Source organism: Mauremys mutica, chromosome 5 (genome assembly GCF_020497125.1).
Source record: "Mauremys mutica isolate MM-2020 ecotype Southern chromosome 5, ASM2049712v1, whole genome shotgun sequence".
In the NCBI taxonomy this organism is placed as follows: domain Eukaryota; kingdom Metazoa; phylum Chordata; order Testudines; family Geoemydidae; genus Mauremys; species Mauremys mutica.
In genome coordinates this window covers 46,653,061-46,797,239 of record NC_059076.1, presented here as the reverse complement: position 1 = coordinate 46,797,239, position 144,179 = coordinate 46,653,061, and the positions used below count along the sequence as shown (strand labels likewise).

The window sequence follows — 144,179 nt, the reverse complement described above, 5'->3', positions numbered from 1 at the left end:
GTTAGTGTGGCCGCAATCGACGGTATTGGCCTCCGGGAGCTATCCCACAGTGCACCACTGACCGCTCTGGACAGCATTCTCAACTCGGATGCACTGGCCAGGTAGACAGGAAAAGCCCCGCGAACTTTTGAAATTCATTTCCTGCTTCCCCAGCGTGGAGATCTCATCTCATCAGCACAGGTGACCACGCACAGCTCATCAGCACAGTTAACAATGCAGTCTCCTGAGAATCGAAAAAGAGCCCCAGCATGGACCGCTCGGGAGGTAATGGATCTGATCGCTATATGGGGAGAGGATTCAGTGCTAACAGAACTGCGTTCCAAAAGACGAAATGAAAAAGTATTTGAAAGAATTTCTAAGGCTATGACGGATAAAGGCCACAGCAGGGACTCCGTGCAGTGCAGAGTGAAAGTTAAGGAGCTCAGACAAGCCTACCAGAAAACCAAAGAAGCAAACGGAAGGTCCGGGGCAGGTCGAAAAACATGCCGCTTCTATGATGAGCTGCATGCAATTTTAGGGGGCTGCGCCACAAGTACCCCACCCCTGACCGTGGATTCCGAGGTGGGGGTTGTAATCTCTGCCATGTCTGAGGATTATGCAGACGGGGAAGATGAAGAGGAAGAAGAAGAGGAAGACCTCGCAGAGAGCACACAGCACTCCGTGAACCCCAGCAGCCAGGAGCTTTTTATCACCCTGACGGAATTACCCTGCTCCCAGCCCTCACAAGCAACTATTCCAGAGAATGACGCCCTGGAAGGGAGCTCTGGTGAGTGTACCTTTGCAAATAGCAAACAGTGTTTTTTAAGCAAGCCTTTTTTAATGATTGATTTGCCCAGAGGACTTGGGATGCATTCGCAGACAGTATAGTTACTTAGAAAAGTTTGTTAACATGTCCGGGGATTGAGAGGAAATCCTCCAGGGACATCTCGATGAAGCGCTCCTGTAGGTACTCCAGAAGCCTTTGCAGAAGGTTTCTGGGCAAGGCATCCTTGTTCCGCCCACCATGGTAGGACACTTTACCATGCCATGCATGTAGCAAGTAATCAGGTATCATTGCGTGGCAAAGCATCGCAGCGTATGGTCCCGGTGACTGCTGGCATTCAAGAAGCATCCGCTCTTTATCTTGTTCTGTTATCCTCAGCAAAGTGATATCGTTCAGGATAACCTGGTTAAAAATCAGGAATTTAAGTAAGGGGGGTGGCCATTTTTCTACTGGGTTCGTGGAATGCAGCAGCTTAAAAAAAACACTTTCCTGCACGTAGCGAAGCGGGGGGAGGGGAGGAGTGAAATGCCGATGATCTTTTCTGTTTGGTCACCGGCGAGGCGATCTTCCCCAAGCTACCGGACAAGCAGTGGGTGGGGGGGAGGGGGAAGGTTGTTGATTAGCAGGGAGCTAGCGTGGTATTAGCCATGCGTTGGGGGGGAGGGGTAAATCACTGAGACAGTGGCTTACCATGGCCGCATGCAAGCTGAATCCTGATGCCTGGACCTGTGTCTGAGATCTGTAACCCCAGAGATGCAAGCAGTCACTATTAAGATGAAAAATGCGACCTTGTAGGGAAATCACATGTGCTATGTAAGGTGAATAGTGCTTTTCACTGTGAAAGAGTATAACCATTGTTCTGTAAAATGTATCTTTCTAAATATTTATCTCCCTCATGCAGCTGCAAATTTTTCAAGCGTCCCTCCTCCATCCCAAAGGCTAGCACAGATAAGGCGGAGGAAAAAGAAGACGCGAGATGAGATGTTCTCGGATATTATGGAAGTTACACGCAATGAAAGAGCTCATCTGAATGAGTGGAAGGACGTGGTTTCAAATTACAGGAAAGAGGCCAGTGAACGTGAGGACAGGAGGGATGAACGTGAGGACAGGAGGGACAACCGAGATGAGAGGTGGCGGCAGGAAGACCGGCAGGAAAATCAGCGGTGGCGGCAGGAAGATCAGCGGTGGCGGGATGCAACTCTGGGGCTGCTGCGTGATCAAACTGACATGCTCCGGCGTCTTGTGGAGCTTCAGGAACGGCAGCAGGATCACAGAGTGCCGCTGCAGCCCCTGTATAACCACCCTCCCCCCTCACCATGTTCCTTAGCCTCCTCACCCAGATGTGTAAGAACGCGTGGGGGGAGGCTCCGTGCACCCGCCCACTCCACCCCCATGGACAGCCCAACCAGAAGGATGCCGTTACTCTGAATTATTTTTTAATGGCCTTCTCCATCCCTCCTTTCCTCCTCCCAAAGCACACCCTTACTTCTCTCCCTCTTTTTATAATGAATCAATAAAGAATTCATGCTTTTTAAATGAGAGTGACTTTATTTGCATAAGTAAGCTGTACTCGAAGGGGGAGGGGGAGTTGCTTACAGGGACTGAGTCAATCAAGGGGGTTGGGTGTTCATCAACAAACACAGCAGTCACACTGTACCCTGGCCATTGATGAAGCTCGTTTTCAAAGCTTCTCTGATGTGCACCGCTTCCTGGTGTGCTCTTCTAATCTCCCTGGTGTCTGGCTGCGCGTAATCAGCGGCCAGGTGATTTGCCTCAGCCTCCCACCCCGCCATAAAGGTCTCCCCCTTACTCTCACAGAGATTGTGGAGAATACAGCAAGCAGCAATAACATAGGGGACATTGGTTTGGCTGAGGTCTGAGCGAGTCAGTAATGTGCGCCAGCGCGCCTTTAAACGGCCAAATGCACATTCCACCACCATTCTGCACTTGCTCAGCCTGTAATTGAACAGATCCTGACCACTGTCCAGGCTGCCTGTGTATGGCTTCATGAGCCATGGCATCAAGGGGTAGGCTGGGTCCCCCAGGATAACGACAGGCATTTCAACATCCCCAACTGTTATTTTCTGGTCTGGGAAGTAAGTCCCTTGCTGCAGCCGTTTAAACAGAGTAGTGCTTCTGAAGACGCGAGCGTCATGAACCCTCCCTGGCCATCCCGCGTGGATGTTTGTGAAACGTCCCTTGTGATCCACCAGTGCTTGCAGCACCATTGAAAAGTACCCCTTCCGGTTTACGTACTGGGTGCCCTGGTGCTGCGGTGCCAAGATAGGGATATGGGTTCCATCTATCGCCCCCCCACAGTTAGGGAATCCCATTGCAGCAAAGCCATCCACTATGGCTTGCACGTTTCCCAGAGTCACAACCTTTCGTAGCAGCAGCTTAGTGATTGCTTTGGCTACTTGCATCACAGCAGCCCCCACAGTAGATTTTCCAACTCCAAATTGATTCCCGACTGACCGGTAGCTGTCTGGCGTTGCAAGCTTCCACAGGGCTATCGCCACTCGCTTCTCTACTGTGAGGGCTGCTCTCATCTTGGTATTATGGCGTTTCAGGGCAGGGGCAAGCAAGTCACAAAGTTCCATGAAAGTGCCCTTACGCATGCGAAAGTTTCGCAGCCACTGGGAATCGTCCCACACCTGCAACACAATGCGGTCCCACCAGTCAGTGCTTGTTTCCCGGGCCCAAAATCGGCGTTCAATGGATAGAATCTGCCCCATTACCATCAGGATCTCCAAAGCGCCGGGGCCCGCGGTTTGAGATAATTCTGTGTCCACGTCCTCATCACTGTCATCGCCGCGCTGCCGCATCCGCCTCTTACTCGCCTCGGTTCGAAGGTCCTGGTTCAGCATATACTGCACGAGAGTGCGCGAGGTGTTTAAAACATCCACGATTGCGGTATGGAGCTGAGCAGGGTCCATGCTTGCTGTGCTATGGCGTCTGCACGGTTCACCAAGCAAAAAAGGCGCGAAACGGTTGTCTGCCGCTGTCAGGGAGGGAGGGAGGGGTGAGGCTGTACCCAGAACCACCCACGAAAATGATTTTTGCCCCATCAGGCACTGGGATCTCAACCCGGAAATGCCAAGGGGCGGGGGAGGCTGCGGGAACTATGGGATAGCTACGGGATAGCTACCCACAGTGCAACGCTCCAGAAATCGACGCTAGCCTCGGACCATGGACGCACACCACCGATTTAATGTGTTTAGTGTGGCCGCGCGCACTCGATTTTATAAAATCTGTTTTACAAAACCGGTTTATGCAAATTCGGAATAGTCCCGTAGTGTAGACGTACCCTAAGAGGAGGCCCTAAGATATAAACCTCGGTATCAGAGGCCTGGTATGAGGCCTGAGGCCTAAACTAAAGTAATGGTCAAGACTTTGCTAACATAAAGCAAAGTTAAGCTGTGAGCCAGAGGCAGGCCCTGCTCACAGAAGCTGGCAAGGAAAGGGCTGATGCTGCAAGAAGATACGTACCTAAAAGGTACTGAACACTAGATATCAGAACATTTACATACTTGTACATTCCACACAAATAACAAGGAACAGGCTGATCCATCCCAATGACAGGGCCGAAAGGGTAATATGATGGATAGAGTTGTTTTGTTCAAACCAACATGTACAAGGTGAGAGGCGGCACCTTACTATTTAGGAGGGCTCATTTTAGGACTATACTAGATTTTCATGCCCAGTGGTAGACAGTGAAGCAAGCAATGCATATGCAATGAGTTCATTCTCATGGGAAGAAAGTTCAGAGCACATTACAAATGCAACATATTACACCACTGGAGACCTAAAGGAGCTGAGCACCTTCCCATTGAGTAGAGTTGAGGGTGCAGAGCAGCTTGCAGGATTGAGCATGTATGCAGTCTAGGCAGACGCGGGTATTCTTGTGCTCTCACAACCAAAGATAAATCCAGTGGGTGTGTACCAGAATAGAGGTGGAAGGGAGTAGAAACAGAAGAGGGGTTTAGAGGAAGGACTATGCTGAAATTTTGTTTCTAGATATAGATGTATGCTACAAAAATTATAATGCAGATCTATTTAAGATATAGATCAATACACATAAATTGTTAGAGAATAGGTTAATAAAGTGTGTCATACTCAGATCTTAGACATTAATGAGGCATACTATGTGCAGACCTGAAGAAAATGTTATAAGTGTCTTGTTCATTCTGTTTAATAAAAGACAGAAACAATGAAGCTGACAATTTTTATCATTAAGTTGTAATTCTGTCCTTCAAGGTTAGGTAGGCTCCATTGTTATGAGTTAGTTTTAAAGACCTATATTTTTGCTACATTAGCTTCTTTTTTAAACCAAATAGTTATGAGAAGAATATAGTTAAATAGAACTGTGTCAGATATGATAGAAAGCTCCTGAACTGACACAGTTCTAGCAGGACATATTTGACCTTAGTAGAACCCTAGCTGTGATGTTTTCATCACGGGAAAAAAAACATTAAGAAGTGTATACAGTAAAGTTGTCTTACAATGGTAACTTGGAATCCAAAACAAAAAATATGTTAAGACTAATCAAAATCTGAAGAAGAAAAAGAAAAGTTATCAGTTATTACTCATAACATACCCAACTATCATTAAAAACAACCAAACAAAAACAAACCCACAAAAACAATAAGTGTCCAGTGAAAGAAGTCAGAAAGTTCAGACTTAATGCTAAAACACGGTCCCCAATTCACTCCATTGTGTTTAGAGTATGGGATTTATATCGTACATTATCTTCCATTGTTTGGACATCCCCACTAGTAGGTGCAATACAGCAATTGAAAGGCAGAATGAGAGCATCTCTGCTGTTCAATTCAATGAGTTAATGGCAGTTTAAGGTAGGTTCTTAAAAATGTGAAAGAGTTTTTGGTATGAATTTCCTTCTTTTTCTTTCTGAAATTGTTGTCCAAAACTAACAATCTTCCTAGGAAATACCTGGAGTGTGCAGAGAGCTTTTCTAGTAAAATAATATCTTGTACTTTAAAGCGCCATTCACCTGAAGAGACTTCAAAATGCTTTACTGCTAAGGGCCAGATGCCCCACTCTTGCCTATACAGGAAATCAGTGGAGCATAGAAAGGTCGGGAACATTTCAGAAAGGGCAGAGACAGCTTGTGTGCTAGTTCTTTCCTCCTTTGAGATCATGGAGCCCACTCAGGCCTTTAAGGACAGCTCTTTGGATGTGGGATTATGTCTGCCAGGGACTGAGATGGGAAGAAGCTGTTGCGTCACTGTTCTGTATCATGATTCCCCTCAAACCTACAGATTTCTCAGCAAAAGTTCACATGGAAGTTAATTCCCCATCCATGGCTTCTCCCCAATTTGAAGATAGCAAGGTATGTTAGGGCAGTCAATGGAAGTGAAGATTCTGCTTGAGCATGCTTCCATGAGGGGAATGGAAGAAGCAGAAAGAGCAGCAAGAATAACTCTTTGTGTGGCTGCTCCGAGAGTTGTAAGGATGAAACTGGATTTCCTGATTGAGCTCAGAAAATTTGTATAATTAGAAAACCACACAATCTTATCCCATGGATCCTTGCCCTGAGAAGAGAACTTTCTGAGATCCTTGCATGGGTAACTGTGGACTTTTCTCTTTCCAAGATTTTTTTCTCTGGAAGCAAAACCTATATACAGGGCTCTTCCATAACTGAAGTGCAACTACCTCTAGAATGGAATGCAGTAGCTATCTCAGAGGGCACAGGAACACTACACAATGGTTTGGAACAGGAAATGAAGAAAAATATTACAGCTAGTTGATATTGCAGTGGGTATTTTTAAAATGTATGGTATTTACTTTTGGAAAAATACAAGATTTATTGACTAGGCCAGTCATGCCCTCCTAGATCTGCAAACAGAGGGTTGTGTCGACATATGAATCTCTCTGGTTGTTTGGAGGTGATGGATGTTTCATCTATGGGAGCTTTGTGGGTCTAGTGATTTGTTGTAAGTACACATGCATCATTCTGCTTCCCTTCCTCAATCCCTTCAGGGAATCCTTTGGCTGCATTTATTTTTTCCGTGGACTCTTTTCCATTGTGGCTCTTTTGTGAATAAATTCCAGTGGCAGAAATTGACAGAGGAAGTCTTTGGCAGTGGACCTCCCAGTTTAGCAGGGAGGAGCAGGGAGCTCTAATAGATGTTCACAACTCTACTACAGGCTAAGACCTGAGATTTGCAACACTTCTGAAAGATGGCATGCAGGGCCGGTGCAAGGATGTTTTGCGCCCTAGGCAAAACTTCCACCTTGTGCCCTCCCCCGTCCCCAAGCCCCTGCCCTGAGGTGCCCCCCGCCACAGCTCCCCCCCTCCGCCCTGAGGCGCCCCCCCTGTGGCAGCTACCCACCCCCACCCTCCGCCCTAAGGCACCCCCCCGCCCCAGCTCACCCCTGCTCTGCCTGCACCCTGAGCACGCAGTTGCTGCTTCACTTCTCCCACCTCCCAGGCTTGCGGTGCCAATCAGCTTAGGCGCCGCAAGCCTGGGAGGTGGGAGAAGTGAAGCAGCCACGGCGTGCTCGGGGAGGAGGCGGGGCAGGGGTGAGCTGGGGCGGGGAGTTCCCCTGCATGCCGCCCTCCCCCCCTTACTTGCTGCAGGCGGCCCTCCCCACGTCCCCCTGCCCCAGCTCCCGCCGCCTAAATGCCGGCGGCGACCAGGGCGGCTGAAGATCCGGCCGCCGCAGTCGCTGCTGGAGAAAATGGTGCCCCCCAAATCCTAGGGCCCTAGGCGACCGCCTAGGTTGCCTAAATGGTTGCACCAGCCCTGATGGCATGCCATCTAACACCATGCTCAGGTATTTTTTCAGTCGTGCTCAAAGGGAAGAATGCAACTTTCTAATAATACCCCCATGTTCCGCAGCCACCTATATTATTCCTGGAAGGTCTCCAGTTCATGTTTGACTATGTACAACTATGCTTGACTTGTGAAACCTGACAAGATCAAAGCTGTAGGTGAGATGGTTGAAGATACAAACAGAATTAAATTCTATTTACTTGAGGGTACACTAGAACTGTTAAGGTCTAATGTGAAGATCAGTGTTCTTGAACCTTTCCAGCTAGTGTAGTCTATCTTACAAAGGCTTATGAAAAGCTACAGTTTGACCTGATAAATTGTAAGGCTCCTTGAGAGACTTTGTATACTAAGTATACTCAGAGCAAGATATTTATGGATGAGTTATAATTTATAAACCCCTAATATTGGGTTTTACATGACAGATCCTTTAAACACAGTTCTATGAATGGCCATTTGCCTTTTAGTCAAAATGATGTATTCACCAGCATGAAGAAGGGCTTTCTGGAATTCATAAATTGTTCAAATTCCACAGTTCATAAAAAGAGGGCTATCTGAAACTCATCTGAAAGTTGATGCAGAAGATAGAATCAGATGTACAGTAAAATGCTGCTAAATGAAAGATCAAATTATTATTGATACCATCACTTTTCTTTCTCTAAAGTTTCAAAGGAAAAGTTATGTTTTTTATTATCTGATTTTTTTTTAAACGCCAGAGTGACTAATGAGAAAAATAATCCCAGAGACAAGTGGGTGATGTAATATCTTTTATTGGACCAACTTCTGTTGATGAGAGAAACAAGCTTTCAAGCTCACACAGAGTTCTTCATCAGCTCTGGGAAATATACTCAGAGTATATACAGCTAAATACAAGGTGGAACAGATTCTTTAGCGTAAGTAGTTAACACATATTTCAGATACCATGGAAAGGAGAAAGTTAAGAGATATACACCTTAATGCACCTAAAACCACCTTCTCCAAAGAAGGATGCTCCACCAGAGAAGCAGATATTATCATGAAATGGGCCGTCCAAATATCCTGAGAGAACCTGCTTCAATACAGAAATAAAATCCCCTCTGACAATACACCCCTAGTTGTCCCATACAACCTCATACTGGAACCCACATGGGGTATCATCAAGCAATTACAACCCATCCTTAAAGAAATCCTCAGGACCCCCTCTTCTGGCCTTCAAACAACTCCCTAGCCACCACCCTCTCCAAGCTCATCATCAGAAGCAAGCTCCCCACAGACCAGGATACACCAACTCAAAGCTGCACCAGAGCCGCCTGTCAGAATAACAGATGCAAAACTTGTAGACTCCATTGCTATGATGATCAATACCCCCCACCACACAGCTTTCAAGATCCCTTGGTCCTACACGTGCCTATCACAACACGAGGTATACTTCATCCAGTGCACTAAATGCCCCAATAACAACTACATGGGTGTGATGACACAATCACTATACTCTTGAATGAACTCACACAGAAAAATAAAAGGTAAAAACACCACATCACCTACGGATGAACATTTTTCCCAAAGCAATCACTCCAGTCTGACCTCTCAGTCCTCATCCCCAAAGGAAATCTGCACACCACCTTCAAAGGATAAGCCAGGGAGCTTAAATTCATAATCACACTATCAAAAAGTCTTCATTTATCTTTTCTCTAAATCAGTGGTTCTCAGACTAGGGCCGCCGCTTGTTCAGGAAAACCCCTGGTGGGCCAGGCTGGTTTGTTTACCTGCCACGTCCAGAGGTTTGGCCAATCACGGCTCCCACTGGCCATGGTTCACCGCCCCAGGCTAATGGGGGCTGCAGGAAGTGACATGGGCAGAGGCACGTGCTGGCCGCCCTTCCTGCAACCCCCTTTGGCCTGGAGTGGTGAACCATGGCCAGTGGGAGCCGTGATCAGCTGAACCTGCAGACACGACAGGTACACAAACCGGCCCAGCCTGCCAGGGGCTTTCCCAGAACAAGCGGCGGCCCTAGTTTGAGAACCACTGCTCTAAATGAAAGAAAGTATCTTTAGAGTTCCTTCCAAGGTCAGTCTGAATGCTTAATTTAAAAAGATACTAACTCAAGTTGTGCAGGCTTTGAATTAAATCAAGATTCCACTGGAGATCTTCCAATCTTATGTCTGGAAAATATGTAGGAAATAATAGTTTTGAGATTTTTCTTGTTATGTATTTTTGGCTATGCTGACTTCGTGTTCTCTAAACTGGAACAATATTATTGCAATGCCATAAATCCCCTTAAAGAGGGGGGATGCACTGATGTCATGAGTAGAATGGAAAACTTGATTAAATGTAATGCAAAATTCTGCTTAAGTCGAAGTCTGCACTAGATAACATAGAGAAGAACTAAGACTGATAGAGGACAAATGTTATCAGCTTTGCTTAGTGAAAGCTATGCAGATACTATTACATGAATCCTGGGAACTGCAACAGGGTTGTGGGACATGATAAAAGAATCCGAGACACAAAACATTTAGATTTTGAACACAGATGGTTGATTGGTGCACCAAAGATATAACCATATGTTCAAAGAATGCTTCAAGCATAGTTCTCTGGCAATTAAACTTGTGATGTTATTAACATCAGGCAGTAGCAATAAACCTTGATCAGGCACAACTTCTGAAAAAGAGTAATACAAATTTGCAGATTAAGCAAAATATTTTGATTGATTTTATAAATTGGAGAATTAAAACTATAATAGTAAAATTTGATATTCTCTGTTTTTAAACAATGCCTGAATTCACGATGCAACTCCATTGAAATCTATGGGGTTTGACCAGAATTATACACAACAAGAAGAATTTGTAACAAAAATCCTAGGTCCTTTGAAAGGTATATTTTATGTGACACATTTTGCATTTTTTAAATGTTATGATCCCAAAATTGCAGCTTGAAGACCAACCAACCCAGCTTGAAATTTTAAGAGTAATGTGAACATTTTGTCACAATGTTTTGCAATCATCTTAATAGCAACATTTTAAATAAAAACTTTAATAAAATTATTATAAATAAAATGCTTTGCAGTTTAGATTATTGTGCATACTTGAAAAAAGGCAAAATATGACTCTCAGTAAACATTGTTATCTATACTTTACCCAGCTCTACTCTGAACATAATGGGCAAAAATCATTCAAGTGAGCTAGGCACTTAGATGGTTTAAGAGCTTACATAAATCCTTCTAGGCGCTTATCTGCATCTTTTGGCACCTAGTTACCACTGTAAATCTGACCCAATATCTTTTAGCATTGAAGCCTGGTATTTAAGAAAACAACATAAGAAATTGCTTCTTTGTATTTGTGAGCTAGGTCACTATCAAGGCTTCATCATATTTACATCAGTATACGGTACAGCAAGATAATGTAGTCAAATGCTTTAGCCCTCAAGAGATTATTTGAAGGAAGGAGCTTGAAAATGGAATGAGAAAGCAATTTTTCATGCAATTTCCCAGTAGGATGCTTGAATTCAGAGATGTTTTGATTCTTCCACAAATATTTAAGTACTCTTCTGAAGTTTCTATTAAAAAAAAAAACTAAAAAGAAATACATTTTAAAAATCTACCCTGCTTTTACTGTTTACATTGTGAGCCCATACAAATTAACACAAAGTATTTAAAACCGCTCATGCTTCTTAGCTTTTTAATAGTGGCAGAATTCCAGTATGTGATGTGTTTCTTTAAAAAAAAAAAGTGTTAGAAATGTAAGCAGAATTTTGACTGACATGCTAAACAACCAGAGACAAAGGGTATTAGACTAATAGGATGGTTGCTGCTTCCCTCTTCACATGACCCATACCATATAACTACTAGAGTTTGAATCCATTCAAATGGATATATTTCTTCCTGGTAATCCATTAAATAAATCTCTCTTTGAAATAAAGCTTTCATTGGAAAACAAATTAGTCAATTTATTTTGTTGTTATTCCTCCTTTAGGGCCATCCTTACTCATATTGAGAATATCCATATTCTCATTGAAATTAATAGGACTTTGGGTAAGAAAGCATTACCTGTACTGAGTAAGAGGGTTAGAATTTAGGTCTTAGTGTTTATAAAGTCTAAGGACTCACAATGAGTAGTATTTTAGTCTATGAATAGTCCTGTTCACTTCAGTGGGACTATCTGGAGTAAGCCGCTAATCAGTGTGAAAGAATCAGAATATGGCTTTTATGTATCTCAGTAGCATGTAAGATTTACTTCTATTGGTAGCACAGGAAAAGGCACATTTTGGGATCTATTCTGACTTTTGGAATTGTTTACAAACCTCCTTTTCTAGATTAATTTTCCAGCAGCTAATCAGTGCACCTCTGCCATAATAATCTGCATTTCAAATACTGACCTTTCCATAGAAGAAGGTTTAATAATATGGCCCTAAATATGAAGTCTTTGCCTCACTCAAGCACCTATAAATGACTAGCTTGAATGTAGCTACACTGGTAAAATCCAGTCTGATCCCATGTTGGATAATATGTTTAAATGTTTTATCCACTTCATTTCATTATCAGATTTGCCATAACATTGTTATAATCTATACTAATTTGAATTACATTTTGGACAGTACATTAAAAAGAGCTGGCATGTCTAACGATGATAAGTGTTTAGAATTGTCATAATTATAATAGACAGTCCATTTGCAATTACATAGCATGTGAATTAAGTGCTTCATGGAAAAAGTAATTAAAAGATTAAATTTGATCCTCAAATCTACCAAATTTAAAGATCCAAGAATATTTATTTTAGGAAGTCTTGACATGCTGATTTATTACATTAAAAAGTGATTTTAAAGAAAATGTATTATCTTACTACTTAATTTTACTGAAGTGAAAAAAACTGAAAGACTTCAATGTTTTGAAATAGTATGTTCTTTTTAATGATTCTGCTGTCTGATAAAAAATCTGACTATAGCTATATGTTAGAGACCTTTGATGGCTGACCTTTTGAAATTATATGATTACATATTTTTGTAATCAGAGCTTTAGATATATGCAGGCTACTATGCATATTATATTCCTCTTTTTCCTTGCCTTGAAAAGTGCAACTATAACATTTTAAACATGCCTAATATCTTTTTTCGTAAGCAGTAATATATTCTTATGGGAAATGAACCAAAAACAAGGCCCTCAAGCTTGTGAAACAGATAGAGAAACAAAGGGAGAAAAAAAAATTGAAAAAGTATACCATCTTCTAGATACACAAATCAAAATATAATTCAGAGGCTGGATCCTTGTAATTCTTGTACACCCTTATGTTGGGAACTAATGTATATAACAGAAAAAATAACTATTCGTACCCTTTTTATTTTACTTAAATTTACAGCACATTTTTGGTGAATTAGGTGTATATATATGCAGTATTGGGGGTGGCTCCAGCTTTTTTGCCGCCTCAAGCACAGCAGGCAGGCTGCCTTTGGCGGCTCACCTATGGGAGGTCCCCGGTCCCACGGATTCGGCGGCATGCCTGCAAGAGGTCCACCGGTCTCATGGCTTCGGCGTACCCACCGCCGAATTGCCACCGAATCCGCAGGACCGGCGGACCTCCCGCAAGCAAGCTGCCGAAGGCTGCCTGACTGCCACCCTCGCAGGGACTGGCAAGATGCCCCCCGCGACTTACCGCCCCAGACACGCGCTTGGAGCGCTGGTGCCTGGAGCTGCCGCTGTGCAGTATTATACTAAGAATACATGAATAACTCATTTAATTAAGCACATTTCCCAGACACTGCCCTACTAATTTGCCTCAATTCTGACTAAGAGAGTGGCATCTCTGTGTGGGATAGTAGTTCATTTCTACACACGTTAAAGTTCTAATGTAACTTTAGGCTTTGATCATGCAAGGAGAACCACATAGGCAGAATACCTACATCATGCTTCATTCACTTCACTGGGGCTCCATACAGGCTGAGGGTTTCATCCACAGAGCTTTCTCTCCCAGATTGGCCCCTATGTCCTCCCTGAAGACTGCGAAAAAGAACATCAGTTGTCATAATGTTCTTGTGATGTGAACTTCTGCCCACTAGGAAGTTTAATAGTGATATAACAGATTACTAAATCTTGCAATCTTTACACAGGCTTCATGATTTCAATGGAGTTTTGTCTAAACAAGATGGTAGGATTTGACTGAAAATTTATTACAACTATTACTTTCAATATATTAGAAGAATTTAGACAATAGAAGGGAGATTTAAATAAAGTGTACTACAATAGAAGTCTCATTTTAAATTTAATCAGTTCTACAAATGCAATTAAAATCTTTACCATTTAATGTGAAACATAGTTTTTGTTTATATATACTATACACAATGCATATGTGGTGCTAATAATCATGTGATAAACTCAATTTCTTCTTCAAGGAGGTCTATATTTATTCTTCCTTGGAGAGTACCCACACCACTGAGTTGCAGGGACATTCTAGAAAGAGTCCTGTGATGCATACAAACACAAAGGACAGAATATCTTGTGTAGGTTTAAGTGAATAAGCCATTTTATTTAATTTTCTGGCTCAAATGATGCTAAAATCTTGGCATAGATGCATGTAGAATACAGAACTTAGTCTTTCTATTTAAGGCCCTGAACGAGAGCAAATGGAAAGACCCTGCGTGACTGCTATAGGCTATGAATCAGCCCCTAACTGAAGTGGTTGATCTGGTACAATAGGAGTACTATTAATTTAACACCTAACTTGATTTTCTTTAAATGTATTCATTATTTGTAAAGATTTACTCAGAGCCTGAACAAATCATTTTCAGACAACTGCTTACTTTGACAATTTGTTGTTTATGTTGCATGGAGAGTCATTAGGGGTCATCAAAACCTTCTGCAGGAAAAAAATATTCCAATCAGCTCCAATGGGCATCTTATGGTCATTAAGATGGTATTGTTTTTATTCGTTAAAACTAGAAGACTTTAAACACTTTTAAACAGAAGAATACCAAATACCTCACTTCCAGTATGAAATTTCAGAAGAAAAATAATTTGCATTAATGGAAACTTTCAGAATTTGTGAACATTTTTTTTAATAAATATCCAGCATCTGATTGAAACAAATAGGACCTATGAATCCCAGTAAATTGAATTTGGCCCTCTTGTTTGTGAAAATAGTTTAAAATCAGTTTTTTAAAACTATTCAATCAGTTCTACTATTTAATCTTTTGAAATCAAGATTGGTATAATGAAATTATATTTTAGAAGTATGCTGGGAAGGCCCTGAGAAAGTATTTCATGAATTTATTTCGATCCTCTTTCAGTACTCATGTAAAAATGTAGCAAGGATATATTCCCCTGAATTCTAATTAAATAATTACTAAAATGCATAACAAAAAAATCCAGCCTAAAGTCAGAGGTTATACAAGAGGATCCCATCATTCAATGTGATAGATTTTTCTGATTTAGTTATAAGACGACATATTAGAAGAGGCTTCCAGTAATATAATGTGGTTTTTTTTAATTACTTTTAAAAATTGGGTAAAAAAAGCTTAACAGAATTTGTAAGGTCACATCCCTTAAAGAAATCACTAGGAGAAATAAATGAAAAATCAAGCCTAGTTTTTAAGGTTTTGCTACCACATGCTTTTTTGTCATCTATCCATCCCCCAAATGCAAAAATCTATAAATAGATTATTTTTCCCTCCCCTTCTTATTGATGACATGTCACAAAGGAGTCTAGGGCCCCCTTTCTCAATTCTGTGAATTGGTAGGAAACTGGCCCATCAGAGAGCTTCAGCTTCATATGTTTGCAACCAGCATCTTGTTTAAAGAATGCTTTTGTACTTTTGTTAATGCCTGTGATTTTCTGCCACTTTGGAATAATCTAATGCATAGTGGACTACTTCTGTGGTCTGTAAGCAAGATATCAGTTTAAATTCCAGGTCTTCCCCATACAGTGGTTTCCAATGTAAATGATGACATTTGTCAAAAAGGATAAGGGTATGGGTTATGCTGGAGGGATTAGTGACAGATAGAAGCTGTGTGGAGTTTAGAAAATCTAGAGCTGCTAGAAATTAGAAGAGATTACTATAAACAAAGAACTGGAAAAATGTAAATAAAAAAGTTGTGCAACATTATAAAAAAACTAGACAAATTATTTAAGTCATTCAGAGTATTAAGCATGTACATCAGAATTGAAATGAAGTGCAAACAAATTAATAAACAACTGAAAGTTGGGCCTGATACTCATATGGTTCATCATTGCTGGCAAGGAAAATGTATTGCCAGACAAGTTTAAGCACACAATAATAAGCCTGAATAGTGTCTGGAGCAGTTAATGGTAGACCTGCTGTTCACAAGGTGATAATTTCCTTTGATAGGTATCTTTGTCACAACTAGCAATATAAAGTGTTTTCATTTTTGCTCCAGGGCTGGGCCAGAGTGAAACCTAATGACAGATGTGCTCTCTTCTATACACTCTTCCATCAATGTTGTTACTTCCATTGATGCTCAGAACAGACAATGCTAAGGTCCTTTGGTTCCTCCAACATGAGACATGCAACATCAGTACACACATACCCTGGATCAATCATAAAAGTTTCCATATCTTCTACCACTGTAGAAACTGCCAATACAGAAAAACGATCTCACTCTGCATCCCAATCCAGAATCATTTCACTTCATAGTTTGGACCACAGGTCATGGACTGCTTGTGATCTAGCACATTGTGCAAGGGCTAGTGCATCTTGTTGCAGTTCATTAAACCTTTCACGTTAAAACATTACTCCTAGAAATGGAAAAAATATACTTACATGTTGCAGATAGCAAACTCGCTCTATGCTCTGCCCTGATTTCAGCTATTTTGGAGTATTATTAGTATTATCCCTGAAGTTTCTTAGCCTCTCCATGTCATCAAAGAGCATCTTAATCACATAGCCCTTTTCCATCATGTGTTCCATTTGGAGACTACACTGCCAAATCTGGGACTTAAAGGATTACATAGCTAGGGCTATGCGTACATTTATAGGACCAGTACAATGTCAAAAGGGGTCCTAATGCATCCCAGTGAGCACTGATTTCTAACTGTCAGCAGCTTGCTGCAAAGTGCAATAACATGAAAGTGATTAGACTAACAATAAAAAGACTTGAAACTGATTAATTTAGTTTCATTGTCCAATTTGAATAAAATGAATAAACAGCATATTGGAAAGTAGATTTGATTTTTAAAAGTCTTTCAACTTCACTACTATAAGGTGCTATTAGTAATACAATAGTGACTTTTTAAACGATATTATTTTTATTTTTGCACTGAAATCAATGGGATTATGCCCATCAATACACCCAACAAGATTTTGTCCATTGTTAAACTGTTATCATATTTATATAAGAGACAAGGTGGGTGAGGTAATATCTTTTATCATACCAACTTCTGTTGGAGAAAGAGACTAGCTTTTGAGCTCCACAGGGCTCTTTTTCAGGTCGGGGAGAAGTAATCAGAGTGTCACAGCTAAATACAAGCTAAATAACATGTTCATTTTGTATTTAGCTGTGACACTCAGATTACTTTTCCCAGATCTGAAGAAGACGTCTGCAGAGCTCAAAAGCTTGTCTCTTCACCCAATAGAAATTGGTCCAATCAGGGACGGCTCCAGGCACTAGCTTATCAAGCAGGTGCTTGGGGCGGCCACTCCGGAGCGAGGCGGCACTTTCAGGTATTCAGCGGCAATTCGGAGGAGGGTCCCTCACTCTCGCTTGGAGCGAAGGACCTCCTGCTGAATTGCTGCAGATCGCGATCGCGGCTTTTATTTATTTTATTTTTTTGGCTGCTTGGGGCGGTAAAACCCCTGGAGCCGGCCCTGGATATTCTTTCACCTATCTTGTCTCTCTCAGATCCTAGGATCAAAATGGCTACAACAACACTGCAAATAATCATTTTTATATGTACAGAATGTTGATAAATTGAATCATGACATCACAGCACTATATTTAAAGACCAATGCTCTTTATCCTTACATTTTGATTTATATGTCTGCTGTAGAAGAAAAAAAATGGGTCATCATTGGCTATATGTCAGAATGTCTATATTTATTATGACTATTTCTCAAAGATAATGGCTAATATGATATTTTCTGCACAGATTAATTTGAGGGTACCTGGCAACTGTGAAGAATGTTATGGCCTGAGATTCCAGTTTTACAGGGATTTTGTTTCTGCAGCTACTGTAATTAATAATTATGTACTCATTAGTATGAAATGAAAATGTCATGTTGGTGCTCTTTTTAATGAGTTAGATTTTCATAAAGGTGACCATGTGCCCTGCTTTCTGACTAGCATAATGACAGACATTATGTACTGTGTACATGGTGTCTAGTATAGTCCAATTTTTCTTTTGTTCCTAGGAGCAGCAGCATGTGTTGAATGCATTTTGATGTGTGCTTAGCACTCTGATATGAGTAACAGTAGATGATATACAAAAGGTTCCAAGTATTCCATGATTTTGCAGTCATGGAATCTGCTGCAGGATTCAACTTCTGTCACAGACAATAGGGCTTCTAGCCTTTGACAGTTATGGCGGGAAAAACTTCCAAATGAGAACTGAATATAAACTGGTAAAGAGCTGTCCTATTTGATAGAAATGATGGTCTTGTGGCTTACATACTGGACTGAGCTTCAGGGTCTGTGTGGTCAGTTCTTGGCTCTGCCACATGATTCTTGTATGACCTTGGGCAAGTCACTTAATCCCTATGCCTCTGTTGCCATCTCTGAAATGGTTTATGATACTACTTCTTTGTCTGTCTTGGCTACTTATATTGTAATATCTTTGGGGCAGGACTGTGTCATACTATATGTTTGTACAATGAGGCTCTGATCTCAACTAGTGTCTTTAGGTGCTATTGTAATATAAATAATAATCAGCAGTGTGCAAAAAGCCTTTCTAGAACAATAGCACTAAATAATGTAAACTGTCCTATTCATCTCGTAGTGACTGTAAACTGGCCCTAAATGTTTAAAATGTTTGCACCAACTTTACCTGGGTCCATTTTGATTGATCTCTTCCTTGTCATACCAACTCCTGCACATAAAAGCAAGCATTAGCCTGACTGTTCTTAGGAATCTGATTTCTTGGATTAAGTCCTCAGTGAGCTCCATTTTCCAATTAATTTAATAATAATTAATTTAATAATTAATTTAATACATTACTGAAATGGGATTGTATCTGCCAGTCAGTGCACAGAGATGATGTATTTATTATCCCAAAAGTATGCACTTACTTTTCTTTTATGTTTTTCCCAGTATGTTCGTTGACTTACATTTTATTTTATTTTATTTGCATAGTGTTTACAAGGCTATTTCTCATTAAATGTACATATCTAAATCCCTTTGCTCTCATTTGGCAACTGCTTTCAGAATTCCCCATACATATACCACCATCAAAAGTGGCTACTTCAGCTTCACGCCACCTGACTCCTAACAACCTTATTAACCTGTCTAATATATGGTCTTCATAAAGTCCCTATCACCGTGATATGATTAAATATAATTTAATTTAATTTAAAAGGAATTACCTCCAAGAGTGAAGAGTAGATAATGAGAAAACTGTGTTTAAGTTGGGTAGACAGATAGTGAGTTTAGCTAACCCTCTCTGTTTTGGGTTGGGTTGCCAGGCATCCAGTTTTTGACCGGAACACCTGGTCCAAATGGGACCGTGGCGGCTCTAGGCGGCACCGCCGACTGGGCCATTAAAAGTCCAGTCAGCAGCGCAGCAGGGACCCAGGGCTAAGGCAGACTCTCTGCCTGCCCTAGTTTTTCATGGCTCCTGGAAGTAGCCACCAGGTTTCTGCAGCCCCTAGATGCATGGATGGCCAGGGAGGCTCCACACACTACCCCCACCCCAATTGGAGCTGCAGGGCCAGCACCTGCAGGCGTGAGGGCAGTGTGTGGAGCCTCCCTGGGTGGCTCCAGGCCCCAGCACGCCAAGCGCGTGTTTGGGGCAGCATGCCGCGGGGGGCACTCTGCCAGTCGCCGGGAGGGTGGCAGGCAGCTCCGGTGGACCTCCCGCAGGCGTGCCTGTGGAGGGTCCGCTGGTCCCGCGGCTTCGGTGGAGCATCTGCAGGTACGCCTGCGGGAGGTCCACCGGAGCCGCGGGACCAGCGGACCCTCCGCAGGCACGCCTGCGGGAGGTCCACGGAAGCCGCGGGACCGGCGCCCAGCAGAGTGCCCCCCGCGGCGTGCCGCCATGCTTGGGGCGGCGAAATGGCTAGAGCCGTCCCTGGCAAGGACCTGGCAGCTGCTTCCTGGGAGCCATGGTAAGCACCGCTAGGACCCTGCACCCCGAACCCCCTCCCACACCTCAACCACCTGCCCCATCCCAGAATCCACTCTCGCACCCAAACTTCCTCCTGGAGCCCACACCCTCCAACACCCTGCCCCAGCCCCCCCTCCTGCACTCCAAACCTCTCATCCTTGGCCCCACCCCAGAGCCTGCACCCCCTGCTGGAGCCCTCACCCCCTCCTGCACCCTGCCCCAGCCCAGTGAAAGTGAGTGAGGGTGGAGGAGAGCAAGCGATGGAGGGAGGGGCGATGGAGAAGGTGAGGGGGGCTCGGTGAAGGGGTGACGTGGGGCGGGGCCTCAGAGCAGGGAGCAGGGCAGGGATGTTCAGTTTTGTGTGATTAGAAAGTTGGCAACCCTAGCTGTGGGCATATGGCTGAAGGCAGTAACCAATAAGTGCAGATGAACAATAGTAATTACAGTGAAGGGTTTAAAGCTTAGACAGAAAAACTTCAGTGTAGTATTAATTTAAAGATGTTTCATGCTAACTCAGTAATAGCTAGACCCTATACTAATAAAAGGCCTAATCCTGATCCCAATGAAGATAAAGCCAAAACTCCCATGGGTTTAAATGGTAGTAAGACTAGACCCGTATTCCTTGATCTTGCGGTTGAGAAATTATTTTGCTCAGAATATCGTTATTAATTCATAAACCCCAAAACACCTTTAAGTTATTATTTAATTAAACTTACAGTGATAGAGCTTCATTTTCACCTTTCCTTCAGTATTATTTATGGAGTTTGAGGCACTTGTTCAATGATAGAAAAATAAATCCCCACTTTATATAAAGGATGGCAACAATAGCTTTAAGGTAGAGATATAATTCTTCATTTTAAATCAGAAAGACTTTGAGTTCCCTTTGTTTGTCCTTTCCCTGACAGAAAGCTGACAACACTTCCCATAAACATGCCTTAAGCAGCTAAATGTTCATGTGCAGCTTAAAGGCAACAGTTTCTTGACTGGTAGGTCAACTAGGAAGAAAAGTAATGCTTCCTAAAAACTTTAGCATAAAACTGTAGTGTATCCTAATGAAGTTGCAGTCAACAAATAATTTCATAGAGTTTAAAATAATTTGAAAAGACATTTCAAAAACATTTTAAAACCAGGTTTATGGCAATTGATAAATTATTAGGATTTATTTTATACAGGGCTGTAACCAGGGTCGGGTGAGCAAGGCAGCTGCCCAGGGCACAAAGCCAACTGGGCAGAAAAATGGGGCATAAGAACAGAGGTGACACGTGGGGGGCGGGGAGGAAGGCATGTGAAGGTCACATGTCCTGCTAGTTTGAAAACCTCTGTGCTAAATGGAAGGCAGAAATCTGGGGGGCACAAATATGCTTGTTCACCCTAGGTGCTAAAATGCCTAGTTATGGCGCTGATTTTATATATATGTAAAATATAGCCTATAAATAAAATAACTGATTTACAACAAAATTTGCTGCTTCTGCTGCCTAGATGGCCTTTTCGACCCTCTCCAATCTTGCGTCTATCCTTTCCATTGCAATGAAACTACTCTCACCAATGTCACTAATAACCACCTGCTAGCTAAATCAAAGGAGCAGTTCTGTCTTGATCGTTCTGCTGCTCTTCTCTCATTTCCCATACCTTCCTGGCTTACCTTTTACTGTCTCTTTCTAGATGCCACATATTTTGCTTCTCACTGTCCCAAACCTCAGAATCCTTCAGTATCTCTTACCCTGATGCTTGAAACAATATCCTCTTCAGCCTCCACACATCTCATCTATCCCCATTCTAGTTTACCCAAAACACCATAGCTAAAGTTATGTTCCTCCCCTGCTGCTCCAGTCCCATCACCCACTAACCCCATTTGGACCTCTTCACTCCTTTTTTGTCTGTTCCATCATATTAAAGCTACCAAGTCCTCACTGTCAGGGCCCTACATAATATCACCCCAATCTCTATCTAACCTATCCATCCTTCACTCATCACTGTGGTACTACACTATCTTCCAAACATTGAATAAAGCCAGCAAAGTCTAACAACAACTTGTCTAGTTCAGTATCCTGTCTCTGTCAGTGTCCAGTGCCAGTTGCTTCAGAGACACTGCTCTATCAAGTTAATATTTTTTCTTCTCCTACCCTCACCCCTTATTTTTATATACTTTATTTTCATCTACTCTCTTCTTCTTGTCATTCCTTCCTTCGGGAGACTGTTGTGAAGAAGTTAGAAAGAAGGGGTGACTTTTGCCTTACAGCCTGAAGATGGTCATATTATTATCATTCTAATCTCTTGTGGCAGGGTGTTCCACAGCTGTGAACCATCTGCCAGAAAATCTTCATCTCTTCTCTTGAGTTTCAATCTCGTTGACATTTCCATTGCTCCTAATGATAGAATTTGTCAGGGTATTTCCTGATCAGGAGAGGGAGTAATTATGGAGCTATTTTTGGCCCAAGTCCTTTGGGCTTTAAAGATCAGGACCAGGATTTTGAATTTAATCTGGACTTCTATGTGGAACAAATGAAATGTGAGAAGCAATAGAATGATGTATTGTTTAGCAGGTGTGGTGCCACACTTGAAACCCTCTAAAGCTTCTTCAAAGCCAGCACATTTGTTCCCAGATTCGGTGCATTGCACTGATCAAAACTGGGGTCATAAATGGCTGGATCACGTTGGCCAAGTATTTCCCTCAATACAGGACAACAGCTTCCTGGCGCTATGTAGGTAGAAGAAGGCATCTGTGGAAGCTGTTGTTATTTTTTATTATTATTTATTATTATTTATTTTAATTGTGACATAACCCAATATTTGTTAAACACTTTACAAACACAGAGGAAGACATTGTCACCGCCCTGCCTGAATTGCTTTTCAGAGCATGGAACCTATCTTTCTCTGTCTTGTACAGTGCTGTGTTCATTTGCACTTTTATATAGAATCATAGAATTGTAGGACTGGAAGAGACCTCAAGAGATCATCTAGTCCAGTCCCCTGCACTCATGGCAAGACTAAGTATTATCTAGACCATCCCTGACAGGTGTTTGTCTAACCTGCTCACCCCATCCTGGTTACAACCCTGTATAAAATAAATGCTAATGATTTATCAAGTTCATTGCCATAAACCTGGTTTTAAAATGTTTTTTTAATGTATTTTCAGATTTTTAAACCCTATGAAATTATTTGTTCACTGTTACTCCATTAGGATACACAACCATTTTATGCTAACATTTTTAGGAAACATTACTATTCTTCTAGTTATTATTACTATTGCTTATTATTGTTATTATTTATACTTCTGCAGATATATCCCTTTGTAAAACAATCTTTCCCTTAGACTTCCATTAAAATACAGATTTTACATCCTACCCATCTTCGTATAATATATGAAATTCAAAACCTGTTTACTTTACTCTTTTAGCAGAGATCTTGTCAACAGTCAGCACTGGCACTGGTTCAAGTAATCGTTTTAAAATCACATGTTCAGTTAAACCATTGAACTTTCATGGGTAGACAAGCACAGAGAAACTGCTGCTACTATTATTACAGGTGGAATAGTTTTTTAAATTGGCTGTCAGTTGAAAGGAGTTCTTGGAAATGTTAGTTGCTTAGTACAAATTCCATCCTCAGATATGTGAATGGAGATCTGATTGATTTCACTGAGTGCTGCAAGCATGCACTGAAAGGCAGAATTTTGCCCTTTTCCGTTAAACTTTTTAAAAATATATTTCTCTAATTATTCAAAATCAAATAGGATGCAGAATGGGGAATCTGAAAGACAGAGAATGAAGAAAGATGGCTATTGTTTAAAATCAGTTTCTTATTTAGGGATTATGGAACTCTTCTAGTCAAAGGAAAAACTGTGAAACAACTTTAAATAAGAGTAAAACCATTCATAAAGTGTTTGTGTACATAACTTAAGCCTGTGAGTAGTCTTACTGATTTTTACAGGTCTACTAACATACTTAACATTAGGCATAAGTTTATGTACCTTGTTGAAATGGGGCCTAAATCCACTTGCTAGACTTGGGAATTAAACTTGAATTCTCCATATGGGGAGGGAGAAAGCATTTAGTTATTTCAAATAAACCAATTTGTAAATTGGGATGGGACTCTACCACTGGTATGAGTAGGTAATCATATTTTTTGTAGATCATACACTTTAAAATATACCCACTTTTTCTTCAATGCATTGTTAATTTATGTCTTTATTAATTTACTTCTGCTGGCTAGTATAACACTTCTAAGTGGGTCACCGACTTCATAAATCTGTCTCTGCTGTCCATTACCGATCCAGAAGATTAGAAATTAATTTTAAAGCACATTAATTAACTGATGTCCAGATATCTAATCCTCTTCCTATATATTTTCTCTGTGTATGTAGACATGTATTAGAGAGGAGTGATGGAGATGATTAATGTTTTTTATGTTTTTCCATTAATAATTTCATCAAACCATGGTATATCAAAATTCGATCAAGGTTAAGTGAACTGTCAATTATCAATATTTTGATAATAGTAATTCAGTTTTTTAATAGTAGCACAATATTCAGCCTGGATTATATGAAATAACTGACTAATATTGTAATTTCTTGGAATTGTCTCAATTGTGGTGGCGGGGCGTTTTTTGTTTTTGCCTCTATAATAAATATAACTGTGCCAACAATGGGCTTGATTCTCAGGTGCAGCTCAACATATATGATGGATAGGTAGTTGTGTGCTGTCTTTCTGCATACCCAATCCTGAGGGAAGTCAAGGTCCAAGATAAGCTTGTAATGACTCCCTAAAAGACGTTATAGCAGCAAGAATCACAGGAGTATAGAGCACTCTGGCCATACTCCCTTCTGCTTCTGACACGTCCCTGTACACCCAGTGGTTTGGGCTCAGGAATGGTTCATGCAGAGCTGGCTATACTGTCTTTATGCCATGTGGGGATTTCCCTAAATAAGGAGGATCCCTAGTTGCTAATTTAAGTTACCTTTAAGTCCCCTTTACAACACCACAGTCGAGTAAAGATGATTAAGTGTAGTACAGGATTTCACACAATATTATTAATGACCTTGGAAGATTAGATTAAAGATAAATTAAATTTTCATTTTATAGATCTAATATCTTGCACCCAGTAAAAATACTAGTAAATGTCATGTTAACTTTGAAAGGAACATGTTGATCTTAATGTAAGTAAAGTCTGCATATAAAGCACAATCCAAATTGAATATCAAATCTTGCAATCATTTTGCAGGACCAGCAGAACACCCACAGTTCTCAAGAACCTCAGTGCACAGTGGGTGATCAATATCTCTCGGGATTTGGTAGATTTGTCTGAGTAAGGATTGAAGGATTTGGAATGTATGAATTCACAAATACCACAAAATGCACATGAGACAGAATGAATTACATTGATTCAGTGTTGTATGTCAATGGGACTTCTCACATGAATGTACATGAGTAGCTATAGTATTAGAGTTACTCATGTAAGTTCAAACACTGTAATATTTGTAAGTTCAAATACTGTGTCTGGAGACCCTTATGTATTTTTGGCACAACAGAATAAATTAAAAACTGAAGGCCAGATTTACTGGTATACTCTGACTCCTATGCACTCTCTCCCATGACCAAATTTATGGCTGCTTTGTGCGATTGGAGTTGCACAAAGCAGCCAGAGCATACTGATAAATCTCACTCTAGTTTGCAATAAACAAGTAAACAAAGATGGTAGGCAGGAGATGGGAAAAAGAAAGAGAATTATTCCCGTTTTACAGATGGGTAAACTGAAGCATAGAAAGGTTACATGACTTGCCCAAGGTCAAACAACAAGTCAGTGGCAGAATTGGGAATAGACCTCAGGTCTCTGAGTGTTGCTCTATAAACCCCGGAATACACACATTACAGTGAAACTAATGAGACTGTCAGTTGTTCATAGTACACACAAGCCAGTTTAGGCACAAAAAATATCTGGATGCACACAGTGTACTTTATTCATTGATATTAGTGGAAAATAAACAATCTTTTATGTTAGATTTTCCTAAACTTATATAAGATTTTACATTAACATAATTTCTTGTCTTATTGTAGTCATTTTCATCATTCACATAAGTATTATTCCTTATGCTTAAGCATCTGATTATCCTTGTCATATGCAGTCTGTGAATTATATTGAATATATTTCTGGTCCAACTCACATGAAAGGTCACTTTCTTAATTTAGTTTTCTCTTATGGCTTACTGCTGACTGATTTTCTTTTCCACTCCATGTGTATTTTCATACCATCATTTAATAGCATTTAAATTCTTTGTAGTTCCTCGTACATTTTCATTTAACAGAACTAGTTATCAACAGCAACACCTGTTTCCAGAATATTGCACTTTATTGCTAATTTTGACTTGCCTTGTGTATTGCCAACTGTTATTAAATGGAACAAGTAATATTATAATTTATATCACACATATATTAGATATGTTACTCTGGGGCAGGAAGGGGAGATGAAATACACAAACTTCTGGGTACACATCAAAGTTTAAGGACATAGGCTGGATTGGACAGAAAATGGATATCAGGGGAGCTCTGTGTTCATATGAATTGCTGAAACCTTCATAGCTATGCTTTTTTTAATCTTTTGTTTCATTAACATTTTATTTGATTCTTTTTGGTAGTGACAAATTACAAAGTGATATACAGCTTAAAATAACAATTCATACAAAAATCAAATTCTAGCCACACAGCTAAACCCACATGCAAAAAAATAAAAGGGGGGGGGAGCTGGTCAATTATTAAAAATAAAATATATCCCTTCCCAAAGACACTCAACAAGTACATCCTTCCATCTTCACAAAGTCAGAGCAAGGAGATGGATTTTGCAGCAAATCCTCAAAGTCAATGGATTTTTTCGATATTCTATAGCAGGTGTTGGCAACCTTCGGCACACGGCTTGCCAGGGTAAGCACCCTGGTGGGCCAGGCCAGTTTGTTACCTGCCGCGTCCGCAGGTTCGGCCGATCCCACTGGCCGCGGTTTGCCGCTCCAGGCCAATGGGGACGGCAGGAAGCCGTGGCTAGCACATCCCTTGGCCCGCGCCATGATCGGCCAGACCTGCGGACACGGCAGGTAAACAAACCGGCCCGGCCCGCCAGGGGCTTTCCCTATGCAAGCGGTGTCCTAAGTTTGGGGAACACGGTTCTAGTGGAAAACTGGGCTATCTATTTCTGTAAGTTCACATCAGGCCTGCAACTGAGAAGTAGCATTATAAAGAATTATTTTCTTTTGGGGCTTGGCTAGAGTAAATCACATTTTGTCTGGAAGTATGGGCTGTGAAAAATGGAGAAAGCTTCCTCTTGTATTTGGCCCTTAAAAAGACAGCACTCTTTAGAACCCCATGTATTGTGATTACCTGGCAATGAAACTACCTGTGTAAAACACTTATCTTGTCTGATTGTTATTTTTCCCTCCTCATTTTCCCCACCAGTTGATAAAACCTTAGTGCAGAGTTTTACAGAATAATTCTGAAAAATATTACTTTTGTAATACTTATTGTATGAAAGGATTTTTTTTTCCTTACACAACTACCTGCCTAACTGAACATGCAATTGAGTGAAGAGTCTTTAAAATCCTCTTGACTGCAGGTACAAAATAATCTGCGACCTAGAAGAAATAATTCAGTTCAGGCAGTGCTTAATTTGTAATGAAAGAGGTGCTGGGACGCCAACATTTTTTTTGTACTTTCATAACTGACGCAGCAAGCCTAGAGGTACCGGGGTTATGAACTGCTGAACCTAGAAGTGCCAAGGCCCAGCCCTGGCACAAATTAAGCACTGAGTTCAGGCAGCTGCTTCCCCCTTGTTCACTAATGCCCCTGATTCAGTAAGGTATTTAAGCATGTGCTTAAAATTAAACATACGAATAGTCCCATTGAAATTAGGGGAACTGCTCAGCCTCACTGAACTGGGGCCTAGTATAAAGGAATCATAGAAAATAGCTATTGAAAAGCACTACGAAGTCCATTCCTTTGCTGGAACATAGTTTGCCACAGTAAATATTTCAAATGATGTCGTTTCTATCACTCCCTTTAAGAAAACTATCACACAGTTTAAAAGATGTTTTTTGTTAATAGTCTCCTGGTACTCAGATTACGTTTGCTTTCCCCGATTTCATCCTAATATTCTTAGTTATATATCCCTTATTTTTGCACCAGACAATTCATTTTCTTCCTCAAAAATTTGATCAGTCCGAGAAACAAAACCAAGCATGGCAGCATTTTTAACTAAGCTATAATTACCATGCAAAATCAATTATACTTGGAAAAGTACGGTAATGAAAAGTGCTAAATTGAAAATGTAACTATATGCTTAAATAGATGACCATATCCCAGGCCCACCTTAGTATTTCTCATTAAGCATGTAATTTTGTATATTAATCACCATATATTGAAAGTTTTACAATACATAGTAGAAACCTGTGAGGCTCTTTAAAACTACTACCATATACTCCAGTCTTTACAGAAAGAAAGTTTAAATAAGTGACAATGACTAGACTGGATTTTAGAGAGAAAAAGTGGGTGAGGTAATGGACTAACTTCTGTTGATGAGAGAGACAAGCTTTCAAGCTACACAGAGCTCTTCTTCAGGTCTGGAAAAGGAAATCAGCTAAAATACTGTACAAGATCATACATAGCTCTTCTGTGGGTGAAACCAGACCATCACTACATCCTCTTGAATGAACTCACACAGGAAAATGATAAAAGACAAAACCATCACATCACTGGTGGGTGAACACTGTTCATAAAGCAATCACTATATATCTGACCTATCAGTCCTCACCCTCAATAGGAAACATGCATAACACTTTCAAAATACGACCCTGGGAGCTTAAATTCATTACTTTGTTAGACATTAAAAAATCATGGTCTTAATAAAAACACTGGATTAATGGCTTATTACAACAATTTGTAACCCACTAATTCCCCTCCCTTTTTGTCCTATGACTATAGGTGTGTTAATTAGCCACCTCATGTTGAATGATCCCTTAGCATATGCACTAACAACTTATGCTAAACTGTCTGTTCTATCTTGTATTTAGCTGTGATACTCTTAGGGCTAGTCTACATGTGGCTTGTGTAGTTGCAGCAGAGCACTGGGAGAGAGCACTCCCAGTGCTCTAAAAAACCACCTCTACAAGGGGCATGGCTCCCAGCGCTGATGCACTGTTTACACAGGTGCTTTACAGTACTGAAACTTGCTGCTCTCATGGGGGTGTTTTTTCACACCCCTGAGCGAGAAAGTTGCAGCGCTGTAAAGTGCCAGTGTAGACAAGCCCTTAGTACCTTTCCCAGACCTGAAGAAGAGCTGTGCAGCTCAAAAGCTTGTCTCTCTCACCAACAGAAGTTAGTCCAATAAAAAATATTACCTCAACTACCTTGTCTTTCTAGTAGGACCAACATGGCTACAACAGGAATGCATAGACTGCATTTGACAACTTGTGATATTGATCCCATGGCATCTTTGGTAATGTGTTGTACTTACTGCCATTATAGCAATCAATAACATTCTTTTGTCCAGCACACTCTACCTACTTCTCTTAACTGCAGCTGTCATTTGTACAAGTATCACTTACTCATAATTGAGAATTCTCAACTGTTATTGACAAATAGTTATTTGTTTATTCTAAGCGCCTCAGTTATGGAAAGCCAAAACATCTTTTTCGACCAGATACACCAAGGGACTTCTGTACCTAAACCCCAATGCTAGGCACCTAAGTCCCAGATTTAGGCACCACCTACAAAATACCCTGCTCAGCTGCAGCTGAACCCTAAATTCACTCAGCACCTAAATTTCTGCTGTAAAAGTTCCCTGGGTGCTTAAATGTCTGCCTCTGAACGAGACACTGCTCTCTCCAGAGGTCTATCTCATACCTAAGTCCCAGCACAATCCACAAAGTTGGGGGGTAGATAGGCATTGCAACACCTGTCTTTCCCCACGGGGCCTAAGCCACTTGCTGTGCTCCATGCATATCTATCTCCATACAAAATGGCCAGTGGTGGGCTGGAAGGCCTCCCTTACAACCTTTAGCCCAATGGTTAGGGTACTCACCCACAGAGACCCCAGTTCAATTCCTTTCTCTGCTTGATGTAAAGAAAGGATTTGAGTGGGTGTGGCCCATGTCTCAGGTGAATGCTCTAACCACTGGACTACAGGATATTCTAATGTTGGTCTCCCTCTCTCGTTGAAGCCATTTGACTTTAATTTAATTAAATATTAATTGGGCCAGAATGAGTAAAAATCACTATACAGTCCAGTGGTTAGGGTATTCACCTGATAGGTGGGAAACAAACCCCTGTTCGAATCCCTTCTCCATATTAGGAAAAGCGGATATTGAACTAGGGTCTCCCATCCTGGGTGAGTATCCAAACCACTGGGCTAAAGTTTAGAAGGGAGGTCCTCTTCCTCCTCATGGCCATTTTGTGTGGTGTTAAACAGGTGCCTAACTCATTCTTTCAAGAAACAGCTTAGGAGAAGGCTTCCAAAGTGTGGATCACAAACAGAGATAGGAGCCTCCTTGTAGCCTAGACTTAGGCACCAAATTCCCTAAGGGGGTGGGACTTACAATGCTTCTTATCAGTATCTCTCAGTGGCTAGTTTAGGCAGCTCCTCAGTTGTTGTGCTGCCTTTTGTGAATCCCATTCTTAGGTGCCTCTCCCCATGCATTGAATAGGGAGCCTATCTGTCTAACTCAGGCTTTGCGGATACCAATGTTATTCCAATGATTTTCTAGGTGCCTACAGGTTAGATGGTGAGGTGCTGACCATTGCAATGCCTCAGTGGATTTGGATGTCTGCATATACCACCCTATCCTGACATGTGAAAAGTCACAGGTGCATACTAGTACTATGTGGTGATTGTATAGGACGGGGTCCCCAACGTGGTGCCCGCAGGCGTCATGGCACCCACCGGGGCATCTATGTGCGCCTGCGTACTGACCGTTGGACAAGCATCTGCCGAAATGCCACTGAAAAGCGGCATCATCCAGAGGCGTCACCGCCGAAATACCGCCGAAAAGTGGCGTCATCAAGAGGTGTCACCACCGAAATGCCGCTGATTTTCGGTGGCTTTTCGGCGGCGACGCCTCTTGATGTTGCCACTTCTTGGTGGATGCTTGTCCACCAGCCACGGTCCTCGGTGGCTCGTTGTCCGGTGCCCGCCACCCAGAAAAGGTTGGGGACTACTGGTATCAGATTTGATCCACAATCCACTGAAATCAATGGAAAACCTCCTGTAAACAATGCAACCAACTGCAAGATGTCAGAAAATCATGATGGAGCAAACATAACATGTTTGTCTATTTTTGAACTTGGTGGTGAAATGCAGCCCCCTTCTCTCTCTTTCCAAATTGTGTGTGCATCATGTCGAAAATTCAATCTGAAATCATACACAAAAATGGGGGACTGAGTTCCACACTCCCTTCCTTTCTGCTGTGAGAGGCACTTCCTTTCTTTTCTGAACCCCACCTGTCCTCAATGGGGAGGAAAAAGCTCTTTTTCTCCTCCCTTTTGTCACTCTACCACCTTCTTCTGTAGTATCTCTGTCCCTGTAATCACTATCTCCTGTTCTCTCCATGGTTGATTTACTCCTTGTCACCCTATTCCCTCATTACTCCTCTTTTTTGCCACTGTCCTGCTTTGTGGCATCTTCAGCCTGAAGCAGGGAAGAAATGTCCTTGGAAGTGTGTCGCACTGCCTTATCCTCACTCCTCAGAGTGACTCCAGATGGCAAATCATCTTCTGCCCCTATATAGGAGGCTGGCAGTAGTGCTTTTCCCTTGCTCTGACTCCCCTTTCTGTGCCTCGTGAATGGGACAGAGACTGTAGTGAGCAGGTGGTAATCTTCCACTCCCCATAAAGTGTGAGCTCTTTGGTTCTGCTGAACGACAGCATATCATCCCTCCTAGCAGCAGCAGACTTGGAAAAGCTATGATTTTGGCTTAAATGAATCATGAGCAGCAAGGGAAAACTGTCCAAAATCACATTACTGCAAGTAATTTGTGAGAGTTGGCTTGGCAAGGCTGCGCTTTCTGTCAGCAAAATGAAATTTGGTATCTGAAATGGGACAACTCAGTGTAAAATGAGAAAAGGCAGTGGAGTGGCAGGACAGAGTGAGCTTATCAGGTATGGGTTTAATTAAACAAAAAAAGAATTCAAGAGATATAGCAAATCTAAATGCATTATTTCTGCATCTCTGTGGTTAGAACTGCTGTTTTGTGAGCTTTCTGTTTAATCTTAATTTTTTGTATTTAGCTGTGAACTGTGTGTTTTTGGCAACTAACAGTTTTGGGTGGTGGTTTGTAGATCCATGTAAACAGACTGAGAACAGGCACGTGGAGCAGAGCCTCCAACCCTGAGCGGCTGCCACCTGCAGGGCTTCTCCAGCTGGACAAGAGAAGCAGCTCTAAGCAAAGCTAGCTTTAGGAGGCTTTCTAGCCTGCCACACCTCCCATGGGTAGGGATGCTGGAAGAATTTGTATAGCAGGGGTGCTGAGAGCCATTGAACCAAACTGTAAACCCTGTATGTAATGGAAACCACTTCAAAGCAGGGGATGCAGCAACACCTCCAGCACATATACCTGTGGAAGGCAGTGCAGGAGAGTAGGTGAGCTGGGGAGGGAGGTGGTAGCTGGTGGAGCCTTTATTAAACCTGTGCCACTACACAAAATCCTGGGGGTGGTGCTGGCAGGGTCAGCAGGCCCGAATGTGGGATGCTCCTTGTGACTTAACAATGCAGGACCCATTAAAGTGCTGTGGGTGCAGGCTTTCCTCATGCTCAGGTGCATGAGTATTTCTCTTGCAAAATTTCAGCAACAGCAGTGCAGGGGAGCCACATTTGGGTATTTACTGACTCTGTAAAATGACGATGTGACCCTCCCCACAAATAACGGGCCGGTGCGAGGGGGGGGGGGGCTCCTGTAACTCCCCCTCCGCCAGCGGCAGGTGCCGGCCACGCAAGAGCTATGGGGTGGCAGGTACTGCTGAGGCGAAGGGGCTGCCGCCTGTGAACCCCCGCTGCGTGCATGGGGCGAGCCAGCCCCACCTGCCACTGGGGTGCGCGGGGAGTTGCTGCTCCCGCTGCGATCACGCGCTAGGGGGCGGGGCTGAGTTCCCTGGCTGTTGCCGATAGTTGGGGGGAGGCACGAACGCTGCAGGACAAAGCCCCAGGCGCGGGGGGGAGGTGATGAGGTAGTGGAAGGAGACAGCTACGCAACTCATCTCCCTCCGCCGCGAACTATTTCTTTTCCCAGATGTCATGCAGCATCTGTCCCACCACGCCCCCTCCCCAACCGCCGCCGCCGCCGCCGAGAGGAGGGGGAAGAGGCGGGGCCGAGAGGGGAAGGGGCGTGGCCCCGAGCGCAGGGGCTGGGGCGGGGCGGGGAGGAGCCGAGCGGGCCAGACGGGCTGAGACAGTCACGGACCTCGGGGCTCGGCAGCGAGAACAAGGCAGGGGACGGGGCAGAGCCGCGCCGCGCGGGAGCAGCGGCCGGCGGGGAGCGGAGGTGGCCGGGGAAGGTAACCGAGCAGCTGCGGAGGCCGCTTCCCCAGTAGCCGGGCTGGGGGAGCCGGGCGGCGGCTGCTCCTGCTGCTGCAGTCGGCGCCGCTGCTTCCGTCCGAGCCTGCGACAGAGCGAGCGGGGGCTGAGCCTGTGTCTGCGGCTCGAGCCGGGCGGCTGCCCCCCGCCCGCCCGGGTAGGCAGGGGGACGGGGACGGGGACGGGGACTGGGGCGGGGGGTGGGGGGAGGCGTTGAGCGGTGCGAGCCCGGGATAGGGGCCGGCCGGGGAGGTTCGGAGGGCCCAGGGGCTTGGAAAAGCTGCACACACCCGGGAAGGAGGAGGGGCGCGGGGCTGCTGCTGGCTGGCTGGGAGCTTTGTGCCGGGCGCTGTGGGCTCTGCTGCGCGGGGCCGGGGGGAGGGAGGGACAGGGCGTGTGTCTCCAGTGTGGAGTGTATGAGAAGCAGATGGGGAAGCGCTCACAGCTGCTCATTTCGACAGTCCTGGTGTAAAAATGTAGCTCGACCAGCAGGACCTGGGTGAAGTGACTCTGTATCACCTGAAATGTAAAGCTCGGCACTGGGGACCTAAAGCGAAGAACCAAAAAAAAAAAAAAAAGACTGAACCCAGCCGGGGGGATAGTACAGATAACAGAAATGTGCTCCATAAGAATAAACCATAGGGTGTTAGTGGTGGATGTATTAAAATGGGACTCCAAGAGGCTGCTCTGTGCCCTAATGCATACAAATCATGAACAAAGAAGTGTGTAAAGAGAGCTGCGGACAGCACTGGTGTGTAAAAATGCACCTGGCAGTAGAAAAAGCAAGTAAAAGGAAAATCAAATGCACAAATGTTGGTAAGGAAGGACGTTCAGGATAATAGGGTGCATGTGTCTCCTTCTTAGGATCAGTGGGAGGCTTACTTTCCTCCATGTGGTTTTGAGGTAAATTTAAAACCACTCAAAGGATGTGAATGTGACTGACTGAAGCTCACACCCATAGCAGAAATACAAGAATCTTGACTAAAATTATTTCTCAGTAAGTTTGAGACTAACTTTGAGACTTTCAGAAATTGGTACAAATGAGGAATATGAATTCTTGGTTTTAGCAGATGTATAGTAAAATCGTGATGTGATATCTTGCATCTGGAGTTAAAATCATTGTCTTGTTCTTTATTTCATAGGTCTAGAGAAGAACTTTGTTTTGACATCTTGCAATTGAGATCTCTGAGAATGAGTTGAGGAAGAATTCAGAATCTGGAAGAAAGCACTTGTCCTATATTAAGGAGGTGTTAACATTTCCCCATCAGCTCTGCTACATAAGAGATCATAATTTGAAGCACTTCCCCTGGTGCTTGCCCAGATGTGTGAAGCCTGCAGTGTTTAGTATTTATACAGACCACTTCACAACAAGTGGTACAGAGCTACGTGTTTGCAATATAAATTTTACTTTTTGAAGAAAAAATCTTCTTTGTATACCCCTCGGAAGCTATATTTTACTGTGGACAGGTTTTTCTCGATGTGAATCCAGAGAGATTAATGTTTTGAATTGAGAGGCATCTAGTACATACTGAAAAAAAAAAACTTTATTTCTCTAGATGCATTGTCTCCTCTGTACTCTGGGAACATGCACAGCTGTTTAAACTACAGTTGTAGTCATGGAATTGTTACCTTTTGAGCCATATGAGAAATATTATTGAGCCTTTGGTACCAAGCATCGCTTCATCACGTAAGCAGTTGAACACGCTACACTCTAATCATGATAAAGCATCTGAATGGAATGAGTCTGATTGTCTTATAAAGAGGCTATTCTTTTACAAGAAGGGTTAACTCATTTTGTCACCCTGTGGCAGATGGATCCTTATATCCAGACTTTAAGATGTTGAAGGTGTATTGATGCTTATGACCAATCCCAAGGACAAAGGTCTACAAAATGGCTCAAACGAGTTTGCTGCAAGGGAAGCAGTTTTACTGTAGGGAGTGGGTTTTCCACAAGCTTCAGCACTGCCTTCAGGAAAAAGCTAACTGCAGCAACACTGCTGCCAACAAACCATCTCTTGTAGCAAATTCTGGGAATAATGCTGGTGTTGTCTCGGGGAAAGGAACTGCCTGGGGTGTGTTGTTGGTAGGAGGGCCTGGTAGTGGGAAGACAGCCCTCAGTACTGAATTATTGTGGCCAAGCTCACCTGCAAGCCTACAAAGAGGTTTGCATCGCCAAGCTCTAGCTTTCCACTTCTGCAGGGCTCAAGACTCTGACACACTGTGTGTGGGAGGGTTTATTAGAGGTTTAGTTACCCAGATCTGCCGCAGTGGACTCATCCAGGGATATGAAGACAAACTAAGAGATCCTGCAGTTCAAAGTCTCTTTCAACCTGGGGAATGTGAGAGGAATCCTGCTGAAGCATTTAAAAGGTAAAAAAAACAAAACATGTTGTGTTTTTATAGTGCCTTTCATCCAAAGAGCCTAAAGCACTTAGACAGGAAAAATATGCTTTTTCTTGTCGCATCATGGATTGTTGATCCCATGGTTTGCTCCCATAGCTTCCAAAATTGTCATGGGTGGGAAAAAAAATCTAACTTCCTGTTCCCATAGCTCACATAAATCCTCATTTCAAAATATAGTTATGGATATAAAAATATCCAGAGCTATAATTAATATTTTTGAAGGGATAGGGCCTCAGATAATAAATACTAAAGTCCATGAGGGATGGGGGGGGGGGCGGTAGATTATCCCACATCTCCATACTTCAGAGGAATTGCAAGAACTCTGCAGTATCTGATACTCGCCACTGTCAGACATGATAGTGGACTAGGTAGATTTTAAGAATTGCCATCCTGCATCAGACCCTGGCCTGTGTCCCACAAGATCAGGTAGGAAAATGTTAAGTCAAAATGAATCTATCCCACTTACATATGCATGGATTGCACTAAATTCACATAACTACTTACGGAATTATCACTCTTTCACAGTATAAGGGGGTACAGAATCATAACTATTCAGTAGGTATTTAAAAAAACTAGGAATCCATACTCTGTGTAGAAGTAACTTTTTAAGATGTGAGGCTTTAATTTTTTTTAGCAAAATCATAGAAATTGAATAACTGAGGGAAATCACTAGCTCAGCAGTGCAGTATTCATTTCTACCATCGGTGCCCCTTGCAATACAAAAGTGTGTTCAACATGCTGTTGAAAGTATCAGAGGGGTAGCCGTGTTAGTCTGGATCTGTAAAAGCATCAAAGAGTCCTGTGGCACCTTATAGACTAACAGACATTTTGCAGCATGAGCTTTCGTGGGTGAATACCCACTTTGTCGGATGCATCCGATGAAGTGGGTATTCACCCACGAAAGTTCATGCTCCAAGATGTCTGTTAGTTTATAAGGTGCCACAGGACTTTTTGATGCTGTTGAAAGCTTTTTATCCACAGCAGGAACATTGATAATCACAGTGTTTGTAAAGCAACTTACACAAAGATCTTTAGGAGTGTATATTCTTGGAGGGGAGGTCTGGCTGCAAAAGAGGTTAATTTCATCTAAACAATTAAAATGAAGGAAAAAATGGTAAAGACAGTGACTCAATACAGTATTTGTAGTGGAATACTGGCATTTTTACCGCTAGGTCATTGGTATGAAACTTTCCCAAGTCAATAGTAGCTAAGTCATGGCTCTCAGGTAGCCTTTGTGAACTTTGTAGTGGTCTTTGAAGTCTAAGTGGATTAATGTCCACATTATGAATATCACCATAAGAGTTTTTCCTTTCAGTCTCACCAGACGGGTTAGCTAAACAGCCACTGAGACTGAAGAACAGTACCTGATCACATTGGCAAAGTGGAATGAGGGAAGCATACCTGTTCTGTTTTTGCCCTGTGGATACATAAGATTTTAGGTCTGCAGTGCTTTCAAACCAACATTTTTCAGAAGCATTAAGTTGATCATGCCTTCTTCCACACACACACACACCCCTCCCCTCTATCCCCCCGCTAAAGTTTAAAATAGACCATGAAAATATTCAGGCCAGTTTAATTACTTAATTTGCAAAGTTCTAAGCATATGCAGCTCCTAATCTCTCTTGTCTTTTTAACCTTGTTTTTCAGTACCTTTACAGTCTTAAATTCTCACATCCACGCTTCAGCTTAGTACTCCCAGTGCTAGTAGTATAATTTCATTTCTCTGTTTGCAGTCACCAGAAGTGAAAGTGACCAATACCTATCTTTAAATCAGGCACCAGCACTAGCCCCTGATGGGCAGAATCAGTGAGTTCCATGCAGAACCTGTTGCAAGTTCATAGCCTAGAAATGGAAAATATTTTGTTTTATAAATCTAAACAAGCTTATATTGTTAACTCTACTTGCCTATTGACCTAGAAAATTTTTCTTCTCCGATATTTTAGGTTCCCTGTGAAGATTAATTTAGAGACAACTTAGTTTGACACAACTGACAAATAAAACTTCATAGTGAATACTGTTTAATAGGACATGACAATGTGAAATGTTTATGTGCTAAGCATGCATGGTTTCAGCAGTCTTGGGATATGCTTTATACTGTTCACTATGAATAAAAATTAATTGCAACCCAGAAAAATGAGGCTTTTAAAACTTATTCATATTTTAAAATGCCTTTTCTTCATAGAAGGTAAAATCAAGTAAACAAATATATTAAACAATGAAGTAATCTTCTTTCTGCCACCCGTTTATAATCTTTGAATTGTGCATCCTGTTTTAGGAACAAATTCAAAGAGAAATGAGATCAAGAGTGTGGAAAACTTGAGCAGACCTCCTGATAAATGACAGTCACTGGATGTAAAACTAAAAGAAGGAATTGCTGCTAGTAGTACTGCTTTTGGGAACTCCTCTTGATAAGCACATTTTCTGTCACAGAATAGTTTGTGAATGAACACAGTTGCAGCTGAAGTTCTTGCTTTAGATTCTTGTCTGTCTTACCTTCACTCATTGCTGTTTCCTTTAGATGTTCTAGATTCAAAAGACTCTGCAAGGATGAAAGCTTTAGATTTAATTTAATTGCAGAAAATGTCAGATGGAGCTATGCTTTTACTTAAACCAAATCTGTACTTGTTAGAAGTCCTAAAGTTAAAATAAGAGAATACAACAATGGCCAAGTATCAGAGGGGTAGCCGTGTTAGTCTGGATCTGTAAAAGCAGCAAAGAGTCCTGTGGCACCTTATAGACTAACAGACGTACTGGAGCATGAGCTTTCGTGGGTGAATACACGCAGCCGACGAAGTGGGTATTCACCCACGAAAGCTCATGCTCCAATACGTCTGTTAGGACTCTCTGCTGCTTTAACAATGGCCAAGAGGTTTTTTTGGAATGAGTACCTGAAGTTAGGTTCATATGCTATTTTTAGACACACCATTATGACTAAATCATAGAAGCTTGAAAATTGGACCACTTTATGTAACTTAGTTCATGTCTACCTTGGAACACTCTGCTGGTTTAGTTAGTGTGTTATACTGTACTTATAAAGTGCTTCTAATATTGATGCAGCTATACTGGCAGACCTGCACTTTGTACTGGTATAATAAAACTACTCCCAGGGGAGAAACGTGCCGGCACAGCCCTGTCAGTCAGGGATGACACCTCTTCACATCCCTGACTGACCTAAGTATGCCAGCAGAAACTTATATTGTAGACCTGGCCTCAGTATGGATTTGAGCATAACTTTAAGCATCCAGTGTTGAAAAACATGGGCAGTATTAATAAAAAATTACCCTTAGGCTTCAAGGGTACGTTACTGGTACAGTATTCATTTTCTTGAAAATTATATTGGTTATTTAAGTTACTTGTAAAGTCCTAATTTGGTATAGCGGTTTTTCATATTAGGTTGATCCTGAATTTTTAAACTTTGAAACTGTATAAACTTTCAAAACTATATAGACTGTTTATTTGCGTCTTCAAAGTTTAAATGCAAATGATTGAAAATAGTCCCAGTTGGCCAAGGGAGTGAAGACTGAACATGGTCCTAAATCAGTATTCTCTGCTGTTAGACTTTCAATCCTTCCTACTTGTATTGGATTCTCCCAGTCCTCTTTTTTTCTTTTGTCTTTTTACTGTCTCCCTCCCCGGTCTGTGCTTTTTGCCTCCCTCCCTGTCCTCTCAGATCACACTTCTGTACATGGTGCTTCACTAGTGAGCTTGCTGCAACACTAACAGTGAAGCAAATGCAATTGCCCCTTTCTGCTGCTGAGGGCTCAGAGTATAGACCCAGTAATGGAGGGAAGAAAGCAGGAAAGAAGAAGCAAGAGTCTGCCTCTCCTTTTTATCCTATTTCCTTATCCCTAACAGAACACCTCCAATCTCAGCAGAGTAACATGCCTATGCTCTTTCTGCACACACATCTTTTCCACTGGTGCCAGCAGGAGCATTATGACAGTGACAAGATTCTGCTCTGCTGATACCACTAAGTGTTTTATACAAAGGAGCAACTCAGGTACAGATGTAATCTTCTGTGGGATTCCCTTGCTCCTGAAACAAGGTAAAACCCTTATTCTTTGTGGATTTAAAGGTGCAGCGCACAGTTTAAATGAAAAGAAAATAGAGTAAAGGTTGAAGTAAAAGGGACCAGAAACTAATAAAATGAAAGGGAGGAGGGACACTAAAAAATAAGAGGGCTTAATATTATAGGGAATATAAAAAGGCCTGAGGGGTAAAAATTGAAGTCAGTGGGAACTTGAATCTTCTAGTCTATCTTAATGAAATATTTCCCCTCTAGGTCATTTTAAAATTCAAATAAGTTTAGAAGACTTTTACTACTTACTATATGGTGGCTGTGACAGGGCAAGATTCAGTAGTCTCAGTGCTCATATGTCCACACTATGCAGCCTTCTACCTTAACTGGCATAAATTAGTTTATTTACTTGACCATCTCAGCCAGTGTTGGAAGAATAGTTGTTTCCCTAACCATTCAATGTTGTCATTCTAGGTCAGGCAATGAGGTATATTGGCAAGGTGGGGTAGTGGGCAAGCCTGCACTTCTGGTGACCGCTGTGCCTGCATTACGAGTATAGGACTAGACTCCACTGCTGTTAATGATACTTTCCCTGAGCACTAAGGTGCAGGTATTTAAAATGCACCTATCACCATGCTGTGTGGATAGTAAACAATATTTTCACTTCTAATTTCCCTAAATTGAGTAGTTATTTATTGGACATTATAGTGCAGTGCTTAGCTGCAACACAGATTAAAGTTGTGTTTAATGGGAGCTTATCTCTTTTAAAAAAAACAAAACATTGAATGGCAAAAATCAAAACAAAATATAAACTTGGAGTGCTATTTGAATTGTGTGTGGTGGTTCATATATCTCCTTCTCTGGCAATTCTCCTGGCCCCTTACTTTCCTTTGTACCCCTTTTTAAAGAAATTTCAAATACTTTGGGATCTGTCCTTTGGCCATATTATTTGCTCCTCATATGCTGATTTCTAGAATATCCATTATATGGAAGTAGTGTTTGCCTATAGTATATTCTGTAACATTTTTACCATGATGGAAAATAACTGCATTAAAGCAAGCCTGCTGAATTGTCATTTAGGGTGGAATTGAAGGTGAGCAGGGGGAGAGAAATCATCCACTACCCTTATAGCTCAGGAGACATTTCCCTTAGCTGGGAAAGAGGACAACAGGAATTCAAATCTTTTAACTTTTTAAATTCCCAGGCAGTTAACTACCCTTGTTATTGACTAAGGCCATGAACCCCAGAATATGAGAACGTAAAGGAAGAGCTTCTCCGAGTCTGATGTTACATGGAATTCTTCATGGAAGTCCCTGTAGCTGATAGGTTGTCATCTGTGCTAAACATAGAGGGCTTTTCTTTGTACACTTGCTTTTAAATAGAGATAAAATGTTATGGAAGCATGACTTATGTGTGGCATGCCACAGCTCTTTCTCTTCAGGAGGGTTTTCACAGGAGCAATTTCAGCATCACAGATTCTCCAACTAATTCCCATGGAGGTGCAGCTCTTCTTGATTCTGAGGTGTTATCCAATGAGATATAGCAAAGTTGTATTTATTTAATTTTTAAAAAAAGGCAAAACAAGGAAATTAATAAACAGAACTACATTTAGTGACAGTTAAGGTTGCAGCAGGATATACCCCATCCACCCAAAACATTCATAGGCATGAAAATAACGTTAAAGGGAGAGACGTCTACATTCCTCGTCAGCTTCCCATATTCTAGAGTTCCATAAGGCTTTCACTTCCATTTCCAACAGGTATTTAAAGGCTATATATACACCTCTACCTCGATATAACGCGACCTGATATAACACGAATTTGGATATAATGCGGTAAAGCAGTGCTCTGGGGGGGCGGGGCTGTGCACTCCAGTGCATCAAAGCAAGTTCAATATAACGCGGTTTCACCTATAATGTGGTAAGATTTTTTGGCTCCCAAGGAGAGTGTTATATTGCGGTAGAGGTGTATATATTCCTGTTTTGTCAAACTTGCATTCTAGTGCAAAACTTTAATAGTGTCAGCGGTGTTAAAGCACTAGAACTTAAAGTGCATGGAATGTGCAATCACATATGCTGATCTGCTTTATACAAAAGCATAGGAGGAGGTTACTGAAAATTTTTCATTAGCTGAAGTTGGGGTGTATATATTGCTTTTGGGTGTCAGAGTTGGAAGTGAAAGTTTATGTAGTACTGGAGTACATCGTTTTGGGCAGCAGTAAATCATACATTCAGAAGTTGCCATATAAAAACTTATGTGCATATAAATTTACAGGATGGCTAAGTAACTTTACCTACATTAGTAGCAGTGTTGTTCACTTGAATGACTGTTGTGTGTGTTTGAAAAACGATGTGTAAAGGACTGGGGCTGAAATAAATTTGTTAGTCGCTAAGGCTCCACAAGTACTCCTGTTCTTTTTACTCAATCTGTGTATTCTGTCTGCTTCTTTGCAGACAAAAGCTTACTATCTCCCCCTCCCCCCAGCAATATTGACTCTGCAGTGCTATCAGGGAATGAATTGGATTTTTTTTCTGGCTGCTGTATTGTCAAAAAAGTTCCAATTTCAGGATGGCCTTTACTCCCTTTAAGTGTTGAGAACACGCTTTGCTTTCACATTGAGTTTTACAGGTCTTGCAGTTAGGAAAAAAAATCTACTTATTTAGTGAGCAAAAGTGGTGTGGAAGTCCTCTGAGAGACCATAAATATACACCACCACCATAATCCTATTTTTTTTTACCGTTGCTTGTCTGAGCATAGTCACATTTAAGAGGAAAAGGCTTTGCTTTTATTTTTTTTTGTTTTTTTTTGGCTTAAGTGTGTTAATATTTTAGTATGACTAGTCAAATGAGAACTATGAAGAAGCTGTTCTTTTTATAATAGTAATTTGAATGTTCAGGAGTTACACAGACTTTATCGAGTAGTTAATTAGTATGTTTCATTGTTTGGACTGTATTTTCTTATATTTTATTTATTTGAGGCACCTTGCTGGAAATATATGAACTAGATTGTGCTTTAGATTGATGGTGCTTACTGTTCAATTTTTAAAATATTGAACGTGGTAGATCTTCACCATTGAGGCAACAGTCAGTTCCCTTTTGAATGACTGCTGCCATATGTGGTTCTTGCTGCTTGAACTCTGACCAGTGGGTGTCTGAAACTATGAAGCTCTACATCACTAGCTGCTGAGGCAAGAGTTTTGTCTACAGATGATCCTGGCTGCTTTAAAGGGGAGTAGAATGGGCCTTTGCTATTTTACCCATCCCCACCTCCCTAATGCATAACTACAGTGCTGTCCACTTCATGCTGTTTATCTGCTCTGCTGTTTGCAGCTGGCAGCAGTATGAAGTGGACACTATCTTTGACAGTTTCACTGATGCCCATAAGTTCAAAATGATACCTGTGAGAAAGGTCTTAACTTTGAGAGTAAAAGGTGAGGGCATGGCACATGGATGTTCAAGCTTTTCCTTTTTCATAGAGCTAAGTTTAGTGAAAGACCATACAACCATCAAGGCTGGAAAAAATTACCAGATGTGTATTAGCTAGAGGCTGATAAGAGAGACTGACTGTGGTAACAAGCTAGATCTAGTCTCTGGACAGTTGCAGTAGCCCGGTGGGTCTCAAACTTTTGTACTGGTGACCCCTTTCACATAGTGAGCCTCTGAGTGTGACCCCTCTTATGAATTAAAAACACTTTATATATTTAACACCATTAGAAATGCTGGAGGCAAAGTGGGTTTGGGTTGGAGGATGACAGCTCGTGACGCCCAGTTTAAGAACCCCTGCAGTAGCCTAAAGCTAGGCTGCTGTGAAGTAGGAGGGTGTTGATTTTTTCTATCAGTGTGCTGTCTGCAGTTTGCTCTGTCATCTTTTGTATTTTCCTCTGGAAAAGTCAGATAACCTGACTCGTCATACCCTATCTTCTCTTACTTGAGTCCCCTGGCTGTTGCAGTGAGTCCACTACATCCTTCCCCCTCCTCCCAGCTCCTGGTTGCTGGAAGACACTACCACAATCATCCCTTGGCTTCTGTTTTGGATCCTCTTTCCCTGTGAATAGCTCTAGGCAGTGTCTGCTGTGATCATAGCTTCCCAAGCAGCAGCAGAGTGAAATGGTCATGGTTCTTGTCAGCCTTGCTGAGTCCTTTGGGTTCTAAAGAGCAGCAATGAAACTGACCTGACTGATTTCATTCTGCTGCTGTTTAGGAAAGCTCTGAACACATAATAGGCAAATATAAAAGGCCACTTTTTAAAAAGAAGTTATAAAAATCCACATGTGCATACATGTTTTGTATGTAAACATTCAAGTCCTTTAATCTGTCTGCCTAATTTTCATGTAACAATACTTAAAACTGATATTCTCTTCTCTATAACTCCCGTACCAAAGAGTCAGCCATAAAAAATATATATATATTTTGCTTTGAACTCTTGATTGCTGGCTATGAAATGCTATGCCAAGAACTTCAGCATCAAGTGGATATGATAAACTGGAACTTTTAAAATAAACTATCTACAACAAGACTTTGGAAACAGTGCAGATTTTTTTTTGACTGAAGAAGCTTAAACGTAGCAAATATTTAATCTCTTCCTATGCATTAAATAGTTTTTGAAGGCTCTGTATACTGTTAAAACATAGGACCTTCTTCTCTGTTTACAGTAGACTGTGCTATTACCTACAAGATCAAAAGATCTTTTGAGATCTAGCTAAAACCCCAAAACTGACCAAGAGCCTTAGTGAGAGAAGTAAGGAACAAAGCAAAATAAAATAAGCCCATAAAACTAAACTGTAACTGTATCCTCTGTGGGTTGTTATACTTTGAAGGCTACAGTATATAAATGCTAAACATTGTTATAAATCACTAGCTGTCTTAAATTTTTGTTAACTTATTACTATCTGCAACAGTTGAAGTAGACTATCATGAATACCATTCTTCTCTGTGCTTACCTAACAGGACTAAATTAGAAATTAATATGTAGTTACATGATTTAGTAATTCACTTCCTGGGTTTTGTACTAAAGAATGTAGCATTTGACCCCTAGCTTTTATTATGCAGTAACATTATTCTAAAGTAGATGTTATTGAAAGCCCAAAATAATGCAAGGGTCACGACACAGACTGAAGATAACTCCAACACAGAGGTGAAGAAATAATTCTTTCACTGCAAGGAACCAGCACATAAGATTAAAGGGAAATTGACTACTCAAATGGTAGTTCTGACTGAACCTTTTTTAACTTTCTGTTGTAAAATTGCACATTTCATAGGGAAAATTCTTTTTTTTTTTTTTTTTTACCATGCATCATTTTCCCATTTAACTGTAATGTAACCTCTGGCTACTTTGTGATAGGTATCATACTCCATTTTGAAACGGTATAAACCAAAATATGACTCTTCTGGGCTGCCTATTAAGTTTTTACTTATCACAATTAATAAAACAGTGTCTTGTGTAAAGAATACTATACTTCCATGTTCTCCCTCTCCAGCTTGATGCTCTAGAAAATTAGAAAGTTAAGTATTAAGTTTAAATACTTGGTGACATTTCTCTAGAAGCTTTTCTGTTATGGAACCTCTGTAATAAGTGGGTCATGTAATAATAGTGTTATAAGGGTAAGTTAGATTTGTCTCTTTAATATGTATGGAATCATTGTGAACACATGGAGCATAATACCATTTAAGATTTTAACCTATTCAGTTTGAATTGCTCTAAGATAGTTTCCCTTAAGGAATTTTAATTATGACAAATTATGGACCTTTCTCATCTTGTATTTTAATAGACACTAATGTTTCGTCTTTCATCCACCTAGTGCAATCTTAATTCTTCCAGCTTTTCCTGTGAAGTATTTCACAAGCCTAACAGCTCCTGCAGACTAGACTAGAACAGACTAGTATATATTTTAGTGTTTTGAAACCTCTTTCATGTAATCAATTTTTTCACACTTAACTGGAAACATAAAAAACAAGCCTAGTATTCTTATAATGAATTTCTGTCTACTTGCTTTAAGATGGCCCTACTTAACTAGTTGTCCGGGTTTATTTTTTTCCCCCACAGCCAGGATTTGTGGCAGTGTTTGAATTACTTTTTTAATTAGTTGTCCGATAGGTGACTCAGTGTTCAAATTCTCTTTTTTTTTTTAAACCACGCAAAAGATTTGAAACAAGCCCCTGTGAACTAGCAGAAATTGAGTATGTCAACACAAGCTCCTAGAACTCTGAGAGAAACTAGCATTTAGAACAGGGGTTCTCAAACTGGGGGTTGTGATCCCTCAGGGGGTCTTGAGGTTATGTGAGGGGTCACAAGCTGTCAGCCTCTTCCCCCACCCTTCAGCCCCACTTCACCTCCAGCATTTATATTAGTGTTAAATATAAATAAGTTTAATTTATAAGGAGGGATCACACTCGGAGACTTGCTGCGTAAAAGGGGTCACCCGTACAAAAGTTTGAGAACCACTGATTTATTGCGGAAAGCAGAAGTGGAGCAATACTCTGAAGAGGACCTAGGTCTTGTCCTGGAATAGATGTTAATCCGTGGAATAGCCATGTATCAGGAAGACTGGTAAATCTGCCATGTCCTGTGAGGTAGTAGTAGCTATTAATTCACTTTAAATTAATGATGCTATGTAACATCCACAAAGATATATTTCCTGTTTGAAGAATCTATTCTCTTTTCCATTTGTCTTTTAGATTAAGAGGCCTAGAGGATGGTGATAATTTACATATCTTTTTAAATAAAAAGTTGGGGTGGTGATGGGGATGTTTGCATGGAAGGTGGCCTTTGAAGGTGGTATTAAAAAGTGGGTTTTAAAGAGGGTGGGATCCTGTCACAATACACTAAGATAATTCATGGTATGGGTGGAATGGAAGAAGGCCTTAGGATGCTATCTTTTGCTTTCGAGGTGGGGCAGGCAGGATGTGATCAAATGACCAGAGAGAGCTGCTGGCATGTAGATGTGCCACACCTTGAAAGCAAGGACAGGAATCTGTTTGCTTTAATACGTGATTTGATAGGGCCACTAGGTATTGTCAGAAAGGGGGAGGTTAACTGTGTTCTATGTATGGGTCAAGCAAGAAGATTTTGGCAGTTGCATTGTGGATGTACTAGAGGGAGAGCAAGATAGGAAATAGTGGGGCCACACAAGAAGAGTTGCAGTCCAAAGATTGTTCTGTTGATATGTTCGTTGTACATCCCTTCCTCGTTTTATATTTTTGATATTTTTATAATTGGTGATAAGAACATAAGAACATAAGAACATAAGAAAGGCCATACCGGGTCAGACCAAAGGTCCATCTAGCCCAGTATCTGTCTACCGACAGTGGCCAATGCCAGGTGCCCCAGAGAGAGTGAACCTAACAGGCAATGATCAAGTGATCTCTCTCCTGCCATCCATCTCCATCCTCTGACGAACAGAGGCTAGGGACACCATTCCTTACCCATCCTGGCTAATAGCCATTTATGGACTTAGCCACCATGAATTTATCCAGTCCCCTTTTAAACATTGTTATAGTCCTAGCCTTCACAACCTCCTCAGGTAAGGAGTTCCACAAGTTGACTGTGCGCTGCGTGAAGAAGAACTTCCTTTTATTTGTTTTAAACCTGCTGCCTATTAATTTCATTTGGTGACCCCTAGTTCTTATATTATGTGAATAAGTAAATAACTTTTCCTTATCCACTTTCTCAACATCACTCATGATTTTATATACCTCTATCATGTCCCCCCTTAGTCTTCTCTTTTCCAAACTGAAGAGTCCTAGCCTCTTTAATCTTTCCTCATATGGGACCTTCTCTAAACCCCTAATCATTTTAGTTGCTCTTTTCTGAACCTTTTCTGATGAGCATGATATAAATGCCTAGAAACCACATCCTTCTCCTGTGTAGCTTCACAAAGTGTCCCAGGAGACAGCAGGAGGGGGTCTACTCATGGGTAAATCAGATGTCGTGTGCAGCTGGTGAAAGTTTGTATTCTCACCAAACTCAAGAAGATACTAGCTTTCATCTCCACTGCTATATACCTCTATCATGTCCCCCCTTAGTCTTCTCTTTTCCAAACTGAAGAGTCCTAGCCTCTTTAATCTTTCCTCATATGGGACCTTCTCTAAACCCCTAATCATTTTAGTTGCTCTTTTCTGAACCTTTTCTGATGAGCATGATATAAATGCCTAGAAACCACATCCTTCTCCTGTGTAGCTTCACAAAGTGTCCCAGGAGACAGCAGGAGGGGGTCTACTCATGGGTAAATCAGATGTCGTGTGCAGCTGGTGAAAGTTTGTATTCTCACCAAACTCAAGAAGATACTAGCTTTCATCTCCACTGCTATATACCTCTATCATGTCCCCCCTTAGTCTTCTCTTTTCCAAACTGAAGAGTCCTAGCCTCTTTAATCTTTCCTCATATGGGACCTTCTCTAAACCCCTAATCATTTTAGTTGCTCTTTTCTGAACCTTTTCTGATGAGCATGATATAAATGCCTAGAAACCACATCCTTCTCCTGTGTAGCTTCACAAAGTGTCCCAGGAGACAGCAGGAGGGGGTCTACTCATGGGTAAATCAGATGTCGTGTGCAGCTGGTGAAAGTTTGTATTCTCACCAAACTCAAGAAGATACTAGCTTTCATCTCCACTGCTATATAATTTTTAATCATAAGAAACTTAAAATGACTGGCATTTTAAACCCTGGGGAAGCAAGAAACTTTTTTTTTTCCAGTGAATTGCCTTAAAATTGCAGGGGACATTATCTTGGGCATGAGGAGTGGCAATGGTGGTACAGGTATATTTCATACTAGCTTTGTCCTTGGGCTAGTCAGTATCAGGTAAACTATTCAAACCATTTCATTAACCTATTGCATACCTAGCAGTATGCAGCAATTTTAAAATCAACTCCATTAGTAACAGTATCGTACTATGCTGCTACTTCCTGTTTGAGCCTTCTCTTCCACCCCTCACCCCACAAAAATGGAACTGTGATTTTCCAGAAATCATGAACTACAGAAAATTCTGTAACATCTGCATTAATTTGATTCACTAATCCCAAATATATTTTATGCTGATACTTTTCCTGATTTATTTACTTTTTTTTTCTTAAAACAAACAAAAAAAAATCCATGTCTTTGGTGCCAGAAGACACTCCATTTATAACTCATTCGTTCCTTTATATGATACCAGGTTAAAAAAATAGTGGTAGTACAATATAACAGCTATCAGTTGCCCTATTCTATTATAGATAATGCTAAAAATGGATCTTAGTAAATAAACTATAGAATAAATACCAAAGTTAAGTGTGCAGTGAGATAGTATCAGACATATATGGTGATGGTCTTACAAAATGTTTTTAAAATAAATGACTGGACCATAGAGATACTATACAAGGATATATGGGAAATTAATAAAACTTCATATGAGGAACTGTATCCCCTAGAAATAGAAGGGAGAGAAAGAGAAACAAAATAACCACATAGACTGTATTAGAGCAAAGAAAGAATGGAATATACTTCCCAGCAGCTACGGGCTACTGAAATTAAAGATTTAAAGCAGGGGTCGGCAACCTCTGGCACATGGCTCGCCAGGGTAAGAATGTGCCTGCCGTGTTGATAGGTTCGGCCGATCGCGGCTCCCATTGGCTGCGTTTCGCCGGCCCAGGCCAATGGGGGCGGTGGGAAGGCGCGGCCAGCACATTCCTCGCTTGGGCCACTTCCCACTGCCCCCGTTGGCCAGTGGGAGCTGCCATCGGCCGAACCTGGTGATGCGGTAGGTAAACAAACTGGTCCGGCCTGCCAGGGTACTTACCCTGGCGAGCCGCGTGCCAGAGGTTACTGACCCCTGATTTAAAGCTATCATTTTGACTCAGTAAATGAGGGAAAAAGACACATGGTAACGCAACAAAAGATGGAAGATCCTACCCCAAGTATACAGCCAGTTACAAGATGAATTCCAGCAGAACTCTTTCATGTTAACCTAGTATTTGTGGAACTGGACTTCTCAAAAGCTTCATTTTATTGTCTAGCATGTACACTGAAAATCCTGAAAGATGTGTAATTAGACATATGGTGGCGTACACCTAGGCTGCTGTACCAAGATGGTTCAAGAATCTCATGTCACATAGAAATAGTCTCCATAGCTCCCTATTGTATTTTTTTTCTCCTGAGATCAAATATATTGAAGAGACTAACATTAAACCAAGATTGTTAACCTGCTGTACCATTACTGAGTCACTTTGTGCATATGCAGTGTGATATACATCTCTACCTCGATATAATGCTGCCCTCGGGAACCAAAAAATCTTACTGTATTATAGGTGAAACTGCGTTATATCAAACTTGCCTTAATCCACCAGAGTACGCAGCCGTGTGCCCGCGCCCGCCCCCGGAATGCTGCTTTACCGCGTTATACCCAAATTCGTGTTATATCGGGTAGCGTTATATTGAGGTAGAGGTGTAGTGCCTTTTATTACATGATTACAGAACAATCAGAAGTGTAATTACCTAGAATATAAACTCAGAATACATCTGTTGAGTCACATTGTCAAGTGTATTCTTCTCTAATAGTTCAGTGCACCAGCTCCTCAGCGTCCCCTCTCCCTGCCTTTTCTGTGGTTAATATTTGCTTTGAAAGTCAATATTTATGATCATCTATACAGAAGTCAGTCTCTGCTGATTGTCTGTATATAAATTCAGTCTAGTCAGATTTGTCATTTGCTTGTTATGTTCCCCACTTTGGTAAAGTGACCAATCTAGAATGCATACAGTTGTGGAAACTTGGATTCAATTTAATAGTATGTTCAACTAACATTGGTCATTGAAGCTGCTCTATTGACTGTGAGTGAAGATTGATTCTGTATGGCTAAGGGAGCTGGCTAATTACTGGAGGTGAATAAAAAGACCAAGTTGTTTAATTTTGCAATGCATTGGGGGGAGGGATAGCTCAGTGGTTTGAGCATTGGCCTGCTAAACCCAGGGTTGAGAGTTCAATCCTTGAGGGGGCCACCTAGGGATCTGGGGCAAAATCAGTACTTGGTCCAGCTAGTGAAGGCAGGGGCTGGACTCAATGACCTTTCACAGTCCCTTCCAGTTCTAGGAGATAGGATATCTCCATTAATTTAATTTATTTTATTTTATTATTTATTTATTTTGTTACCAAATTGGTATAAAACTAACTCTGCAGTTTTATACATTCTGTTGTACATCAAAATGAGAGCACTGATTGGTCAACTTCTTTTTAACCTCATTCTTTTTATAGTGCCTTTTATCAATAATTTCAAAGTGTTTTCCAAAGGAGGTTATTATTGTTCCCGTTTCCCAGATTAGGAAACTGGGGGGAACACAGAGCACAGTGACTGTAACTAGTTTATGGGTTGGTTGCCAATCATATGATCTTTTTAAAAAATAACTGATTAAGTCCATGGAACAAAAATGCCCTATTATTCATGTTTACTTCAGTGCTTTCTAATAAACATTAAAATATTTTTTTAACTGTGAGGTTTTTCAAAAATCTAGTTAATCCTAATTACCCTGAGCCAGCATGAGAGATTCAAGGGGATATTTAGAAGCTAGTTGAAAACCAGGAAAGAAAAGGTAATGATCATTTAGTGTAAATTGTTTTAGTCATCTGATGTATAGATCTTAATTTGTGCCACAAAATCAGTGTCTCTGGAATATTTAGGAAAGAGGAGGGGCTGGAAATCAAAGTGACAAGTTACATAAAGTGATCATATTACACCTCCAACATAAAGGAAACATGTCCTACTTGTAAATATAAGAAATAAGCAACCTACTCCAGTCCGCTAATGGGCATGAGGAAAGAATTTTCAACTACAGTTCGGTTACTATAGTCATGTTTCAGTTGTCGTCTTTTCCTACTTTTGTAAATGTAATCTGGTCACTTGCAAAATACTCCCTATGGCCTTACCACTACAAGAAAGCATATATTCCCCTAATTCTGCTTCCTGTGAGCTCCCCTAAATTTTATGCTGTGCTTCTAGAAATCATCACTTGAAGTTATCTCAATCATTAATGGTGTTTTTGTTATAGTCTACAGGACAAGTGAGAATGGGGCCTCATTTTGTGAGGCACTGTACAGAAGAGCACTCCAGGCAGGCAAGGCCTTTGCAAAGAAGCTAAATGAATTCTTTGCATCAGTCTTCACTGCAGAGGACGTGGGGGAGATACCCACACCTGAGCCATCCTTTTAAGTGGTAGATCTGAGGAACTGTTCCAGATTGAGGTGTCAATAGAGGAGGATTTGAAACAAATTGATAAATCAAACAGTAATAAGTCACCAGGACAAAATGGTATTCAACCAAGTGTTCTGAAGGAACTCCGATATGATGTTGCAGAACTACAAACTCTGATTTGTGAATCAGCCTCTGAACTAGATGAGTGGAGCATACTAATTTAATGCCAATTTTTTTAAAAGGCTCAGTAAATCTAACTTCCTCATCAGGCAAATTAGGTGAAACCATAGTGAAGAAGAGAATGATCAGACACATAAATGAACACAACGTGTTGGGGAAGAGTCAACACAGCTTTTAAAAAGGGAAATCATGCTTCACCAATCTATTAGAATTATTTGAGAGGGTCAAAAAGTACGTGGGAAAGGTAATCCAATAGAAATAGTGTACCTGGATTTTCAGAAAACCTGTCAGAGTGTCTGACACCAAAGGCTTGAAAGCAAAGTAAGCAGTCAGAAGCTAAGAGGGAAGGTCCTCTCATGGATCAGTAACTAGTTAAAAGATGGTAGGAATAAGTGGTCAGTGGAGAGAGGTAAACAGAGGGGTTTCACAAGGATCTGTACTGGGACCAGTGCTCTTCAACATATTCATAAATGATCTGGAAAAGTGGGTAAACAGTGAGGTGGCAAAATTGGCAGATACAAAATTACTCAAGATAAGTCCAAAGATGACTGGGAAAAGCTAGAGGGGGATCTCACAAAACTGGGTGTTTGGGCAGGAAAATGGCAGATGAAATTCAGTGTTAAGTGCAAAGTAATGCATATTGCAAAACATGCCAACTCTATATACAAAATGATGGATTAGCTGTTACCTCTCAAGAAAGAGATCTTGGAGGAGTCATGGATAGTTTTCTGAAAACATCTGTTCAATGTGCATCAGTCAAAAAAGCTAATAAAATGTTATGAACCATTAGGAAAGGGATAGATAAGACCAAAAATAACATAATGCTGCTATATGAATCCATGGCATGCCCATACCTTGAAGACTGTGCAGTACTGGTTGCCCAATCTCAAAAAGGATATATGGGAAAAAGTAATATCTGGGGAAAAGGTACAGAAAAGGATAACAAAATTGATTAGGGGTATGGAACAGCTTCCCTATGAAGAAAGATTAAAAGGACTGGGCCACTTCATCTTAGAAAAAAAGAGATGAGTAAAGGGGAGATAAAACTGAGGTCTATAAAATCATGAAGGGTGTGGAGAAAGTGAACTACGAAGTGTTGTTTATCTCTTCACATAACTCAGGAACAAGGAAGGGGTCACCCAGTGCAATACGCAGCAGTTTAAAACAAACATGAGGAATTACTTCTTCAAATACACAGTGAAACCGTAGACTTTGTTTCCAGGGGATGTTGTGAAGTCCAAAAGTATAACTGGGTTCAAAAAAGAATTAGATAAATTCCCGGAGTACAGGTCCATCAGGGGCTATTAGGCTATTATGGTCAGGGATGCAACCTCATGCTTTGAGTGTCCCTAAACCTCTGACTGCCAGAAGCTGAGATTGGATGACAGGGGATGGATCTCTTAATAATTGCCCTGTTCTGTTCATTCCCTCTGAAGCATATGCCACTGGCCACTGTTGGAAGACAGGATACTTGGCTAGGTGACCCATTGATTTGACCCAGTATGACCATTCCTGTGTTCTTATGTATTGTGCTTTCCTTCAGGCTAACTGGAAATTTGGCATATCTCTGAATAAGTTAAATATTGTCATTTAACTTATTTGTAGTTTTTGCCTACAACAGATGTAGCAGTGGGATTTTACCAGTGCAAAAACAAAATAATTGCTGAGAGAAACCTCAAAGCCACAATTATAACCATAGCTAAAATAAATGCATATGGAGAGATTTCCCCCCAATGGCCTACAGTCCACAAGAAATTACAAACCTTGCTTTGTTTTATAGCTATATTGCATGTATGTTGAGGGAGTTGTATACCAGCAGCCAAACACAAAGTTTTGCTTTGTAACTTTAGCTGGTATGTGCTTAGTGATTTTCGGGTCTAGATCCACTAAGGGAATTTAAGCTTAGCATTTCAATAGCCAAGTTTAGGCACCTTACTGCCTAGTGGAATCCTTAGTCCTAAATTAGCTTCCTCAGATATGGAAAGTGTTCGACACCTAAGAGTGGGATTCACAAAAGCCAGCAAGCTGAGCAGAGGAGAATCTAAGTGAGCCAGTAGGAAATGATGAGGAGAGTCAAAAGTTGCTGAGTGCCTAACTCTGCACAAGATTCCCAGCTGTGAACCCTCCCCTGTGTTTAGGCACCTAACCCAAATCCACTGTTCCATGTTGTATAAATAATTAAATACTCATTGGGCTAGGGAAAGTGAGACTACCCTAACTACTGGCTATAGAGTCATTCACCTAGAATGTGGGAGACCCAAATTCAAGTCCCTGTTCCGATGAATATTAATTATTTGTACAAAGTGCAACAAGTTCAACAGGACAGATTGTGAGAGACCCACCTCAGAATACCCTATAACTAGGTTTGGTGGGATTAGATTTTTATCTAAATGTTGATATCATTGCACACATACAAACTGATGGAAAAATATTTCCATAGATGATGATCAAAATTTACAAATAGCAAAGAGAGAAAAATGCTACTTGAGAATTTAAAGTTTGAATTAAGGATACTTATTTTGTATATTTTGACCTGTGATGTTGAAAATGTGTTTCAAAAAGTTAAAAACTTTATAATCATTGAATCTCAACATCTGCTGTCATTAAATAATATTGTCTGATCCTCCATAATTCTGTGCAGATAATTGCACAGGGGGCGGAGGGGACTTAAAAGCAGATATCTGACATTATTTTAAAAATTAAAAAATGAAACTCCGCCAGGTGTAGTAAGATGAGGCCCTGAAATATAAACTCTTGTGTCAGAGGCCTAGTCTGAGGCCTGAAGCCTGAACCAAAGTACTTCCAGGCATTGTTAAGCAAAAGCTGGGCTGCGAGCCAGAGGCAGGCCTCACTCACAGAAGTTGGCGAGAAGAGGGTTGTTAGAAGAAGGTGCATTCACACATATAAGTGCTAACAAGAGGAACTTGTGCCAAGATGGCACCTGGACAGCCCGATACAAGGACACTCAATAGACATAACAAGGAACAGGCAAGTGCATCTTAAAGACAGGACAGCATGATGGATAGATCTGTTTGTTTGGAACAACATGATCAAAGGGGAGACAGCACCCTAATGAGCCAAGGGGCTGTACCTCAGTAGGGATGAGTAATCTGTCCTCTAACTATAAAAGTAGGTCCCGGAGTGCACATGTTTGTCCAGCCTAGGGGGCAGTGGAGTGTCCTGCCACTGACTGAGCTGTGTCCATTGCCGGGGGCACATATTCGTAGCATATCCTGTAGAGTCTATAGGAAACTATTACTGTGCTTCGTTTGACAATAAACCTGGCTTGGGTTCCTTCATACCTTATTAGAGTCTGTGGTCTTTGGGGGTTCTCTCGGGGTTTGCTGTGTCAGCAACCTGCGCAGAGATGGAGCAGCACACAGAGGGAATGCGCACGCAGCCAACTGCTATCATCATCGAACAAGAGCAGAGCACCACACCAGTAGCTCCTGACAACACCAGGCTTACCTATAACCCAGTTGTTTAGAGACTTTCTTGAGAGGTAGAAGGCAGACACAAATGGATTTGAACCCTACGTCCTCAGTGAGGTCTCTAACCACTGGGATTAAAGTTTTTTGGTGGTTCGGGTTCTGTAGTTTCCCCATCAGAGTGTTGCTTTTTTAAGAATTCTGAAAGCATGCTCCACACCTCGTCCCTCTCAGATTTTGGAAGGCACTTCAGATTCTTAAACCTTGGGTTCTTCTTCGAGTGATTGCTCCTATCCATTCCATTGTAGGTGTGTGCGCCGCGCGTGCACGGTTGTTCGGAACATTTTTAGCCTAGCAACTCCGGCGGGCCGGCTGGCGCCCCCTGGAGTGGCGCCGCCATGGCGGCGCATATATACCCCAGCCGGCCCGTCCGCTCCTCAGTTCCTTCTTTCCGCCCGTGACGGCTAGTAGGAACAGTGGAGTGATCTGCTCTCCTCCACAGCCTTAGCGTTCTCCGAATCCTTAGAGTATATAGTTATCATAGTTGTTAAGTTTTGTTAATAGTTCTATAGTTAGTCTATAGTTAGTGTTACGATAGTCATTAGGGAATTAGAGGGGTTAGCCTTCTTCTTCCGCCCCGGTGCGGGCTTATGCCCGGACCGGCGGGTTTCAAGCCCTGCGCGGCTTGCCAGCGGTCTATGCCGGTGAGTGACCCGCACGACTCCTGCCTCCGCTGTCTTGGAGAGGCGCACCGGTCGGACAAGTGCCCCATTTGCGTCGCTTTCAGGCCTCGCACGAGGAAGGAGCGGGACTCAAGGTTGAAACAACTCCTCATGGAGTCGGCCCTCCAACCTCCGGCACCAGCACCGGCGGCGCCAAAGACTGCCTCAGCTAGCAGCGCGCCGACCGCACCCAGCCGCCCCGGTGCCGATGATGCATCTCGGCACCCGGCACCGAAGACCCGGCACCGCTCCATCTCCCCGGGAAAGAAGCGCAAAGTGCCGAAGACGGTCTCGGACAAGCACAAGAGACCGTTAGCCCAGCCGCCTCCGACTGTAACGGTGCAGGCTGAGGCTGTGCACAAAACGTGCACCGTGCTGTCGACTCCGGCGCCGCAAGGCCCGTCGAGTCCGGCACCGCCCGGCTCCCCGGTACCTACCGAGGAGGAGCTGAGGCTGCCGTCCACGCCCGAGGCGTTCGCGACGGCAAGACATTTGATTGACCTGACCGCTGATGCAAGCGCTCAGCTGCCGGTGCCACCGGTGCGGACTCTCAAGTCTATGGGGAAGCCACTTATGATGCGCCCCCCGTCCCCGGGCCTCCGAGCTGATCGCAGCACCGCCGCCAGATCTCGGTCCCGATCTCGCTCACGGCACCGCTCCCCACCGCACCGGGCACGGCGATCCACGTCGAGACGACGCTCCCCGTCCCCTCGCCGGTCGCAGTCCCGGTACCGCTCCCAGTCGCGGTACCGGTCGCACTCCCGACGACGTTCCAAGTCCCAGTCGCCGACTCGCCGGCACCGCACCAGGTCCGGCTCCAGGCACCGCGAGAGGCGTCGAGAGTCACGAAGCCGCTCCAGGCGCCGCCGCACGCGGTCCAGATCCGCATCCCGGCACCGTCGCTCGCGCTCCCGGCACCGTCGCTCGCGCTCCCGACACCGCAGGTCGAGCTCCCGGGGCCGCCGGTCGAGCTCCCGGGCCCGCAGGTCAACCTCCAGGGGCCGTAGGTCGAGCTCCCGGCACCGCCGGTCGACCTCCCAGCACCGAGCCACACGCAGGTCCCGTTCGCCGGCTACACCACATGACGACCGGCACCGCCCGGCGGCACCGCGGGGGCGCTTCACTACGGCACCGGACGTCCGCCCGGCCACCGCGTCGGCCCCCCCCTGGCCATCAAGAGAGCCCTCAGTCGCGTCCCCTGAGGGCAGCGCCATTGACTTCCGGGCGGGGTCCCTCCCGCCAGAGCAGGGACCTCAGCAGTGGGGATTTTGGGTCCCTTGGGCCGAACATGAACTGGGTCCTCCCCTTCCGCCGCGACAGCCAGGCTCGGTGCGGTCGGTACCGGTAGCCACGGTCAGCAGGCCGCCTCCGTCCCCCACTCCACAGGCCGCCGCCCACGGCACGCACTTGGGCCATGAAACGCGGGCACCTATTCCCGCAGACACGGAGCAGGCACCGGAAGAAGTGCTACCCGGTCCTTCCTCATCCTCCTCCCCCGATGAGGCGGTGGCAGGGGCGGCACCGTCGGAACCTCCGCCGCTCGACATCAAGGCACACCAGGACCTTCTCAGAAGGGTAGCTAAGGCCATCAACCTACCCGTGGAAGAAGTCCAGGAGGTGGATGACCCCATCACAGACGTGGTGGGAGCGGAGGCCCCCGTGAGGGTAGCACTCCCCTTCATCCGGACAATACAAAAGAACAATGCCGCTATCTGGCAGTCGCCCTCCTCTGTCCCGCCTACGGCACGCGGAGTTGAGAGAAAGTATTCGGTCCCCCCGAGGGGGTACGAATACCTTTATGTTCACCCGGCTCCGGACTCTCTCGTGGTCCATTCTGTTAATGACCGGGAGCGACACGGACAGCCCGCCGCTGCGCCAAAGTCGAAAGAGTCCAAGCGCATGGACTTGTTAGGCCGAAAAATTTACTCAGCGGGCGGACTCCAACTCCGCATCGCCAATCAAATGGCCCTGCTCTCAAGATATACATTCAACATCTTGGGCTGCCTAGGGAAATTTACAGAGCTCACCCCGCAGGATTCCCGCCGAGAATTCTCGGCGCTGCTGGAGGAAGGAAAGCTGGCTTCCCGTACCTTGATTAAGGCAGCGGTAGATGCAGCGGACTCGGGGGCCAGGACCATAGCATCAGGGGTAACCATGCGTCGCATTGCATGGCTTCAGTCCTCTACTCTGCCGCCGGAGGTCCAATATACGCTCCAGGACCTTCCTTTTGAGACGCAGGGTCTATTCTCAGAAAAAACTGATACTCGCATTCAGACCCTAAAGGACGGCAGAGTGGCGATCCGCACATTAGGGATGCACACGCTGGCCACCCAGAGGCGCTCCTTCCGGCGTCAACCTTATCGGCCCTATCAGTATAACAGACCTCGTCCGCCTAACAATCGGCGCTCAGCCCCCTTCCGCCGCAGACCATCGGGCGGGCGGCGTAACCAAGCCCAGGGATCGTCCAAGGCCCCTCAAGGCCCAAAGACGCCCTTTTGATGGGACGCCCGAGGGCCGCCAACCTCTCTCCAATCAGGATCCACCCCTTCTGTTTTCCGATCGCCTTTCCCACTTCCTCCAGGCGTGGTCATCTGTAACATCGGACAGCTGGGTCCTCAGCACTGTCCAATACGGCTACCGCCTACAGTTCATCTCGCCCCCTCCCTCCCACCCACCCTCCCTGTCCCTCTTCAGGGACCCCTCTCACGAGCAAGTCCTCTTACAGGAGGTCCAATCTCTGTTGAGCGTGGGTGCCATCGAGGAGGTGCCTCCCAGCAGGCGGGGCAGGGGATTCTATTCCAGATACTTCCTCATCCCCAAGGCGAAAGGAGGCCTTCGTCCCATCTTAGACCTCCGGGAGCTCAACAGATACCTGTGCAAGCTCAAGTTCCGAATGGTAACCTTGGGGTCCATTATCCCGTCCTTGGATCCGGGAGACTGGTTTGCTGCCCTCGACATGAGGGATGCCTACTTTCATGTGGCAATCTACCCCCCCCACAGACGCTTCCTGCGCTTCATGGTCAACGGAGCTCATTACCAGTTCACAGTGCTCCCCTTCGGCCTCTCCACCGCGCCGAGGGTATTCACCAAGTGCATGGCGGTCGTCGCTGCAGCCCTCCGCCGTCGTCGCATCCACGTCTACCCATATCTCGACGACTGGCTTATTCGGGGCCACTCCCACGAGCTGGTGGCGCATCAGGTGACCGAGATTCTACATCTGTTCCGGTCTCTCGGCCTGCTGGTCAATACCGAGAAGTCCCTCCTAGTTCCAGCACAAAGAGTGGAGTTTATAGGAGCGGTCCTGGACTCCAATCTGGCCAGAGCGTGCCTCCCTCGCACTCGGCACGAGACGTTGGCCTCCCTCATTCGGGCACTGCAGGCTTTTCCGACGACGACGGTACGATCCTGCCTCCGCCTCCTGAGTCACATGGCAGCGGCCACATTTGTGACCGCACACGCCAGGCTGCGACTTCGCCCATTCCAAATGTGGCTGGCGTCGGTGTACCGCCCTCATCGCGATCCCCTAGACATGGTGGTAACGGTGGCAAGGCCCGCTCTCCAGACGCTCACCTGGTGGCTGGACCCGGAAACGGTATGCGAGGGAGTTCCGTTCCGCCCACCTCGTCCGTCGATCACCCTGACGACGGACGCCTCGGCACTCGGCTGGGGGGCTCACGTAGGAGACCGACACACCCAGGGTCTCTGGTCACCCCAGGAGCTCTCCCTCCATATCAACGTCCGGGAGCTGAGAGCCATCCGCTTAGCTTGTCTCGCCTTTCGGGCTCACCTGCAGAACCGCTGCGTAGCGGTCTACACGGACAACACCACAGCCATGTTTTATGTCAACAAGCAGGGCGGAGCACGGTCCTCCCCACTTTGCAACGAGGCATTGCTCCTCTGGGACTTCTGTGTAGCCCACTCGATTCGCCTCGAAGCGTTTTTTCTGCCAGGAGCGCAGAACACGTTGGCCGACCGCCTGAGCAGGTCCTTCGCCTCTCACGAGTGGTCCCTTCGCCCAGATGTCGCTTATTCCATCTTCCAGAGGTGGGGCTTTCCCCAGATAGACCTCTTTGCTTCACGGACCAACCGCAAATGCCACAGGTTCTGCTCCTTCCAAGGTCAAGCTCCAGGCTCCCTCTCGGATGCGTTTCTCCTGTCATGGACAGAGCCTCTTCTCTACGCGTTTCCTCCGTTTCCGCTCGTCCACCGAGTGTTACTCAAAATCCGGAGAGACAGCGCCCGCATCATACTCGTCGCTCCGGCCTGGCCGAGGCAGCACTGGTATACCCTGCTGCTCGAGCTGTCGGTTCGGGAACCCATTCCCCTTCCGCTGTGGCCGGACCTCATAACCCAGGACCTCGGCAGGCTTCATCACCCGAACCTGCAATCGCTACATCTTACAGCTTGGTTCCTGAGTGGTTGACCGACGCAGAGAGAGATTGCTCCGCAGCGGTGCAGCGAGTTCTGCTCGAAAGCAGGAAACCTTCAACGCGAACGACTTACCTCGCCAAGTGGAAGCGCTTTGCCCTCTGGTGCGACCAGAGAGGTATCAACCCTTTCTCGGCCCCCATCCAAACTATCCTCGACTACCTTTGGTGCCTGAAAGGTCAAGGTCTTGCAATCTCGTCCCTCAGGGTGCACCTGGCAGCGCTGTCAGCATTTCGACCAGCTATAGGAGGTCGCTCTATCTTCTCCAACCCGATGGTATCAAGATTCCTTAAAGGGTTAGACCGTCTCTACCCGCAGGTGCGTCCTCCTGCTCCGACATGGGATCTGAACCTGGTCCTCGCCCAGCTCATGGGCCCACCTTTCGAGCCCCTCGCTACGTGCTCTCTCCTCCACCTTACCTGGAAGGTGGCCTTCCTCGTGGCAATCACATCCGCCAGACGGGTCTCAGAGCTCCGCGCCCTAACGGCGGGTCCCCCGTATACCGTCTTTCACGGGGACAAGGTGCAGCTCCGACCACACCCGGCCTTCCTCCCCAAGGTGGTGTCGGCCTTCCATCTCAACCAGGAGATCTTCCTCCCGGTCTTCTTCCCGAAGCCGCATGCCTCGCCTCGGGAACAACAGCTGCATACCCTTGATGTCCGCAGAGCACTCGCGTTCTACATCGACCGCACGAAGCCCTTTCGGCGTTCGACCCAGCTGTTTGTGGCAATAGCCGACCGCATGAAAGGCGAGCCAGTTTCCTCGCAGCGGATTTCTTCCTGGGTGACATCCTGCATCAGAACGTGTTACGAGCTTGCTCGCGTTCCCCCGTGCCGACTCACCGCACACTCGACGAGGGCACACGCCTCATCGGCCGCTTTCCTGGCCCATGTCCCCATCCAGGACATCTGTAGAGCGGCCACCTGGTCTTCTGTCCACACCTTCGCCTCCCACTACGCGTTGGTGCAGCAATCTCGAGACGACGCAGCCTTCGGCTCTGCGGTATTACACTCCGCCACGTCTCATTCCGACCCCACCGCCTAAGGTAAGGCTTGGGAATCACCTACAATGGAATGGATAGGAGCAATCACTCGAAGAAGAAAAGACGGTTACTCACCTGTAGTAACTGGTGTTCTTCGAGATGTGTTGCTCCTATCCATTCCAGACCCGCCCTCCTTCCCCACTGTCGGAATAGCCGGCAAGAAGGAACTGAGGAGCGGACGGGCCGGCTGGGGTATATATGCGCCGCCATGGCGGCGCCACTCCAGGGGGCGCCAGCCGGCCCGCCGGAGTTGCTAGGCTAAAAATGTTCCGAACAACCGTGCACGCGCGGCGCGCACACCTACAATGGAATGGATAGGAGCAACACATCTCGAAGAACACCAGTTACTACAGGTGAGTAACCGTCTTTTGCGTGCTATAGCTATCTTTAGAAATCTCACATTGGTACCTTCTTTGCGTATTGTCAAATCTGCAGTGAAATGTTCTTAAAATAAACAACACGTGCTGGGTCATTATCCGAGATCACTATAACATGAAATATATGGCAGAATGTGGGTAAAACAGAGCAGGGGACATACAATTCTCCCCCAAGGAGTTCAGTCACCAATTTAATTAACAATTTTTTTTTAATGAGCGTCATCATCATGGAAGCATGCCCTCTGGAATGGTGGCCAAAGCATGAAGGGGCATATGAGTGTTTAGCATATTTGGCACGTAAATAGCTTGCAATGCCAGCTACAAAAGTGCCATGCAAATGCCTGTTCTCACTTTCAGGTGACATTGTAAATAAGAAAAAGGCAGCATTATCTCCTGTAAATGTAAGCAAACTTGTTTGTCTTAGCAATTGTCTGAACAAGAAGTAGGACTGAGTGGACTTGTAGGCTTTGAAGTTTTACATTGTTTTGGTTTTGAGTGCAGTTATGTAACAAAAAAATCTACATTTGTAAGTTGCACTTTCACTATAGAGATTACATTACAGTACTTGTATGAGGTGAATTGAAAAATACTATTTTTTAAAATGAAAATATTTGTAATAAAAATCATATACACTTGGATTTCAATTACAACACAGAATACAATCTATATTAAAATGTAGAAAAACATCCAAGATATGTAATAAATTTCAATTGTATTCTATTGTTTAACAGTGCGATTAAAACTGTGATTAATAGTGATTGATTTTTTTGAGTTAATCACGTACGTTAACTGCGATTAATCAACAGCCCTAATAATTATATATATTTGCACACTAGATTTTGAGAAGTTGTATTAATTCTGCATTGAATTAATGAATTTTCAATATGCACTTAATTTTTTTCAAACACGTAAGTTATATAGGAGTGAAAATGAATAGTTTCTGAAATCTGAGTATTGCATTCATGAATGTTCTCTGAAAATTCAGCCACCATCTTACAGCACTTCTGTGTTGAAAGTGTGTGTGTGTGTGTATGTGTATGTATGTATGTATGTATGTATGTATGTATGAGTGAAATGTCTAGGGATCATATTTTTCCACTGCCAAAACTCTTCTTAGGTCGCTTTTGTACAATTATACATTTTCTTTCTTCCAGACATATTACTGTGTCCGCATTGACCTGAAACAAGAAGGGATGAAGAATCACAATTCATTCCTCTTGAAAAACAGAATAAATTGTTAAAGCCTGTTTTTCAGGCATTTTTTCACTGTGAATAGCTGTCTGATTGAAGAATCTGTTGCATAGGTCTGAGGTCATCACACTGATAGAACAGGAGGTTAGCAAGTGGTTTGTAAACTCATTTGAAAAGAGAGGGTAATAAATGGTTCCTTTACTACTTACTCTTCTCCTGCTGTGCTCCTTTAACCTTGGAGGACTGGTTGCATCTCATACTGTAATTCATCACTTTTTTTCTGGTGAAATTTAAATTCGGTTAAGATTCAGAAATAAAATGTTTATCAAACAAAATAAGTGAAGACTTCCCCCCAAACATGAAACTTGATAATTCTCTTTAGTTGTGTTCACAATAAATGAATATTAAAATGGAAACCACAATAAACCCAGATACACTTCATACTGTGTCTTGAAAAGATCACTTGCCTTTTTTTTAATGTAGCTTGTTATTAGAATGGGGTTTTTTATCACTTAAAAATTGGAGCTATCACTATCAATTAATTTCAAATATGGCACATTACTTTGAAATGTAAAACTAACTTCACACAGAGAACTACATGAAAAGAAAATTTGTTTTGATAGAAAAAGATCCAGTGGAAGAAAATTCATCCACCAATGAAACATACATAAATAACTGACAGGGGAGAGGCAGTATTCTGGGACAGAGGCAGTAGAATATGTGTAGCTGTCTTCTTTCTCCGGGGGCTTGGCACCCCTTAAAGCAATAATTTTCATCTTCTGGCTACTTTCATTTTCTTTTCTGTAAATTGGTAGCTGTTTAATGCTTCCAACATATTCAAAAGTTATTTATTTGGAAGTAACATTTGGGCAACTAAATGCTTCTGAAAGGGCAGCTGAGTTTTTGGAGGATAGGAAGGGTTAAATAAGTTGTTCCACATAGTTGCTGGGAATCTGAAAAAAGGTAGGGGAGAATTAAAAGTTAATTTAATGTTAAATACACTGAAAGTATGAGAGAAAAAGGTGTGTACTGTATAATCTTGTACTTCTTGCTTTTCCTTAGGAGTATTTTTGGTAGTGCAGCGCACTATCACACATTGAAATCTGGTGAAACATGCTACCACACTGTGCAGGAACTGATGCTTCTTTCACAGCCTCTCTTTTTACTCTTTTTCTCATCCCTCTCTTCCCCCAGCCATACCTTCCCAAGAGGAAAACCACTTCAGTACTACCAAGGGAGAACCTTCACATCTGAAAAGAGGGCAGTATTTCCCCATTAGTAGGCAGGAGTTTGCTATACTTTAATTTGACCACATGGCAACTAATCATAAAATTTTAGTTAAAATGTTTAAAAGTTAAATTCATTTAGTAAAACAAATTAAAAGGTCTACCTTTTTAAAACTGGACTTATAATAGTAATGACTTATTTACCTTGGGGATGTACCAAAAGAGCTAACCTACAAAAATATGTAAACATCTAATTGATCTCGGTACTTGCATGATCCTGTCCCATCACAGTGATATCTCAGCATCCTATTCAGATTTTTTTCACTGTAAAACTAAATTGTCAAAAGACCTCTGGGTAAAATTTTCAAAAGCAGTTTAGGCACTTCAGTGCTTAAGTTCTGTTGATAATCAATGGATCTGAAGCTCCTACATCATTCAGGTGCTTTGGAAATTTTTACACTATGTTTTTCTGATGTAGAATGGAAGTGCTGAATAAATAGTTACATTCTAGCAATTATGAAGTATAGTTTGTGTACTATTGACTATAAACAAATACACATAAATGCAAAGTTAGACTGTATTTTAAAGCAGAGTATACTTTTTTTTAATAATGCTACTCAGTATGAGAACAATGTTAAATACATTTAAATCAGGTTGTCGTCGATGTTTTTAGAGTATTTATTATTTACAGTATGTTTAGGCTTGAATGCTACAGTTGGATCCACTAAAGTGGACCCTTGCACACTCAGGAATCATTGTTGTGAATTCAGTTGCACAACCTTGGGATCTTTGCCACTTGAGTAGGAATGAAAAAACTACAGTTTCATTATCCCAAGGAATTGCACCACCAAAATGACTAAAGCACACCTGGGTTAAATTATTTTCAGTCTTGACAGCATGAAATACAAATATAGAATCAGGGTACTCTATAAAACTAAACTTTTTGTAAAGTATATAACACTGACAACTTTGAAGGCTCAGGTATGCTTTTTTTTCTTATTTGAGACTTTTCACCATCATCACTAACTAGTAGTTTGTGATAAATAGTACTTAATGTTAGTTGATACACAATGTTAGTGAACTTTATAAACTTTGAACAGAAAAAACCTTCTAGTTTGTAAGCTAAAATTCTTCTAAGGGTTCTTGGAGAATGTATATGCTTTTCATAAAATTATAATGTACTGATGTTGCCAGAAAACTAGGATGGCTTAATCAAGATGAACATCACTAATTGATCAGATTGCTTTTATTTAATAAAAACCTTTAGTCTACCTCAGTATATTCTCTATTAAAAGTAACCATCTAAAATGCTTTCCTCAGATAGTTTTAAAAATGGTAGTGTACTTTTAAAAGGTTGTCACTTTGACATGAATGACTATTATAGTAACTGGTGTGTTGCCCAATATATTTAGAATATTGATTTTTTTTTGTTTAATAATTCTTACAGGTGCATTCTGCTTCCTCTTTTGGGGATGAAGCCCCCCCAGCAGAGCCTCTTTCTGCTTGTAGATTCGATTGATGAGGGTTGTAATGTTGCAGAAGGTGAACAGACTTCTACAGGCATATCTGGAACTATTGCAGAGCTTTTAGCTGATCACTACGAGTTCTTCCCTCCATGGTTGCTCCTCCTCTGCTCTGCTCGCAAGCAGAGTAAAACTGTTACAAAAATGTTTACAGGTGAGTACAAGCAATTGTGAATTATTAGCTACCTATGCGCTGTAACAAACATAATTTTACAGGAATCTTACTGATGGTTGAAAGTGCAAAGTATACATTTTAATTGCTCTAAATTTGTTGCCAAAGAGTTAAAAACCTTGACAATCCTAAACATATATTCCTATTTTGGGGTTTTCTATAGTGCTGATCACTAGTTAATATATAGTAAATGGTAAATTAGATCTGCCAGGTAAGGTTGGCACAGAGCTTTCTTTCTTCTTTTCTGGTCTTAAAAAGCTATGGCATGATTTTGCAAGTGTGACATGTATAGTATATGTCCCTCCCCCCATATACCTTCCCCTACACACACAGACTTCAAGAGTCTCAGAGATTTTTTTCATCTAACATCAAGATGTCATCTTATTTGAGAAAGCAGGAGCTAAACTGTGCAAGCTAAGTGCATGGGTTTAACTGAATGCAGAATTAGGTCTTGGGAGTGTATTTCTTGGCAAAGGTTATACAGTAAAGAATCTCCTACAACTTGTTCATCCAGTCCTTGCTGTGTCATAAGACCCTTTCATCAGTGTGATGCTATTGTTACTGGGAGTTTCTTGAAGTTTAATAAAGGGAAGCACCAAGACTGCGTTCCAGGCCTGCGTGTAAAGCCTGTGTGTGTTTAAGGCAACAATTGGAATGAAAATGTGATTATGGAATATAGCCCCAAATCTCTGATAGGCTTACTAGTTTTCACAGTAGCCAAGGGACAATGTGATAACTGCATTTTGAAATCAAGTACTGTATTAATCAGTGGCAGTCATGAAAATGGTATTTGGGAGAATATGAGAACTAAAATTAAGAGAAACTTTGGGTGGCTTCTTAGAGTTTCTTTGGGTGTGTGCATGGGAATAGGTTTTCAGACCATGGCTGCTTAGATATTTAGCCATTGTCAAAAAAGCAGAGAAAAACTACCTTCAGAGCAATTTTATTTCCATTCTTTTGAATCACATCATGTTGCAGATTAGTCCTGAAAAATTGCTGTTCTATTGTCTTCAGAGTATATTTCCAGATGGAGTTCCTGACAAGAAAAATCAGCAGAACTAACGTATAAGCTTTGAAATAAATTTCATTTGAATGAATTAGCTTCTCATTTCCTCAGAGGGTGGTTTGATGAATAACATAATAAGGAAGTTAGCTTGAAATGTTGCAACTCTGTGTGAACCATTAAAATCTTTTCTTCTCTGGCATCTCTGGCTATTACATATAGCCAGAGAGAGAGAAACCCAACATAACTGAACACTTGAAATGAATTTGAGTATATTTGGAGAAGGTTGTATCTCCACCAGAGTAGAATATTATAACTCTTGGTAAATTGTCCAGTTTGTCAGTAGTTAGAGGATGTATTATACTCACTGCAGCACTCAATGTTCATATAGAGACTGGTGTGGGCAGGAGGGGGATGGTAGTACCAACTAGATTGAATTTATGGTCATAATGAACTAATCCAGTTCCTCTTGTTTGTTACTCTAGCGTTGGATTATAGGCAGTTAAAGAATTTCGTTCCTTGATTAATTTTGTTTTCAGGATCTCGATTTAGTGCTAAATGAATGCTTATATCTTCCATCTTTTTACCCTCCTCTTTTGTTATTAATGTAATGCCTTCCTAACTATTCTAGTCAGTCTGGTCCCAAGGAAAATGTTTCCCCTACTAATGAGGTGGAAGCTGTCTAAACTATACAGTTCCCTCTCCCCAAAGAAGGTGGACCAATGTTTCACAAAACCAATGGATGTTGGAGATCTGTGTGCAAGCTTGATTTTCATACAGGTATAGCCAAGCTGCCATTTATAGTTGTGTCCTGTGCATCTCTCCATTCCCTTGGACCAGCTGGCTCTTGAGAGGTATCTTCCACAGTTGTCATGTTGAGGACATGCTATTGATTGGAAACTTCTAGCTGTGTGGCATTCCTCCTGGTTCTTCTTTCTCTGGTGGCCACTGTCTGCTCTTTTTTGTCCATCTCCATCCACGTAGAATGCTGCCATGACCTTTTGCCTCTGATGGTTACAAACTACCAGGACTCCTCTCTGTCTCACCTATTCCTTTTTCCCTTGAACCTGGTATACTGATATTTCCCAAACCTGGCTGTTTAGGAAGTCCTCAGCTTCTCTGATTCTCAGTAGCATCTTTACTTGCCTCTCCAATCCAAGAAACTTTTTCTCCAGCACAACCACCAGCTTGTACTTCATGAACAGGAAGTCCAAAAACCTACATGGGGAACAAATATTTTAATAGTAGGCTCTTCTTCAGGTGTTGAGAAGGGTACTCTGAGCATCACAACAAAATGCCAGCTGGAACAGATTGTTTAGCTGGGAGTACCTTGTTCCCAGGTCTGAAAAAGATCTCTGTGTGGCTCAAAAGCTTGTCTCACTCACTAACTGAAGTTGGTCCAATAAAAGATATTACCTCGCCCATCTTGTCTCTCTGGCTCCATAGGTTATTTAAACACTCTAACTCACCTTTTCTTCAGAATTTCAATCAATTCTTCTGACTTTGTGTAATATTTTAACTGAGTATCTAGGAAACTGAAATGTCACATGATATGTTTTCACTTTCTTACAGGCTTTCTGTCTTGGAAAACATTTTCTGAGATGTTTCAGAGTAGCAGCCGTGTTAGTCTGTATCCGCAAAAAGAACAGGAGTACTTGTGGCACCTTAGAGACTAACAAATTTATTTCAGCATGAGCTTCCGTGAGCTACAGCTCACTTCTTCGGATGCATAGAATGGAATACACAGACAGGAGATATTTATACATACAGAGAACATGAAAAGGTGGAAGTATGCATACCAACAGGAAGAGTCTAATCAATTGAGATGAGCTATCATCAGCAGGAGAAAAAAAACATTTGAAGTGATAATTAAGATGACCCATAGAAGGTGTGAGGAGAACTTAACATAGGGAAATAGATTCAATTAGTGTAATGACCCAACCATTCCCAGTCTCTGTTTAGGCCTGAGTTAATTGTGTCTAATTTGCATATTAATTCAAGTTCAGCAGTCTTTCTTTGGAGTCTGTTTTTGAAGTTTTTTTGTTGCAAAATTGCCACCTTCAAGTCTGTCACTGAGTGGTTAGAGAGGTTGAAGTGTTCTCCCACTGGTTTTTGAATGTTATGATTCCTGATGTCAGCCTCCCAACCTGAAGCAAATATTCACCAGCAACCGCACACCATACAACATAAACACTAACCCAGGAACCTATCCTTGCAACAAAGCCCGACGCCAGCTCTGTCCACATATCTATTCAAGTGACACCATCATAGGACCTAATCACATCAGCCACGCCATCAGGGGCTCGTTCACCTGCACATCTACCAACGTGATATATGCCATCATGTGCCAGCAATGCCCCTCTGCCATGTACATTGGCCAAACCGGACAGTCTCTACGCAAAAGAATAAATGGACACAAATCTGACATCAGGAATCATAAGTTCTCCTCACACCTTCTATAGGTCATCTTAATTATCACTTCAAAAGTTTTTTTTTCTCCTGCTGATGATAGCTCATCTCAATTGATTAGACTCTTCCTGTTGGTATGCATACTTCCACCTTTTCATGTGTGTTCCATTCTATGCATCCGAAGAAGTGAGCTGTAGCTCACAAAAGCTCATGCTGAAATAAATTTGTTAGTCTCTAAGGTGCCACAAGTACTCCTGTTCATTTTCTGAGAAGTTTTTTCTAATTGTTGTAGCACAGATCAAACTCCCTGCCTACCTTTGTAGCCTGAATTTATCTTTTGTCTCAAAGAAATAATCTAACCAGGTTGCCATACCTGCTTCTATCTGTCTTTTGTCTGTTAAATTTTGTTTGCTAATTTGTTCAGTGCTCAGCTTAGTATGTTGTTTGAAATAAACAATTACCTAATGCTAATTCTTCCCCAATGGTATGATGTTTTAGGACTTTGCAGAATATATTGTTTATCTTTCTTAGTCTTTCTTAGTGTGCTTTAGTCTCTTGCAGCCTTCTCAACATTCAGGGGAAGTTGTTAACCTGTAGGTCACTCAGATAATTAAAAAAACAGTTTTGAAGTTGAGTATTCCCTTGGACATTTTTCTTTCACCTGGTCTGTGTATTGTGAATGTGTGTGTGTGCATATAGGGACAAAGGTGAAACAAAAAACAATGGAACCAACCCATTTTTAATTTTGCAACATTTTGTACATTAGACTTATCCCTACATCACTTCACTAAAAATTTTACCCAGTTGGCTATCCACAAAGTGTGCATGCAAACACTCTTGTGCTGAATATATGTCCAGGTTGTGTGCTTAAACCCCAACTTGTGCATGGTCATAGTAGTATTTACATGTTTAAATTGGAAATATAGTTTCTTGAGCAAGCACATTTGAAGTTTTTGACCTTAGTCTCCAACTACTAGTATTTCTGTTCTTATTTTGTTTCACAATTCTCCCACCCATGTACATGTTCTGCTCTACTCTACCTCAGAGGTAGCCCCAAGTAAGGGAGAATTAGGTCTTAGGCTATTTTATCTACCTTCAGATCTACCAAGCTAGAGTGGTGGGTTTCAGTTCCCTCTTGAGTAATAGGAAGCAGCATCAATGAGAATTGATGGAATTTAGAAATTTGAACAAAGGGTTCTATCTATCTTCAACCTCACAGTAGTGATAGATGATTAAGTGGTATTGGCAATGGACTGGGGAGGTTGTGGGTGGGGATATCATCAATAAGTGGACATGGTGAATCCAGGGGAGTTGGGGACACCAAAGACTGGTGAGTAAAGGAGAGGTAGTAGATTGGTATATGGGTGTTCTGGTTCAAAAAATTTCTGGAGAAGATGCATTTGGGTTGGGGACATAGGAAGTGATCGTGGGCCTGGGGAAGTGAGGAGTGAGCAGGTGTGTGGGCAAGGGGCCATAAGGATGCAGATGTTGGACATGAGTGGAACTTTGAGGGGCATAAAGGTGTGGCAGTAGCTATGCTGAGTCATACGGGGCAAGGGAAATTGAGGGAAAATGGACTGAAGTAGAGGCTTGAGAAGTGAAAAAGAATATGGGTCCTTGGAAGAGAGGGAACACTAGCAGATCCACATAACTGACCTGCCGTCACTTGGAGCAGTGACTCCCTTCCATGGGGAGCCAATGTCAGTTCACTGAGTGGAAAAGTCAGGGAAGAGGCAATGTTCCCCTGCCTCCTTCTCTTGTGCATGCCACCAGTAGCTTTCCTCACATGGCTGCTCACCCTTCTCATATACTCAACATTCTGCTTTTTCCCATTCATTCTCCCCACTCCCATAATGCTCATCACCTCTCATGTGCACCTCCCCTATAGTTTAATTATGAATATCTAAATACTGGGCAAGTGAATGGCAGAAGTCTTTTCCCTATACTTGCTAGGGGTTGTTAGGAATTTTTAGCATTCCTTTACAGATTCTGTAGAATGTTTTTAGGTATTTCTAATGTGCTCGGTGCTGAAATTTGCATAGACCATGAAAGGCTGAACATATTTTTTTGTTTACTTTCCAAAGCAAAAAAAGCACTTCATCTGATAAGTGCTAACATCATTTTAAAGGAAAAAATCCTCTAACTGGTAAAAATATGGTGGTTGGCCTTCTAAGAATAAACTGCTTTTTTAAACGTGGCATTTGGCAAGTAATTAATCCATGATATCTATATAAGATTCCAGGACTGTCACTGTGTGTCACTCTGAAGTCTAAAATGTCTGAGTCAGTGAGAAGCAATGGAAAGCTTTTTTTCTGGATATCACCAGCTTCAATCATCACTTGGATTTGCGGTCTGTTACCATCCGATTTTTAAGTTTTAGCCATGTTTGGCCTTTTTTTATGTGTGACTTTATGAACCACACCTATGCAATAGCATAGGTTTTCAGCTACTTAATAGACTTAATAGCTTTAGGTACTTTAAAACAAAGCAGTTGTATTTAAAGATACTTGGCATTGAGAAGCCGATACTTACCCATATTTAAAATTTACTTTTCATAACCTTTTACTTTGCCATTTAATTTTTTAATATTTCTGCTTACAAATAAATTGCTAACTGTTGTTTCAAAGGGCCAGATTTTTAGGTATATATTTACTCAATTTTTGTTTTTAGACTACAGGTAGAAAACAACTATCCCTACATTTAGATCACAGTTGTGACAGTTGGAAGATAACTATAGCGTAATTATTCATGTTTTACTAGATTAAACATATTTTTTCCAGTATTGAGATCAACATTTTTTAAAATACAAATTGGCTTTTTGTGAACATTATTTGTTAGATAACAAACACATATTATATTCAGAATAGTGTAATGGTTTTCAGACCTTTCTGAGGTAGCAGACAAAGAAAGAATAACTTATTGTCATGGAGAGCAATTATATGAATTCAAAGAAATGTGGATCCTGTTTCTATATGGATATTGTTGAAATGGCTCAAATAATGACAGTCCTCTGTTCCCTCTCCTCCATCTCTCCCAAACTCCAGTACCATTGAGGTTCTGGGTTTTATAAATTAGAATACATAAAATCATTTAGAAATTATTAGAAAGCTTGGCATTTTAGAAAACTGACTCAAGGAGAAATCTATGGCTAGAGTTAAGAACAATAAGAACAAGTTTTTTAAATACAGTAGGACCAAAAAGAATCCTAACCATGGTATTGGCCCATAACTAGATAGAAATGGTAGAATTATCAATAATAATGCAAAAGAGGCAGAAGTGTTTAATAAATATGTCTGTTCTGTATTTGAGGGTGAAGGAACAGATGATGTATTCATATGATCTGATGATAATGAAACACTTTTTTCCATCCCAGGATGTTAAACAGCAGCTACTAAAGTTAGACATTTTAAAAGCAGCTGCTTCAAATAACTTGAATTCAGAAGTGTCAAAGGAGTTAGCCAAGAAGCTCTCTAGAGCTTTGATTTTGATTTTCAGTAACTTATGGAACACTGGGGAGGTTCCACAGCTAATGTTGTACTAATATTTTAAAAGGTAAATGGGATGACCCAGTAGTGATAGGCCTGTTAGTCTGACATCAATCCAGGGTGAGATAATGGAATGGCTGATACAAGACTCAATTAATAAAGAATTAAAGGAGTATAATATAATTGTTATTGCCTATTAACATGGGTTTATGGAAAATAGATTGTCTAACTTTATTTCTTTGAGATTATAAGTTTGGTTGATAATGGTAATGCTTTTGATGTAATAGACTTCTGTATGGCATTTGACTCGGTACCACTTAATAGTTTGCTTAAAGAATGAAAATGATACAAAATTGACATGACACACAGTTAATTAATTAAACATTGGCAGATAATTCTGAATATAATTGGGGAATCATCACTGAGCATGTGTTTCTAGTTGGGTCTTGCATGGATTGGTTCTTGGCCCTATACTGTTTAATATTTTTATTAATGACCTAAAAGAGAACATAAAATCATTACTGATAAAGTTTGCAAATGAGACAAAAATTGGGGGAATGGTAAATAATAATGAGGACAGCTCACTAATACATAGTGATCTGGATCACTTGGTAAGCTGAGCACAAGCAATCAATAATATGTTTTAATTCAGCCAAGTATAAAGTTTTACATCTAGAAAAAAAAATAATGTAAGCCAATTTACAGAATAGGGAGACTCACTTGGGAAGCAGTGATACTGAAAAAGATTTGAGGGTCATTGTGGTTAATTAGCTGACCATGAGCTCTTAGTGCAACACTGTGGCCAAAAAGGGCAATGCAATTCTTGGATGCATAAGCAGGGGAATCTCAAGTAGGTGTAGAAAGGGTTTTTAACATCTGTATGTGGCGCTGGTGTAACTGCTTCTGGAATACTGTGTCTAGTTCTGGTGTCCACAATTCAGGAAGGTTGGTGATACATTGGAGAGGTTTCAGAGAAGAGATGCAAGAAAGAGCAGAAGATTGGAAAGCATGTTTTATAGCTAGGGCCCTGGGAATAATGATTTTTATTTTTTAGAAAATTTACAACAGTGTAAATGGCAAAGTATTAAATTTCATGGAATTTGAATGGAATTAATTTTACAAGTAATGTTACTAACATGAAAGATCCAAGCAACAGAGGCTTCCCAAGATGACTCCTAGGGAAAAAAGAAACCTAAAAAGCTTGATTTATTTGGCAGGAAGATCTGTTCCTCAGCTGGTCTCCAGATGCGTATTTACAATTACCGGGCAATATTCTTAAATGACAGAGATTTGAACTGGGCAAGATGTTGCCATGCATTGAGAAGCTTCCATAAGATCAGAGGGAGGAGCTAAGATCCTTGGTATCTAAGGCGCAGTTAGTGGCCCAAACATCTCTGCAGGCTTCTCTTTCTAAAACACATCTGAATCCACCCCTTCCTCTCCACCGCTGTGGCTCATGCAAAGTTTCTGCCTCCCCTGGAATATGCAAGATTGTGTGCTCTTCAGTTTATCCAGCATTTGGTTCAGATGTTTGGGTCATCATTAAAAAATTCTGAAGTTTATCTGAACATCTTCTGGGCTAGAAATCTAGGGAGCACAGTCTTTCTAATACATTTTCTGCTACTTCCTGGTTCTGGTTGGGTAGGATGTTGAGAATAGCCTGTCTTCCAGTATTTTAGTCTTTCCAGTTGTGATCCTGGCTAAAATTAGGAAATGAAAAGGTGCTTAGCAATTAAGGAGAATTATGGTAAAAATTATAATCAGGTTTTACTGAAGTTCAAAATTTCAACTTTTTTGTCTGACTCTTAACTACTTTGTCTATCCTACTCCTAAAATCTACTAATAAAATCGATTGTCCCTTGTGGAGCTGAGATTTCCTCTTTCAGTCATCCACATAAAAAAAAAAATTGATAAAAGCAACTGAAAGCCCATGCTATTGCACGGATGTAACTCCTAAATTCCTGTTTTCTGTTTTTTTGTTTTGTTTTTTTAAAGGCTGAGAAGAAAAAAATTAGATGGTAACAGGCCATGAATCTCAATGGTGGTTGAACCTGGTGCTGCTCTAAACAAAAAGAGCTCTCAGCCATGCTTGTAGCTGTTTTCATTGCTTCACACTTACTCAACAGCCGTTCTAGGCTTCTGAGTGATGTTTGGGGTTATGTTTGCTGATTGTGTTGTGTGGGTGGTTGTGTTGACTGGTGCCTGGGTTGTGTTGTAGTGGGAGAGTTGTGTGGATTTGTACAGGTGAGCAAATGATGGGTAGGTGCTGCAGTGAGGTGCTCTATGTGTTTGAGTTATTGTGTTGTGTGCATTGTTTTGAAGAACTGTGGCAGTTGAGCCAAGTAATTCTCCATCTGTGCAGACTTCCTCATACAACCAATAAAACTGTTGCATGCAAAATTAGCTATAGAATAAGTGTGGCAATTGCTCTGCGATCATGATGGTCTAGGACTCGTCATGGGCATAGATGCTTGCTGTCTCCTTGCTGTCTCACTGGTGTAATTTATAAAGTCAAAATGGGTGTAAACATAAAAGTTGGATGGTAACAGACCACTAATCCCACTAATGACTGAAGATGGTGATATTATGAATAAAAAGAGCCCTCATCTATGCTTCCATCGCTTGATATTGACTCTGCAGACAGTATTTTAGAGTGACACCCAATATTACCATCTTATTATGTAGATGTCAAGAGAAATTCCTTAATGAGAAGGAAATCAGTGTTATCCTACAGTTTGTGTTAGAGGTTAAAGAAGTACTTTTTAAATAGTTTTCATGTTATAGAAAAGGCTTCACAAGTAGTGGATTTCACTGTGTGAAATTATACGGTTTGATTAGAAGACATATTTTGTCTCATATCTATATAATTGTGAAGTTTTCATACTCTTATACTAAAATTTTTAAACTTTTACTCAAAGGCTTGGAGGCTAAAACTGGGGACAGTGCCTGCCAGTGGGTAGATTTTTAATTAGCTATTTGATGTTCCCCTCCTCTTCTTGTGCTTCTCTGATTAACATTGCACAGGTTGATATCATGGAATATAATATATTAACTAACATGAAGTTCTGTATGCATTTGTAAAAACTCCCTAATATTATTTTATGCAAGCAATTAATAGTTCTTATAGGTTAGGGGAGGTAAGATGTTCTAAAGAGCCTGTGTTCTCCTTATGAAGTTTTAAGGAATAAATAAATATTTATGCAGTGACACAGGGTTATGAAAGCAACAAAATTCAAAGTTGAGGCTGCTGTAACTCATTGTCATATTTTGATATTGCAGGTGTGTCTGGTGAGAGTGTGATGGAATGTACAGTGTGCTGCACATGGTTAGGAAAAAAAGTGAAATGCTTTTTTTCAGTTTTCAGGTGGATGATTTTCTATGAATCACACAGCTCCTTATGAGGAGGTTATGCGTAAAAGTTCATATAAATACCTAATTGAAATCCTTTTTAGATCAGCAGTGTAAATTATTCATAGCTAAAATATTGTATTTCTCTTTCATCATAAATATTTAAAATGCTTTCAGTTAAGTGAAAGAAAGAAAGGTGTGTGTGTGTGTGTGTGTGTGTATATAGAGAGAGAAATACATACACACATATATATTTGGTTTAAATTTGTATTTAATAAAATGATTAAGATAAATGTTTGAGAGGAAAAAATAGGGTATTTAACACAATTTGTTCAGAACATTTGTTGTACTAAGGTTCAAAAGGGGTTCTTTCACTCTTAAAGTATCTCTATAGCAAAGATTTTTTTTTTTTTGAATGACCCAATACCTCAGTTGGATGCCAAGAATTACATTTGTAACTGAACTGTTTACAGAGCTGCCAGGGAACTTACTAAATCAGGGAAATCCATATTGGACAGAAAATTATGAGTTGTAAGAAAAATCTGAACAATGCAAAAGCAGGGTCGTGGGACCGTAAGTTGTGTCTGCTGCTCTCCTGTTTTGCTGAGCTCAAGAAGGTAATGGGAGTGTATCTGAAACAAAATGAGCTTTTTCATAATGTTTTAATGCTTTTCATCCATGACAGCCTAATGAAAGTGGCTTATTGTGTCTGATGTGGTTGGAAAGCAAGTTTGTAGGATTTTTGTTTAGACACGTAAAATGCCTTCCTTTTAGATAAATGTTTAGAAAATATCACAACTTTGTTTAATTTAGTCCTTCAGTCTGAGCTAGCAATGGAAATTTTAGAACCTCAATTCTTGTAATTCTAATTTTTTGTGTATAAAGCTTATTACAAAAGGAAATGGAGAGCATGTAGTTTGAGACAAGACGAGAAGAGCTCAGCAAAAAGAATGCTGAGAGTGGATATGATTGTGCTTTATAAAGACATTTGAGGGAGGTAAACACCAGGGCAGGGAGGGGGGAAGAGCTACTTAAATTAAAGCTTACTGTTGGCACAGGAAACAAATGGAAATGACAAGAAATTGTCTGACGATCAGAGGAGTCAGGTTCTGAAACAGCCTCCCAGTAGAAGTTGTGGGGCAAGCAACATAATTAGTTTTGAGAGAGCTGAACAAATTACGAATGGAATTGTATGATGGAGTGGCTCATGATGATGGTGGTCCCTTCTGCTTTATGTCTTGTGTTACAAAAAGCTCATACTTCAAAGCTTCAGCTGGTCGCCTGTAGGGATCAAGAAGGGATTTCCTCTTCTTCCCCCTCACCCTCGCATGTATTCTGGTGGGGTTTTTTTCTTTTTCCTCTGAAGCATCAGAGATGCCCATAGGACACTGGATGGGGTGGGTCAGTGCTCTGAGGTGGCTCCAAGTGTGTTCTCTCAGTTGGATGGTTCTTGCTTACATGCTGAGGTCTAACTGATTTCCATATGTAGGGTTGGGAAGGAATTCTCCCACAAGTCAAATTGGCTGTGACTATAAGGTTTTTTCACCTTCCTCTGCACCATGGAGTGCTAGTCACTTGCTGGGATTATCTGGGCATATTTAATTTAATCATTTTGCTGCCATTGCAGGAGACTCTGGCACTGGTTGCACCCCTGTCCTTCCTGTTCTCTGCCTGTGACATATAATAGTCTAGTTTCCTGTTGTCTGTAATACTTTGGCCTAATTTTGGTTGTTAGTTTTAGTGTGTGGGTGCTGGGTGGTGGTGGTGTCCTGTGATGTTAGGAGGTCAGACTAGATGATCTGGTGGTTTCTCCTGGCTTTGAACTCTAACTTTTTTCAGTTATTTTTCAGAATGGCATTTATACATGATAAAGAGGATGACATAGTCTGAGCTTCAATTTAAAATATCTATATGTCTATGGAAGTATGGGGTTAAGATCCTGACAGAGACAGCTCAGTCCATCATTCTTTCAAGGCCATTAATTTAAGTATTCTGCTGTCTGCTTTCATATGACACTTTTAAAAAAAAATGGGGTGGAAGTGGGAGGATCCTTTCTGCTGGTTTTTTTGGAGGTGAAAGATATTGTGGTTCCTTTATCAAGGTTTTAGTCTGATTACTTGGGCCAGAATATCCGTCCCTCACTATAGCACTGTGAAGATGCATGCTGTGTGCTGGCTTGCTGCCACCCTCCACTCTAGAAATAGCTGCATCTCATGTCAGTGTGTGTAATTAGGTCCAGTCCTAAGCTCCAAAAGGAATGAAACTGGATCCCTAAGCTAGACTACATTCTTTCTTCAGCAATGTTAACAGACTTGTTCACTAAACTCTAGTCAGTATTATTTATGCAGCCCCAATGAAGGTAATTGGGGTTGCATAGGTACCACAGAGGGCCTAATATGGGATGCAGAAACTTTAGTGAGGCTGCTTGAAAAGGGGAGAATTCATCTTAAGTCTTAGAATCCAGGCTGAATTTGCAGCTAGAACAAAATTTATCAACTGAGTATTTAGATCTGGAAGTCATGTTAAACACAAACATAGATCCAAACAATGCCATTTTTAATTGTATTACTTCAAACTATTAGCTCTGTGGAATAATGGTCAAAACTGGATTGAACTGGTTACCACAGGATTGCTTCTCCCCCAAGACAATTTGCGGTTTGATGACCACTTTTGGTTTCCAAAAAAAAGTTTTTAAGGCAGAGTAGCTGACTCTATAAAAATGTGTGCATATTGTTACTGTGGATGGATGAGGTTACTGTCTGTCACTGGAATGGTGAGGTACAATTGTGGCCTAAACTATTTTTTATTTTTTACTCGGCAACTTAAATTGCTGTTTCTGTGACTTCTAGAGTTTCTTAGAGTTCTGTAGCTTCCAGAAAAGTGGTATGCAAGCATTGTTATGTTTTATTGTTAGAAAAGAATGATCTGTGGCAAATACAAAACTTGGCACTGTCAAGACTGATGTTTCAAATGACAGAGACCAGTTGTGTGCTACATGTAACTGAACTTTTTTTATACACTACATTCTATGCATCTGCTATGTTCTGGGAATCGGCAGCCTACTAAAACTTCCAAGAGTCCAGTTTTAACACATTTCCAAGTATAGCATTCTTGTATGTATAATGATTTCCCTTCTTCCTCTCAAGAACAGAGAAGAAAACAAAGGGACGACGTGACATTGAGGAAACCTGGTTTGTTGTACTACCGAAGAAGTTGGAAATTGATCTACGTTACAACCTTCATTTGCAGAATCATATACTGTACAATTTACAGGATTAAAAAGATAGTTAAATATATCTCTGACAGTGTTCACTTTCAATATTTTGAAGGCTGTTAAAGGAGATTAAGGTGATCACACTACCAGCAGTAAATTGTATTTATTTTTAACTTGGAAATTCTCCATCATTATGCATTTGTTGTTAACCATAATTTCCTCTAATGTGAGTGAATTATCTTTTTTTACAGTATATAACTGTAATGTTGTTCCAAATTGAAATAGCTGCATTAATTTCAAACAAGAATTGAATAAATATTAAACTTGTATGCTTAATTCTTTCTGAAATGTACAGTGTATTCAACTCTCAGCGTTAGAGTATATTAAAATTTTAATTTTCAGAGGGCAATACTAGTAATTATAATTGTTCTTACCTGCCTGGATAATTTAAGATTCAGATTAGTCATCCTTTTTATAGAGGTTTTTAGTACTTGTGTTGAAATTTTATTTTTGCTAGATACAGAAATCAGTCAACACTTTAAAGAACAAGGTTATTTAGGTAATACAGAATAGTGGGGAAGTACTGAAATCCTCACCCCAGTTTTTAGCAACTTTTAAAAAGGCAAACAGCTTACTATGTTTTAAATGAGGAAGATAAATAAGTAATAATATTGTTATTGTGTTAGGTACTTTTTTAGATCCTACTTGTACTTTTACACTTACACACAGGTCATCATATCAGATTCCCTGGGCCTGCAAAGATTTAAACACAGGAATAGTCATAGATTCATAGAGTTTTTAAGGCCTCATCTAGTCTGACCTGCTGTATATCATAGACCATTAAATTTCACCCAGTATGAGCTCAATAATTTGTTTTTGACTAAACCATATCTTCCAAAAAGACATCATCTTGATCTGAAGATATCAAAAGATGGGAATCCCATAGTAGTTTGTTTCAATGGTTATCGCTATCACTGTTTAAAAATAAATAAATAAATAAATTAAAAGGCCTTTTTTCTAATTGAAATTTGTTTGGCTTCAGTTTACTGCCATTGATTCTTGTCATGCCTTTATCCACTAGATTAAAGAGCCCTTTAGAACTTGGTACTTTCGGACTGTAATTGAGTCACCTCTCATTCTTCTTTTGATTAATTAAACAGATTTAAGTCTCTCAGGGAAAGTCTATATTACAGCGCTATACTGGCACAGCTGTAGTTCATGTGGTGAAGGTGCATAATTACTCCACCTCTGCGAGAGGCGGAAGCTATGTTGGTGAGAGATGCTCTCCTGCCAACATAGCAGGGGTGTGAACAGTGCTTAGGACAATGTAACTTGTGTTGCTCGAGGGGTATCTTTTTCACATGTATTTTCTTTGAATGGGCCCAAGTTACCAAGTGATTCAATCACTCTGTATGACTGACATCATTATTTAACAATCCACCAGTCTTTGTCATCTGCAGATTTTATCAACACTGATGTTAGATTTATGTTCAGATCATTGATGAAAATGTTGAATAGGATTGGGCTTAATATTGATCCCTGTAGAACCCCACTAGAAACACTTCATTTGATGATGATTCCCCATTGACAACAATTTTTTGATATCTGTCAAATGGCTAGTTTTTAATCTATTTCACATGTGCTCTGTCAGTACTCCAGAGTACTTATTTTATTTTAATCATAATGTTTTGTGTGGTGCTAAATCAAAAATGTATGCATATTATATCTACACAGTTACCTTTATCAGCTACATTTGTAATTTCATCAAAGAATGAAATCAGGTTTATTATAATCTGGGTCATCATGTTTACCTTTTTTAATATTGGCATGTTACACCAAGATTTCCCTATTACACCAAGATTTATTAAAAATATCAGTGGGCCAGAAATTTCCTCGGCCAACTCTTTTTAGGACTCTTGGGTGCAAGTTATTCAGTCCTACTGATTTTTAAATGATTGTCCTTAGTAAATGAGGTGTAACATCCTCCTCAGTTAGTGAACTGGAAACTACTTCATCATCCTCATATAATGTGAATTCATCATTGCGTCTGTTGACTTTTGTATACTCTGAGTACCCCTTGACTTTAGTAGGGCTTCTCATTTGCTTTAGTCATTGTGGTATCACAGTATTTTGCTTTCAGTGTAGGTTGGGGGAGGGAAGGGGAAGGGAACCGGTCTAAAGAATCTAAACTAAACAAAGTCTTTCTTGTTCAAGAAGCGGCCTCAAGCCAACCTAGTAGAAAGTCCTCAAATTATGAAAGAGATTCATCACTATTAATTATAGACTTCTAAGAGGTTGAAAATTAAATGTCATAATCTGAAAGTTAAGAAAGTTTGAGTAAATGGAAATTTGGGCAGAACTCTTTCACACAAAAGATAATAAATATATTAAAAGCATTGTGTAGATGATTGTGAAGCCAAGATTAAAGTTCAACTCTCAAATGAATTAAAGAGAGTTCTTAAAAAGCAGAGAGTGGAGTTAAGATGAACCAAAATAAAAAGGCTGAGCTGTTGGGCTAGATGGTCCATCAAACAAACAAACACAAACAACTGTTTCTAAATTTCTCATATTCCTAATATAGAATGGGATATGTTAAGGGTGCAGATCAGTTTTTTACTATTTCTAATTATTTACTTATGTGCTGTCAGTGTGCTTGGCATTGTCTGACAGTGTCACAATCCCTGTCCCATGGTCCAGTTCAGTTTTGTTCACTAATGTACATTTCTCTTTTTTTGTGGAATATGAAAAATTATGCTGCTTTATATATTATAGCACAGTTCTCAGCTACTATTAGATATTTGTAACTGAATTTCAGATATGCTGTGTTGATACATACATCATTTCTCCTGTTTCCCAAACTTCCTCTCCAAAAGCCTTCTTTTTCTTTTGTAATATTGAACAGCCAAAACTAGTAGAAAACTAAACTGCAGAATTGTTTGTTGACCTTTATCTTTTCTCTTTTTAAATAGGTTTTCGAAAAATAAGCCTAGATGATCTCCGAAAGGCATATATCGTGAAAGATGTGCAGCAGTATATTCTCCATCGTTTAGATCAAGAAGAAGCACTGAGACAACATCTCACAAAAGAAACTGCAGAAATGCTAAACCAGCTTCACATCAAAAGCAGTGGTTGCTTTTTATATCTAGAACGTGTCCTAGATGGAGTTGTGGAAAATTTTATCATGCTAAGAGAGATCCGTGACATTCCTGGAACACTAAATGGCCTATATCTCTGGCTTTGTCAGAGGCTTTTTGTAAGAAAACAGTTCGCAAAGGTCCAGCCCATTCTGAATGTAATTCTTGCAGCTTGTAGGCCATTGACTACAACAGAATTGTATCATGCAGTGTGGACCAAAAACATGACATTGACTATGGAAGACTTTCAACGCAAACTAGATGTTCTGTCAAAAGTTCTTGTTGATGGGCTAGGAAATACTAAAATTTTGTTTCATTACAGTTTTGCAGAATGGTTGCTGGATGTAAAGCACTGTACACAGAAATATTTATGTAATGCAGCAGAGGGACACAGAATGTTAGCAATGAGTTACACTTGTCGAGCAAAGGATTTGACCCCATTAGAGGCCCAAGAATTTGCATTGCATCTAATTAATTCAAATTTGCAGTTAGAGACTTCTGAGTTGGCTTTGTGGATGATATGGAATGGCACACCAGTCAAAGACTCTTTGTCCACTTTAATCCCAAAAGAGCAGGAAGTACTACAGCTGCTAGTAAAAGCTGGTGCTCATGTCAACAGTGAAGATGACCGTACATCTTGCATTGTACGACAAGCTCTGGAAAGAGAAGATTCCATTCGGACCCTGTTAGATAATGGAGCGTCAGTAAATCAGTGTGATTCAAATGGGAGAACATTGTTAGCTAATGCTGCATATAGTGGCAATCTTGATGTTGTTAACTTACTTGTTTCTAGAGGAGCAGATTTAGAAATAGAAGATACTCATGGGCAGACAGCACTTACTTTAGCTGCTCGACAAGGACATACCAAAGTTGTCAATTGTTTGATTGGATGTGGGGCTAATGTAAATCACACTGATCATGATGGTTGGACAGCACTACGATCTGCAGCTTGGGGTGGACACACCGAGGTGGTTTCTGCACTCCTTTATGCTGGAGTCAAAGTGGATTGTGCAGATGCTGACAGTCGAACAGCCTTGAGAGCAGCGGCATGGGGAGGACATGAAGATATAGTGCTGAATCTGCTACAACATGGAGCTGAAGTCAACAAAGCTGATAATGAAGGTAGAACGGCTTTGATTGCAGCAGCATATATGGGACATAAAGAGATTGTGGAGCACCTCCTTAACCATGGTGCAGAGGTAAATCATGAGGATGTGGATGGAAGGACTGCTCTGTCTGTTGCAGCACTTTGTGTACCTGCTAGTAAGGGACATGCTTCAGTGGTTAGCCTTTTAATTGACCGTGGTGCTGAAGTAGATCATTGTGACAAAGATGGTATGACTCCACTACTGGTAGCTGCCTACGAAGGGCATGTAGATGTAGTTGACTTACTTCTAGAAGGAGGAGCTGATGTGGATCACACTGACAATAATGGTCGTACACCCCTTCTGGCAGCAGCCTCCATGGGCCATGCTTCAGTTGTAAATACTCTTTTATTTTGGGGTGCTGCTGTGGACAGCATTGATAGTGAAGGGCGAACAGTTCTTAGTATAGCCTCTGCCCAAGGTAATGTTGAAGTAGTACGGACTCTGCTGGACAGAGGTCTAGATGAAAATCATAGAGATGATGCAGGATGGACACCTTTGCACATGGCAGCTTTTGAAGGTCACAGGTTGATATGTGAAGCACTTATAGAACAAGGTGCCAGAACAAATGAAATTGATAATGATGGACGTATACCTTTCATACTGGCTGCACAAGAAGGTCACTATGATTGTGTACAGATATTACTGGAAAATAAATCTAACATTGATCAGAGAGGCTACGATGGGAGAAATTCTCTCCGAGTTGCTGCTTTAGAAGGTCATAGAGATATAGTTGAACTACTTTTCAGCCATGGAGCAGATGTAAACTACAAAGATGCTGATGGCCGGCCAACACTTTACATCTTGGCATTAGAAAACCAGCTTACAATGGCCGAGTATTTTTTAGAAAATGGTGCAAACGTAGAAGCAAGCGATGCAGAAGGAAGGACAGCACTCCATGTTTCCTGCTGGCAGGGCCATTTGGAGATGGTGCAGATACTGATAACATACCATGCTGATGTGAATGCTGCAGACAATGAGAAGCGATCCGCTTTGCAGTCTGCTGCTTGGCAAGGCCATGTGAAAGTAGTTCGGCTTTTGATTGAGCATGGAGCCTTAGTTGACCACACCTGTAATCAAGGTGCTACTGCGCTCTGCATTGCAGCACAAGAAGGACACATTGATGTTGTGCAGATATTATTGGAGCATGGTGCTGATCCGAATCATGCAGATCAATTTGGACGTACTGCTATGCGTGTTGCAGCAAAAAATGGACATTCTCAGATTATTAAATTACTGGAAAAATATGGTGCATCTAGTCTAAATGGCTGCACTCCATCACCAGTGCACACAATGGAGCAAAAACCCTTGCAGTCAGTCTCTTCAAAACTGCAGTCATTAACAATAAAATCAAATAGTTCAGGGAGCACTGGTGGAGGAGATATGCAGCCTACTATGCGTGGTTTGTCTAATGGGCCTGCTCATGCTTTTAGTTCTCCCTCAGAATCTCCAGATTCTACAGTAGACCGCCAGAAGTCGTCTTTATCAAACAACTCTCTGAAAAGTTCCAAAAACTCTTCTCTGCGTACTACATCATCTACAGCAACTGCCCAAACAGTGCCTATTGATAGTTTCCATAGTATGTCATTTACCGAACAAATACAGCAGCATTCACTGCCTCGTAGTAGAAGCAGGCAGTCCATTGTTTCTCCTTCTTCCACAACTCATTCCTTAAGTCAGAATCATAATTCACCAAGTAGTGAATTTGAATGGAGCCAAGTAAAACCTAGTTTGAAATCAACTAAAGCAAACAAAGGGGGGAAAACAGAAAACTCCAGCAAATCTGGATCTGCTGGGAAAAAAATCAAGCAGAGCAGCTCCTCTCAACCACAAGTTTTAGAATATGAAATGACTCAGTTTGATAAACGAATACCTGTTGCCAAATCTGGAACCAGTGTGCCACTTAAATCAATGCCAGCAGAGCCACAGTGCAAAATTTTGGTCCCTCCATCTCAGCAAGAAGTTTGTCGACCTCAGCAACAGTTCCTAATTCACCAACAGAGTGGGGAACAGAAGAAGCGAAATGGAATCATGACAAACCCAAATTATCATCTTCAAAGCAATCAGGTTTTTCTTGGTAGGGTTTCCGTCCCACGAACAGGACAGGAGAGAGGACTTCAGGAAGTTTTGGAAGGCTATCCTCCTGCAGAGACAGAACTAAGCCTTAAGCAAGCCTTAAAACTTCAGCTTGAGGGAACTGACCCAAGCTTCAACTACAAGAAGGAGACACCACTGTAATAGGTAAACCGCTTTTCATCACATAGGGCTTTTCTGCATTAGTGTGCATCAGCTGGGGTGTAAGTTCCAGTGCACACCATTATATTGAACGGGCCATGTAGACCCCGCTGGCGCACACTAAAAATTCCTTAGTGCATGTTGACATAGTCCCAAATAGTATTATGTCACTGCACACTGGGGAGCTTTTAATGCACACCAGCAGGGTCCACATGAACAGCGTATAACACACTGGTATTCACTAGAACTTGCATCTTAGCTGGTACACAGTAATGCACCACGTAGACAACCCATAGACAAAATATGTGCATTTTAAATAAATAAAATATAACTAGTGTAATTTTTTTTAAATAATCATGAATTTTTAATCAAAATTGTGAAGTGTCAAATTGGATTTCTACATTATAAAATGTTTTTCAAAACATCAACGTAAAACAATTGGATGATCAGTACACTTTCTTGGAAACTGATATAAAGCTAAAGACAAGGTGTTGCTCCAGTACTTTTGATAAGTAACTGAATATGTATCATGTTTCATACATACATAATTCACAACATTATTTTCAGCTGAAAGGCTAACATTAAAATACCTTGCTATATTTTCAGTGCTACGCTGAAATTCATTTGTTTACATACTGTGACAAAGTTCCTCCTCTGCCTTGGTGGGTCCTGTGCTTATAGGTGGATTTGCTTGCCTCAGAGATTCACGGCAGCCCTTAGGTTGGCCACTTTTGCTAGTGGCTCAAACCTGCCGCCCACTCAGCTAACCTCGTTACTGGCTAGCATGGGGGAAATGGAGAACAATCCCCACAGTCTGTATCCCACCTAGTGGGTCGGGGAAAGGGCAGATCCCTTTCCGATTTAGACCTTCCCTTCTGGTGTCTCTCTCAGACCAGGTCAGCTCCTCCTGTGTCCAATCAGGAGTTGGGGGGAACCTGGGCCCAACCTCTACACAGGGTTCCAGCCCAGGGCCGTGTGGATAGCAGCTGTCTGTAATGTTCCCTGTGTCAGCTGCATGACAGCGACAACTCCCTGGATTACTTCCCCATGGCCTTCCCCAGCACCTTCTTTATCCTCACTGCAGGATCTTCCTCCTGAAACCTGATCACGCTTGAACTCTTCACTCCGCCAGCAGCACACGCCTCACTCCCTGCTCCTTACACACCCACCTACTAACTGATGGGCAAGGCCGGCGCTTCCATTTAGGCGACCTAGGCAGTCACCTAGGGCGCCAGGATTTGGGGGGGACGGCCTTTTGCCGGGAGGGCGGCAGGCGGCTCCGGTGGACCTCCCGCAGGCGTCCCTGCGGAGGGTCCGCTGGTCCCGCGGCTCCGGTGGAGCATCCGCAGGCACACCTGCGGGAGGTCCACCGGAGCCACGGGACTGGCGGCGAAATGGGTAGAGCTGGCCTTGCGCCTAGGGCACCAAAAACCCTGGCGCCGCTCCTGTTGATGGGAGGTCCTTTTTTAAACCAGGTGTCTTCATTAGCTTGCCTGTCTTAATTGGTTCTAGCAGGTTCCTGATTGCTCTAGGGCAGCCCCTGCTCTGGTCAGGGAACAGAAAATTGTTCATCCAGTGGCCAGTATATTTGCCTTCTACCAGACTCCTGTACCCCACTGGTCTGGATCTGTCACAATATACACTCTTCAAGAAACTGTAAAATATTCTTTCAAGTTACAAGAATAAGTTCTCCTCAACTTTAAATTGAAATATTTAATGTGGCCTATATCCTGCAGTGAGAGAAGTACAGAACAATGCCCTTTTAAAGGAGATGGGATTCTAAATGGCCTTCATGCATCTCATTGTAGGATTGGCTTATGGGACCAGTTTTCTGAGTGTGGGAATTGTGTATTCATACAAAAGTTCTTAAGTATAATTTAAGACTCCAAATGAAATTAATTTTGGTTTCTCACTTTCTACATAATACATTTTCAACCAGAAATTCTGCAGCTTTCAATAGTTTTTTTACAGAAATTATCCAGGAGTTAGTTAAATAGTTAATTCACTCTCCTCCAACCCTTATACCCGCAACATCCTAATGAAGTTTGAGTTTTTGTTAAGGTATTGTGACTTTATTAATAATGATCCCAAACATTTGAGTTTCAGAGGAGCAGCATCTTCCTGAAATGCAAAAGCTTTGTATACACTGCTTATTTCCCATAATATTTCTTTTCTTTGTTTACATTAATATTAGAATGCTGACAGACCAGATTGTTCCTTCTTAGAACAAAAATGTTCTTGTTAGCTGGCTTAGTCTTGCAGCAAGTCAACAAGGATTTTTTTTGTGAACAGTTGCTTATTAGTTTTGTGTCAATCACCTGATAGTTAGACATTCATACATCTTGCTCTAGCAAAAGAAAGAAGAGGGTTTTTATCCCAGGCTGGCTTGGAATGTAGAAGTCATTTTCACTGACGTGTGTCCCTTCCTACCATTCCTAGGCTACAAGTTTAGTTCCTGAGGTTTATTGTAAAGGGAAGAAACCCAGAGTTATTATACAAAACCCTACGCTGCTTCCCCAAATGTTTGATGCAACTCTAATGCTAACCAGTTAAAATAACATGATGGCTCAGAAAAGGGCCATTCAGAGCTTGCCTCTATATAAAACTTTAGTATTACTATCTTTAGTAAACTATCTTCAATTATATAGCAACTATAGCTGCCACCTTGTTTCTAGTAGATGTCTTGGGGTAAAATTTTCCTACGTCACTTAGGATCCTAAATCTTATTAGTAGTCAACAGGACTTAGACTCCAAAGTGTGCTAGTCCTTTTTGAAAATGGGACTTAGGTTCCTAAGGCACTTTTGTGTTTTTGAAAATTTTACCCCTGCTCCATATAATATTTTATAAGGTTAACATGCTGCATAATCAGTCTCTTCGTTTCATAACTCTTCTATAATGTGAGCACCCCAAACACTGTCTTTAAACAATAATTAAGTGAAATGAAATTCAAATAACATGATGGAACTGTGGAAGCTGTGTCAAGGAGTCCACCAGAACAAAACTGTGCAGGAGCATAGATACAATCATTCAATTTGCTAACTCTTTAGAATTATCTGACTTAAATGCATTTAAAATATAAGAAAAGTTTGTGGAAATAACCCCATGTATAATTTTATAACTACATGTTGACTCTATTCATTAGCTCTTTTCCAATTTAACACCTTCCCACCTGCATAGTGTTAAAGTGAAATATGACCAAAGAATAGCTTTTGCATTCTTTTTAATCCTTTTTTACAACTATGTTTTAAATGTAAACTTGCATATCATTTGTTGTGGTGACAGTTAGCTACATGGTGCAGCCTCAAAAGTATCTTTTACTTTGAAGTCTTCTCTATATCTTTGCCACATCCCAATTTAAAAAAAAAATTCCACTAACCAACAAAACAGAGATCAAATACTTCTTGAAGTTCATCTCAGTGCCTACCCAGAAAAATATTTCACAGATTTATCTTATTTTGAGTGAATTACCTATGGAAGATCATGTTAGAAAATATTGCTTCATCATGGAGAAACTCATTGCCAATCTAATCTCCAAGGATTTCCAGGAATGGAACTCCAGCTCTCACCACTTGTTGCCTTTTTTGGGCAATATTTTCAAAAGTTTCCATAGGTATTGGAGCCAGGATGGATAGTGAATGCAATTGTGTATTTTTGTTTTTAAAGAAAATCTTTATTTCAGGACTCATATTTCTAAATATCTTTAGTTAGAAACTGTGTATAGTTGTCTTTCTGTATATACTGTATGTATATGGAATAGTCCCGAATTTAACTTTTTAATTTTGCACTTTTAGGCCAATTCCATGATGCTATGAACAGAAGAGTTTCTGCCTGGAATGGTTTAATCAGCTGCCAGGGATGAAAACATATAATGCTTGGTAGTCCATCTAGAAAACTAAGAATGTGATTACTGCAGTACAATTACCTTAATTACTGTAATGTGCCTAAATGTTAAGGCTGCCTTCTCAGTGTAACACTCTGCGCTTCAGAAGTTTATTTTGTGTACTTTGTACATAATACACAGAATAAGCACTTTTTTCTTAATTGCAGAATATATGCTGTGTTTCCCTGACAACACCTGAAAAATTGTAAGAGCAAGGATTTTTGATATCCTATTCCAAAAGGCTTGATAAATGTGCATGTGCCACAATGAACTATGTATGGGAGGACAGTGCTTTTTGTATTTATTTTATTTTCCTGTGGCAAAAGAAACTAAACATTCAGTTTATACCCTATTTGCATTGCTGTAATGTATGGTTATTTTCCTGTGTATTTCGAAAGTTCTCTCAAGAAAAACAAATCTGGTAATAGTATTTGATGAACTTACAGTACTTGTATGTTCTGTCTGTAAAACTACTCTGTTCAATGGTAGAGATGCAAGATTATAACCATACACCACACCTCTGGGATTTTTTTGTAATAAAATCTTATTTCTACAATTACAGCTTGATATCTGGATGTACAGACTGGCTACCACTGAAAACGATAGGAGCTATGCATGTGCATCCACGGGCAAAACTTAGCCCATACTAAATAGTCTAGTATGATTAAAAAAAAATCAATATTGGGTGCTTAAATACAATGTTCTAAAATGTAAGGCCTGATTCTGCTTTCAATTATGCCTCCATAAGAACTCAGGAATAACTCCATTAAAGTAAGTGAATTTACACCTGTGTAATATTTGTGCAAGCAAGCAAAAACAGGTCTATTGTTTGTAACAATGTCCACTATGAAATTTTCTCCATTTACAAAGGATGAACATGCACAACTCTAACTCTGTCATTCATGAGTCATAAAACTGATTAACACCTGAAACTACAAAGTATATTGCACCATTCACTATTACATAGTCTGACTCATGTAGAAAACGTTAACTTTTATTATCTAAAGTATTTCCTCTAAAGACTTGAATTCAACTTTTCTCATATTGCGATTCTGTGCATTCCCTGAATAGTGTGATCCAAAGTTATGATGATAATGTATTTATAAATTTAGATAAATGGCCCTTGGATGCATATACATTGTACATTCCGGGACACTGAAGATCTTGATAGCTTACTACTATGGTGAATAGTCATCAGAACATAATTAAATTTGATTTTTTTAATTAAAGCACCTCCTTATTCACTCATATTATCAAATGTAAAAAGAAAATCTTTCATAGGCATATGATCTGTAGTAAAATGTAATGTTAGACGTTTACGCCATAGCAATATTGATAATTCTGAAGTGAATGTTTCGAGTATTTAATTTCTTGTCCCTGTGGGATATTTATCAAATAAACATAATGAAACTCTTGCAGAATAGCCTTAAGAATGTTAATGGTTCAGTAAAAAGAGAGTACCAGAAAGTTTCAGCAAACTTGTTATGAACCTTAAGTATAGTGCATTTGCAATACTGTGCAAGAACACAACTTTCTCTTTTTTATTGGGTGTATGTTTTGTTCTGTAGAAAGATATCCCTGAAGGCTTACATTTTCTACTACTTGATTGTCATTGGGATTATATTTATTTAATTTTATTGTTTTGTTTTGTTACAAAGTGCACATTGGGTCAGAGGGCCCATTTCACAACGGGCTACAGTTTCCAGACAGCTTCAAGTTTTTGTATAAATAATATTTACATGTGAAACAGTTGGTGGGTAAACCCCACATATAAATCAACTGAAAGACGACCTGTTGAAAGGTTACTTTCTGAATCAAAATAACAGTTCCTGCAGCTTTTCAGTATTGCTTTGGAATAGAGCATGAACTACTCTGTTAAAATATCCACTTTGATGAGGGTGTGTGAGACATTCCGCATTGGTTTTGTGTGTGATTTTAATATTACACCTTATGTGGTCTATACCATGCTAAGAAAGTAAAACTAATATCCCCCAAATATAAGCAATTCAATTTGGACTTTTAAAATGTTGGGTGATGTCCTGCTGTCTCTACAATCACACAGAAGTCAGTGGGGTTGCACACTTGTAACTCAGACCAGAATTTAGCCTGTCAAATCTTTCTCTGTTCCAGATTTTGTTATTCATAAGCCACTATGTGACTAGTGCTATCTCCTCCTCCTCACATTTCACGTAGTCTCTCCAACAACCATCTCCAGAAGTGATCACAAATTCATGATGGGAAAGCTAGAGAAAGGACTGTCTTGTGAACATTAACAGTACCATATACTTGTGGAGAAAGTCTTCAAAAGAGAAAAGTATTGAAATTTGTCAGACTTTAAAAGGTATTGAGGTACAGTGATGCCCTTTTGTCCTCCTTGTGATCAGTATTGAAAGTATTACCATTGATTTAAAAATGTCTGTTTCCCTCATTACTCTGCTATGCAAATGTATGTTATGCTTAATATCCTCCATCTGATCTGTTCAGTTAACTTGGTTTGCAGATAAACTGTTTTGTTTTGTTTTGTTTTCCCTGGATTGGGTTGTATATAGCCTATAATGTACATTGAATGAATTTCACATTGTAAAATTATTTTATTCCTTGTATTATATTAAGCGAAAAACCCTATGTATATGAAAGTGCATAATAAATATATTTGCTTTTCAGCAGCTATCTGTTTTATTTTACAACCTCCTTTCTTGGGATATTTCAGGAAAAGGTTCTTAAAAATTAGGAAAACTTGACTAGCTTTTGTTAAGCGTCTAATAAGGAAATTAGAATATGATTTTAAAAGGTCATAAGCATTTTAGGCCAACATTTTCAAAACTGGATGCCTGAAGTTAGCTCCTAAGTTCATATTTAGACACCTGTTTGTGTCCTGATATTTCAAAAGTGCTGAGTTCTCAGCAGCTTCCACTGACTTCAGATTTGATATTTCACATTCTTACGAGGCCTTGAAACCAGCAGGAATAAAAGTTATTAGTCTGTTCTGTAACTTGTCCTTCGAGACATATTGTCCATGTTCATTTTTGTTCAGGTGTGTGCATGCCCAGCACACTAGAGTCAGAGATTTTTTTTCCTAAGTGGTGCCCATTAGGTATACGTGCATCCTCAGCAGTCTCATGCTGCTACACAATGTTATAAAGGGTGGAGCCACCTTGGATCACCTTCAGTTCCTTCTTACCGGACAGATGCCAACATAAAGGGGAAGAAGGATGGAATGAATATGTGCAACACATCTCAAATAACACTTACAGAACAGGTTACTAACATTTTTTTCTTCAAGTGATTGCACATCTATTTCATTTCAAGTCACCCACAAGCAGTTAAGTCTGGAGATGTGTTTTGGGATCTATCTGAACAATGACTATAGATCCAAACTTGGCAAAGTCCTTTGTAGGATTTGGGGGCAGAAGGGCAAACATAATTACTGTAAGAAGTTCTTCATTTACCTTTTGTATACTATTTCTGTGGATTTCCTCTAACTATTGACCCACTTTTGGTATGTTCTTTATGCCAAGGAATAACAGCATATGCATTGGATTAGTTCACTGGCTATTTTTCACAAAGACAGCAAAGTATTTCCTGTGAATTAATCTCTAAAGACTATGATGTTCCAGAGTCACACATTTTCTTCTGATAATTATAATATTTAAACAAAATTATTGAACACCTGTTTTTAATCTCTGATCTTGAGGAATATGTAAAGTCAGATTAAACTAATGCTTCAAATCTTCTATACACTCTTTAGGACAATTTCGCTTGTGAGTTGCATGCATTTTTCCAAAAGGCAGTTGGGACTAGTTGGCAGAGTAAACTAATGCAAAGCTTTTCAACTGAAGGCCCTCTGAGAATAATAGAATCATAGAAGATTAAGGTTGGAAGAGACTTCAGGAGGTCATCTAGTCTAACTCCCTGATCAAAGCAGGACCAACCCCAACTAAATCATCCCACCCAGGGCTTTGTCCAGCTGGGCCTTAAAAACCACTAAGAAAGGAGATTCCACCACCTCCCTAGGTAACCCATTCCAGTGCTTCACCACCATCCTAGTAAAATAGTGTTTCCTAATACCCAACCTAGACCTCCCCCCCTGCAACTTGAAACCATTGTTGCTTGATCTGTCATCTGCCATCACTGAGAACAGCCTAACTCCATCCCCTTTGGAATCCCTCCACCCCCTTCAGGTAGTTGAAGGCTGCATTCAAATCCCCCCTGACTGTTCTGTTCTGCAGACTAAATAAGTCCAGTTCCCTCAGCCTCCTCATAAATCATGTGCCTCAGCCCCCTAATCATTTTTGTTGCCCTCCGCTGGACTTTCTCCAATTTGTCCACATCCTTTCTGTAGTGGGGGCCCCAAAACTGGATGTAATACTCCAGATGTGGCCTCACCAGTGCCAAATAGCAGTAAGAAGTTGGCATTGATCTAAATTTTCTACAGTGGAGACAGTTCCAGTGTCAGAAATAAGGTAGACTGAAAAAATCCTACTAGTGTGCCAATAGTTTTATTAAAAGATTCTCAGAAATTCTGTGTAAATCATATCAACCAATTGACTTTTATCATGAAGGTTTAATTTATTTACGTCCCAAAAAGACCTCTCACTTTTATTGTTGTAAGTTTACAATAGACAAGCTGAATCTTGAAACTGAGGTACATTTTATGCTACAGAAATTAAACTTTAAAAAATTCTTGCACTATACCTTTTTTGTCTTCTGTACTCAGTTAAGCTTTGTGTCCTGCAAATGGAGCTTTGCAAGTTAAAAGGGTGCAGAGTGCTTCTGAAGTTACTTCCTGTCTGTGCTAATGGTTGTTCCTTCCCTCCCTTCTCTACTAGAGATGTGGGTGCAACCATTTTGCTGATTTTCTGTATGTTCTGTGTCTGCACTCTCCTGGGGGCTGCTCTAAACTTCTCCAGTTGCTCCAACCGTGCCACTATAATGTGCCTTCACAATGTGCTCCAGTTATGCTAGATTCCTCCTTTCCACCTGCAATGCCTCCTAGCCTGGTGTAGGAGCTGGCTATGCCAACTCTATGCCTGAATGGGACTCCCCAGCTGGGTAGATGAGCCTATTTTCTGCTCCTTTTGTTAGCTAGCCTTGATCTCGCCAGATCAAAGCTAGCTCTGGTATGTCTATAAGAGCTGCAGCTACCTTTAGACATAACCTAAAGTGATGCTGGTTAGAAGTGGGAAATGCTGACCTCCTTTCGACTACATCACTGTGGGGGGAGGAGGGGGAAAGAAATACCTCGTTAAACTCACCTTCAGAAAGTACTGTAACTACTTTTTGTGTCAAGAGTATCTAGTACATTAGAGTCTCATAGTTCATCAGAGTCTCATCTATTATCACAAACTAGAGACTATCCCTCAAAGCAGCACACTTATGAAGAAGTGCTATGCTATGACTGTGGAAACTACTGGCAAAGGTATGTTATTGCATGATTGTCCCTTGTGGAGGTTCCTCTGCAGCTACACCTTGCCCCTGTAGACAGGAAACTAGTCTAGATGGACCATTGGTTAGATCTGAGATACTACCTCCTCTATTGGCAAATGGTATCAATTCATAGATTTTTTTATTATTGTTATTAAGGCAAGAAGTCTGACTTCTCACATAACAGGTCAAAGAACTTCAGCCAATAGTTTGTGCTTACTTTAAACCCTAGAGGTAAATTCTGTAGACGGTAAATCAGTATTCTCTCATCAGATTGTTAAGAGATTTATGAAAGGTTTGCTAAATCTGTATCCTCCGAAAGCAAAGCCTGTTCCAGCCTGGAAGTTAAACGTTGCGCATTCACAAATTATATCGCCTCCATTTGAGCCATTGTCTGGTTGTTCTGTTTCACCTTTCAATTAAGACGGCTTTTATCAGAGCAAAAACATAAGCGAGGAAGGCTAGTGAACTTCATGCCTGGATGGTTGATTCCCCCCAATTTACAGTTCTTCATAAAGACAAAGTACTGGTAGTTCTTCATCCTCACCCAAAGTTTATATTAAAAGTAATTTTGGACTTTTATGTTAACCAATCCATTACTCTACCAGTGTTCTTTCCCAAATGGCATTCAGATAAGTATGAAGCAAAACTACATTGTTTGGACTTTAAAAGAGTGTTATCAATTTAGTTAGGACTAAGGATTTTAGATTTCTCTCTCGTGTGGATAACTGTAAAGGGAATCCCATTTCAGCACAAAAGTTATTTAGGTGAATCAAACTAGGTATAATAGAAGCTTATTATCCCTCACAATCACCCCCTGTTATGTTGACAGCATACTCCACTAGAGTAGTGGCCACAAGTATGTCTAAAACAGGTTCCATTCAGTGAGATTTGCAAAGTGGCCACATGGAATTCATGTTTTACTAAACGTTATGTGTTAAATACTACAGCTAAGTCTGATGCTAAATTTGGCATATCGTCTCTTCAGTCTTTGTTCAGTTAGGACTCCTTACCCTCCATCCAATCTCTTTATATATTACTGAATAAACTACCCCAAGACTGGGAATATGCTGAGGACACTGGAAGAAATAGTTACTTACCTCTAACCAAGGTTTTTTTTCAGATGGACTCAGCATATTCATATGTCCTGCCCTCCTTCCCCTCTTCTGCAGAGTCTCACCTACTCATGGTTCAGCATTAGCGCTGGAAGGGGCTGCACTCCCTTTTATAGCCATACCCTCAGAATGTGTTTGGACATGGAGGGCAAGGGCAGAGAGTGGTGCTTGAGTTATTAATCAGGCACTGCTAGTAGAAGGCTGTGCTGTTCCACGGCACCTGTTGCCACATATGCTGCATGTGCACAGTCCAATGTGAAGAATCTTGGTTACAAGTAAGTAACCTTCATTTATACATAATAGGCCCTGATTCTCAGTTACACAAAGACCTCTTTACATCTATTTTAATGCAGTTTTATACTGTAACAGAATTGCCCCCCCTCCCCAGTGTTTGGGTTTTTCAAAACTATATGGCAAATGATATGAACTGTGCATCTCAACCTTCATTTTTGTGCCATTTCTTTCTTATATTCTGTTATTAATGTAATAGAAATCAAAATAATATATGGAGTTTCCTGTCCTGGGGATTTTTAATGGTTCCCTCATCTTGATTAGATGTCTAACTTTGTGTAGACTTAATTATCTGTATTTAATGTTTGATACTGTCAGTTAAGAGAGATTTACAATATGAGAGACAAGATTTTATATAGGATAATGAATCTTGAGATCTGAAGTTTTTCAGACATAGGACAGGGCAAGAATCTCTGCAGAGAGATTTGTATGTCCTTCCACTTATTCTTATCTGTAAACGGTAGAGAAAGAGTGTGATGAACCGTTAAAGAACAGGCATGATTAAAGGGAAGAAGTAGTTATTTATTTTATTTTATTTTTGTTCAATTCACTATCTGCCCTTTCCAGAAGTGATTATCATAAAAATGAATGTTAATGCCAGTGATAGATACATAATTGATAGCAAACGTAAATTAAGTCGTCATTTTGTCCACAGAATATATTCAGTGAAGATAAGAGTGCAAACCTCTCACTCTGTCTTGTTACTCTTTTCTGGATGGAAGAGATGTAGTTCATTCCCTGTGGCCTCCGGAGATTCAGACCTGTTTGAAATTGTTTTTTAAATGATTCATCTAATAATTTTTTAAGATGTGAAATTAAATTACTCAGGGCTATTCTTATTTATATTAAGTAGTATCTTGCTTCTCAAATGGTCACATGGATTTGCAGTAAGGGTGGCAGCATCTGACCCTCAATAAATATTAAAAACAATGAGGAGTCCTTGTGGCACCTTAGAGACTAACAAATTTATTTGCGCATAAGCTTTCATGGGCTATAATCCACTTCATCAGATGCATGGATGAAATGGGTTGTAGCCATAAGGACTCCTCGTTTCTACTGATACAGACTAATATGGCTACCCCTCTGAAACCTGTCTCAATGAATATTGTTGAACTAGGTCTTATGATAATTATGGTGGTGGTTTTTATTTTGTCTGTTCACTAGGAACTGGCTTGAAACTGCCAGCTCATTATATAAAGGCTGCTAAACAGCTATCAAATGATAATGATGATGACTACTACTTTTGGTCACCACTGACCTGCATCAGATCAGAGAAGTGACTTAGCCATAAAAGGCTTTTTATTATTATTAACAGGTGTTTTGATATAAAGATCCTGTGGCAATTAAGTCCCAACTGCATGTGTTTAAGCAATCATGTTTGCCATGGCATGCATTTAGGGTAATTTATATTAATATTATACAGTATAGAATGGGGGAAATGCTCCTTGAAACAAAAGAACTTCCAAACATATTCAGTGAAAACTTGTTTTACAGCAAGCAAGAAAAAACGCATGAGTATTAGAGAGTCTTATTGTACCCAGAAAGTTAGGAACAACTGAGTCCTTTTAGCAAAGAGACAAAAGACACTCCCAAGAGAATGAAATGCATAATTAATGTATCCTTGCTTGCCAGACATCAGGGGACAATGACTTCACATCAGAGCCAGACAACCCAACAAACCGAACCAGAGGAGGGCAATTTAGACATCAAAACCTAATTTGTATATGAGCCACTAAATTTTCAAATGCTGGTCAGCACAAACACAGAAGAGAGGTCATACAAGTGCACACTCTGCCAAACCTAGATGTTTCCAAAGGGAAAAATGTGAGTGCAAATATTGCAAAATAAAAGAGGTTAAGAAACTGGAGACTTATTTGAAATTGTGCCTGGTAGCAAAAATGCAGATGACTCTCTATCCAACCTAGTCAGGCACAAAAAACCTATGTTAGAAAATTGTCTGCAGTTCAGTATTCAGATACACTTTCAAATCCGCCAAACCATTAGCAGGGTTGGCAGAAGGAAGAAGATTGCCAAACTTCAGCCAGGCCAATGTGAAAGGAATGCGTCTGATCTCAAGCAATGATTAAGAAAAGCTAAAGATGTCCCTCTAACATTTCTAAAGTTTGCCATATTGAAATAATCTATTGTACAGTTCCTGAGTTTATCTAAAATATTCTTATTATATATATGACAATTTGTCTCCTCTAGTTTTATTAGAACAGATCTATTAAGGTTTTATTAGTTCCTTGTGCAGTCACTTAAAACAGGTTTCACTATCTTTTATAGAAGACTGGTTTGAGCAGTATGATCCAATTTAGAGCCTAGCCACAACCTATTCTCTGGGGGAGATATCAAATGTACTTCAAAAGCACAGATCATGAGATCATTTGGAGCTTGTGGCCGCCCTGCTCTTACACAGAATAAGAGTTTGTGCATGGGGGTTGAGCTTATTCACAGTGTCACAGTATTTACATGAAAAACATAGCAATGCTATGAAGGAACAGACACAGTTGCCAGTTCTGCTCGATTCACTTTTTATTCACCAGTAAACAGAAAATAAGGAACAATGTGAAATATTAAAACCTCTACAGCATATGCAACTGCTATGCAGTAACAATCCTAAATGAAAAGTGGTTCACAGATGCAAATAGAGAAGGGCCACTCCTCTCAATAAAGTATGTACAAATATATTAGCAGCTGGATTAAGAGGAAAATGAGTCTGACAGATTCATGCTGTTCTTCATTTCCTGTGCCTTAGATTCGCCAAGCCACATTTTTTAAAGCAAATATCTGCTTTATGTAAACAATGTCATTGGTTTTTTCAGTATGTTTCCATTTTACTCTAAGCTGTTTAATTTTTTTGTAAATGACTTAAATGATGATTGGCAGTTGCCAGCTAGTGTCAAAATGTTTTAAGCTTGATGTTCCCAGCAGTCTGTTTATTCCTTTAAAAATAAGACTCCCCCAGGGCTGAAATATTGCCAAATTCAAATCATTCCTCACTCTTCCAGCCTTCCAATTCAAGAAGAATCATTTTGTCTGATAACTGTCCATCATATGGCCAAATTATTCCAGTTCTATCCATTGACTTCAATAGAGAGGAACCACTGTAACTGGGAGCAAACTTTCCCAGATTTTTTTTCCTGTCAAAGTTTCAATCATGCCCAATGCTTTTGTCTTTTACTCAACAATTGACACTGGGAGAACTCAGTGCCTAACCCAAAACAGAGGATACTTAAAACACACACAAGTTATTAATCCAGTTTCAAAGGACTGCATGTAATTTCACATGTGAAGCTCTCGTTACTTATAATGAAAGTCATGTAACTAAAATTCTGCACATCATATTGAATATATATTGGTAAATGATTAGCATGTGGCTTTGATATTTTAAATTATTTATACTATGTGGCATCCAGTAAAATAAATATTGAAGGCCAGATTTTCAAAGTAGTTGCTTAATGTGTGAGTGCTCTTCCATCTTGCCCCCTCTAGTTCAATGTGTATATGGTGCTATTTGGAATGCTGAGGTGCCTTAATATGTTGATGACACACAGGTTTATGCCTCCATCTTGGCTGACCCACCCAGAGGGGTCAATTACTTCAGTCAGTGTCAGTGTGAGACTGAGGCATGGATAAGAGCTACCTGGCTTAGTTTCAGGGTAAGGGATATTGTCTCTTCAATTCAGGGTAGATCTGCACTATTTGTTGTTCAGAGTTATAATATAAGCAATCTGGTAGGATTCCCAGCTACTACTGTAAGATCAGGTAGCAGCAATGGCCAGATGGTTGCAACTATTCCTCTGTAATGTGGACTGTCATCCATGCTTTTGTTAGTTTAAGATTATACATTGTGCTTCCTTGGGCGGACTGGCTAGACTCTCAGTACAGTTTAGAGCAGCCTCTTGCTTGCTCTAAGCCACATTCAGCTGCAGCAACACTAAAGTAACTCTGTAGCTAAAAATAGCTGCAGTGCATTAGCACTCCAGCCCCACACATCTTCCCTGGTTATGCTCCCAGTATACCACCTATACTCAGGACTGCAGCGAGCAGGGGGTGCAGCTGAGAGTTATTCCAGCAGCCCTGTGCTTCCTAAGGAAGCCCTGTAAATTGAAAGCATTCCTAAAGTATGAGATGCATGCAGCCAGTTTACAACCCATGAACGCCATCAGAGGTGTAAAGGGCCTGGAGCTGGGCAATGAATCAGGACCGCTAAATTATGCTATGTTTTGTGGCATTGCTACAGTTGATGTGAAAAGCAGCAGTCTAAAGTTACTTACAAAGAAACACTGAATATATTCTATATAGACTTTGAGCTAACTTTTTAGTTTGTCTAGATCTGATCCATGTATCTGTGGCTCACAAGAAAGGTTAGTTTCCAGCAAGAGGTGTGTACTGTGATTAGTATGGTGCCTGTCTCAGCTTTCTTTTTGAGGTACCTAGTTATCAACTTTTTGGCAGAATTCTCCCTCTGTAATTATGTTGTTTAGGAGAAAGCTAACAATACATCTACTCATTTTCTATGCCATTTAATCCTGAAATATCTGTTCAAAGTCATGTTTACTGTGAAGTCAGAGATTAGTTTACTTTAAGACAATCCAAATGTAGAATGACTGAATACTCTTAGCTAACTGTTGCTAAATAACCCCATCAGTGATTGGCGAAAGATGAAAAATCTTGAAAATGTAGAATAGGCTGACTATTCTACAGAGCAAAAATATCCATATAAATGCAAACTGGGCTTTTTAAGCATCCAAGCTCAATACTTGACCATTGATTTATCTTAATTTGTGTTGTAGTAACTAATGATGTTCAAAGTATTTGTCCAAAAAGGGACACAGAAAGTAGTACAAATCACCTCCATTACATATTCCATTTTCTGCTTACTGTTTTGTAACAGTGCATCCATATTCATTGATTGACACAGTTATTTATCAGCAGTTTACTGATCAAATTGTTTTATTACTGGTTTTTATTCATGGTATATTTTTACAAGTTACAAAACTGGTACTCCACTATAATTGTAATATTTTACTCTCCAGTCCAGAAACAATTATAATAACTGTTAGCTATGTGACAGATAATGTTGGAATGCTTTCTGTGTTTGGATAATCATTCTACTTGACACTGTACACACTGCTTTAGCATTCACGCTTCTCTATCATGAAAGTCAATGACTCACATACTCAGTGAAAGATGAGAAGCTGACTTCAATCTCCTTAAATTTTATCCTTCGATTTTATGCTGACCAACATAACCAGGTTTAAAGAGAACAAAAGATTATTGTTCATAAAAGAAGAAATATGCTCAGGCTGTAATCATTAGTTAGTCCCTGCTGTGGCACTGCACTAAATTTGTGTTGTATTTCGATCTTGCAACATAATTATAGGGTAAAACCCTGCAGTTCTCGCTCAGTCAATATTCACAGTGATGTTCCACCCTCCTTGTAGGCTTTCTTAACCACATGAAATAAGAGCTTGCTCTGGCAGATTGCTACCACTATGACCTAAACTCCAGGTCAAAGCTGAATAAGTTCTGTTTTCATTTGGTGATTTGGCCCTATTAGGCTTGGTCTACACTGCAGTAGTTTGCCACAGCTGGAAGCTGTTGTGAATATTCAGGTTAACTGATGCAATGCTGAATGTGGCTTCCAACATTGGCAGGTGCCAGATGCATCAGAGGGAATGTACAGAACAGGGCAATTATCAAGTGATCCACCCCCTGTCATCCAGTCCGAGACAGAGCTGCTGGAACAATTTGTATAGTGGGGGTGCTGAGAGCCACTGAACCAAACTGTAAACCCTGTATATAATGGAAACCATTTCATGCCAGGGTGTATGGCTTAGAACACCCAGCGCATGGGATTGTGTCCCTGACCATCTTGGCTAACAGCCATTGATGGACCTATCCTCCATGAATTCATCTAATTCTATTTTTTAACCCAGTTATACTTTTGGCCTTCACAAGATCCCCTGGAAATGAATTCCACAGGTTGACACAGTTTGTAGTTCTGCAATTTCATATTAGCATTCCTTCAGAACTCTTGGGTGAATACTGTCTGGTCCTCATGACATTACTTTTTAATTTATCAGTTTGTTCCAAAACTTCCTCTATTGACACCTCAGTCTGGAGAAGTTCCTCAGATTTATCACCTCAAAAGAATGGCTCAGATGTGGGAATCTCTCTCATATTCTCTTCAGTGAAGACCGATGCAAAGAATTCATTTAGCTTGTCCATAGTGGTCTTAATTTCTTTGAGTACTTTTTAGTCCCTTGATTGTCCAGTGATCCCAGTGATTGTTTGTCAGGTTTCCTGCTTCTGATGTACTTTAAAAAAAAGTTATGGTTAGTTTTTGTGTCTTTTGCTAGTTGCTCATCAAATTCTTTTTTGGCCTGCCTAGTTATACTTTACCATTTGACTTGCCAGAGTTTGTGCTCCTTTCTATATTCCTCATTACAGTTTGACTTCCAATTTTTAAAGCAGCAAAGAGTCCTGTGGCACCTTATAGACTAACAGATGTATTGGTGCACGAGCTTTTGTGGGTGAATACCCACTACATCGGATTCACCCACGAAAGCTCATGCTCCAATACGTCTGTTAGTCTATAAGGTGCCACAGGACTCTGCTGCTTTTACAGATCCAGACTAACACGGCTACCCCTCTGATACTTGACAATTTTTAAAGGACATCTTTTTGCCTCTGACTGCCTCTTTTACTCTGCTGTTTTTTGCCCTCTTACTTTTTTTAATTTGGGGTATTCGTTTAGTTTGAGCCTCTATTGTGGTGTTTTAAAATTGGTTCCATGCAGTTTTCAGGCATTTCACTCTCATGACTGTTCCTTTTAATTTTAATTTAACTAACTTCCTCATTTTTGTGTAGTTCCCCTTTTTGAAGTTAAATGCTACCATGGTAGGTCAAATCATGTTCACCATTGTGTCAGCTAATTGTGATTAAACCCTAATCTCTTTATCCTGGTCTATGCTGACTGCTGAACCATGTTCAGCATTGTGCCAGTCAACACATTCTTTAACAACCATCTACAGTCACAATAATATTTTAAAGTGTAAACCCTGCCCTACGTTTGTTGCAATATTTAAAGAGTGCAGGTTCTAGCAAATACAAAATTGAACAAAGCTTCCTTCACTATCCCCCAGCGCCCAGCATCCAAACTACAAAGCAGTTTCTCAGGTGATTCTGGACCAATGGACTATAATGTAATTTGGACTATGTATGGTTCCAACTAATTATAGCTGCTTATACAGCTGTTTACATGACTTATAAGTTGTCTAGAGATAAAAATGTTTAGTTGCTCAGATGATATTGTGCTCAGTGCAGAGTCAGAAAGGCTTCTAAAGCTGTGTATTTCAGCCACAGTTCGTTGCTGGAGTTTCTGGGAAACTGGAGTTTCTGGGAAATGTAAAAGAATTATTTTGATTTTAACAATACATAATTCTGTTTGAGAGAAACAAAATAAAATAGACCAAATTTTACTCTCACTTCTGCAAAATATCTTAACTGAAATCAGTGGGGATGCTTTAGATTTACACTAATTTATATTACCTCGCCCATTTAATATGTACAGTTGTGAATAGGTTTGTGCAAATGAGTCACTTTCTCCTACATTTAAGCAAATGCACTAATTGTATTGCTTGTCTATGCGATGCTAAGCTATGCATTCGTATTTTATAATGATGTTCCATGCTGTGGATATTAAACTGTTCTACATATACCTTGTTGAAAATCAGCTTTAAGGGAAAGGTCATTCCTATTTACAAAAGAGAGCTACAATATTATTTCAAACAGCGGTTAATTTATATCAATTAAAGGACACAAAATGATTGCCATTATTTACCAATATATGAAAAATGTCCTTATTCCCCTAAAATAAACAGAATTATCTGTTCTTATAAACATATAAAATCTGTTGGAAGCCAGCTGCAGATGGAGATATAATAATTAATATTGATCTTGGTATGCATGTTTCAAGAGTTATAGATATTCTTTTCACCTACAGACTCTGCAAATAAATACAAACTTCCAAACAGTTAAAGTGACTCAGAACAAGACCCATAAGAATTTTGAACCTAATGTAGCTTGAAACTGACTGAAAGATATGCTGCAAATAGCTTTTAATAGCTGGTATTTATTGCACCATGTTCATCTTTCTCTTACTTAAAACTATGCCACTTGACCTGTAGCCTTCTTGTGCTATGATCAGATTTCAAGAGTCAAGCCAGATCAGTGTTTGGATGGGAGAACTTTAAGGAATACCTCAAGTACTGCAGACAATGGTATCTAAGATTCAGTATGTATCACTCTTCCATCTGACTCAGCACTAAACCAAAGTCTGATGCTAAGGGGTACTGTGTTGTTACAATTTCTGTTCTTTGGGAAAAAATGAGGTTCTTGGAGCAGTTATCAACATGTATTCCATTTCTGGTGTACGTGAACCCTATGTGTACAAAATTGGATTGTTTTGAATAGCAGTGTATAATGTAGCAATTTTATAGCTACAGTGCAAGACCCAAGAGGGGAGTCACATGGATAATGGAGACAATTTTAAAAGGATATGGGGATGTTTTTCAAAGGTGACAGGTGTCTCGAAGGAAAACTCCGACTAGAAGTAGACCACACAATAGAACCTATCTGCTTCCACAAAGGAAAATTCCAGAGGCACTACATAATCCAGTATGCAAGGAGCTCAAAAATCTACAGAGCAGGAGTATCATAGCACCTGTAGAAGCCAGTACAGCCTGAATAGAAAGCATAGTGGTGGTAAAGAAGCCATCAAGCAATTTATATATCTGAATACACCCAAAGCCACTGAACCTGACATTGAAAAGATGCCACTATCCACTGCCCACAACTTTCCAAAGCCAGAATCTTTATAGTCTGAAGTGAGCACTGGGTTTTGGCACATAAGCCTGGATATAGAGTAGAGCATGCTGATAACCTCTGCAACAACATTTAGTTGCTAAAGATGGCTGTGCATGCTGATGGGCATAAGCCTAACATCAGAGGTGTTCTAGCGAAGACTCACCCAAGCACTAGAAAGGCTGCCTGGAGTGAAAATAGTTGTGAATGATATCCTCATAGGTGAAGGGAGCAATCATACCGAAACTGAAAGAGATCATGACAAAAAAACCTACAAGCTTTTCTACAACGATGTAGAGTCAAGAACATAAAACGAAACCCATAAAAAATATGACTCAAAGAGCATGTCATTCAATGGACCTCTGCTCACAGCAGAGGGACTGGAAGCCGAGCCCAACAAGTCAGAAACATGCCAGCTTCACTGGATGTGAAAGAGGTACAGCGTTTCATAGGAACAATAAATTTTCCAAGTTCTGCCTACACCTGGCTGCCAGGGCCAGCTTTAGCAAGTGCGGGGCCTGATTCGTGGGGCTTGTACTCACCGGGCGGTGCTCTGAGTCTTCAGCAGCACTTCAGATTGCTGCCCTCCGGCCGGGGGAGCAGGGCCGTGGGGCTTGCCGCGCTTTGGCTGGGGGAGCGCGGGGACGCATGCTTAGCGCTGTCTGCCCGCTCTCCGGCCAGGGGAAGGGGGCAGAGGGGCTTGGCGCGCTCCGGCTAGGGGAGCAGGACCGCAGGACTTGCCACGGTCCGGCCAGGGGAGCAGGACCACGGGGCTTGCTGCGCTCCACTGGGGAAGCGGGTTGCTGGGCTCTGGCCGGGGTAGCGGGGCTGCAGGGTTGCTGGGCTCCGGCCGGGGGAGTGGGGCTGCAGGGCTTGCTGCGCTCCGGCCGGGTTTGCGGGGCCGCGAGCTTGCCATGCTCTGGCTGGGCGCGGGGCCTCCTTAGGTGTGGGGCCCGACTCAGGGAATCAGCCTAAAGCCAGCCCTGCTGGCTGCAGTTTCTGGCTGGGCCTATTGCTCCCCTCTCAAGTTGCTTGTCAGTCGTATCTTGCTTGTCGGTCAGTTGCTTGGTTGGTTGTCGCTCATCACTCGTCAGCCGGAACACACATCAGCTCACAAGGCAGTATGCTCAGTGGTACTCGACAGATCCCCAACAGCAAGCATCTGACATGTTGAAACAAACGGTAACACATGCTTCTGTCCTAAAGTGCTACCAGTCAGGAAAGCCCCTGACACTCAGTGTGATGCATCAAAGAATTGGGTATAGCTCTTTTGCAAAACCAGCCAATTGCTTATGCCAGCTGAGCCTTATCAGAAAGTGAATAGGGGTATGGACAAATAGAAAAAAGCTTCTGGCTGTGGTATTTGGAGTGTAGCAAATTCCACCATCAATGGTATAATCAGACCACAACCCCCTAAAGACTATCAAAGGTGATAGCCCTTTATTAGTGCTCCAAAGAGACTGCAGCACATGTTGATGTGCCTCCAGCTTTACCAGATAGAGATCAATGTTTTCTCAGCCATTTACCAGTCTTAGCTGACACCCTAAGCAAATCATATATACCTGTATTAGTGAGTTGTGGGAAGGGGCTCAGGACACCAAATCAATTAACTATCCATTAGCTTCACCGTCTCCCTGTTTCCACAGTGAAACTGAGGGCAATCAAAGAGACTACAGAAAAGGACATCCAGCAATAGGCAGTCAAGAAAGCAATACTAAGCAGGATGTCCAGAAGACAAGCCAAGTACTGGTAGGAGCAGAAATATATTTTCAAATTAAAGATGAGCTGAATGTGGAGGATGGAATCATATTTCAACAACACAGAGCTGTTGTTCCCACTTCATTATGTAAGGATGTCATGGAAAAGAAAATGCCTCACACCTGGGCATTGGCAGCTATCGGACAGGCTTGAGCATGTGTTTCCTGTCTGGAAATAAATACACAACTCTGCTCCTTGATAGAAAGGTATGATGCCTTCCAGTGGTGTGATAACCACCAGCCAGGGCCGGCCTTAGGTACGGGCAAACTGGGTGAAAGGCCAGGGCTCTGTTATAAATGTTGCGCCTCTGGAGCAGGGGTGTCTCTCCCCCTGCTGCTCTGCTGGCATCCGCAGCCCCACGGCTCCTGCCCTCTGCCTTGGAGCTGCCCTGGCTGCTCCCGGGAGCTTCCTGTCCGCTATACAGAGCAGGGAAGGGTGTGGGGAGGATGGATGTTGTTGTCAGGGTGTCCCCTGCCTCCCCGCCCATGTACCTCATCTCCGCCTGGTAGGTTGGGTGTACAGGGCTCAAGAGTGCGATGGAACTGCTGGTGGCTTCTGCTGTGTCTGAATGAGCTTTTCTTCAAACTGGTGAGTGCGGCTCTCTTAAAGGAGCAGTGCATGGTCTCTCATACACTCCCCCAGCTCTCACACTCTGTCTCTTTCACACTCACCGCCCAACACATACTTATGTTGTTGTTATTGTTACTTGTTGGTACTTCCTGCAATGCACATATATTCCCTATAATTTTATTCTTTCAAAGTGCTGTTGTTTTTGTTTTTTTGAGTGGTCTGTGCATTTCATAATTTTATTTCTCGCTTATGCTTAAATTTAATTCTTTGAGTGGTGAGTTCTAAAATGCCTAACCTGGCTGGAGTAATTATCATTGTTACTTTTATTACCACATTGTGCTTTGTCATTCATTATTTAAAGTGAAACAATCAAATAATAGTATCCTCCTAGAGTGTAACTTTAACTTGTAATAACCTTAGCACTGCCAGTTTTAAAAAAAAACCCATCAGCTAAATGCATAACTTTAGACCACAGTTGGCAACCTTTCAGAAGTGCTGTGCCGAGTCTTCATTTATTCACTCTAATTTAAGGTTTCGCGTGCCAGTAACACATTTTAACATTTTTAGAATGTCTCTTTCTATAAGTCTATAATATATAACTAAACTATTGTTGTATGTAAAGTAAATAAGGTTTTTAAAATGTTTAGGAAGCTTCATTTAACATTAAGTTAAAATGCAGAGCCCCCCAGACCAGTGGCCAGGACCCGGGCAGTGTGAGTGCCACTGAAAATCAGCTCGCGTGCCGCCTTCGGCACACGTGACATAGGTTGCCTACCCCTGCTTTAGACACTGGGCAGATGAAGGTTGCCTATTTTCAAATTGTATTTTTAGTTATATCTGTAAAATAACTTAAAATTTGCATGAAAATAAATGCATTTCCAACTATCATACCAATAGCAATGATGGAGTCAATATTAGTGAGTCACATACATGATTGTGGTTGGTAAACATAAATGCCAAACTAATTAGAAAAATAAATTCCCTTTCTTAATAAAAGAGAAAAAACCTTAATCAGATATGTTAAAATTATGTTTTTAGTGAAAAACAATTGACTAAAATAGAGTAGATAATGGCAGTAACACAGAGTGTGTCTGTTAGAGAAAGTAAGCAGATTTTATTTATTTTTATTTATCTCTGCTAAAGAAGGTGTACGAAGTATCAAGTGTGTTTCTCATATCTGTGTTAAAACTCCAGAACGGATACCTCAAGGCTTGGGATTGGGAGTATCTTGCTGTATTATCTCCTGATTGTTCTAAATTTACATATAAACTTTAAACATTTAATTGGAGTTTATATATATTTTTTTCTTTCTTTATATAACAACTACAGTGCTCCTGTCAACTAATTCCTAAATTATTATATGCAAAAAACCTACAGTTTTCAGGTGCCTAAGTAGTCCCTAGAATCATAGTTAAAGTTTCCTCCAACTCCCCAAAATCTGAAATGGAGCCAGGAGTGGCCAGAGGGCTGCAGGAGGGCCGTGGGCTCTGTCAAGATGCAGCTACTGTGTGACAGCGTGAAGCCCACCTTGAGCCACATGCCGAGCACCAGGCACAACAAGCCACAACAGCAGGGCAGAAGTAAGTATACCATGCCACCCTTACTTCTGCGCTGCTGCTGGCGGTGGCGTTGCCTTCAGAGCTGGGTGCCCAGCCAGCCCCCGCTAGTATCAGGCTGCCCTAGCAGTGCTTAATTTGTGCCAGGGCTGAGCTCTGGCATCTCTTTCAATACAAATTAAACACTGGGGGGAGGCAGCAGGGCCCAGAGGTGGGGCGAAGGGAAGCCCAGGGAGCCAGTGGAGGCCAAGAGTGATGGGGGGGCACCAAAATACAAGTTCGCCTAGGGTGCCATTTTCCCTAAGGCTGTCCCTGCCACTAGCAGAAAGAGATCTGTTTACCAGCTATGCTGCCCACCCAACCATGGGGAAAAAGGGGAGTGGGCTTCTTTACCTTCAAGGGAAAGTAGTACTTGCTTAGTGTGGACTACTATGCATATTTTGAGAAGTTGAGGCCCAGCCTGACTGAAACAAGAAGCAAGTCAGTTATTGGACAACTGAGGGCCCACTTTGTGAAATATCAGCAAAGAGTCCTGTGGCACCTTATAGACTAACAGACGTATTGGAGCATGAGCTTTCATGGGTAAATATCCACTTCATCGGATGCATGCCTCTGGAAATTTCCACTACATGCATCCGATGAAGTGGGTATTCACCCATGAAAGATCATACTCCAATACGTCTGTTAGTCTCACCTCCTGCCCATACTGTCTTGCCCAGTGCAGAAGTCTGTGAGCTGACCTTGTCTGTGAAGATGGAGGCAAAAAAAGCATTGAGTACTTCAGCTTTTTCCACATCATCTGCCACTATGTTACCTCCTCCATTCAGTAAGGGTCCCACACTTTCCCTGGCTTTCTTCTTGTTGCTATTTGGAAGACAATATTTCTAGAAGCAAAGAAGAGAGCTCATACCACAAGCTTTCTTCAGAATACATGGATCCTCATTTTTGGGACATTTATTTATTTATTTAGATGCATCTAAAAAGTATCATCCACATCTGCGTGTATATGTAAAAATGGAGGAACAGAACATACACCAGAAATTCCTCTAAAATATTTGTGTATCATTTTGGCAGATTTACAGCTTCTGGCCTGTAGCTATCCACAGGATTACACAGCAATGAAAGCTGCAAATCTCTGAAGAGACCCCTAGTTACCCACTTGCTTTTACAACATGCTGTGTTAATCATTAAGAATTCCCAATTGTACTGACTGGCTTCCTGTGCTAAATTGCTTGTGACATACTTTAGCTGGAAAAAAATAGGGTTTTGAGTAGCTTGGTCCACTTTATCCTACTGCCTTTAATTAAGTCTCATACTAGTTCACACAATTCATCCTAGAGTCCCTTAATGAAAACAAAAATGGGTATGGTGAATATGTGGAAGAAAAATGCATAAAAAATGAAGACATTTAATTCTTTAGTGTTCTCAAATGTCATGTATTTTAAATATTATTGTAGCCATGTTGGTCCCAGGATATTGGATCTGGTTCTGCTGGTGAGAGAGACAAGCTTTTGAGCTTACACCGCGCTCTTTTTCAAGTGTGGGAAAGGTACTCAAAGAGTCACAAGTACATACAAGATGGAACAGATTGTTTAGCATAAGTAGTTAGCACATATTTCAAGTGTCACAGGGGTAGCTGTGTTAGTCTGTATCAGCAAAAACAAGAGGAATCCTTGTGGCACCTTAGAGACAAATGCCCAAATAAATTTGTTAGTCTCTAAGGTGCCACAAGGATTCCTCGTTGTTTTTACATATTTCAAGGGACCATTCAAGGTGAAGTGGCTTGTTAACATCTTTCCAGTCTTAGGAGGGAAAGGAAAAAAAAAAAGATGGGATGGGAGTTAAATGGGTTATAATTTATTGTAATAAACCATAAATCTAGTGTCTCTATTCAATCCATGATTTTTAGTATCTAGCAAAGTTATGAATTTAAGCTCCTAGGCTCATCTTTTGAAGATGTTGTGCAAGTTTCCTTTGAGGATGAGGACTGAGAGATCAACTATTGAGTGATTGCTTTATGAAAAGTGTTCAGGCAGAGGTATTACGGTGTTCTTTTCTTTTATAATTTTTCAGTGTGAGTTCATTTGAGAGCGTAATGATTGTCTGGTTTAACAGACTGTTTATTTGTGGGGAGCTTGCTTCTGATGATGAGCTTGGAGAGGTTGAGGCATTGTTTGAAGGACAGAAGAGGGGGTCCAGGAAAGATTTCTTTCAGGATGGGGTCCCCATCAAATATGGGTTGTAATTGTTTGATGATACTCTGTATGGGTTCCAGGGTGGGGTGGTAGGTAGTAACTAGAGATATGCGATTGGAGGGGATTTTATTTTTGTATTGAAGCAGTTTCTCTTGGGGTATTCGGGTAGCCAATTCCATGATGCAATCTACTTCTCTGGTGGAGTGTCCTTGTTTGGTGAAGGTGGTTTTAAGTGTGTTAAGGTGTATATACTGCACTTTCTCCTTGGAGCATATTCTGTGGTATCTGAGTGGCTGGCTGTAGATAACAGATTTCTTGGTTAGTTTCCAAGACTAATTTTATTCCTTTGATGTATGGATCAGACATTGCTCCCAACAAATAATCTTCTCTGAACATTTCACTCCATTTAGAATTATCACATAGTTTTTAAGCTGTATCTGTATATAATGGTAATATTGCAGATTCTGCTTGGCTTTCACATTTATCATTTCTTGATAAATGGCAATAGTTGAAAATAGTTTTAAGATCGTTCAGCATCAGCATTGCATGTCTAAGCACTTACATCTCAATTGGGTAAAGAGAGGTTATTAAAATTAGCTATAGGACTTCAGTAGTTGGAGATTAATACATTGTTATTCATTGTGTAACTGATTTCAAATGGTGGTCTCATCCTGTCCTGATGTTTTAGTAGTGACAACAGCAGGTGAAATAGACATAGCTTCCTATTATCCTTTGTTAGATTTTACCATGAACTAGCTCAGATACTGCAATGATGAGCACAGTATAAGAATTTACATAGAATAAAATAATTAATGTATATATCACAAGGTACTCTTGCATATACTATAATATTAAACAGAAAATATTTCTATGACAGCCTTAGAAAAATTGTATCCTGTATAACATTACACCTAACAGAGCATGAGTAACACAGCATGGTGTATAATTGCATTGTTGACCATTAATAGGGTTCCTTCCATCTGTCTAATATTTTCTATTCAAGAATACGGTCATATTTTATTACAGCCGTTTAAAAACTCATGGTTCCTTCCCAGGCTCATTCTGGTATGATAACATACAATTTTACCTAAGTAAAAAAAAGTAGTGTGAGAAAAATAAAATTCTTTCCATTCTTTTGGGTTAATTCTTTTGCTATCAAGCAACAACTTATGACTGGTTTGCAAACTCAATGGTCTTTCAAAGTCCGGGAACTGAATGAAATGAAATTTGAATTGGTCTATTAATACCTTTTGAATCCATTTAAATAGCTCTCTAAATACAGAAATATCAAATCTGAGCAAACTGTCAATTACCAATTCCATGAATGTCAGTTTAATATGAGGAAGGACAAGGCATATGAGAGGAATAGTCCTGCTTTCCTTGTATCCTAATTTCTGCTGCAGTGGCTGGAGGCATAACTCACACCTAAACAAAGAAGGGAGCTACATTCTCTAAGTGCTCTCAGGCTATGTCTACACCAGACAGCTTTTAGTGACATGGCTGTGTCATTAAAAGGTGCACAGTGTAGCTGCTGTTTGTCGGCAGGAGAGCGCTCCTGCTAACAAAGCGCTGTTCACATCAGCACTTGTCGTCGACAAAACTTTTGTCTTTCGGGGTAGGGTTGTTTTTTTTAAACACCTCTGAAGAACAAACGTTTTGTCTTTCACTTGCCAGTGTAGACAAAGCCTAAGTGGTAGCGATGCCATTGTTCTTTGTAGGAGAAGTGCAGAACTCTACACTCAGGTTTTGGCAGCAACTGAGAGATATTAGAGATGTAGTTTGGGTGAAACTCAGGAAGACTTATAGGCTTTGTCTATGCTTGGATTTGGGTGGGGAAGTGATTCCTAGCTTGAGTAGATATACTTGTGCTAGCTGTCACTGAGTTAGCACACTAAAAAGAGTAGTCTATCTATAGCATGGGCTATCTTCCTCAAATAGAACCTGCCTGAACCCCATAGGCAGATACTCAGGCAGCTAGCACGTGCTGCCACTCACTGCTGCCCATGCCCACAGCTACATTACTATTTTGAGTGTACTAACTTGATGAGAACTAGCACGAGAACATCTAACTTGTGTGCATATTTACAGTGATTACATATACAAATCAGGTATCTGCCTGGATAAATGGCTACATAGATCCATAACTGGTCATTTGTGTATGCACACTGTCATAACTACAATTGTATACTGATAAGTATCTATGATAAGGACTGAAAATCAGGCTTACTGTGTACCTCTGCTGGCTCAGAGTAAACACTTGGGTGTAGAGAGTCTCAGCTCTGGTAAGTTTTCTCTTGGCACAGCAAAAGGATAGGGGTCTTTCAGTGAAACTGTTATGGCTTCTTGATTCTGAGGACAGACCTGAGCTGGCCCTAGACCCTTTCTCTTGGCATTGTTCCAGCTGAGGAGGGCCAGAGTACAATGTGCTCTTGCCACAATACCCAGCATATGTTCTAGAGTCCATACGAGACCCAGGTGGGGATGATGGCACAGGAGTTGGGTATGTCAATGCTGTGCCAGCTGAGAACTCACCCAGGCTAACAGAATTCTTATCTGGCCAGGTCCGAGCTTCTTTCCATTTCCTGTAAGCTATCAGACTGCTGCAAAGGTCCCAGAATGCAGTAAAGACTGTGACCTGTACTCTGATAGCAGCAACTGGGACTGGATGCTGGGAATGACATGTCAAATTCTTGTATTGCAGGAGGCTGGCAAATACACCTCTACCCTGATATAATGTTACCCTATATAACACGGGTTTGCATATAGTGCGGGGCTCCGGCAGTGGAGCTCGGGCTCGGGCGGCGCTTTAAAGGGTCTGGGCTCCCTGCAGTGGCCAGAGCCCGGGCTCTTTAAATCACTGCTGGAGCCCTGCTGTCGCTACCCTGGAGCTGCGGGAGTGGGGCTCGGCCAGCACTTTAACAGGCGCGGAGCTCTGGCCGCTGTGGGAAGCCCTAGGCCCTTTAAATCACCATCGGACCCCTGCCATCGCTACCCCGAGGCTCTGGCAGCGGGGCTCGGGTGGCGATTTAAAGGGCCCGGGGCGCCCCACAGCTGGAGCCCTGGGCTCTTTAACTCACCGCTGGAGCCCTGCCACTGCTACCCCGATATAAGGGGGTTCACCTATAATGCGGTAGGGATTTTTGGCTCCCGAGGACTGCGTTATATTGGGGTAGAGGTTTAGCAACATAAACAACAGTAAAGAAAAACCTCTATTTGTTGTCTAAAGTAAGTCTGAATATATAAAACATGATTACATATTCAATGTCATATGAAAATGAGGTCTGTGCACTCAATTCTACCCTCTGATCAAGAGAGGAAATCAGAGAAATAATTGTTTGATGTTATCCTCATTTGGGGCAGATTAGTTGAAAAAATTGCCTTTGTTGTCACTATTGGCAGATAAGCAATTTTTCTTTTGGGGGCAGCTGTCCTGCAGGCAAAGCACTTTATGGGGGACCACTGGAGACAAATTCTCTGATGTCAAGACAATATCACCTTGCTATTCCCCTGCCATGTGGGTGTCTGTATTCCTCTCCATCTCTTCTAACACTCTAACCCCCTTTGTCTCCACCACATCTAATTCCTTTATTTGAATAGTTGATTATAAGTTAGCGGAACTCACATGTTGTCACTGTATTATAAATCTTCAGGAAAAATGTTGGCTGGATTCAAGGGGAGAATATTGTAGAAGAAAGATTTTAAAATAGAGCTGTGTGGTTTCTGAAATAAGAAACATAGCAATCGGTAAAGTCATTTGATTATAAAAATTATCTGCTTCTTGCTATTGCCCAATCTACTAATTAGAGTATCAAAAATAGAATTAAGTGAATCTATGCTACCCAAATATATTTGCCATTTACCAAACTATAGTTTGGGGTTTTCTTGCAGAGTTTTCTACCATAATAATAGGGGAAAAAATGAAAGAAGTCATTACTGATGCCCAGGAAATTTGGCTTTCTTGATGCTAATAGCCAGGAGAGTAGATGATAGAAGCTGAATTGCTTAGTGGTTATTCTTAGATATTTTTCCTTGTAGTCTAGAGCATAATGAAGGCTCTCAGTGATGGGGTATCCAGCCCACATAAAGACTGAGCAGGTTAAAAAGGGTCAATTAACCTGAAAGGCTACACCTGGAATAGCCAGAGACTGATAAAGCCTAATGGCTGATGAAGTGCAGCTGGGGGAGGGAGGGGAGAATGGGTAGGCTTATATATAGAGAAAGTTGGTAGTAAGAGATGGCTCTAGGAAGGAGTGTTGGTTAAAAATAAAGAGGATGTTTAGGTGGGGAGTAAGCCATAGTATCCTGCTTTTGACTATGGCTGCTAGCAAGAACTGAAAAGGGAGGTGAAGTAGCTTCAGAGAACAGAGGAAGCTTGAATGGTAGCTTAGAGGTGGGATAGACAATAGGGAAGAAAAATAAGAAAGAGCCCAGGGAAACAGTAATAAGATTGGAGCTTGAGCAGACTGTGGCTGCAGAACATAGGGTCTCTGGGCTAGAACCCAGAGTAGTGGGTGGACCTGGATTCCCTTACCTGCTACTGGGAATGTGGCACAGTGGGTAGTGAATCGGAAGACTGCCTGAAACAGTTAGTCCTGTGACACTTTGTTACCCTGGAAGGGGAGGACTGTTGTAACCTCGCCAGAGGGCTGAGTCACAAAGAGGCAGTGACCTGAGTCCAGAGAGAGAGAGAGTGGAGTGCATAGGCGCCGACTTGTATGGGGCTCTGGGGCTTTAGCCCCATGAATAAATCCCAAGCAGGGGCTCTGCCCCACCAATGTTTTTTCTCCCCTGCTTGGAGCGCCCCCCCCCGCCGCTGCCGCAGCCGCCGCCAGGGCTGCCCAGAGCCCTTTAAATCCCAGCCGCCGCCGGGAATCAGAGGGCTCTGGGCTGCCTGCTGCAGCGGGAAGCCCAGAGCCCTCTGATTCCTGGCCGCGGCTGGGATTTAAAAGGCTCTGGGCTCCCCGCGGTTGCAGACAGCCCAGAGCCCTCTGATTCCCGGCGGCGGCTGGGATTTAAAAGGCTCTGGGCTCCCCGCCGCAGCAGACAGCCCAGAGCCCTCTGATTCCCGGCCGCGGCTGGGATTTAAAGGGCTCTGGGCTGCCTGCAACCGCGGGGAGCGCAGAGCCTTTTAAATCCCAGCCGCGGCTGGGATTTAAAGGGCTCTGGGCTGCCTGCAAACGCGGGGAGCCCAGAGCCTTTTAAATCCCAGCCGCAGCCGGGAATCAGAGGGCTCTGGGCTTCCCGCGGCGGCGGGGAGCCCAGAGCCGTGTAAATCCCAGCCGCGGCCGGGAATCAGAGGGCTCTGGGCTCCCCGCCGCAGCAGGCAGCCCAGAGCCCTCTGATTCCCGGCCGCGGCTGGGATTTAAAGGGCTCTGGGCTGCCTGCAACCGCGGGGAGCCCAGAGCCTTTTAAATCCCAGCCGCGGCCGGGAATCAGAGGGCTCTGGGCTGTCTGCTGCGGCGGGGAGCCCAGAGCCTTTTAAATCCCAGCCGCCGCCGGGAATCAGAGGGCTCTGGGCTGCCTGCAACCGCGGGGAGCCCAGAGCCTTTTAAATCCCAGCCGCGGCTGGGATTTAAAGGGCTCTGGGCTGCCTGCAAACGCGGGGAGCCCAGAGCCTTTTAAATCCCAGCCGCAGCCGGGAATCAGAGGGCTCTGGGCTTCCCGCTGCGGCGGGGAGCCCAGAGCCCTTTAAATCCCAGCCGCGGCCAGGAATCAGAGGGCTCTGGGCACCCCGCCGCAGCAGGCAGCCCAGAGCCCTCTGATTCCCGGCCGCGGCTGGGATTTAAAGGGCTCTGGGCTGCCTGCAACCGCGGGGAGCCCAGAGCCTTTTAAATCCGAGCCGCGGCCGGGAATCAGAGGGCTCTGGGCTCCCCGCCGCGGCGGGCAGCCCAGAGCCTTTTAAATCCCAGCCGCGGCTGGGAATCAGAGGGCTCTGGGCTGCCTGCTGCGGCGGGGAGCCCAGAGCCCTCTGATTCCCGGCCGCGGCTGGGATTTTAAAAGCTCTGTGCTCCCCGCGGGTGCAGGCAGCCCAGAGCCCTTTAAATCCCAGCCGCGGCTGAGATTTAAAGGGCTCTGGGCTCCCCGCCGCAGCGGGCAGCGCAGAGCCCTCTGATTCCCGGCTGCGGCTGGGATTTAAAAGGCTCTGGGCTCCCCGCGGTTGCAGGCAGCCCAGAGCCCTTTAAATCCCAGCAGCGGCTGAGATTTAAAGGGTTCTGGGCTCCCCGCCGCAGCGGGCAGCCCAGAGCCCTCTGATTCCCGGCCCGGCTGGGATTTAAAAGGCTCTGGGCTCCCTGCGGTTGCAGGCAGCCCAGAGTCCTCTGACTCCCAGCCGGGGCTGGGATTCAAAGGGCTCTGGGATCCCCGCGGCTGCCAGCAGCCCAGAGCCCTTTGAATCCCAGCCTCTGTCCGCTGATTGCCCCCGCCCCAGACCCCTGCCCCAACTGCCCCCCAGAACCTCCACCCCCTATCTAAGCCCCACTGGTCCTTGTTCCCCAATTACCCCCTCCCGAGACCCCTGCCCCTAACTGCCCCTTGGGACCTCAGCCCCTATCTAAGCCTCCCTTCTCCTTGTCCCCAACTGCCCCCTCCTGAGACCCCACCCAACTTCCCCCCCCCCAGGACCGCACCCCCTACCTGTCCCCTGATAAACCTCTTAGACTCCCATGCCTATCCAATTGCTGCCTGTCCCCTGACTGCCCCTTCGAACCTCTGCCCCATCCAACTCCCCCTGCTCCTTGTCCCTTGACTGCCCCCCGGAACTCCCTACCTCTTCTCCAACCCCCAAACTGCTTACTGTGCCACTCAGACCAGCGTATCTGGCTCCATGCAGCTCCAGACAGTTGCTGCCATGCTCCCCCATGGAGCCCCCAGCCCTCTCCCACCCCCAGCACCTGCCTTCCAGATTTGAACACCTCAAAATTCAGGAGTGCTCAAGCTCGGTTTGGGCAGCTTTTACTTCATTTCTCCCAAATCAGTTTCCCCTGCAAGGTGCCAACTGAAGGTGTTGGAGAACAGAGAGATCGGGTGGCCTCCTAATGCCTGGAAAAGAGACAAAGGCCAGAGGAGGGAGTGTCAGTGCCTGTGCGGACTTCTGGGAAGTACATGGTGTGGAAGGGGATGCTGGGATGCTTTGGAACAACTCCATACAAAGCCAGTCAGGACTCTGGGGGAGCCTCCTCTCTGAGCAGACTGTCTCCAGGGCAAGAAGCTTACACCTTCCTGGGTCTGACCTCGGAGCATTCAGCATGCCCTTCCACGTCATGCACTTTCCAAAGTGAGTCTGCCCAGGCTGGTCCTGGGGCAACCAGAGGTCGCTGCACCCCAACTCCGCAGTCAGATGTGACTCTCAGCCAGACAGTAAAACAGAAGGTTTATTAGATGACGGGAACACAGTTTAAACAGAGCTTGTTGGTACAGAAAACAGAACCCCTCTGTCAGGTCCATCTTGGGGGGTGGGGAGCCCAGAACCAAGTTCTGAGTCTCTCCCAATTTCCCCAGCCAGCTCCAAACTGACACTCCCTCCTCTGGCCTCTGTGTCTCTTCTGGACAAGGAGGCCACCTGATCTCTTTGTCCCCAACACCTTCAGTTGGCATCTTGCAGGGGAAACTGAGGCACCCACACAGTATTCAGAGAAAATATTAAGAACATTCCCACTTCATCACAACAGATGCAACAAAATATAATACTGTATATTGAAGTAGGCAAGTGCTGCTTCTGACTTTCCACTTTTAATTGACCCTTGTAATCTTGTGGCACTGACGCGTTGTAGCTTCATTTTATATCGGCTTACAGGGCGGGAGCGGGGGGGGGGGCAACACCATTTTGGGCCCCACCAAAAATTATACAAACCTGCCGCCTATGGTGGAGTGAGCAATTGAAGGAGGGGATATCAAACTAGTCAAGAGCTAATCCTCAGACAAGCCACCAGGAGGTTCCTCAGAGGTGATTAGCAAACCCTGTTACTCTCCTCTAGTGCCATAAAAGTTGATTGACACAACTGATGAAGCGGTTTCACAATATGGAGAGATCAGTGTCCTCACTATGTCTAAGTAATCCATGATTATTAGGGTAGAAAGAACCACTTCAGTTTAAATAAGAATTACCTTAGACCTTGGCCTAAAAACAATCATGTGTGAGGTTCATGTAATTTTATTTATTGATTTATTTTCATATACCTCAGCTCTACTTCATTTAGTCTAGGGCAGGAAGTGGAAATACTAGCACAGTCTTTGATCTCTGCTTTGCCTCAGACCTGGCTGGGATGAATCTAAGATATTGGCAGTGACCAGGTGAAGCTGGAGCTGGCTGTTTACTCAGTTAGATGGCTAATATTTCAGTAGCTTGCTCAGAAATGGGACATTAGATTTGATACTGGTTTGTGAGGTTGGTTTAATCAAGGACCAGCTCAGCTATTGTGTTCTTTGTGGTAGATGGTAAATTTAATCTACAAAGGAAGTGTGGATAATATCTTAGTGAAGGGCATTTAGAGCCCTAATTATCATTTACGAACCAGGAGGAACATTGATCTGAGTCTTATGCTTCCTGCTAGGATTGATTTCCTGTTGTGTGAAAGGCCAATATGAAGGAAGGCAATGTGTTATTCAGCAAGAGATTCCTGGTGTCATAAGAAGCTATCTTGATGCCTTCTCTGTGAAGGTGCAGGTGTTCTCTGTGAAGTAGACTCATAATCCACAGTGGTGAGATGATCTTGGGTCAGGTTGGAGGCAATCTAGGTTGACAAAATTATTAACAGTCCAGAATAGTTTATCAGGAGATCATTTTGTGGCCTTGGTGGTAGAAGAGACATAGGATGTAAGAAGGATTTGCGGGGGGGGGGGGGAAGAGGATAGAAGAGTAGGTTGCCAAGTACTCTTTGGGGCAAATTTTTCTGTTATCTATCAGCTCAGAAAAACAAGAATTGTTCAGCTTTCTTTCTCCTGCTATTTCGGATATACACCTAAGAACTACGGAGTTCTGTAAAAGCACTCGAAGGAGGGATGATTCAGAGCCAGAGTAGCAGCGGCAGTAGGCAGTGAGTGATGATAGCTCACATTCTCTTATTCTTTGCTTTTTTCCTGTAAGTGTGTTTTGGAATTTAACTGGATCAATCAGCATATGGGATGGACCATGATAGCAATCTCTCCCTTCTCTAGAAAGTTCTGATTTCCGCCTGTAGTCTCCACTGGGCAGTTATTCAGCACTGTCTCAAATGCACAAGTGCCATACTCTAAATATCACCAATACCTATCAGAAGGCACTAAAACTGTTAGTCAGTAGTGTGACTAAAAAAACTCACACAAACTGTGCAATCTATATGGGATTGTGAACAAAATGTAAAAAGCAAGATATGAGAATTGTCTCATGGAAATCAAAACAATCAAAGTATCAGAAAATGTAGGAAGGCAGCACAAGCTTTGAGTGATTAGTTATCTGCCAAGTAAAAAATAGTAAAAATTAAGCTCTGAAGCCAGTATAGCACATGCTGGTATAAACATGCCTGTACATTAGTGACACTACTAAACAAGACCTAAAATTAAGCAGTTTTTGAAAAATAAAATTATTCTACCAGTAAATTTAGTCACTTGTATCCACAAAATTAATTCACCAGTCAGCAAAAAGGAATATGGTATGTCAGAAACAGTTTGCAGTTCAAACTGTAGATTAATAACAACTGAATTTACATTGGCACTTAACTAAGATTCTAGCCATGAACTTTCCAAATTCTGTGCTGGAAATTATAACACGTTGCCCCGAAAAACAGGTTTTGGAGAGCTCCTAGAATAACCTACCTATTGCCCCCTTAATCTGCCCTTCTGAAGGTATGGGTCTGCAAAGTAGCTAAGGAAACTCTTGGAGGACACAGATAAAGCCTTCCAATAAGTGACTGATGCAGGCAGTGTTTTCCAAAACAAAGTATTTTTTTATTAATATAAATAATAATCCCTAATACAGTAATCTAAAAATAAAGATCAAACTCAAGTCCCTTATTGCAAGTTAAAGAGCATTTAAATTGTAATATAATATAGTTTAAATCAAGGGTAGTCAATTATTTTTTGTCACGGTCCAAATTTCTTAGTCAAGGTATAGTCAAGGTCCAGACTCCAGAGAAAATAATAAATAAAAAGATTTTGGGGTCTGTTCAGAAGCATCTGGTGGTCTGGATTTGGCCTACGGTCCACCTATTGACTACCCCAAGTTTAAATGATCCCAAGTGGTTGCACTCTGTTACAGGTGGCCAATCTGCAACAGATTGCTGACAACAGTTCTTAAATTGTACTTTGTTTTACATATGTAAATTACAATTAACATATACACATGCATCTTAAGCATACACATACTAACACAAATTCGACACTATACTAGCCTAAACTATAACTAAAACTAACAGGTTACTCCATTCTGGCTGCTGCTGCTGCCACCGTCTGCTCTGGTCAGTCAGATTCACTCCAATCTTCTAGCAACTCCTCAGATCTCCTGACTTTTCTCTCCTCCAGGAGCATCTCATCTGCTCTTCTCCTGACTGCTGCTCCTAACTAACTAACTCCCTGCTAACACACTCCTTTTATACTGTCCCATCGCTATCCGATCTATACTGCACATTCTCTCTGTCTTATCAAATCTTTTCTGCACATGCTCACTGCCACATATTCTCATCAGCTTGGATCAGGGGTGGCCAACCTGAGCCTGAGAAGGAGCCAGAATTTACCAACATACATTGTCAAAGAGTCACAGTAATACTCAGCAGCCCACATCAGCTCCCCCACCCCACTCCCAGCGCCTCCCACCCACTGGCAGCCCCACCAATCAGTGCCTCCTTCTCCCTCCCTGCACCTCCAGATCAGCTTTTTTGTGCCGTGCAGGAGGCTCTGGTTGGGGGGGGAAGGAGTGAAGGCACAGCAGGCTCAGGGGAAGGGACGGGAAGGGGTGGAGTAGGGGCAGGGCCTATGGCAGAGCCAGGGGTTAAGCAGTGAGCATCCCCGGCACATTGGAAAGTTGGCACCTGTAGCTCCTGCCCTGGGGTCGGTGCCTATACAAGGAGCCGCATATTAACTTCTGAAGAGCCGCATGTGGCTCTGGAGCCACAGGGTGGCCACCCCTGGCTTGGATGCATGCCAATGTTATCTCATTCTTGGATGCCTGCCAAATACACAGCACATGGTCACTGCCATTGTTTTTAACTTGGCTGAAGTGGCCTTTGAGAGACCTCAGCCTACTCTCAGTTGTGAAGTACCATGTGACTCAGTGTCCAATGGTATGTGACCTAGAGTTTCCAATGGTGGAGAGACTTCTGCTTATTTAAATGGAAGCCAGGGACACAAAATGGAGTTTGAGGAATTTCTCTGGTATTGAACAAAATATTTAATAAATATGACTACTGTTTTTCCTGGCACAACATTGTTGCACATATAAATTATATAAGTACTGTGCAATATTTTTCAATCATAAAAGACAGGCAATAATTTGAGGATCACCTTTGTATTGTCTGGGATAAAATAATTCCAAACCCAAATGAAATTCCAAGGTCAAATTGCTGCTATGGAAAATTTAAGGGCACAGTTTTGAAGTATTCTCTAGTCTGCCAATCTTAATAAAATATTCCCAAATAAAAAAAATTAGACTAGGATTAAGATTGAGTACTCGTCAGTAATTTAAGAATAAAACTATTACAGGGATGTTGTAATTATCCCCAAACAACCATTACAAACCCAGGAAACTCAAAGTTAACGTCAAACTTCAATGGAATCCAAACATGTTAGGAGATAGGAGTTCACAATTAGGTCCCCAAGACAACCTTAACTCTGGGGCATAGTGAAACACGAGACATAGAATTAAATGTGCCTTTAAAAAGCTGTTTAATCTAATTTACAAACACTATAGATGATAGGCTCCATATCACATTATCAAACCTTAAAGCAATTGATTCTCTTTAAAGATATTTTGGCTGTTAAGACTAAAGATGTTTCAACTTAACTTTGAGGTGAATATGTAGCCTGGAATTAGTAAATACTCTTCTTTGTTTCTGAGCAAATCCTGTTAAAATATTCTAGGTATTTTCTGGATTTTAGAATTCTACCATAAATAGGTGGAAGCTGGATTGAAACTGGGACTTTCATTGCAAAAGTTTTCTGTAGAAAAGCTTTTGGATCTTCTCTGAAACAAACCCTCAGTTTGAACTTTGGGTTTTACCCATCCACATTCTAAGGTTGCTGAAGAGATTTAGTAATGAACTATAAAGTACCTAATTCAGAGAAGACAGAAGGAAGGGAGAATCCATATGTTCTCCATGGGTATTGATTAAAGCAAGAATTCCTGAGTGTGTTTTGTCTATGTTATCTGAAAAGTTTTCATTGATTTCTTAGAGCATTCATGCTGATCCCTGACAACAAAGCAGTACACACTAGAGAAGTATGGCTTTGATTCCCTAAATACTAGGAGCCCAGCAGTTGGTTTTTTTTTTAAGATAAATCAGTGAAATCAGCAGTGCCGTTAAAAAAGTATGCACTAATTTGCACAGCATTGAATGAGGTTACTGAGTTATCTCTTGCCTCATAAAAAAAACTTTGTGCAAGTCAGATTCCTTTAAGGCCAATGCAAAGTTTTATGCTAAACTTACTTAGGGAAGATATTTTATGAAAATTCTGACCATTGGTCTTTCGAGAAATTTTATTTTATTTTAAAAGGAAAAAAAAAAGTAAATATTTCCCTCAGCTGAGGGAGATCATTGAGGAGAACTGAATTAATGTAAATAGTAATGCAATTCTCCCATCAGCATGTGGTTTGATTTCCACTTGCAAACACAAGTAATGGAAGAGTCCAAGAGACAACAGTTGGCAATGCTGCTAGAAATACGAGCACAGTGATTGTGCTGTTTACAACTGTTCTATGAAAATTCCTTTTATCCAACTGCATCTTTTAGCCCCTGTAATATGGTTTCTTTCCAATTAAACTATTCTCACCAAGGTCTCTAATTATATGTTCTTGGGCAAATCTCAGGATCTCTACATGTTCGTTTTCCTTGACTTCTCTGTGGCTTTTAGACCTTGTTGATCATGCTTTCCTCTTATCCATCCTGGGCTTCTGACACAGTGCTTTCCTAGCTATCTTTCTTCCTCTCTGGGTGTTACTTCAGTGTTTCTTTTGGTACATCCTCTTTTACTAACTGATTGGTAATTTCACATTTGAGGAGTAATAGAGAGTACCATCATGAGCACATAAGTTTGCTGGCATGTTTGTTAACCTTTTCAGGTTTACCTGAATGGGAAGATACTATATAAGTTGTTGGTCGAGCTCTCTCAAACTTTTCTATCTTATGCATTTTTTGTGCAGTAATGGGTAGAACTCAAACAATGTAGTAAATGTGGAAAAATAAAATGCTGCTTTAAATAGTGAAGTGTGGCTGAAACTTACAGGTCTGCAAAAATTAGCCCTGATCCTGAAACTGAGTCTGCTAGAACAGACCACTGTGTTCTGGCACTCTGTCATGCTAACAGATCCAATTGCAGAAGCAGGGACTTGTCTGAAAATATCAGGAGGACAGACTTTTTCATGAGATTTATGCTGTTTCTGATTCAGCTGAAAATAGCACAAGAATAGCTCTTTTCACAGTGTCTTGACAATTCTGCTTCTGATCCCAGATAAAACTAGGAAGGGCCGAGCAGGGTGAAATTTAAAAGTAGTGTAAAAAATGTTAACTGGACTTTAAAAAAAAAATGTTTAACCTGAATTTGGGAAAATTTTTGGGTGAAAGATGGGGCTTTGTCTAATCCAGTTCACCAGATCCGCAGTTGTGTGTTGCACAGGAATTTTCTCTTTAACTTCGTAAAACATCTAATAAAATTGAAGTTTTAACTCCTCATCAGAATCTAGCCCTCAGTAATTGAACTATAGGAAATGAAGAGCTCATTACAAGAACAGGGTGAATGAGCTGGAATTAATCATATTTAATTATGTGTGCAAATGCATCGACTAGCTTGGGGTTCAAAATAAGACAGCTAATTATGTTGAAAATGCAATTGCACTGTACCCAGGCTTGCTTGATTGTTTTGTGCTCCTATTAAGTTTTCAGTATTGTCTGTTATACACTACTGGTTAAGAATATCAAACAAAGCAAGTGCAATTATGCACCCATTTAGAAGCTTAACGCGGGCACTCTGTGAAAAATGTTGCAGGTGTCAATAACAAATCCTTGTCAGCATATGAATATAGCTTCTGTCAATGCTCAGATCACAACACATGACTACTTATATTTAATGCATACTTTATATTCCTTTTTAGGTTTGAAAGGATAACATTTTAAGTGATGTTGGTAATTATTGAAAACCCAATGAAAAACAAATTTTCTGTTATGCCCCTATTTACTGGGGGCTGTTTAAATCGAGACATTGAAAGGTATAAACTTTATTGATCAGAGGTAGCCACACATCATTAACAAAAGCTCAATATTTCACGGTAAAATCTAAAGGTTAACTGCAACAGTCCCTTCGTTGGTTAGGAACCTGGCAGGGATATCCTTGGGACATTTTCAAATTTTTTATTAGTACAGTATAGAAATTTGTCCCTTAAGTTTTAATTTCCAGCTAGTGTATACTCTTCTGAAAAAAAACATGTATTTGAAAATGTCCTTGGAATCAATATCAATATATCTATTGAAACAGATGAACCCTAAACACTATGGTTTTTTTATATCATGTTGCCCTTCTGTAGTGTACTGTGTCAGCAGGGCTCCCTGCCCATCATCACTGTTCATTAATAGCCAGAAGGAAAAGAAATATATCTCCATTGCACCCCATATACACTTGCACATAAGGAGAGGATTCCCAAAGCATGTTGATTTTGAAAATAGGGGACCCTTTGTTTACGGATCTAACCTAGCTTAGCCTTATTTAATAAATGCATTATTACACCAGGCTGTGGTTTAAACATTGATTTCTTCATGGTTCAAAAAACACCCTCAGCTCTCCTGTGACATTTGGACTTAGGTCAATGTAGCTAAAATTTATAGAGTCAGACTGCAAAACTGTAATTGGTCAAACATTCTCAAGTGCAATGGTATGGGGAACGCATGTCTATATCAAAGCATACTGGGGATCAAACTGTAAATGTAAATTCTTCCCATTCCCTTAAATATGAAACTGCAAAAGTAACCATAATTGCTATTATGAGATAAATGTCTCATAAGTTAAGGAAATGTTATAGCTCTTAGTGCCAAAATGTTCCATAACATAGTCTCTATGGACTTACTCAGCCCTAAATAGGTCAATAACCTTTAATGGGGAAGAAGAAATGTCAAAACTATAAAGTAGCCTTGAATCAATTTCAGTCCCTTCTGAATAATCAATTTGACCTATAGATTTGGCCATTGAAAATAAATTGGAGTCTAAGCCACTGAGATTGTTTAGAGTTAGATAAAAATGACTTATTGTTAACACCTGCTGCTAACTTTTTTATAAGGTGTAGCTAATGTGTTCTCCTCAGAATAAGTCAGTTGACTGGCATTTAATAAACACCTGCAATTTTCAAAGCAAACCACAACAGTCAACTCTGTTAAGATTTGTTGGCTCTATAATGTTGTCTCCATGGATATTTCATTACATTCCATTTTAAAAAAACCTGCAGAACTATAGTGGAATTGGAAGGCACTGATAACTTTTATCCTCTCAGTACGTACTTATCACTTGGCCCCAGGTAAAGCATTGCATCAGTAATAGTTCATGGGAGGTTTAGCCCTCTCTTTCCCAGGTAATGTAACAATGTAGAACAAAGGCTTTGGAATGAGCAAGGAATAGTAACAAGTGCATAATCAGTCATTCTATCTGAGCACTTGCAATTTTTCCAGGCTCAAGTTAGAAAAAAGTGAGATTCTTGTTTCAAAATGACAGCTCTCATCTCCTTTCAGTCAGGCAGGGTTTGACTTTGTAATAACAGCAAAACCCAGCAGGATTTTGTTTTGTTAGTATGTTTGTGGGTATTTTGTTTGGATGTAAATCAATACACCCTTTCACCCTGTGAAATTCTGTGTATTCCAATGACAGGGGGGAAAGCCCACTAATTACTTTTTAAGCACACCCTTTGTAATAGAGACTGTTTTCTCACAAACTGTTAGTGTCAAGGAACAGGAAATATGTCAACCAAACCTATAAAACAGTTTTGTTTCATTGCATCTTAATCCATATTAGCCAGGAAATACTGAGAAATAGAAAGTTGGCAAAAGTATTTGTGGAAAAAATTCTTTTGTGACTTAAGAGTTCCTGTCTCTGAAAATGAAATGCCTTTACAGGACACAAGGTGAAAAACGGTCTTGTATGAAAGGATAGGGGCTCACATTAGTTTAACTGATATCCTAGTCATTAAATCACTCATGATTTTTTTATTAAAAATGCATATTGGAAAACCTAAGCAGATTGTTTAACTACTGAATGTATGCACTGCCAAGTGAGAACTGTTTACTTTGAATTTATAGGAACTTATGGGTTTAAGGATGGCAGCAATACAATACTGGACCTAGACAATATCAGAACAGTAAATTGGTTACATGCGTAATTAAAGTTTTAAATAAAACATCACACCAAAAAAAAATAGGTAGAAATTAAAATCACATTTAAAGTGTAAAAATTGACATCTTTACTTCAGCACCAAGTCTTAGTTTTATCACTGAATTTAATGCAGTCTGTTCTGCCTAAAGCAGACAGTCAGACAAGCTAACAAACCTATTTTCCTATACTCTGATTCTGAAAGCATTTTAAAGATTTTTTTTTAAATTCTATTTTAACTTTTAGGATGTATGACATTGCAGTTGCACTATACAACGCATTGCAGAGAGTACATACTGTACAATGAACTACAGTAGACAGGAAGAGTTAATCCAGCTGCGTTGTGATAAATTCAATCACAGAATATATCAGAAATATAATTGGAACTATTCCTTAAGAAGGCTGGATTCCAATACATACTTGGACAGAGTGAAAATACACTGCGGGCTTGTCTACACAATGCATTAGTCCACAGTAGAGGAGTGTGGATTCTAATGAGCGCTAATGTGTTGCACACTAACTGTGGACCCTGCTGGCACACACTGAGTTCTCTAGTGCTCATTAATGTAGTATTGTTTGAAACAGTTAACATGGACTAGGAAATATATAGTGCATGCCAGCAGGGTCCACATGGGCCAATTAGTTTGCACAAGAATTTACACCCTGGCAGTGCGGACTAATGCACTGTATAGACAACGCCTCAGTAGCTTCTCTTAAAATATGTCTAAATGAGTCAATGGGCCAAATATTGCCCTGAATAAGTAACAATAATATCTAGGTCTCATCTAGCCCTTTTCATCAGGTCTCAAAGTGCTTTACAAAGGAGGTTAGTATCATTATCCATGTTTTACAGATGGGAAACTGAGGCAGAGAGTGATTAAGTGATTTGCCTAAGGTCACCCAACAGGCCGTTACATCCATTCAACCTCCTAGGGGCAACATGTATTAATACCTGGGGAGGAGGGGGCAAACAGCTGTGCATATCGCTCTATCAGTGTTATATAGGGCCAACAATTTATGAGTTTACCTTGTATAAGCTTTATACAGGGTAAAACGGATTTATTTGGGTTTTAGACCCCATTGGGAGTTGGGCATCTGAGTGTTAAAGACAAGAACACTTCTGTAAGCTGCTTTCAGTTAAGTCTGCAGCTGTAGGACAAGTAATTCAGACCCTGGGTCTGTGTTGGAGCAGACGGGTATGTCTGGCTCAGCAAGACAGGGTGCTGGAGTCCCAAGCTGGCAGGGAAAGCAGGGGCAGAAGCAGTCTTGGCACATCAGTTGGCAGTTCTCTGGGGGGTTTCTGTGATCCAACCCATCACACTGTGTTTGTAAATAAATCAGTGGCCATAAAAGATTCAGAAGAAAGAGAAGCCTATGGCATATTTGGAGACTGGAGAGAAGGTAGGAGTTCCTACCAATATTAAAGTCAGTGGTCAAAAGGCTGCAGCACTTCAATGGGAGTTGTATCCTCTAATGCAATACTGAATTTGACCTGTGCCCTTTAATCGACTCCCTCTTCTCCTGCCCTCAAATAAACCATACTCTTCTGTATGCTGAGTTTTTATATGGCAACAGCTTTATTTACATATAAAAAGTAACAAAGCCATTTGTAAACCAACAAGCAATCTTGTGCTATGGTGAGGAAAGCAATATAATGGCATAGATGTAGATTTAACATGGAAGGAGTTAAATCTACATCTAGATTTAACTAACTACATCTGCTCCCAGCTGTCAAAAACATTTTTCTCCACTTTCTCAAAAGAAGGAGTTTCATTTTGTGTGCTCTTAGGTAGTCAGAGAAAAATCTTTCAAAGGCACCAGCCTGGAGCAAGTCTATTTTCCTTCTGCTGAAATGGGAGAGAAGAGGGCCAGATGTCTCCAACTTCTATGTCCCCTGGTCATATAAGGACAGTACAGTCACCCCGCTGATCCCAGGTTAAAAGAAATTAGGAACCTGTGCTAGAAAGAGCTGCCTCAGAATCAGTCCAGGGTAGAGTAAGTGATGCTGGTAAGCAAGTGAATGTAGCTTGAAGAGCTAGCAGACCTCAGTCTCATCATCAGTGAGGTGTATCCAGTTTCCAACTGTCAGTACAGTTAAAAGCTTAGAGTTGACCAACTACTGCAAAAACAGTGTTTTCACACCTTCATTTAAGGCTGGCTGGCTATTCAATTCTATCATGTTCAAAAACAGAGTAATGGGTTTGAAGATTTATAAAAACAGGTTTTTTATTTCATTAATGTTTCTCTAATAACTTTCCTTCAATCCAATACACAATTGCATGAAAACATTTGTATTCATGTGCAGGCAAGAGTAGATGCTATTCATTGATTATTTGATGAAAATAGCTATTCATTGTTGGCTATTATACTGTTTTAAAAGCTTGTCATCCAATCGGAGTGCAAAAATACCATGTGAATTAAATAACCAAACACCACAATGAATAGTCAAAGCAAGCAGTTCATGTGCAATCTATGTACACTCTATAAACTGTTTTTCCACAGTATTCAGTTACTGCTTATGGGTAATGTATTCATTTGCTGAAACTCGATCAATTTGTAATTGCTTTGTGAAGAGGAAACAGGCTACATGTGTCATAATTTATACTTATTATTATTTACATAAATATTTATTGAATCTGTTATGGCGTGTCCACCCCCCACAAGCCCTGGAGAGGTTAAGGTGACTAGCTGGGCCAATTAACTGCCCAGGTTGCAACTGGTTAATTAGATGATGCTCAGCTGAACAGGAATAGGAGGGGCCTGTATAAAGCCCAGGAGCCGAGAGGGAAGTAGTCTGCAGTCGCTCCCTGAGAGAAGGGAGGTGCGTTTGGGGAAGCAAACCCAGAGAGACGGGGAGAGCCAGAAAAGTAGGAAAGACTCAGGGGAAAACAGCAAGGTATGAGATAGGGTAGAGCTTGACCGCTTATGAGGGCATCTGGGTTGGAACTCAGAGTAGAGGGTGGGCCCAGGTTCTCCTACCAGCCACTGGGGAAGTGGCTCAGACCCAGGTGGTGGAGAGCAGACTGACTGGTACAGTTTGCCTTTAAGGACTTTGATATTATAGAAGGGGGCTATATGTGCAGTGACCTGGCTACATGGCTAAGTCATGAAGAAGGAGCACCTGGAGTTGCAGAGATGGATGGAGAGACTGCCAGAGGAGGACACAGCATCTGGAAGGAGCTAATCCCCAGAGTGGCCAGGCGGAGGTGCTCTGGTGGTGGATCCCATGACTGTGTCCTTGCAATTTTATTTATTTATTTTACCTTGAATATTGCCTGTAGTTTTGGTCACTCTATATCAAAAAGATATTTTGAAATTGAAAAGGTACAGAGAAAGGCAACAAAAATTATTAGGAGTATAGAACAGCTTCCCTATGAGGAGAGAGTAAAAAGACTCTGACTCTTTATTTTGGAAAAGAGATGACTAAGGGGGAGATAAGAAAGAGGTCTATAGAATCATGAATGGTGTGGAGAAAGGGAATAAGGAAGTGTTATTTACCCCTTCACATAACACAAGATTCAGGGGTCACATAATTAAATTAATAGGCAGCAGGTTTAAAACAAATAAAAGGAAGTACTTCTTCACACAACACACAGACAACCTGTGGAACTCATTGCGAGGTGATGTTGTGAAGGTCAAAATTATAACTAGATTAAAAAAAAGATAAATTTAATGGAAAATAGGTACATCAATGGCTATTAGCCAAGATGGTCAGGAATGCAACCCCATGCTCTGACTGCCAGATGGTGGGACTGGACTACTAGAGATGGGTCACTGATGTTTGCTCTGTTCTGTTCATTCCCTTAGAAGCACCTGGCACTAGCCACTGTCAGACAGATACCATCTGGGTGGACCGCTGGTTTGACCCAGCGTGGCTGTTCTTATTGAAACACGTGTACAGTGGCTGGATAACCACTCTCCAACATTGTTTGGATATAACACAAACAGATATAATCCACTCTGGTGTTATTTGAAGTTGCCAGGAAGTAGTTTGGGAAGATACAGAACTTTAGCAGTTTGTCAGTGTGGAATAATATTGTATTTTAATAGCTAAAAGATTAAACTCTTTATAAATCTGTCAGAGACTTATCTTGATTTTTCTAATCTTTCACTTGTCTACAGGGCTTAAATTCAGCCAGAGCCAACCGGAGCAGAGCTCTGGTAAGTATTTATAAACCCAGGGGGCAGAAGCCCCAGCGCCATGGCATTCCAGGATATACTTGGGGAGAACTTAAGTCTGGCTTGTCTATATTATTCACTTATGTCCTGAGGTAAAATCCTGGCCGGACTGAAGTCAATTGGAGTCATCCTCTGCAGTGGTTGTGTTGCTTGTCAACATGTTAGGGAGGAAGTTCAGTTAGTCCTGGGCCTAATCCAATCCGCATTGCAATCAATGCAAAAACTCCCACGGACTTCAGTAGGCTTTGTGTCTGGCTCCATGTGGCCAGCTCCTAAACACAAAAGGCACTTTTGACATGTACTCTGCAGAAGGTGTTAATGTGATGTAAATTCCTATTGACTTATTTGAAACAGAGTAAATCTTTTAGTGGCTCAGCTCCAGACTTGTCTGCCTTAAATGTCATCACATGTAGATGTGAAAGCTTCACAATGAATCTGGTCTGCTATTGAAAATTGAATCCAGCTGTAGAACCTTGTGAAGGCTGCTCTGTATTTATTATTGTTCAAGATTCAATTTTTTTTCATTTAATTTAAAAATATTGGCATCGTTACAGGTATGTTCGTTTCTATAATGTGGTGTAACTATCATTAACATTAATGGGTGTTACTGTCTAGGAGCAAGAAATGTAGAATAGAGATATGTACCAAGGTGCCAGCATTAATTTTAACATATGCTTATTACTCTCACAATAATACAGTACTTTGAAGTTAAGTGGCTTTTGCTTTTCCAGAATTTTACAACAAATAATTGCATTGCTCACCAAATTGGTGTAATAAACTGGGGTGAACTTGGACCAGTTTGTGCTGAGATTTTTTTTTTTCAGTAGTGCAAAAAGAATCAATAGATTACAGAATGAGCTGGAATATAAATTATTCTTGCTGTTACCAAAGCAATAGTAAGCAACTATGTATATTGTGCTGTGAGTGTGCAAAACAAATGTCTCAGCTGTATAAAGATTATATCTTACAAACACACACACCCGAAAGGAGGCTAACAGTGAGGAAATAGTTTGAATGTTTTTTAAATCAGTCTTCATCACATTGTAAGGCTTTATCTCCTTGATAAGGCATAAGACATGTATTCAGCATGGTTTTCCTAATGAAGCATGAAATTTCCCAAGCTTTGTCATATAGCTTATAGCTTCTGCTACCTTTTTATGCACCTGTGTTTATCTTCCATATGACATGGCAGAAGGTACGGAACATATCTTCTGGATGGGCAAACTGGCTTGCCAGATCAAAACCTCTGATGCTCCAAAGGCTTACCAGTTAGTGAGAAAGTTCTGGGGTTTGTTTGTTTCTTTTACTAGGCAAAGGTAGAGAATAATTTAAAGACATTGTTCTAACTTTCAAGAAATTTGAACTATCCAGCTTTGATTCTTCTCTTACATTATGTTTCAAGCCAAGAAGCTATCAGTTGTCTTAGGTAAATGTTGGCTTAACTGCTTCTAATCCTTTCCTATTCATAGTGATTTTTTCTTCTAATATTTAATGAATATTTAGTGAAAATTAGCAAATATCCTCTTACATGAAGTGATGTAATATCACTTTTGGTGCTAGTATTACTGTTCCAGGGAATTTTCAGCTAATGCCATGTTACTCCTAGAAGCCTCCTGTTCCAAAAGGAGTTCTTCTGGATAAACTGAGGACCAATAGTTTCAGAAGTGGGAACCCAGAGTTCGGCTCCTGGGATGGGACTTGCAAAAGTGACCATCAGCTTGTCTGCACAGAAAGTTAGTGTGGAATAGCTATTGCGCTTTAAATTTATACCCTTGCTTATTCAACACTGACTTCTCAGGTAGACAAGCCCCTGAAATAGGTGCACAAGTCCCATAGATTTCCAGTGAGAACTGTGCTCCTAAAATCCCCATCCTCACTTCCAAGTCCATACTGAAGTACTTGTTTTTCAAAAGTGCTGAGCACCCAACCACAGGGCTGTCTCAAAAACAAGAATGCCCATTGCATGAGAAATTGAGGTTTTGATATTTTTCATTCTGATGTGGAATGAAAAGATCTTCAGAATTTTTTCACCCCCCCCCCCCCCAAAAAAGAGACTCCAAAATAGTCAATGATCCAGTGGATAGGGCTCTCACCTGATTTGTGGGAGACCAAGGATCAGGCCCTGACCTTGCTTGATTCACAGCAGGAGCCTGATCCTGGACCCCAAGCATTAGGTGCACTCACAATCTCTCTGTTCCACTTTATATAAACATTCATTGGAACCAGGAGAGAGAGACTATAACCTAGTGGTTAAGCAGAGCAGAGACATGACTCTGGATCTCAAATTTTGCAGATAAGTGAGTGCCCTGACCAACAGGTTCTCTTGTTTTGACCAGAAACTCCATCCTGGGCCCGAGAAACTATTTTTGACAAATTGCCATTCTCTGATTAAAGTTCCCTAACAGCTCTTCCGTCAGCTCCTATTTCACTTTTAGACCTCCTCCTACTTTTTAAATCTTGGCCAAGTTTCCTATCTCTATATTTTAGTCATTTATATAGTGAACGTCACGGTATTATCTAAGCACTGTGATATTAGATTTGCCTATTAAACCCAGGTACATGGTATTTTTATTATGAGCGATCTCAGTTCTGCAACTATGATTTGTTAATGGTAGAATTCTTATGGTTCAGAAAACATACTTGTAGCAAATCTACTGCTAATTCATACCAAAACATACTGAAAATGGGTACTTGCTTTGTGATGTGAGGGCATATCCTGAGCCCTCCACAATAATTATATTTCATTATGACCAGTGCAAAGTGTTTCAGATGTGAAATAACCCACAGTACCAACTAATATATAAGCTTTTGTTTGGCACTGGAGACGCATCTCTCTTGTGGCAGCACTAGGGTAATTATGAAGCACCTATTCCTATATTTATAGGCTTCCCATTTTGTATTTATAGTCTTCCTTTGTGTTCAAATCTATAATTTACTTCAATCGGTCACTGAGATGTTGTCCTATGCAGAATAAATTAGGGCAGATTTTAAACTGGTGAGCATGTGAAAATAATTTATGATGCATATGAGTTTCTGCCTTATCTTCATTATAAAATTGTATAATAGCTAATTTCCACTAAAGACAACACCAGCAGAATAGAATATTATAATGGGTATAAATGTCACTTAACCTACAGACTTCTTTTCTGTATCATGCTGAAACGGGGGTGGGGGGGGAATAGAATAGATGGGTATATGAGAGAGGACGCATGGAGTTGCATAACAAGGAAAAACAAAAGAACTATGCCATAAGGAAATATAAGTATAAATGAGAGGGGTTAGTGATAAGATGGCAAGACTGCAGAAACATTGAATCAGTAAAAATTCCTCCCCATTATCATTAATCTCCTCCTTGCTAGCCAATGCACTAACTTGGCCTTTGGATTCTTTTTCTCCTTCTCTTGGAAATGTCTGCTGTTCAGCTTCTCATGTTTACCGTTGACCAGGTAGGCCACAGAATGAAGTCTGAAGCATAAACAGTTAAGTTGATGACTGGTGTTAATAGAGAACCCTGTTACTCTCTGTGGTGGACCAGTATGATGATGTCTAAAGTAGTCTTTCTGGATCTCTCATATTCCTCCTGGACCATTGCTTGCTCCAGGGGTCAGCTGCTTCTTTGGGTGTACAATTCATCCCTTCCTCTGCTGATCCTCTGGCCCCATTTCTGTCTAATGCTACCGGAGGCTGCCCTATTCTCCCACTTATTAAAATTGAATCTAATGCTTCTGTCTCTTCCCATGTGTTCCAACCCATGGCCTTAGCTGCTGCTACAATGCTTCCATCTTCGGAATGAAGTCTAAAACTTGGTCCCTGCCCTGGGTCCATTACTGTCTCTCTTCCTTTTAATCTACAATTAAACATAGAAATACCCATAGAAACCAGTTGACTGTCGGGTTGGGCAGAATACCACACCCAGCTTTGTGGTTGGTAACAGTCTCGGCTCAAATCCAGAAAAACACTGGAAAGCAAACTCTTGGGTTGGCAGTATTTGGCAGAAATGTGTCAAATGACAGAGCAATTAGGACATGGGAAGCCAGATAGGAGAGATTTGTGCCAGAGAGTAGTCTGTTTTCTGAGCATATATAGGCAATTTTCTGCAGGACATTCAGAGAAGGAAGAGTCACACTGTCACAATCACTTGGTCACACTTGCAAATCATGTAGTTAAAAGCAACAATGTGTTCTGCATGAAGCTTGAAAAGTTTAGAGTTACTGGCTGGTCTGCTGCAGCCAGGGTGAACAATAAACACAGTAACATTTGCGGTTAGTATGAGAGAGAAACTTGTGTGCCTGCCAGTGTTGAGTAAGAGAGGATTCTAACTGAAGAGGGAAAAAACTCTTAAGAGTAAGTTTACTTAGAGAATGAAGAGGAGAATTAGAGGGAGAACACACAGATGGGAGCAAACCATAATATATTGTTAATGTTTCAAAAAGGAGACCAAGTCTGTCCAAGTCAGAAACCAGACTTTGACCTCAGACTTGGACCTCAGTGCTTGGCCTTGCCGTTCATCCTTAATTCGCCTCTGGAAGAAAATGCTGCTCTTGGCTAGTGTGTTTATATGTGTGTTACATTCAGATAAGTTATGTTATATAAAGAACCTTATAAAATAGTATTCTACAGTAACAATCTAAAACATTACAGTTTACAATAGCGATACTGCAGTACTTTGGGTGGAGTACAATGGAGAATATTGATCTTTTTGGCAAGAGTACTAACATCTGAAATTTTTTAATATCAAAATTCCATTGGTTAACTTTTGATCACATGACCAAAAAGACACACTAGTATGCATTAGGAAACAGTCCATGTGAGAACAATGAGATTCTGAATATCATTACTGCTCGGTGTTCTATATGTTGTGGATGGAGAGAACAACAGGTCTATCCCTGGTGCTCCCCAAGGCACCTTGTTTAAAATGTGGGAAAAATCAGTTTCCTGTTTCCCACAAGAAGTTCATGCAATTAGGGGGGAGAGGAGAGAGGGGTACTGGAAAGGTAAACATGTGGAGAAGAACCTTGGGTGGAGTAGTATGAAATGCTCTTTGCTGCCTTACTTCCTCTGAAGAATAGCCCTGCCATGGAGTCCTCCTTGAACACTGCTCCAGCTAGTGGAGAGAAGATACAATTGCTCAGAGGAAAAAATACCTCCTTCCGCTGTAGAAACTACCCCAGCCTTCTGCTTCAGAAAATATTTGTTCTGTAGGGCGATATTTTTTATTACCCACTGAGCCTGTAAATATTTTCTTAGCAGATAAGGAGAATGTGCACTTACTGTATTTACAGAATGTTATAGCCACAGTAAACTGTTTTAATTTCTATGGTGACTTTTATATTAAAAAACCACTTTAATTACATTTAGACTGTAGCATAAACATGTTCAAACATAAGAGCAGCCTTATTGAGTTATACCAGCAGTTCATCTAGTGCAGTATCTCGTCTTGTGACAGTGGCCATTGCCAGATGCTTCAGAGGGAATGAACAGAATAGGGTAATTATCAATTGTCCAGTCCCAGCTTCTGGAAGTCAGAGTTTGAATGACACCTGGAGTATGGGGTGGGATCCCCAACAATCTGGGCTAATAGCCATCAATTGACCTGTTCTTCCTGAATTTATGTAATTCTTTTTTGATGCCAGTTATACTCTTGGCCTTCACAACATCCCTTGGCATGAGTTCCTCAGTTTCACTATGTGATGAAGTTGTCTGATGAAGTACTTCTTTGTCTTTTTTTTTAAACCTTCTGCCTGTTAATTGCTAAAAAATGTAAGACAGCTGCTATTTAATATATTTATCACATGAGATATGGATCATGCTTTCATTCATCATAGGCTAGGATCAGAGGGCAGGAATGGATTGCAAAGGCAAGAATTTTTTTTTTTAGACACATCCTGGAAGTGCTTTTGAACATGAAATGATCCTGTTAAACTGCTAGACCTTATGTGATGGAACATAGTTTCTTTTCACAAATCTTGAAAGTGTCCTACTGACTATAGTGACCACATAAAGATATGTATACCATCAAGAGCAATCTATTTCAGAATCCTTGATATGGAAATACTTAAGCAGTACTGAGAAGGTGAGTTCTGCCTAAAAATACTTCCTGCACTCTTTGATAAAAGTCCTGAGGGAAGAAAATATTTTAAAAGTTATTCGGCTGGAAAAAGCAGTCGTAATATTTCTGTGAAAAGAGTTATGCGATACTACTGGACCTAAGACACTACAGTTACATCCCGATCTAAATTTTCAATCGTCCACTGTTCAGAAATGTTTTGGGGTCAGGGATTGTCCCATTATAATGCTAGTAACCAGCCAAAAATCTGATTGCAAATGTGGATTCAAATTTCATCTGCTCCACTTCCCCAAAGTCTATCAGGGGGTTTGGCTTGGGCCTGTCTCTAGTATATACAGGTATTGTACTGTTTGAATTAAAGTGATCAAGGAGATTAAAATCCTTTATGTTCTGCCTTCAGTGATGAAATGTTGCTAAGATCAGTCACCTTATCGTGGTTTTTAAGTGACACTTATGAGATGTAGTAAAACTATTCAGAGAAAGTTCCTAGAGAAAGTTTGTTTGCACCTAAGGTTTCACAAACTTTTTTTTTTGGGGGGGGGCGAGGAAGGGAGGGGTGCTGCTGTTGTCAGAGTGAATGGGTATATTCTATCTGTCTAATATATTTTATAGCTCTCTGTTTGTTTAGCCACCCTCCCCTTGCTGTAGTATCTATGTGCATCCCAAGTTGTTTCTTCAATTTTTAATAATCTGTCACCCTTCCTTCCCAGATTACATGAAAATCATTAGCTTAGTTTATAAGGGTTGTTGTTTTTTGTAAGCATGAGAGAGAGAGAGGAGACTATCATGATAAAGCTAAGTAAACAAAATAAGTTTTGTGAAAGTTCTGTGTTGAGGATGTATTTAAATAATAAAATTCTTCTGTAAGATTTATGTTACTAACAAGCGCAGCGGGCATGAGTCTTAGACAGAAAATGCTTCTCTTTGTATTAAGTATTTCCCCACTTAATATTTTGCAATAGTTCACTTTTGATAGCACAAGTATTCTTATACTGCCAACTGAAAATTATAAAGGTTTTTGAAAATAAATTGTCCTGGCACCTAAGGTTGTGGATGTACTCTCTTTAGGAAAGGGGTGGGGTGGGGTGAATAATTACTTAGTTCTCTTGGTACTAGCATAATGCATTCCAAAAGACAATAACTTTTCTGAATTCATTAATCGTTTGGATTAACGCAGCAAAATTGTGTGAGTGTTTTTGTTTTAATTTGTTCTCTGAGGATTGATCAATTTGCTAAGGGTATTCAATGCTTGATATGTAAGCTGTATTGTTTAGCTGGTATTGATCACACAAGTCCTATGGTGGTGTTTTGTTTCCTGATTGGATAAGCATAACTCTTAAAATCAGGAGAAGGGTTTGAAGAAGCTACTGTGTCTTTAATTCACTAAGGAAGTAGAACAAGGGAACTTCATAAAATTTTAAACCTTTTTTCCTTTATAAGCCATGCAGGCATTCCCCCAGTGAATCATTCCTTTCAAGAAAAAATAACACTAAATCTTACAGCTTTTAAGTGGAGGGATTTCAAATTAAACAGCAATGGGTGACCTTTGACAGTGGGGATGAGTGGGAAAAAATGTAATTCCATTTTGAGAGGATTTCCATGTTTCACTCCAATTTGGAACTATAATAAAAACTTTCAAAATTCTCCATGAATGAGAATGGAGCCCTGACACCAAGGCAGTCCACCTCACAGGCTGTCCCAGAGCTACAGACTCTGAAGGATCTGGGGTCCCCAACTCTGAAGCAGTCCACCTGGTGGGCAACTGGGGAGCCTGAACCACTGAGGAGCTTCCACCTTGGGAGATCAGCAGTTGAGTTAACAAGAAAATGGGGGGGGGGGGGAGCACGGCTTCGTTAATTCAGTTGTTAAGAGATTTATGTGAAGGAATTTTTCTTTCACCACAGTATCAAGGCACCATATACATAAGAGAGAGCTACTTTTTGGTGTGTCTGAAAAATAAGAGCAAGTTTCTCTATCCCTTCCTTGAGTGTGTCCCTTTCCTGAAGGCAATCATTTTTCTCTTCTGACAAAGATTTGCTGAGTTATGCAGTAACATCACTTTGGTAAGTAATCAGGTATTGTAGGCTGATAATTAAATAATAAGGCTGTTTAACAGGGCAAAAACCCTGTTCCTTTTTATTTAATTGCCACAGGATTAACAGCAAAGATTCATTTACACACTAAAGGCAGTGTGCACTACAGTGAGTGTGATTTGAATTTCTTTTTTTTAAAAAGCACACCAACAGGTCCAGGTAGACCCTGCAGGTGTGCATTTAAAGTTCTTGTGCACTTTAACATTGCACTGTTTCAAATAGGGAAATTTTCAATGCACACCAGCAGGGTTTAAACAGACTAATAGAAATCACACAGCCTATAGTGTGTATTGTTGCTCTATGTAGACTTTTCCTAAGAGAATGGAAAGAAAACTGTGATTTATATTTCTTATCCATATTCCAAATTCCCAAAGGTTTTCCAGAGCATCCTGTTCTCAGTATCTTTTTACCATCAGAACTGCAGAGCTCTTCCACATAAGGGCCTATTCACATGGGTGAGGGCATAAGGCCTATTCACATGGGTGATTTACTGAGCCCCTTTCCCTGTTGCCTTTAAACTCTCATCTTTTTATAACTAAACTCCAAGATGTAGTCCAGTTTCCCTGGAGACTCACAACTTGGCCCACCTCAGTGTGTCCGGAATCACTGCCTATTCTCCTGGGATATAGCTTGATAAACATATTGTTTACCTGGGTAAGTTGGGCATTTTTAAAACCTTACCTCTTTGTCTCTAACACAAGGGTTCTATTGAGGAAACATCTTTGACATGTCCCTGTTTCACCATAAACCTATCTTACTGAATTATTGCCAGATTCTTTCTGACTGCTTGAAGGGCTCTGTTACCTCCTTTCCTTTTGTCAGTGACTTTTATCCTTCCCAGGGTCACCAGTGCACAACACCTGTAGCTCTACTAGGCATTTTAGAAATCACCATCCCTCTGAAATATCTTCCAGGCTTAATTTAGTCATGAATATTTAAACTTTTCCGTATACATGAAGTCATCAACTGGCACTACTCTCTGTTTATAGAAATAAAACCTACTGCTTTAACTAGTTATTAATTGCTCTTCTGCTAGTTGAGGCTTGAAATTACTTTAAGTCAAAGTTGCAGAAGCTATCTGAAGCCTGCATCCCAAGCAGGGGTGGGGAAATTTGTAGGGAAGGATTGCAGAACAAGCTGGATGAGCAAGCATTTCAAACAGGTGATTAAGAGAAAGCAGAAGGCCTATAATGAATGGAAGATGGGAGGGATCAGCAAGGAAAGCTACCTCTTGGAGCTCAGAAAGTGTAGGGTTAAAGTGAGAAATGCCAAAAGCCAAGCAGCATTGAACCTTGCAAAGAGAATTAAAATCAATAGTAGAAGATTCTATAGCCATATCAATGAGAAAACAAGGAAAGAAGAAGTGGGACCACTAGGCACAGAGGATGGGGTGTAGATTAAAGATTATATAGGCATATCTGAATCTAAACAAATAATTTGTCTCACTTTTTAATGCGGCAACCAGAAGGATTACCATCGGCACCATCGGCACATGGAATGTGAGGACATGTACGAGTCAGGAAAGATGGCGCAGGTTGCAGTCAAGCAGCCAACCAACATCACCAGACAGGCATTGCGGTGGAACCCCCAAGGCAAGCGGAAAAGAGGCCGTTCAAGAAACACCTGGTGACGCGACCTTCAGGCTGATTGCACAAAAATGGGCTATACCTGGAACCAGTTAGAGCAAATAGAGGACTATGGAGATCTGTTGTTGGCGGCCCATACCCCGACTGGGGTGACGGGCATGAATGAATGAATGATTCTATATGATTTTATGAAAAGATGCTGATGAGTATGAATATAATGTAATTGGAATATGCTTCATGCAAAAGGTCTCTTGTAAGGTATCATTACAAAGCTTATAATCTACTGAGTGTTATCCTAGTTATATAAATCTACCACTCTTGTATCTGAAACTAGAAATATAAAATATAACTGAGGGTCTATTGTAATTATGCAAAGTGTGGGCCATTAATGGTGGTTTGGAATCTTGATGGCTCCCATTAACCAGGACAATTGTCTGTAGATGGCTCTCTTTAACTTGTAAGTCTACCTGTATACATGTGTGCTGGCAAGTGGGTAATGAAGTCTTACAGTGACATGTGATCATGTCACCTGAACTGGAATCCATCTTTAACCTGGTGCTTTTCCATTGAGAAGGAGGGGTGGGAACCCAGAGAGGCACAAAGGATTCCTGCCTTATGCAAAAGATATATAAGTGGGTAGAACAGAACAATGGAGCAGCCATCATGAGAAATCCCCTACCTACCACCTGAGCTGGAACAAGGGCTGTACAGGGGGGAAAGGATTGTGCCCAGACTAGGAAGGCATCCAGTCTGTGAAAGAAACTTATTGAAACATCTCTGAGGGTGAGATTTTATCTGTATTCAGTTTTATTACTATACTAGGCGTAGACTTGCATGTTTTGTTTTTATTTTGCTTGGTAATTCACTTTGTTCTGACTGTTACTACTTGGAACCACTTAAATCCTGCATTCTGTATTTAATAAAATCACCTTTTTACTTATTAATTAACCCAGAGTATGTATTAATAGCTGGGGGGGGGGCGGGGAACAGCTGTGCATATCTGCAGCAGCAGTCTGTGCTCCTGCTGCCTTTCCTGCAGCTCCACCAGATGCCTGAGCATGTCAGTTTGCTCCCCCATTATCCTCAGCATTGCATCCTGCCTCCTCTCAGCGTGCTCCTCCCTCCTCTCATCACGTTCATTTAACGCTTTCCTGGACTCTGCCATTGTTTGCCTCCATGCATTCTGCTGAGCTCTTTCAGTGTGGGAGAACTGAGTAGTATTTAAAAAGATACATTTTAGAGAACAAAGGAAAGACTACTTCACACTGAATCAAGCGATTCACATTACATAGCACATGTGCTTTTGGTACAATGTTGCATTTTGCCTCTTATATTGAGTGCCTGCTGGTTTGGTGTGAGACATCACACATACTTGGCTGGGCAACAGAATTCTTCATAACATGTAGGAACAGTTTCAAACAGCAGCCCCCTCCTTTCCCTTACCAAGCAAAGCCCATTGCGTTGGCCATCTAAAAGGAGGGGCTGTTTTAGGGTGAATGTGCAGCACAATCCAACCCCCCACCCCCTTCCGTTAGCTCCCCTCCCCCCCCCCCCCACGTGGCTAGTATCAGGGAAGAGCCCTGTCAGCTGAACAGCTCAGCATGAACAGGCCTTCCGCCAACGCGTGGCTAACAGTGGGGGTGATTTTTTTTCAGCCAAAGGTAAACAGCCCAGCAGAAACAGGGACCTCTGAATGTCCCCTTAAACAAATTTCCCATATTTCAACCAGGTGACCATGAATGATATCACTCTCCTGAGGCTAACACAGAGAGATAAAGAATGGATGTTGCTTGAATACCACCAAAGCCTGTAGTGTAGACCAGGGCTAACAGTGTTATAGAGAGCGAACAATTTATGAGTTTACCCTGTATAAGCTTTATACAAGGTAAAATG

The 144,179-nt window shown here is 41.4% G+C and overlaps 1 protein-coding gene across 1 annotated transcript; it reads left to right on the top strand.

The window, feature by feature from the left end:
- The first annotated feature begins 33,202 nt into the window (after positions 1-33,202).
- Positions 33,203-92,714, top strand: ANKRD50 (ankyrin repeat domain 50). The gene is made up of 5 exons (XM_045018706.1): positions 33,203-33,489; positions 34,475-35,702; positions 65,947-66,176; positions 82,623-86,173; positions 89,960-92,714. Exons 2-4 carry the CDS (start codon positions 35,224-35,226, stop codon positions 86,168-86,170), a joined length of 4,257 nt encoding a protein of 1,418 aa, XP_044874641.1. The 5' UTR covers positions 33,203-33,489; positions 34,475-35,223; the 3' UTR covers positions 86,171-86,173; positions 89,960-92,714.
- The last annotated feature ends 51,465 nt before the right edge of the window (positions 92,715-144,179 follow it).

What these genes read in the sequence shown, in the direction of transcription:
- ANKRD50 (XM_045018706.1), top strand. Translation starts at nt 35,224, where the DNA reads ATGGCTCAAACGAGTTTGCTGCAAGGGAAGCAGTTTTACTGTAGGGAG. An exon ending in CCTGCTGAAGCATTTAAAAG is followed by an intron (nt 35,703 to 65,946) that starts GTAAAAAAAACA and finishes TAATTCTTACAG; the next exon opens with GTGCATTCTGCTTCCTCTTT. An exon ending in TGTTACAAAAATGTTTACAG is followed by an intron (nt 66,177 to 82,622) that starts GTGAGTACAAGC and finishes CTTTTTAAATAG; the next exon opens with GTTTTCGAAAAATAAGCCTA.